Consider the following 144,179-nt stretch of genomic DNA (forward strand, 5'->3'; position numbering starts at 1 on the left):
GCAGTCGAATGACTTTGACTCCTTGCCTCAGTATTACAAATGGACGCGTCTCAAGGTGATGTTTTTTCCCGACTGGTGATTACCTTTAAAGGGTTTGTTCTTCTGTCATGATTTGTTGTGAACTATTAATCTGTAGCTTTCGTCTTCTGCTTCCGTTTGTAGCTAGTTGTATTTTCTAGGATTTCTTTCTCCATTTTCGTCTTGTTTTCCATTTCCACCGAGAGTTACTAGCCCACTTCGCTATACGTATGTCACATACTCTCTGTCGCACTGCGTGCTAGCTGAGTTAAGACTGTGTAGTAACACTGAAGAAAATTACGCCCTTAGTGCCACGTCCGGCGACGGTTCTGAATCAATTTAAGACATGAGTTCAGCACTTTGTAAGTAACAGCAGAAAAACCCCGGGTTCTTGGCTAATTAAATCCCGAAAGAATCAAAAATGGCTCTGAGCACAATGGGACTTAACTACTGAGGTCATCAGTCCCCTAGAACTTAGAACTACTTAAACCTAACTAACCTAAGAACATCACACACATGCCCGAGGTAGGATTCGAACCTGCGGCCGTAGCGGTCACGCGGTACCAGACTGAAGCGCCTAGAACCGCACGGCCACATCGGCCGGCTGCGTTTTATTGGTAGGACACTTAGAAAAAGTAACAGATGAACTAAAGAGACTGCCTACACTACGCTTGTCCGTCCTCTTTCAGAATGCTGCTGCGCGATGTGGGATCCTTACCAGATAGGACTGACGGAGCACATCGAAAAAGTTCAAAGAAGGGCAGCACTTTTTGTATTATCGCGAGATAGGCGACGGAGTGTCACTGAAGTAAGACAGCAACTGGGATGGACTTCATCAAAACGAAGGCGTTTTTCGTTGCGGAGGAATTTTCTCACGAAATTCCAGTCATCAACTTTATCCTCCGAATGCGAAAATATTTTTTGACGCCGTCCTACATAGGGAGAAACGATCACCATTATAAAAGAAGGGAAATCAGAGCTCGTACGGAAACACATAGGTGTTCGTTTTTTCCGCGCGCTATACGAGTTTGGAATAATAGAGAATTGTGAAGGTGGTTCGATGAACCCTCTGCCAGGCACTTAAATGTGTTTTGCAGAGTATCCATGTAGATGTAGATGCTGTGACTGCAAATTCTGATGTAACGTTAAACCTGATTGGTATATTTGAATAACACCCGTGCTTGATAAAACACGTAGGCTATCGCAAATCCCCATCCGTGCCCACTGCAGAATTTTCTACTTTCGTTTTCTGTCTGCTGCGCGTAATGGCGCACACTTGAGCTCTAGCGAAAGCTGGCGTGGCCCTCTCGCCGGCGTAAAGAAATAAGGAATTGGGTGGCGGCGGACTGCTAGAAGCTAGGAGCGGCCATAGGCACCTGTTGATGCGCCAGCGCTCCGCCCGACAGGCGAGAACTCCGCCGCCACGACCGCTGCCTGGGGTTCAGAGGCGTGCCCACACGATCGTAGCAGGCCCACTACGCGAGAGATGCTCAGGCGTCCAAGAAAGGGGAATCTTCGGCACAAAGGCGTCCTTGTTGTCGCGAAGCTCTGCTGGGTAAATTTAGAGAACCGCCATTCTGGATACACTGTGCAACAGTTTCTGCTGTCGCTATCTCGCAGGGAACGTGAGAATACGAAAAGAGAGAACACGACGCGAACGTACCCATACATAGAGTAACTCTTTCCTCTATCCGCACGCAAGTGAAATAGCGCAGCATGCGGCAAATATTGGTACAAGGAACCCTCCGCTACTCACTCTGGAGTCTCCTGCGCAGTATGTACCGTGATCAATATGAAGAAAACATGTGACGAAAGAGATGTCAGCTCGCGAATTACCGTCTTTTCTATTTCTGCTTGTTTGTATGATTAATCTTTTGACAGGAATTATCTCAAAGTCCTTCTTTTTATCTTCTCTACTGTTTTTTTTTTCTGCACGTATGCTGCACCAGTGTCCACAACAACCTGTTTTCTGTTTCTCCATTTAAATGCATCTCTATAGTTTTACTCTTCTGCTGTAACATTTCCAGTCTTTAACAGTCTCTTCCTTTCTTTGGTATAAATTCAATAACGTAACTTTGACGACAAGAATTCGTTATCCTCGTAATTTTATTATTTTCGATGTTGCACGGGATATCTCGCGTGTAATTCACTTTCCTTCCTCTCCACAATTTATCGTTATTGCACTAAAAAGCAAAGACTTTATTATCATATAAGTAAACTTTCAGTTCTTTAAATAACAAGGTAACTAACAGGGTCGTCTCTACCGTTACGAGAAAGAATAAGTTTTTAAGTTCCTAATCAACACGGATAAAAACTCTTCTGCGGTAACAATAACTAACGAATGTGCAAAGCGAAGGTGTAAAATTAAGTTTGAGATCAGAATTTATGAAAACACATGCAACTATTTGAGTATTTATTTGCAGCTTCACTATGTAACCATTTACCACTCGAGACAGGAGCGAAATGAGAACATTCATATCTGATAACATTTCGTATTGGCTCTGCTTTTCTTCCATTTCCATCTTTTGTCGCGTTAGTTTGTAATACGAAAAGCATTCATTTTGTTCAGTTGATAACTTTTTATCATCTGTAACACAGGATAGGGCGAAACCATAGCGCAGAATCAGAAATAATCTGTGAAGTGCGGCTGAAAAGCGTGTATAAAATAATTGGTGTGCAATTATACTAAACTATTATTGTTCCGTTGTTTTCAACTACATATTAAAAAAAATTCTTCTTGGCTGGCTTGTACGTAATGTTTCTATAGTGGATAAGAGATGCTAACTATAGTCTGTACCTGATATTGGACGAATAATCATTTCTTTTTCTAGAGCTTTACCTTTCTGAGAATTTAAAAAATATCAAAATATTAAAAAATATCAAAATATAACTACCAGTAACAATCGTCTCTAAGAAGCCACATTTGACCATTTTCCCTGTAAAAAGATTTAGCAGGTAAAACAAACACTGTAGTGTGCATCTGTTGAGAAGAAAAACAGAGACGCGAGTAAACGCTGTGTGTTAGACATGAATTGAGAAATGGTTGCTTGGAAACGGTCTACTTGCGGCTTAAAACCGGACAGTAACCTCAGACGTTAGTGTTATTGTTAAAATAGACTGTAGCGTACAGCGAGAGCATGCAAAATTTTATCCCGTGTTTTGTATACATTGTCGCTACAGGGCAAAGTGCGGTAGTGTAATGGCTAATTTGCGTTCTAGAGATAAGAGTTCAGCTGTCGATTATACGGACTTTGTCGCCGCTAATGTTCTTTCTCGCCGAAATGACGCCCCCTAATTACGACGGTGCTTCGAAATTTGAAGCGTTGCGACCCTACCGTAGCCGTAAAAAGCCGTCACAATCGCCAGTTACCTTCCATCGCGGCGGGGCCTCTAAAAGGCTGACCTTTCCGTTCGCACTATTGTCAGAAAGCGATAACCCTGATATGGGAGTTGGAGCTGAGAGAATCATTTATGTCGGATATATTAGGGAAAACAATCGGAATATAATTCCGTCTTTACTGCGCGGCCATGCTGCGGCTGTATAGGTTCCTTTGCCCGTAAAAGTTGGCCGTCGGATTTTTATCCTTGCTGTAACCGAATTTATTATTAGCATAAAACTGCGGCTGGGCCATTTTGATTTATAAGAATGGCTGGCGTGTTTTATGTCGTCTGCGAAACATTTAGCCGCCGGCGGGCCGAAGGCGACGAGCGACGCCGCGGCCATCTTGGGATACCCCGTTCCCTTCTCGAGGAGGCGGAGAGGAGCCTAGACTGTGGCTAATAAACGCCGAAGCTTATTGTTGTAATGCGAGGGGAAGTGAGGGGAGGGAGGGGGTACATGGTAGGGGGGCAGGGGGGGGTCAGAAGTTCCGAGACGGGGACACTGCGGCTGGATGGGTGTGGTCGCGTCAACATTTCTCTTCTCCTTTCCTCCCTTCTTTTTTTCCATCTCCTGGAGTTGATACGCTGGATCCTTAATTAGACGCCAAATTTAAATTATGAAAAACACAATCCGGTAACCAGACTCCATTGTTGTCACTGTTGCCACAACCCGCATCCGGTCCCAGTCGGATACCGAGAAAGGATTGTTTATCTCAGCTAGGCTTTCCCATTTCAAACCATTACGTGACCAGTAATAGCAGTGCTCTTTTTTGCCTCCCCTTCTCTCTCTCCATCTCCAGCGCGGAACTTAATTCGTTCATATCTACACAGCAGGTAATTTCTGCACTCGCGAAACACTCTTCGCCTGATGGCTACATCTGCCTCTTCGTTAGGCAAGTGATAAGCGATAGAGGAAGCTCCTCTGTTTCCTTCCACATCGTAGAGTGTCCGTTCTAAGATTTCCGCTCGACGTGTCTTTTGTGCTTCACCAGATACATCAGAAACCTTCACTCGATTACAACAATTCTGGACTTCATTATTTCGTATCTACAAGAGAGCCACGACTGATAATTCGGTATACAAAAATATATATTCGATCATCTTCTTTGCGTTTGTATACCCGACTACGATAAAGTTTTGTTTGGTTCTTGTGCACACGCCCTCCAAGGTTTCTGTGGGGGTAAGAAGCATCTATCAGCGTAGGGTGCAGGGTGAAAGAACCTTACTCCAGAACGTCTGCAGCAATTTCAATCAGAAATTATGTATACAACACATATTATTTGTATAGTTATATAATTATTCATAGAAGAATATTGTGGAGGTAATAACCCCAACCACCCCCATGGGTAAGGGTGAGAAGACGTGACATGTAAAAATATTCGATAACAACCGATGTTAATATCAAATTTATGACTTTTAGGGTCGCTAGACTTTTCGTGTCAGCCACGATAACATTTCAAGCCTAGAGTAGGGGGTGGCAGAGGGTGCCGCAGTGACTTATCAGCATATCTCTGTAATGCCTGGATTTATTTCTACCAAAGTAGATTTCTGGAAAAATTTGTTGTGACAGTAACACATCTCTACCAACCCTATGGCTGAGAATTTCAGGTGAAAAGGGGTAACATAAGAACATAACTCAGGAACGGCTGGAGCAGTTTCAACCAAATATCATACGTAGATGAGTCGTTAGTTGTATAAAGATACAGTGGGAATAAGATATCCCTACTACCACTCGGGGATAGGAATTACGATGTGAAGGGGTGACATGAATAACGTCTGAAAATAATCGGTTGGTATTTTTTTCTTGCAATTAGTTGGATGCAATATTTTAAAAGTATGACGCGCCACCTGTCTCTTAACAGTGTACTTCAGTGCATCAACCGCATCGTGGAAAGAGCACTGCAGCGAGCATAATTTTGCTACCGTGTATCGGAAGCAAAGATAATACCCCATGGCTCAATACCATAAATACATTTAACGGCCTCTCGTGTGGCATAGCGTAAAACAGCGGAGAATTAGTTGCGAGCGACAATCCTCTTTCAGTTAGTGGCAGGGCGAAATTCGCTAGAGACACGGGTGATATATATAAAACGTTCACTAAATACGTGTGACATGCATTCGCGGGCAAAATGCTTCAAATATGTGGGTTAAATCTGAATAATACATGCTTTTTACATTGCCAGTTATACGTTGCACGCTCACGAGTGGGACAGTCGAAAGAATCATTTCTTTTTTCAGAAGACGAAAAGGCCAAAAAATGTTTTAAATCCCAAATCATTTGAATAAACTTTTAAATTTAATTTAATGCATAAAAATCGTTGTCTTTCGTTTATTTTGTACATGTAATTGTACATCTGTGTACCTACGAACGAAGAAAAAATAAATTGCAACCCTTGCCAGCGTTTCTAGGCGCTCCAGTCCGGAACCGTGCGGCTGCTACGGTCGCAGGTTCGAATCCTGCCTCGGGCATGGATGTGTGTGATGTCTTTAGGTTAGTTAGGTTTAAGTAGTTCTAAGTTCTAGGGGATTGATGACCTCACATGTTAAGTCCCATAGTGCTCAGAGCCATTTTTTTTGGTGTGATAATATGAAGCCGAACGGTCACATAGTCTCGTAAGAATAGCAAAACGTAAGGCTTCGATTTACTGGCAAGATCTGAGAAAATTGTTCGTTCATATTCATATAATAGATACTTTAAACTCTCTTTTTAATTGTCGTGTGGACGTATCCGCAGGACATAAAAAATTAAGGGAAATCCACAACTACTTTGTACGCTCTTTTCTACACTACGACCAATTTTTCTAGCGTCCGTGTCTAGATTTTGTTTCGTTTCGCCTAAGGTTCACCAGATGTATCTTTGCGGTAGTGTCAGAGTCCGAGTTTTTTAGAGACTAAAACATTGGTTTCGCGGTTCGACAACGGCATCGCACTTCGGGCCACTCCCAGAAATTTTCTAATTGGAAGTGTCCAGATTGACCTAAGCTAGTTTTAATTTTGATCTTTGTATCCCTGATTATGTGATACCAGAACACAGTAGCTACGAATGACGTGTTACTGAACGCAGGAAATGCTGCCAAAACTGGAAGATGTGTGATCCGTGTTCTTTGTGCCGTAAGTCAAAGAAATAAACGCTTTGTACCATTATAGTGAGGTATCATGGTATTCTGCGAAGGGCAATATGTACTTCTATGGTGAGTGGTTTACAGCAGGAATTTACCGCGATTTGCCGCATAAATCTTGCAGAAATATTAATTTGAAGCAGAAAAATAAAATATCCTACAACATTGTACATGTTCCATTTGTTGAATCACAGAAATTTTCATACAAGCCCTAATAAGATCTCCAAATTGATTAATTTTTCCTCGTTAGAGAAGAAAATTATTGTTACTATCGTACAGATTTTTTGTGGGATTTGATTACTGCATTTTATTTTCTTTCTGATTCATTGAACTTGTAGTACATAGCGCTACATAGAAAATCACCAACTATTTGAATTTTCTATCACGGCAGAGTACAAATTACATACAATTGGACTAATTAATTTTAACTTTTTTGTTGTTTCTAAGTAGCGTATTTGTTTATGGCAATTCCCTTTATTCCAGCATCATCTGCCATTGAAATCGGGACTGTCATCAACGTAATTGAAATGTGTTTGAACATACTTTAAAGACATCATTTCCTGTAATTTTTTACTGTTCCGCGCTAGAGACCAGTGAAGAGGATACATGTGAATGTTTTCAGTCCGCAAAATCTGATCTGACAAAAAGAGGAAAATATTTAAGTTTTTTGGAACTATTAGCTTGCATTGAGAACACTGGCGTGTTGATCGTTACCGGAACATCAGTGTTGCTACGAATGGTGAATATGTGTTCTTAAGCTCCTTTAGCATTTTTGTGTTAACAGTTGTTATTTTTCGAATACCTTTGTAAACCTAAACATTCTTCCTGCTTTCATGTGAGAGAAAATGTAGTTGTTTTAAAATCGGAAACATAATAGTCTAGCAATTCAGTCTCTGTCTAATTCAGCATTTAAAATTATTCACGTTACTTTGTCAATATCCAGCATGTTTCGTTTTGATAGAAACTGTGGCGGTTTTAAAATTCAGAATGTAATGTTTTCAACAGTAAAAATCCGGTCGGTACTTCCTGATCATAGAACACAATTCATTTATTTCTTTACTGTTTTCGTTATGCAAACAGATGACGTAAGTACCTTTTAAGGTTGCTGCCTTTCTCAATATTTCGTTCGTACGTAAAGTTGTGATCTGCACGACTTCTTCGCAGACTATTGTTATTAGTAGGTACTTTATTTCCACGAAACATTGAACCAGTGTTCATTTTTAATGATTTGACGGTAAAGCGTTTGTACTAAACATCGAAAGAGAAGATACCTGTAATATCTTGTACTTTAATTATTTATTGTGCTTTATATTGTCCACTGTGTAAAGCGTAATTACAACGTTAAGAAACGAGTTTGATGCACAACACTCAAATATGCAAAGTGGATTGCTTCTTTGATTATAATGTTTGGTTGCCTAAGAAGTAGAGTCCCTTTCAGACGCTACTAGTTGTTTCCTTAAAATGGCCCAATAAACTGAAAACTAGTGTGAAATAAACAAAAATCAGTGAAACAAAAACATTGTTCTTGTTATTCAACCTTAAACATGGAATTGTTCTATCGAGAAGTAAGAATCCATAAATATGAAAAGTAAGTTCTAGTTACATTGGTGCAAGTATAAGATTTTCAAAAATTCCATTTCTGTCTCCAGCTTGTTATTGCACACGATCAGAAGCACCACTCTTAAGAATCTTCGCATTTCATCCTCTCGCGTGACAGGTGCTCCGCATGTAGCAGGTTTCTGTATTTTTCGCTACACACTTGGCTGTTACGCAGAAGTGAAGAGTGGAATGGCAGATAAGATTGTAAAAAATATTGTTCAAATAAGCTCTTGAAGTGGCAGTGACAGGGGCAGGGGAAGGTATCCCAGGGGGAACTCAATAGTCCCGCTCCGCGAAAAACCGAACACCGAACTGAAGTCCACTGCAGACGCGCTCACCGCGAATGGCGCGCCGCCACCGGCTGGACGCCGCACTAACCGTGTGCACCTGTTGTTACTTGCGGCAACGGCCGCCAGAGGCGCTGCCGTGGCGGCGGCTCTGCGGATGGACCGGCATTCTTCGTCCAACTTCCGCAGGAGGCGGAACGTAGACGGCGAAGTTGTGCGAACGCTGACGGCTCACAAGCCCGCAATGATTAGAATACACGCAGCCGCTGATCGCGTTGCAGTGAAGCCAGTATTTACAGGTTAGGAAAGGTAGCAGGCAGTAGTTCTGTAACCATTATCATTCCATGGCATAGGAAAACTACATAACACGCGCGTATGGTAAAAGTGACTAACATGTACTCATTGCAATGTGAGTGACTGTTGTAATTGTTGGAAGATTTAATTTTTTTTCCCGCAAAACAACTTTGGTCGTATTATTATTGTTCTTGCTGTATACATAAATTTGTGTATAAGAAGCAAAGTCAACTGTCACCATTTATTTCCCAGCCCGACCCTCTTCTCTCTCTTTCACACACACACATACACAAACAAATATACACATACACTGCGCCACTCCGCCTTCTACCGCCATAGCGATCCATAGGGCACACTGATATAAAAGACAGGGTGATACTGTCACGTTAAGATTGAATTAATTTCTTTTGCACGAAGATGCGGCCGCATAGGAAGTTTTAAGCACTAAGAAAAATCAGTTAGTATTTCACGAAGCTGAAAGTTGTTTTGCTGCTACTCACTCCGCCTTCCTTCTTTACGATCTGACTATAGTTTTTGCCTACCTACCGTTCCACTACCATAGTTGTTGTTCCTTGCTGTCTTAACACATGCCCTGCCATCCTGTCCTCCTTGTAGTCATCCTTCTCCTCGACGATACTGCGGCCAGCTTCCTTATTTCTTATCAGTCCACTTAATTCTCAGTTTCATTCTGTAACAGTACACACCAACGTTTCGATTCTCTTCATTTGCTGTTTTCCCACAATCTATCAACCACTTCCGTACAACGACGTGCTCCGAGGCACATTCTCAGAAATTTTTTCCTCGGATGAAGGAGTATGTTTGTGTCTACCCTACCCAATGAACAAGAGCGGATACCTTTGTCGTGAGGCACCTGTATTGTACAATCGGTTAAACCCGTGGTACTGCAACTAGCAACGATGCGGCAGTACTAGAAAGTCTGAATTTTCTATACGAGCGAGTAGCACAGTTGTTAAAACTCTGGATTCACATTCCGAGAGTGAGGAGTTGGGGGAGGGGGGAGTTCAGTTCTCCGTTTGGCCATCTAGTTTTATGATTCGCTTCGTTTTCTTATTACCCTATTCCTTTTTCAGCGAAATGGAGCGCCCTTTTTAATGATCTTGGGATCAACGAGGTGTTAAATTGTGGCCATCATTCCCCGTTGCCACGCATCTAACACTGCGATGTTCAGATCGTCGCCCACGCAGCAGTAAGCCGAGTACGTGTCTTATACCTTGCACTCTCCAACACACTCGCGTTTTAGATATCAACGACTCTATTGATTTTTTTTCCCAAGGGGATGACGCATATGCAAGCGCGTGCTTTGTGATTCACGAGCCAGGGCTGCAGGGGCTGTAATTATTGGTATCGTGATCAGTTTATCTGACTGGGCCACTTTACGACATCACGCGCGCTCTCCGTCCCTGTCTGTCTCTATCTGTTTCTCCCTCTCCTCTCTCTGCCCTGCTCCCGCCCCTCCTTCCGCCGTTGACCGGCAGGGAAGCCCGATGTCTTGAAGGCCATCTAAATATCTGCAGCGAACGCCCGGCGGCGAAAATCTCGCCCCTGTGGGAGTGGAAAGAATGGGACCTGGAAATAAATGCAACGCGGCGATAAATGAGCTTACAACGCGGCGGCGACGATAAATAGGGCGAAAATAGAGCGCACTAAATTAAGCGTATGGGCGGCACCGCGGCGAGAAAACAAAAACTTGTTAACGACGATGATTATCCCCGCAGCTGACCGTTATTTAGGTATACATATTAATGGCTGCCGCAGCGTGGCCGCCGAGTTGGCAATTGTTACAGCCGACCCGACCATCTCACGACTTATCTCGACAGTCGAAGCAGCCGCGAAATGCTCTTTTTTATAATGAGACCGTAAAAAAGTAGTGAAAAGTCTCGAAAATAATACTGTTACGCACGCATAACTGTCTTTGTCTGATCTGCGCGAACACTACCCTTCCCCCAGCCAGTTTTACCCCTTCCTTCGGTGTACTGAAATGAAATTTTAGTAGCAATTGCTACAGATTCGCGTTTTTCTTGGTCACGCAAAATTCTTGGACGCATAAGATAAAGACAAGTGGAAATTGCCGGGTGCATGCCACGTCCTGCGAAGCCTATCATCGAGAGGATAACTAAGATTATTAGCAGATATTATAGGTTAGGCCGTCAGCACCGGCGTTTCAGACAGCAAATTCAGTATTGAGTACGAAATATCTCTGCACATCAAATGCGTTGGCGCCGATGGAATGTGGGGCGTCAACGTAATAGCCACTTGGGTTTTCTATTGCTCATTGTCTGTAGAACGTTGGTAGATCCTAGTTTAGAACTAAACATTAGCAATAAGATTATGGATGACGAAAGAGGGTCGTAGTGTACTATTAAGGAGTCAATCCAGTAAATTTAAATCAGAATAGCCAGAAGCGAATTTGAAATTCGCTCCTCACGGAAACTCAGTTTAACGATTTCCTACGAATATCTGGATAAAATGTCGCCAGAGTTTTACAAATGATGTGGTAATAAGCCTACGACAGCAAGATAATGCTGTATTCTTGCCTAAATCCAACACAACGTACTCGGTATGCAGTGCGCAGTACGATGTAGTGAACTTGTAGTCGATTTTGTAACATGTTATATAACAATCCTGAACGCATAAATTTTGAGTTATATGAGTGGTTTCGACTACTCACAAATCGTGTCTGAAGCTGTTATATATATATTGTGTAATCAGACCACTTTCAAACTTGCTCAGTTCGGAGCAAATTGCATATTGATTCAGATTTGTTGTTTGTGTCAATTTAACGACTAATATCTTGATTTTGGCGTCCTTCTCAATTGCGGTTGGTCTTTATTTCCACTAAACGCGCGTCGCTCTATCTCGGAGCGTGACAGGTAACATAGTTGTCGTCTCATTAGATCGCTGGTATCTTGGGAAACAAACCTGAGCGATGTAAGAAGACACAGCTTGTCCACTTAAGATACTTTGAAATTAAGGGCAATACTTTTGATCGAAATAAGGACTTATTCTAGTGCAAAGAGCATCATAAGCAAAACATTATTCCCTCTTATTTACGTGTTTAGGACGACATAAAAGTGTAATGATATCAATGAGATTTTTGACGTTCATAAAACAACGCAGCGGTCATACTATTAAATACTATCAACAAGGTCGTTCCAGATAACGGCTATCAGATATTTTATTTATGACAATTCCAGTATCGAGTACTACTTATCTTCAGACAGAACTCACAAAAACCATCATGCATACAGGCAGCCGCTAGTCCTAACTTCAAGTGAATGTGAACAGTGTCCAATACGTAAGGTATAAGAATAATAACAAAACAAGGTAAAACCATGCCAATGAGCTATTTCTTCCGTTCGTGTGGTTCCATTTGGCCGTTGGGTAACAAACGTTACAGATGGACACCCAAAATTTAGCATTGTCGAATAGGAGCCCGGGATGTATTTTAGAAAATATTGTTTTATTCCCAATTTACTTGAGCGAAATGGACGGGTTTACGTTTTTTACATGTTTCGACTTTGACGAGTCGCCGGCCAGAGTGGCCGAGCGGTTCTAGGCGCTACAGTCTGGAACCGCACGACCGCTACGGTCGCAGGTTCGAATCCTGCCTCGGGCATGGATGTTTGTGATGTCCTTAGGTTAGTTAGGTTTAAGTAGTTCTAAGTTCTAGGGGACTGATGACCTCAGAAGTTGCGTCCCGCAGTGCTCAGAACCATTTGAACCATTTTTTTTTTTTTGACGAGTCGTCACCATCATCATCAGAAACAGTATATTGTTACAAAAGTAACATACTGAATAATAGGCTAACGCCCATTTTTGCCACTTCCCACCTAACGACTGCAGTTGAAGTCAGGTGAGCAAGATTGTCTTGAGACAACTGTTCGACGTGTGACTTCTATCGCAAGGTACTGGTTCCGATGAACCGTTACACCGACGTAAGTACACCCAACGCGATCGAGACAATTATGAGTAAAAACAAAAAATGGTTCAAATGGCTCTGAGCACTATGGGACTCAACTGCTGAGGTCATTAGTCCCCTAGAACTTAGAACTAGTTAAACCTAACTAACCTAAGGACGTCACAAACATCCATGCCTGAGGCAGGATTCGAACCTGCGACCGTAGCGGTGTTACGGTTCCAGACTGCTGCGCCTTTAACCGCACGGCCACTTCGGCCGGCTGAGTAAAAACAGAGCTTACATTTATTATGTTAAAATCCAGCACCAGAGACTTAGTCAAATTCTATTCAAACAGCTCTTCATGCTAAGAATTAAAGTCCAGTGAGAATAAAAGATGAATGATTCTGCGAAGCTTTTTTTTTTTTTTCTAGATGTAGACCGCGATTACCTTTGTTGTCACCAGCTAGTACTAGCAAGTATTTTTACTGGCGGGCGGAATCTGTCGGCCGCCACCGCTAGCCATAACAGTTAACTTAATGGTTGTGCTGGCCCGGCCGTTGCTACTTTTTGTCCGGCGACAGCGCATATGACAAGCGTTCGCAGCATTTCTCCCGAGGAGGATGTACAGTTATATTCGGTGGCGGAGCCAATGGCGGCGGGTAATTTCCGACGGAAGTTACTTTTGAAAGGTTACACGCCGGCGCCGAATAAAACCTGCTGACGCCGCTCTGGCCGTCTGCAATGCAGGGAGAGGGAGCCCTTCCAGCTGCTCGCGCGCGCCCGGGTAGTCGGGAGTCTGGCGGTGAAGGCGTTGCGGATAGGCCGATAGGCGCCGCGCGACCGGTGGAGGGAGATGTAACGCGCCGCCGTGAATTATAAATGGCCGAGCTTCGACTCCGATTACGGGGAAGGAAATGGCTGGCCCTGCATTAATTATGAGACCTTTGACCCGCGAGATTGATATTTGATAAACGCAAACACGCTACAAAATGCAGGCGGGGTCGCATTCTTCAGAAAATCCTGCCAATATCCCGTCGAAGAAAAATATATCCCTGTCGGTCGGTCGGCGAAGGCGAGGCGAGGTTGGGTATCCGATGCACGGGGCAAATAGCATCAATCATGCACACTCCTTTACAAATCTGCCCTCCTCAAAAGAATCGGAAAGGCCGATATCGCGAATTCACCCGAGCGTGTTTGGCGGACAAATATCTGTGAAAGAAATATTGTGCGGGAACTGGCTACTGCCAGCTTAGAGGGCTCGCAAGAAGTTGGATGATCACTATGGTATAATCATCCAATTTCCTTGCTTCTGAGGAATAATAACTGCACATATCAACACTGTAATTGAATGAGGCTTTTTTTCTATTTTGTAACGAACTGAAGTTCTCTTGTACTATAAGATGTCTGGGAGTTGATCGCTTGTGGCATACGATCAGTTAAAAGGTCTGCAGCCCCAAAGAATTTTAATATGTCATCTCGAAAAAAATTAGCGAGTAAGTTTTTTGTTAGTTTGCGTAACATATTCGCAGTCCTGGTACAGAATGAAATCCCCGCGCAACAATACTGTACTAAACCTGTGGTACAGAAGCAAAAGACAGTTGTGTCACAAAGAACTCTGCACATCCATACAACTCAGTACTGCCAATCTCTTCAAGTGTGCTCATTGGGGACTTAAGTGCTCTGCTGATAAACCTGTATGAATTGTGGACGGGAAAAATATTTTTGTCGCTTGGTGGCTTTACTTCGTTATGCTGCAAGCCAAAAGAGATCATACGGCGTGGAAAGGTATCTTCTATTATAAAAACAGGAAAAGTTATAGGCATACATATTCATAAAATAGTGCATTGTTGCCTAATGGCAGCTCTTTTATTCGCGAAAATTACGTTTTATAAGAATTTCTTAGCATAACTAATTTAGAACATAGCCGTGTCGTCGGGTGGTGTTGTTACCTTACTAGTGAAAATGACGGTCAGTTGGTAGTAGGAAAGCACAATTTACAAAAATGGAAACATATAAACATCTGCTTAGAAGCCCACGTCATGCGTTTAGAACAGATACATTAAGCTCAAGGTGTTCTTAGCTACCACTAATCCGCGACGTTTGTGATAGTAAGTCAACACATAATAGCGCACGACCAAACAAGGTTTCCAACGAGGTAAAATTATCGATACGTAACTAGACTGTGCATCTCTGACAACAGTTACCGGTGTACTACGTATGTATGGGGCTGATGAACGTAGTTTCAAGACAGTACTAGGAATGCTTGAAAATCTTGGCCCCGTAAACACATTAGTGGAACACAAAATACACACATAGATCGAGACGGGAGAGCACGAAAGTTGATCGGAAAGTGATTGAGGTTATTGTTCGTTTAGAGAACGCAGTGGGGGCAAAGCAGAACCGTGTGAAACGAATTAACAAATCGTTTGTGGTAGAACTACAGCTGTCTTATCTTTTGTAAACTAAGCCAACGCAGAAATGTGTCATCAGTGGCGCACTGGCCATCAGTCTCATGTTGTCGGAAGGGGATAATCTATAGTGGGACCTGAAGTGCCCTCCGCCACATACCATAACGTTGTTGTAGTGTACAAATGTAGATTTATAAGAAACCCATTCGTGCACTGTTCTCTATTGCTCACGCACTGGAATACGGAAAAATAGGAGAACAATGCAATCCAGTTCTGAAGTCTAGTCGTAATAGTTGGATGGTAACATTGGGGTAAATCATTAAACCCGTGTGCTCAAACTTAAAGATGCATTCAGTCCTGCAGGCAGTCCTAGCAAAAGATTGTATCCTCTAAGACGAAGACACTCTAACCCTCACAGTTGGAATCGCAAACAAAAATTCGTTTGATGTGCATGGGGATTAATTCACTCGTGTTTCTGGCTTCCACTTCTGGCAAACTCGTGTATTCTCGCGCAGTTAGGGTCTACAGTTAAGAATGCATCACCCCCTCCAATAATATCTTTAAGTTTGGAAAAGTTAATGTGGAAGGAATCGTGTAAAATTCCATTCAGGCTTTATAAGCATTGGCCACCCTGTTAACTGAGGCGAAAGGTTGTCTGACACCGCACAGGCTGATTTTCGTTTTATTTCAACCAACCGACATAGCCGCTAGTGCAAAGAGAGCCGAGATACAGAAAGCAGCAGCAGACGATAATTCTGCTACTGCTGCGTTCGCCGTTTAGCTGCTTAATTAACAGAGCAGGTGTCGACGCTGTTGCAGGAGCGGGGTCTGGTACTACGGTAGCCAATCTGGAGTTAGCCAAAGTGCCCAAGTATCAAAGGCGTTCGCAACGGGGGCGGGATTTGCCGATGCGCTAGAGATATCTTCGCGCCCCAGGCCTAATGACACACGCAGCTTCGTCATAAAGATGTCGTCCTTCTGCTCGTCATGTTCGCTGTCGGCCACAGTACCCTCGTGTTTCCTTGGCGATTCACCCGTCTGTGATTTGAGTCCGTACAGTTGTCACAATCAATTTTTCACTTGTGGAGTAAATGAATATATCAACCTCCGCTGTAATAATTCTTCATTCACATTGTTATTCAGCAAGGCATTTCGAAGTGCAGGATGGAAGGTGCTCCGTATCAATATTAGCCGTACCTATTTTACTCTAAACGCATATGGAGCGAAGGACTCTGCGTCAGTCACATGATCCACTGAAATAGGCCTGGATTTTATTTCAGCTTCTTTTTATTTTTCTGGATGGGTATCCTGATATAAAAATTAAATTTTAACTACAGCCTTCCTTGACCTGCACGTGTCCATGGACTCCAAGAATGCTAGACTGCGGACAGGGAAATTCGGCAGAGTTGAATCGAACCCCTTGTTCTTAGACTCCGTCAAACAGAGTGTGTGGTTTATACGAGGCGGAACACATACATCTAGGTCTCTTAACCTAATATTCACAACACACAAACATTTCAATCACGAAACACAAAGAACAACGTTTGGATAATTCAGTGACACATGAGTTTGCATCCTGTCTTGTGTTAGGTTAGAATGATGTCGTTAGTGGTGCCTGATCACAGAAAAAAAAGTGCTAAACTCCGGGTTAAAAACACGGAAGCACACCATGAATGATATACTGAGCACATGAACGTTTTATGGTGTTTTATTCATGTCAGTCATATGGATGGGGCGTGTTCGAATTCTTGTTCTGGTTCCGTTGACTTGCATAATAATCTAGCCTTATTTCAGTCTACTATTTCTCACGTACACACATCGGCGTGACACGTCTATCACTTTAGAATGACGACAAGGTTGATTGGTTGGTTGTTTGGGGAAGGAGACCTGAAAGCGAGGTCATCGGTCTCATCGGATTAAGGAAGGACGGGGAAGGAAGTCGGCCGTGCCCTTTCACAGGAACCATCCCGGTATTTGCCTGGAGCGATTTAGGGAAATCACGGAAAACCTAAATGAGGATGGCCGGACGCGGGATTGAACCGTCGTCCTCCCGAATGCGAGTCCAGTGTGCTAGCCACTGCGCCACCTCACTCGACAATGCCGAAATTTACTAGTCGCAACGAAATAATACACTAACTTATTCAAAAATGCAACAGTCTAGTTGGAAGCAGAAATAGTTTTATGCTTTGCAAGGTTTTTCGAGCCTAAGAACCCAGTGGAAACTTCTTGGAATAATCTCTAAACCCATAGTGTGTGATTCGTACGTCACAAGCAGATACCTAAATCCGCAAATGACGCCATCAAAGAGAGTGAAAGATCGTAAAGGAAGTCCTTTTCCTGCTTAGGCTGTTTTGTTATTTTAAATTAAACGCTTAATTGCATTATTTAGTAATTAGCTAGTTTCGCCTCTTGGGCATAATCAAGCTTTGTCAACGAAAGTTGTTATGCTTACAGCAAGTTATAATCGACATAACGGTGTCGGGAAAAAGCAACATTTGAAGGCATTCCTCATAACAGTTTCGCACAAGCATAGGTGGTACGGGCACTCATACTACAGATGTGAAGTCCGTACTGCAAACGGGAAAAATGCAATCGTTATGCGTGTTTTGTCGCCGTACCAGCATACATTACACACTAGAATTAGTTAGTGTAACAGTAGTGGAAACAGTCATGGGCGCACTCTTATCTTGACCTGACTCTTCAATGCGTGGGAGAACAACAGTAGTAAAACGTAAATACTGTGTTGGGAAAGTCTCCTCCCGAAAGCAGCGTAGTTAAAAAACTTACCTCTGTCACAATAAGCGGGACTGAAAAGAACCAGGGGTAAATGTGCTGCAAGCGCTGTCGCGGGTTATTGCCCCTGTACGAAGCCATCCCGCGACGCACCTCTGGAGCCAATAGCTACAACCAGCTGAGCCCCGTCGCCACACACACTCACACAAGCACACACGCCGACCCATACATATTGCGGGCCAGAGTGCCTCAGTCAGAGACATTATGCATCAAAGATGGCGCCAAGCCCAGAGCTGTGCTGTGCGGGCCACAGGAGGAGAGGAGCGGCGCGAACCAGAACGGCAAGGGTTAGGGGGGAGGGGACGGATCCTCTCTATTGATACGGAACGCCGAAATGTCTCGTTCCATTGAAGTTGACTTATTGGCGGGAGAGGAAAGGGGCTGCTTCTGCGACGAACAGCCACGAGTACCCCGCGCGTGGAAGACGGCGAGGGGCGAGGGGGGCGGGGGGGGGGGGGCCTGCCGGGAGCAACGGGTTGTCTCTCCTCCGTATGGAGGAGTGCGTCGCTACAGCAGGGGTGTCTGCTGGGGTGAAAGAGGGTACGGGCGGCGATGGGGGGGGGAATAGATAGAGAGAGCGAGAGAGAGAGACAGAGAGAAATGAATTGTGAAGCGGCGGAGGGCGGCCGAACCAGCAGCGCCGAGGGGCGCGGGGCCCGAGCGTTTCATCTGAGAACTATCACATGTACACGATTATTGATTAACTCCTTGGTAAAACAGCCGCCGCCAGCGGCATCTCCCGCCGCCTGCAGCCGATATCTCCTCCAGCCCCCCTTCCCGCCGCTTCGCCACCCCTCCGCCCCTGTCGGACTGCCCGACACACCCCCGCCACCTCGTCATCCGCCCCCGCTGCCGACACCAGAGCGCGGCGAACGCAACGTGTGACGTCACCGCTCCCGGCGGAGACAAAGCAGCGCCGCCGTGGTACGGGGGCCTAAAAGTGCGGCGGCGGGCGCCTCTTCTCTGAGACTATTGGCAGCGGGGCGAGGACGCGGTGTCAGCGCCGGAACCCGGCTTTGATCGCCGGCCCGCGCTCGCCTACGAGGCCACAGACAAATGGTCTTAAACAACGGGACACAGTCACTTGTGTAACGGCTTCGGGCAACCTCAGTGCACTGTTTGCCTTATTGTCACCAATGATATAAGTGAGGTAGCCAGGAAGTTTTAATTATGAACTCGAGGGGCCAGAGGGTGTGTGGGGAAAATTATAAACCTGCGAATGTCGATGATGGTGATCCTTTTCTGCATATTCAACCTTCGGTGCGACACATTTTTCCCACTTGGCGGAGACCTTGACTGTTCAGCTATCTTTCCATCTTGAAATTCACCTCGTCGTCATTCTCGAACTGCCTGCCACACAACGCTTTCTTCATCCGAGGAGAGAGAAACAAGTGACTGGGTGTCATGTCAGGAGAATATGGGGAGAGGGAGAGGCAAATTTGATGACACAAACAAAATGAGCTTGGTAGTTGTCGCGGTACAAAGACACTGCCTTGAACAGTTTCCCCCTGACACTTCTCTTGACAAACTCTCGTAACGACCTTGTTGCGCAATCATGGCTGGATCTTAACTTTCCTCGGCGGTGGTGAATTCGCAGAGATCGGGTCGTTGGTCGTGTCTGTGTGGACCAGTTGGTAACAGCATTGCCTCCGAAAGGCAAGGTTTCGGCTTCCAATCCCAAGCCGACACACAGCTTACATCTGCCACGAAGTTTCAGACAAGCGCACACTCCACTGCAGAGTGGCCGAGTCATTCTGGACATATAACCGTGTTTTCTGATTATGTTCTTGTTCTGGGATGCATCCCTGGGAGGCCACTTCATAGAGAGGTTAAAATGAATACGTAATTTTAAACTGCGGCCAACCGCAGCCAAATTTCCACATTTCCAAAGAAATAATCCGCACTGGATGTAGAATACTTTCTATTAAGAGATGACCGGTTTCGCTTCACTAGAGGACGTATCCTCAAGTGATAAAGATAATTTTTAACAAATCATCGCCGAAAGGTAAACTGTCTTATAGCCACTCCAAGTTGTAAACAAGTAACGCACCGAAAACGGTAGTCCATATTTAAAACGGAGGGGGTAGCAGAAACACGCCACAACCGCCTTCCTGCTTGTGGCGTGGTTTATCAACTGAGGATGCGTCTTCTAGTGGTGCGAAACAGGTAGTTACTCATAATAAAAAGTACAGTCAGTGCGTATTATTTCTTTCAGAATAAAATGAATACGAGAAATAGTCAGAAAGCCTTAAGTATGGCTTTGAAAAAATAACGTTATATAACTCCTCTCTCCCCCTCCCTCACAGTTACATTTCTTCAGTCCTGTTACACTTTGAAACTCTGCGCTACAGTGCCGTAGCAATCCGGTAAACCAGCGAAAACAATATAAAAAAACAAAAAATAGAGCATCGTCCTGCAATTTTCGGCAGCAGCAGAAATGTCGCAGCTGTGTCAGGGCCACGAGGCGGCTAAAAAATTATCTGGATTGACCTGAAGCAGCATATTCATTGCTGCCCAAAGCAAATTACAGCACCATACCCGGTGGGCTTCGCCATTTTGTTTTCGCTTGTCCAGCGGGGTACTGTGGCGTGGAGACTTCAAGGTGTACAGGGACTGCACACATGTACGTGCAGTCAAAGAAAATAACTACAGAAAATCATTTTTATATGACTTCGGTTGCGTATTTTATACCTACTCTTGACGTCAAATGTAACGATGACGAAACGTGGAATGGAACATAACCAGTTTTTGACGCTATCTTGAAAAGCATAGCCAGGATGCTCATACAGTGTTGACATTTCACGAGTGTATGTGCAACGTTTTGTCATTGTCACACTTAGTCAGTTACATGTTCCACAGAACATTAACGATCCTTTTGTCGAAATGATGTGGAACTAGTTAACATTAATGAACACATTGTCATTTTATTCCTGTATATGCAGCTGCACTTAGATGGTTCAAATGGCTCTGAGCACTACGGGACTTAACAGCTGTGGTCATCAGTCCCCTAGAACTTAGAACTAATTAAACCTAACTAACCTAAGGACATCACACACATCCATGCCCGAGACAGGAATCGAACCTGCGACCGTAGCGGTTGCGCGGCTCCAGGCTGTAGCGCCGAGAACCGCGAGACCACCGCGGCCGGCACAGCTGCACTTAGAAACTAGTTTTTTTACCACCATTTTTAAGTAGTAATTCGTCAGTGGAAGAGAAGGAGTTGTCGAGGAGAAATTATTTTAATTAGATTTAAAACTTGCTTCGCTACTGTCAGATACTTTGTGTTATTGGGCAAATGATCAAAAAAATTTATTGCTGCATAGTGAACTCCTCTCTGAGCCAATGACAGCTTTAATAATGAATAATAAAGATAATTTTTTCTTCTAATGTTGTAGGTATGTACATCTCTGCTCTTCTCAAATTGTGAAGGCTTATTTATGACGGATTTCATTACCGAACATATGTATTGTGACGGCACAGGTAAAATGTCTACCTCCTTGAACAAGTACCTACCTGACGTCCATGGGTGAACACCACATTTTCAAATTTGGTAAATGTAAGTGTTATCTATGAGAAATATTCATTTTTAAACCGACAGATGTTATAATTTTTCTTCCAGCTGATGATTGATCATTCGATTACACAAAAACTATTTGGCCCAATAATTTGATTTTTACACATCTTCTTGACTGATACCTTCCCCCCATAAATGACTTAATTTTGTTTCGATGTTCAACGCAGTTATTGTGCAGCATTAGATGTAGTAAACCATTGCACGAAATTTTGAAGAGTTTGCAGAGGTAAAAGTCCATAGCGTATACTTTCCGTATGGTCGATTTTGGTTGACACTATAAATTTCAAAAAATTACATACAAACGAATAAAATTCCTGAAGTAAGACACTTTGATATTGTTTTTAAATAAATAAAATATTAAGTGCCGAACAAGGTTTGAACTCAAAAACTTTCACTTGGCAGCCAAACATTTTAACCATTACGCTAACGCAGCTTGTCATTTAATAGATTTTCCGAAGGACTGTAAAATAGCACGTTTCGTCGAAGTACAATAGGAAAGAAACTATTACCGCTGTTCTTTATTGCGAAAAAGCGGTTAGTGAGAATGATACAAAACACCTTTCCTTACTATCGCCTGAATTAGGAGGCTTATTGCTTGTTTGGTTTAATTAATTAATAGAATATGAAGCAGTTGGTATAAAGAATGCTTTTTCCATACTTTCTATAAAAGAAAGTCTGCTATCAAGACATTGCTTTTGTTCAATTACTTTATTTATGACTGAACGTTTCTAAAACTGAAGACAGTCGTCCGTGCTCTGCACTGCAGTCGAGCTCTGGCAACATCGTTCTCTGTTCATTGGCTGACTGTGTTTTGTGACGTCAGATGCGCAGAACGAACCTAAACTCGGCCGCCGTCGTCAATGACGCGCACTTTAGTTACCTACACAAATTTTTAAATACAGAATTAGTTACGCAACTCTATTTTTCGAGTTGATAGTTAAAACGTTATGGCTACCCTGCTTATATGAGTAGTTCCAGCGACACAGTCGCACCAGACAACCCTATTTCGTTACAATGAGAAGTGGATTAAGTTGATAGACGTGTTTTTCTCGTGTGCGTGCCGACATTATCTTCGACTCCTCCGAGGACAGCGTCAGCGAATTTCGGAAGAAAGTGTCCACTTGCTGTAAGAAGTGGGGGGTCGACGCCTAGCAGGTGCGTGGCGCCTCCCCCCGGACCCGGGACGGCTGCTCCAGCGGGCAGGTGCCGTGCCTGGAGCGCGGACGGGTGGCCGGCCAGCGCTGGATGAAGATGGCTTCCGCCGCCGACGTGATTGATGAACACATCCTTCCAAGCGCGCGGCGAACGCTCGCACGCGGGGGCATCGCATTAACATACATTTCCAGCAATTGTGCGCCGCTGTAAGTCTAGCTGCTGATTCATGTGCCTCACCTGCCGGCTAATAATGTCCGCGCACGGTCGCCGCGTGACGTATTAGGGCGCGAGCGATATCGATTGTGATGTACGGCCGTGCACACCTCCGCAATTTCGCCCCTTTTCTCTGAACTACTTCCCGAGCGCACTCTCCTAATTCCGAAACCACCTGCTCGACACACACAAATTTATCCCCAGTCCATGCGCAGTTTCGTGTACTTTCACTCACTCACCTTATTTCACCCCGTCCCATACAGACAGTTTGCCTCGCAATTCTATTAACAAGCGATTGAGGTTTTGTTTACTGTGTGTTATTATCCGAAGAAGCTTTGGTTTCCTGTGCTTCCTTATAGATCAATTCCTTCGGTCCATTACCCAAATAACAGTTTGAACATTCCAATAAAAAGCAGTTCTGTATTGTAACTGATTCTATAAAGTTAGTTGATTGCATTGTAAGTTTTCGTTATTGCTGCCATATACCGGGTGATCATAAAGTGAGTATAAATTTGAAAACTGAATAAATCATGGAATAATGTAGATAGAGAGGTACAAATTGACACACATGATTGGAATGACATGGGGTTTTATTAGAACAAAAAAAAATACAAAAGTTCAAAAAATGTCCGACAGATGGCGCTTCATCTGATCAGAATAGCAATAATTACCATAACAAAGTAAGACAAAGCAAAGATGATGTTCTTTACAGGAAATGCTCAATATGTCCATCATTCCTCAACAATAGCTGTAGTCGAGGAATAATGTTGTGAATAACACTGTAAAGCATGTCCGGAGTTATGGTGAGGCATTGGCGTCGGATGTTGTCTTTCAGCATCCCCAGAGATGTCGGTCGATCACGATACACTTGCGACTGCAGGTAACCCCAAAGCCAATAATCGCACGGACTGAGGTCTGGGGACCTGGGAGGCCAAGCATGACGAAAGTGGCGGCTGAGCACACGATCATCACCAAACGACGCGCGCAAGAGATCTTTCACGCGTCTAGCAATATGGTGTGGAGCGCCATCCAGCATAAACATCGTACATTCCAGCAGGTGTTTATCAGCCAGGCTGGAGATGATGCGATTCTGTAACATATCGGCGTACCTCTCACGGTAGCAGTTACCTGCTGTCCAGCGCTATCTGACGGACATTTTGTGAACTTTTTTTTTCTTCTAATAAAACCTCATGTCATTCCAAGCATGTATGTCAATTTTTACCTCTCTATCTACATTATTCTGTGGTTTATTAAGTTTTCAAATTTATACTGACTTTTTGATCACCCGGTAAATGACAGTGTCGTATAACTGTTTCCATTCAAGCCACGATAAAAAAGCGAGGAAGTTAAAATTCAAATGGTTCAAATGGTTGTGAGCACTATGGGACTTAACATCTGAGGTCATCCGTCCCCTAGAACTTAGAACTACTTAAACCTGACTAACCTAAGGACATCACACACGTCCATGCCCGAGGCAAGATTCGAACCTGCGAGCGTAGCGGTCGCGCGGTTCCAGACTGAAAGCGAGGAAGTAATCGGAAATGGAGCATCAGTTCGGATTAGGAAAGGACGTCGGCCATGACCTTTCCAAAGGAACGATCCCGGAATTTAACTTAACAGTTTTAGGGATCATTTGTGGTAACGTATGCACTACTTCTTCTCCACGAAAGGTGCAAGAGGGTATTCTATTGTGTTCTAGTAGCGAACACCTTGGTATTTAATTCTCCTTCAGTCAGTGTGTCCTTCACATATGCAAGTAATAAGGTGATAAGAAAGATCAAAGTGAATAAATCAAACAGTCTTGTCTTTTCCCATCGTTAGATCCGCGAATGGGAAAAGAAAACGAAGTATTCTCCTCCCTATACTTAAGTGCGAGACTCGTTCATCTTCAGTATACATATGTAGGTTCACATTTTCCCCACCTTCATGTCCAGGGACTATATCTTTGAGATGTAGTGCCGTCCGAACCTGATATATCCAGAACAAACACGAGAGCCGCAGAAGATCTTGGCCCATGGTATAGAAGCGCACAAAGCAAGAACAAGTAACACCTGCAGCAAAGTTTGGAAAAAAGTCTGTGTCCCAAACTAATTCGAGGTTTTCTGTACCTTGTAATTTATGGAGTGTTGATAATACTTGATATCTAGGCACAGAGCTATGTAGCTCCTAATCAACTTACTGCAGCCGTAATAGTTTGCTGTAAATTAATCTTCCAAAATCAATAACTGGTCCACAAATACTCTCAGTGAATGTAAGACAGTAGCAGTAACACGTATAAGCATCGATACTATTTCGTCTATCTTAACTCTAGATGTTCGTTTAATCAAAACCTCTTTTGTACACAATTTTCTGAAGTGTTCCGTAAATTTCTATGTTCAAAATATTGTGGATCTATCTGAAATAAGTACATTGTTTATTCTCAGACCACTTGCTTTCTCACGTGGAAGACATTGATGTCGATTTCCAAACCATCTACTCGGTTACTTTCATTCTAATTTGCTACATTCCTCTCCCGTATCATTAAGGAGACTGAAGTTATCTGTTTGCTTAATGCCGATGAGGTTTCTACAATTCGCAACTTTCATTTCATGTGCCACAAGAAGTGGAGATATAGTGTACAATGTTAGTCACCAATTAATGTAGGTCTACTACAAGAACGCTACCTCGTGTATATTTAAAATTATTTATGTCGAATGAGATTTGTACGTATGGCTTTACTTTTCCTGCTTTCGAAATGTCTTATATTGCCGAAAATTGAACACTCATCCCAAGAAAGCGAGGACATACCCTGAACCGTCTCCGGTGTATCGTACACCTGCTGTGTCTTCGGTGTTGATTCTCCTGTCACCTTAACATCGTCGCTTTCTCTTCGTCTCTTTCCCCATCATCGCAGCTACGACAGTCCAGATTTGATCTCCGAATTACAGCTCATTCTCATGCAAATGGCCCGTTCTTGAAGGAGCAGACCTCGGTGTATTGGCCGGCCCTGTGTCAAATAAATAATTCCTCTGGCGTTATATTGAAAACAGGGCGACGAGACCCGGGTGGGGACCACTTGCTGGCCCATCTTTTTTCCTCTTTAGGAGCCTTTCCGGCTGGTGATTTGCCGTCTGAGAAGTTGGTACCACTGACAGCTCTCTCTGCCGTCTCTTCATCTCTTCGCCCGTCTCGTTATGCGGCGCAGCTCCCCTGCTGTTCATCTGAATGCTTACGTAAACTTTTAAGCCACATACTATCACAGGCATCTTCGGTACGCCTACGCGTTCCTTTTCCTGCTGTTATCCATTTCCCTCGCTGGCAGGCAATGGCTTATGGAATCTGAAACGGCACACATTGTCTGTAAAGACTTCTTATTAGCATACCGGACGAAGAACCATGTGTACGATGTTATCAAATGGAGTCAATACAGTAATAAATAACTGGCCGTACCGCAATTATTACGCGATTCCATCCAGCAAACGTACTTGGCTTCTTCGTCGGAGATTACTTTAAAAACAGATACACTCTTCCATATGAGGCTGGTTACACATTGTGTGTGAAGTACGTCTCTTCGACGGATAGAAGTCATTCGACAATTCATAGCATTTACAGTGTTTGCTACATAGCATCACTGTTAAGTTCAGCGTCCTAAACTAGATCACTTCTGGGAAAGACGTCACTGCCAGTTTATCGGATATGCCAAGTATACCACTATCTGTCAGACCATTATAATATAAAAGCAAGGCCTTATTGCCCTCAAAGTTCTAAGCTCCAAGCACTTCAGGCCCTGTAAGTAGTGTGTGATTGTTTCATTTGAAATTGAACAGAACACTCCACAACAACAATTTACCTTCAATTAAGGATGGACACAGTGAATGCCAGATTTCTTTCCCTAAATCACTGTAGCTTCGCACTCGTTGTTTTGGTATTCATCTTGCTTACACAATCCACGGGGCGATCCTAAAGTAGCGATCAATAATTTGTCACCGGAAGTTTCTTAAACAATTTTTTTTTTCGACGATACAGAAATCTGTAGAAACGAACCGAATATTGAAACTCTTGGGTGACAGACGAATTCACATAACTGGCTGGTGTAGCTTAAGACTGCACCTGTTACTAGTTTTAGCAGTGGAACTACTTGTCAGTAAAAGATGTTGCCGATCTGGAAATAATTTGTATCGATATTTGACCAGCATCACCCTAATGGCAAAAATTTTCTCTTTTGAAGAACGTAATATTTCAACTGCGAAGAGCTGATAAATTTCCTTTTTTCAGATCATCGTCAGGTATCTTAGAGTTATTTATCGCAGCTTGTGTGGTAGTATTCAAACTGATGCGTCAGCTAACATAAATTCTTTCTTGCATTGGCTGTTAATCCTCGTCTACTCATAAGAATCAGGTTACAACTTTCGGAATGGAGTCGCGTGACGCACTGACACGAAAGCTCTTATAAATGACTTTGTCTGAAGATGACCATGCGCGAATGGAACAATAAGAAGGAAAACAGAATGATCAACTAAGTTCCCACAATACACTGTACCGTAGCTTGTGGACTACTCATATAGATAATACGCCATGAGACCGTCGATGTCGTTAGAGGTGTGATATAAGCTCGGGCCAGGCAGTGTTGGCGAAGGAATTGAGTCATAGCCGGCCGGGGTGGCCGAGCGGTTCTAGGCGCTACAGTCTGGAACCGAGCGACCGATACGGTCGCAGGTTCGAATCCTGCGTCGGGCGTGGATGTGTGTGATGTCCTTAGGTTAGTTACGTTTCAGTAGTTCTAGGGGACTGATGACCTCAGACGTTAAGTCCCATAGTGCTTAGAGCCATTTTTTGAATTGAATCATAGCCTATTTAAAGAACTAACCCAGAATTTGCCCAATGGGCTTTGCAGAAATCACATAAAATCGAAAACGGTTATAAGTAATCACTTATCAGTTCTTGATGGTTGCAATATGGCGGTTTTCAAATACTTCGTGTAGTGGGGCATCAGCTGCACAAAATTTTCACCGTGCTTGTACCTTTGAGCACACGAGGCAATCGAAATACGTTGTGGAGAACCACTTAGGCCAGTTGATGATCGTAGGCCAGATGGTGTAAAGCACCCGACGAAATTCCTTGTTCCCATAGCAAACAATTGCCTTATTAAGTTATCGTGCTTGGCCAATGGGTATTTAGCGAGTAACATTTAAAATAAATATTTGTTGCACGGAGGTAATTAACAGCAGTTTGAGAGGCATCTGTTGTTTGACAGGCTCAGGACTGTGCCCAGCTAGCTGTCGCCGGGACGGCGCCAGAGCAGCGTAACGCTTGCACCTGTCGCCCGCAGCGCTGACGTGCGGGGGATTCCCCTCTCGCGATCGGAACCAGAGGCAGACTCTCGGCCGGCTCTGCGATCGAACACTTGTTAATCAGCGACGGGCGTCACCCGCCAGAGCCGTATAATCACTGCCGCTGCGCACTAAACGCATTCCGCTGCGCCCAGGGGTCGTCTTTCCTAAGAGAGTCAATCCGTCCCTCCTCCTGCTCACGTAGCACTTCCATCCGCCGTCCCCATCTCCAGCCCGCCTAAATATTTCTTTGTGTCTTCTTCCCGTCCTTCACTCTTTCTGCCTTTCCTTCTCCCTCTCTGTGCCACCTCTCCCTTTTGTGTACGTTACGAGTACACTCGGAGTTTCATTCAGCGACGTGATCGATTGCACAAGTAACTATCTTGGCCACCGCTGCACTATCTATAACCCACATGACACCATAAGCTTCTCGGAAGAATGGACTACACCTGTCTTCACGCACGAAGAATCTGTTAGTTTTCACTGAACTAGTTAGTTTGTCTGGGACCTTTATTAAGCTGGATTTACAGAAGAGAGAGGAAGGATTCAAAGAAGAGCCACAGTATTCGTCAAAGAAAGCGTGAGAACTTCACAAAATTGCTACATAAACTACATAAAATTGCTACATAAACTATAGTAGGAGAGTCTTACAACATTCCAAAAGCTCACGTTGCAAAATGAGATATATAATACTTCGTCTTACGTACACCTCCCATACTACCGAGACACCAAAATTATAGAAATTCGGGCCCATGCGGACGGATACCGACAGACTTTCTTTCCATGTACTACGCGCGAATGGAACAATAGGACGGAAAACTGAGCCTGACAAACTAAGGCCCCACCATACACGGTGCGGTAGCTTGCGGATTACTCATGTAGATGTCACGCCAGGAGTCCGTCGATGTCGTTAAAGATGAGGTACAAGCTCAGATCAGGCAATGTTGGCGAAGGAACTGAGTCGTAGCCTGTCTAAGAAACTAACACAGAATTTTCCCCACGTGCAGAGGGTGTCCGGTCGGGGCATTTGAACGCCAGTCCTCTAAAATACGCGTCCCGCGTCCTAAACACTGAGCTGAGTCGCTGGGTTTACGTCAAAGAGGAACATAATCAACCTGAAGTTAAACTCTTCTGGGTTATTAGGCTGTGTCCTATTTCTTCTAAAATGATCGACGTTTCGACCCTTCTGCTGGGATCTTCCTCAGGGTCTTCTGGTGTCCGTTACTTCAAGAACGTGTTCTAGCAGTAATGGACACCAGAAGATACTGAGGAAGATCCAAGCAGAGGGGTCGAAACGTCGATCATTTTAGAAGAAATATGACACGGCCTAATAACCCCGGAGATGCTAACTTCAGTGACAACGGCCGCGAAAGCCTGCAGACTTACATAATCAATATTCCTGTTTGTTTGCGGACGTTCCACTTCCCGATCAGTAAATCAGTCGGTTACGAATCGGGTGATGGAACCGAAGTCATGGTGTTCAAACCTCCATTTACATAAATATATTTTGATACACCTTACGTCACTATTATTTCTAAACGCATATCAGTCACAGTTGTGTGATGAGAGCTCCAATCAGTAAATGAGTTAACCGATTCCCAGGTCTTAGTAAGGAATGATCATATTGCCAGCAAAGCTCTATGGTGTCCAAATGGTACCGCAGACTGATTTTCTCAAAGTAGTGTACTGTATCACTCACAGATTTTAAGCAAAAAATTGTACTGTAACTCAGTGTGTAACACATGATACTTGTGAGGACCGAACGTAACTTCTTACGTCTTTCATTGACACCTCAACGCTTTTTCATTACTACGTTGAACAACCGCAAGATGTAGAAGCTGGTTCTCATAAGTTTATCCATTTATGGCATGTAATGAAATGCAGCAAATAATATTCCAACTTCGCTATAAAGTCTTTTATTAATAATGCTGCCTGTTTCAGAGAGACAAGTATCTACTTTCAAACACCCGTTAGTCTTTGTTGGAACAGTTCAGCTATAAAGTAACTGAAAATAATTCAGTTGATACCGTAACAGTAAAGGCTTCTTCACGAATGTAAAGGCTTCTTCACGAATGTATGACTTACTTTAACATGGACAGCTATAACCGCATGGCAAAGTATAAGGTACCAGCCTCCAATTTGCTTGTATATAAGATAGGCCCTCTATAGAAGTCTTCTGAAGCTTTAGTAGTGAACTAATTATTTCTGTCTATTAAAATAACCCCATAACGATTCGCCAGGTAAACGTCGATGTTTTTTGTTATTGAGCCTGTTTTACGAGGTCTTACGGTATCTTCTAGATTCTGTTGTTATGTTTCGAAAACACATACGGGAAGCATGTGTCACTTCCAAGAAAGCTGCTTTTTTCCGGGCTGTTGTCGAGTAATGTAACCTCTGCGTAATGGATCCATCAATCGCTGCGTTTTTTAAAAGGCGGCATTATTTTCCATTAGACTTCCCGAATCAAACTGCCACCCTCAATGTTAAGACATTATTCAAGGCTTCGATGTTTGCAAGAATTAGATTCGGCGTTCAGCTCTGCAGCACTACAATATATTCACTCACGCGACAGCTACAAAAAATATTTCTCTCCTAATTTCCAAAGATTTGTAGCATTGTTTTAACAGCGTCTCGGACCTTCTATTCAAATTTTATTACCCACTGATTTATGGCTCGCATGTACACTGTTTCTGGAGCGTGCTAGGGCAGCGGCCAATACACAGGGGGTTGGTTCCCTGCCTATTGACTGACAGCATTCCCGAATGAATATCTTAAGACCTTATAGCCCTAGTCGATAACTGCTTTGAGTTGTTATGACACCTGTCAGCCGCACTGACGAGAATCATTCGATCGACTTCGATTGCAGTTGCGCGGTCGAAGACGTTCCGGGAGCTTATTGAACATGCATGTCCCTCCGCGATACATCATTCGCTGTCGACTAAAATTTCCCTCTGACATAATTCGTCAACACGAATCATTGTTTAAGTAAAGAGTTAATTTTTCATAAAGGAACCAATGAGGCAGTTCGCTGATCTGATAGTTGTCAACGGCTCACATCGCGGGTGGGAGCTGTTTATATTGGTGGAAGGCTTGTTCACGCTCTGAAATACGTGCAAGTTTTGATGCGGAGTTTCCTAGGCAACAGTGTTTGTGTAGAACCACGCCGCGACTGCACACTACACTCAAAAGTCCACGTTTGAGTTTCAGTGTTTTAATCAGCTGGAGAGTTTCAGAACGTATTCTGCTGCAAGATGACAGAGTGTATCCGGGCGTCCTCGGGTGTGCAAACATACGCGTTTTACGGATGGCATCTTCGAAGGAGGTTGTAGCGTTACGTCGACACAACAAAGGACGAACCTCCAACTCCATTACGAAACACAGATAGCGTCTAGCGAGTCATCAATGGCCATCTGCATGTCAGTATTGCCGGCGTACCCATTCTCTTGCATTGCTGTGGTGCTGACATTACAGTGTAATAACTTATATTAGCGAGGCAGCCATAAACTCCACCCCGTAAATCGTTAGACAAGGCAGTCATAAAATTATCGGCAACCAACATTCGAGAAACGAGCAAAGGACAGTCAAGACATCAGAATCTAAGGCGTTGTGTTTTGTACTGAAAGCCCATCCCAGGACGCAGCCCCTGTTCCCTGTGCGTAGAGGTACAGAGTGTGGAAAGAAATATGGAAACACCAAAAATACAACACATTACCATACCTAATATATTGCAGGAGAACAGATGTGGCTGGAAGGTCCCAGATGTGTGTATCGGCTACGCTGTCAAGTACAAGGTGTACAACCTTGCTTCCGCCGTTTGCCGATAGGTGGCGACAACGGTAAGTAGCGGTCGAAAGAAACAGATCGCAGACGTCAGGCAGTTAGCTTGAACCTCGGTCAACATAACCTCATTCAAACATTAGTCGATTTGTGTCTGCATCATAAAGTTATTCTTGATTGAAAATGTCAGTTTACGAACCTAATTCTCGTCATTTGCGGGAGGTGTTACTGTATTGTTTCAATATGAAGAAAACAGCGGCTGAGTCTCATCGAATGCTCTCAGGTACGTATGGTAAGGGCGCTATTAGGAGCTTGGGTCCCATGTGAGCTGAAACCAAGAGATGTTGAATGGCGTTTGCGTGTTTTTGAACAGTTGCTTCACAGGCAAAAACGGAAGGGATTTCTGCATCGCATTGCGACCGGGGACGAAAAATAGGTTAATTACGATGACTCTAAACGCAGAAAATCATGGGGAAATCCCGGCCATGCTTCGACGTCGACGGCCAAACTGAATATTCACGGCTCCAAGATCATGCTCTGCATTTGTTAGGACCAGTTCGGCGTCATGTAGCATGTTAAAACCAAGTGAAACAGTCACAGGTGCTCGTTATCGAACGCAATTAATGCGTTTGAGCAGAGCATTAAAAGACAAACGGCCGCAATACAGCGAGAGGCACGATAAAGTGCGTTTGCAGCAGGCCAGCGCTCGACCCCACGTTGCAGAAGAGATCAAAACGTACTTGGAAGCGTTAAAATTGGAAGTCCTTCCCCAAACGCTATATTCTGCAGACATTGCTCCCTCTATCACCTGTTTGGATCAATGGCGCATGGCCTGGCTGACCAACACTTGCGACCTCATGAAGAAGTCACAAATTGGATCGATTCGTGGATCGCTTCAAAAGATGAACAGTTTTTTCGACGCGGGATTCGTACACTGCCGGAAAGATGGGAGAAAGTAGTGACCAGCGATGGAAAATACTTTGAATGAACACGTGTAACCAATTTGTTTCATTAAAGCGTCAAGTGATGGGGAAAAACCGGTGGAAGCATATAAGTTGTACACCTTTTAGGTGGGAGCACTTCGACAGCGCGCCACCGAGTGGTTGGCTAATTAAGCCGATCGGGCCGTCTGCCTTGTTAGATTCCAGGAGCGGTTCTTGCCACTTTCGGCGCCCGGACTGTCGAGGACTGCCATGTGGAGTAGGAGATGTCTGGTGGCAGTCGTAGCGCACGCCGAGCCCAGAGCAGTCTGTGTCGGGGGCGGGGAGGTAACCAGGCTGCTGGCGAGCAAGAAATTCCCGCTTTGACACGCGCCGCCTGAAGCGCCTCGGGTTTCTCAGCGGAGGAGAGCAGCCGAGACAAGGAGCCGCTGGTGAGCTGCGGACGTGCCTCTCACCCGCGACGTGTGGAATCGGCGAAGGAAACGCGGAGTGCATTTGTCCGTGCATGACCACGTGGAACGAATCCTGCCTCTGCTCTCCGAATAGTCAAAGCGAGAGAATACGAACAGCATAATTAAATGCGGTCACTTGATCTCACCTTCGCCACCATTGTTAACTGATCTCGCGGGCCTCTCTGGTATGCCAGAGGCGACCGCCTAGCTTCTGTGCCCCACTTGCAGCGGCACGTCATTTTGTCTAGGGGATGTCGTTCTCGCTTTGACCGTCCAATGTGGCAGTCCATTCAGGAGGAACGCGGTTCGATTTCCCGCCCGTTCATGCAGATTTCCTTTTGCCACTATTTCCCTAGACCGCTAAAGACAAATGGTGCAATGGTTACCTTCAAAATTCCGCGACCGATTTCGTCTCGCCGCCTGAGCTTGTGCACCATTTCTAATAATATCGTAGTTGACGGGGCACTGTAGCTTGATCTCTCTTCTTCGCTTCGGCTTTCGAGTTGTATCTGGGCGCCGTATTTCTTGACGTTAGAAATGAATCTGTCGCTCACCCACACTATCACTCACAACCCAGAAAGGCCCAGGAAATCATTCTGCGCAGTTGCTTTTCTCATTATGTAGGTAACACGTTTATAAAGGCAGTTGCGTCGCATCATGTAACATTCCAAAGCTGTCGTAATGCACTTAAACACTTGCTTCTTGTTACAGCAAATTGGATGGTATGGCTTTTCCACATCTCCCTATCCATTACTTGCCGAAGAGCGTATTAATAATAACCTTTTACCATCAGCTTCAACTGTGTATGCATTGAACACAAACATTGAACGTACCTCCTCCTCTCCTCTCCTCCTCCTCCTCTTCGTCGTCTTTCTCTCTTTGCCCATTTCCCCTACTTCCTCCCTCTGATCATATCTTCCTCTCCCACCCTGTGACCACTCTGACCATACCCTCCTCCCCCTCTTTTTCCATCTCTACACCTCCCTCTTCGTTTCCCATCTGCTCTCCCCTCGTCTATCCATCTTCGCCTGTCTCCAGCCAAGCTCATCAACATGTGTAGCCCTTGTAGTACAATTCAGATCAGGCGAATACTACTTTCACAACAGGCCTGTTACACAAGGAAGCTTATATTTCACATTCAGGAAAACCGTTTCTTGAGCCTGACATGTAGGCTGCCCTGCAAAGCAGTTGATTTGACAGGCCTATATTATTCCCACACAACATCCTGTTGTGAATTGTATCCTATGCTGGGAGCTGGAAAAAACTCGGTCTTGCCTCTCCTATTGTAGATATGAGGTTATAAACCCCATAGTGCTGATTCTTGTGAGGCCTGTTGTTTCTGTGCCAAATTTGTTTGAAATCGATACAGGGATTTGGAAGGAGACCCCCAGATATACACACACTCCGTCGTCAGGCCACGAGTGGCCTACCGGGACCATCCGACCTCCGTGTCATCCTCAGTGGAGGATGCGGATGGGAGGGGCATGGGGTCAGCACACCGCTCTCCCGGTCGTTATGAAGGTATTCTTGACCGAAGCCGCTACTATTCGGTCGAGTAGCTCCTCATTTGGCATCACAAGGCTGAGTGCACCCCGAAAAATGACAACAGCACATGGCGGCCTGGATGGTCACCCATCCAAGAGCCGACCACGCCCGACAGCGCGTAACTTCGGTGATCTCACGGGAACCGGTGTATCCACTGCGGCAATTTTTAAATATATACGATAGATAGTGACAATCTGTCAAGGTCGCACTCTGTTGTTCGTTTTTTTTATCTCGTGATCATTGTTAACATAATGCTGCAAAAGTAAAACGAAATCCCAATGATCATTCGAGTATGTAACGCCTTTCTGGCAGCAGATGGAAAGCTTGAACAACAGCACAAAATTCCAACCTCTAGCAGTAATTCAGAGCATGTTTTACACGACCAACTATCTGGTTAAAATCGACTACTAGTGCGGGTGCATCTCATATATTTACGTGTAAATCGTGCACCAACGGTGTCGTAAGTACGGCAGTGACATCAGTGATCAGCTGACTGTGGAGTTCCAAAATCTCGAATAGATTGCAGACTACACATGCGCAGAAACATGGGGCTGTGGCGTCATCAACTAACATCTGAAGTTAACCTATTCTTGCCGAGCTCACTGCTATCATAGTAGTGGATTATGTGCTTTTGTGTCTTATCTTTACTCTGTTCTTTACTTTGTTTTCGTGATACACGGAAATGGGTGCAGGAGGGCCTGGTATTTTTGCTGCTAGCTTTACCTACAAGTGAGTAAAACATCTAGACAAAGAAAAAGCCTACACTATGAATAAATAAGAAAGTAATTAGATAAAAGTTTGTTCATGAAAATTGTTTCGACAGTGAAAAAGTCGGATTCATTTAATGAGGAAAATAATTATCAGTGTTATGTGACATTTGAAAGGAAACCCCAATATACGAAGGATAAAGTAAAAAGGCGCTATTTACAGCGTTGTTTGTCGTGTATGTAGTTATATTTTCTCGAGGAAATGTATGCAGGTTTTTGAAATGATTGCATCATATTTTTTATTGTTCTGTTCTCAGGAGTGTGGAGAATTTACCGTACTTCTACACTCTCTCATTATATTTCGATTTCTTCGAATAAACGATGGTCTGTCATAACTTCGGTTTCACCGTTTAGATGCCAAGCAGCACAGCAGACAGCTCTCGCAACATTAGCAATTTTGGCGCTGATGTGTAAACTTTTAGCCGGCTGTTGTGGCCGAACGGTTCTAGGCGCTTCAGTCTGGAATTGCGCGACCGCTACGGTCGCAGGTTCGAATCCTGCCTCGGGCATGGATGTGTGTGATCTCCTTAGGTTAGTTAGGTTTAAGTAGTTCTAAGTTCTAGGGGACTGATGACCTCAGATGTTAAGTCCCATAGTGCTCAGAGCCATTTGAACCATTTTGTAAACTTTTATTTTTTTTTAAAAATATTGGTTTTCGGGATGACCTCATACAGCCGTGTCAAAGCTAAATGTCATTTTTGACGATACGAACGTAAGGATAACACAACATCCAATCCTCGAGGGAAGGAAAGCTCCGACCCGGCTGGGAATCGAATCTGGTCCCTTTCAGTTAGCAATCCGCTACGTGTAAACGTTAATGACCACTCACGAAAGGCGAGACTCAGTTAAGAAAGTAATGAAATAAAACGGCAGGGGCGCTGCAGTAGACTCGCTTGCCCCGAGTGGTCGATTGAGACAAGAAAGTCGTTCGCCTGAAAGAGGCTTCAGATTGTTTCAGTTTGTGTCTTTACATTATCTCATGCAATCTCATACCAGTGATAGTAACTCATCCGTCCGCGCACAGACACTACCTGCAGGAAAGGCTGGGACATTTACCCGCACCTATACTGTAACACTAAAGCGGGTTGTATTCCTTACCATCAAAAAACATCCGATTGGCAGACTCTCAGCCGTTCAGCAATCGGTAGCCAAATCTTGGCGATTTTGCAGTAGTTGCCAATTCCTCGATAGCTGCTGCACTGAGCAGGTGTGCTGTATATACACCGCATTGTATTAATTATCTGACTGAAACCAAACTGTCGGCGTTCTGTTCTGTGTAACTGTCTTCAGACATCACCTCGCGCTAAAGAGGCCTCCATGTTGATCGGTGATGAGCGGTGTGCAGCAGCTGCGCTGCGGGGTGTGTCTCCAGGCCTGGCAGCACAACGGCCGGCCGCGCATAGCTGGCATTTCTGGAGGACTGGCTCGCCACGATCTTATTAGAGATCCTAATTCATTAGCGGCGAACGAGAACAGTTGCTCGCGAGAAACAAAGTGTTTCCTAACGAGCCATACGTGGCGGAGCATTTGTCTGCGTGCGCAACGTTGAAAGTCTGCCAGACGGCCATCTGGTATCCCATCTTAATTGTCTGCTGCCACTCGCGCTCTCCTATTGTTGGGACTCTTCACACAATGTTTACTTCTCCTGCAAACAGTTGTCTGCCCTTACCGGAAAGTGCAGCGTGTGTGCAGCAGTTGCTAGGCTCGAGGGAATGATGCATTAGAGGTCACTGAGCTTATAAAGCAATTGTAGCGTACCGCGAAGCGAAAACATCAAGTGACGCGCGGTCCTACTTTTACGGCAAAAACCATTGAATTAGCTTGTATCGGTTCTGACTGCCATTTTCTCTGTCCTGGTGTACTGTGAATCATTTGGAAAGTACTGTTACGGGATTGAGAATTGCGGTTGCAGTCTTTCGAGTTCATATCAGGAAATTTGCTGAACGAGCTTCTCGCGGCCACAGAAATTTTCCTCCGGCACCCAAGGCGTCTTTCAACTCTGACATTACACTGCATGTGCGCAAAACACCATCTGGTTTGGATTCCATTTTAAAACGTAGTTTCTAATTACAGGTAGAAGCAAGTGAAGGAAGCATCACTTCCAACAGAAATATCTCTATAAAAAACCTGTGGCGTCCAACAGCCGCCAATTTGAATGCTGCTGTATAACTGCCGTTGTTGACGTCTAATGTTGACATATTTAGTACGGGGATCAGACATAAGCCCCCGGTGTTAAGTCCACTTTATCCACTGTTCATTGTGTGTTTAAATGGTTACTTCTTCTCGAGAAGAAACTTTACTGTTACCAGACTTACGGGAACACACCTCGATGGCCTAATTAGATTTTTTCCTTTTTTTCGCGTTGGAAAAAGAGAACAGACTGTTGAAACTTGACTTGTTAACCACTGTAAAAAGTAACAAAAAAGCGTATTCTGTTAAAATTGTTCCACAACTGAACACAGGAAGCTTGTTACCGTTGTTAGAAGAGATTGTTGCTTGATAATTGAACATTGGAAGGAAATTATCGTTGTTCGAAGAGATTATTGTTTTTTCAGCAGCTATTTTAAGCTGCGTTTTCATTCAGCCAGCTTCAGCTGTGGTTTTTTTATGATATGGAGAATGATAACATTAAAAAATACGAAAAAGGAAGATACGTATACTGTACGAAGCCTTTTAAAAATAGCATCCCCACGACCTAAGGAGTCGCCGAGGCCTAGGTAATTATACAGAATTACCATCTCTGTTTATTTTAGATACAGAAACAAGTTATCATTTCCAATCTCACAGATTCATCCTCAGACTCATACAAGTTCTGCAAGTTCGTGGAGTGTTAGTGCGCTAAATGAGGTAGTAATTTAATGAACTGTTCCAGTTTCTCGCTTCAAAAAATAAACGTATTATTGAGGGTGATACTTGTGTGGAAAAATCTCGTGATAGTGCGAATAGTTGGGTAAAGTCAAAATATCCAATAGTTTAGAGATGACAGTACCGCTAACACTTATGATTTCCCACACTACGCTATACTACTCAATTTCGGGAACCTTTGACCGACGTATTCCATTTCATTTCTAGATGTGTCACGCCCGCATCTCGTCATTACTTCGCAGAGGAATGAAGCTGCCTCCGTCTACATATTATCTCGCGTCCTTGTGGCAACGCGATAATATGTATGAACAGGTATCTGCCTCAGAAATACGTACAATAAATGCTATTAAAGCCCGGCGGTTAGGTATAGGCGATGCCCTCAGACGCTCGCTCTATACTTTCACATCTAATTAAGGCCGCCGTCCGCACGGCAGGCAATACCGGGAAAAACCAGTAGATGGAACAGCAGGAAGCAACAGCCAATTGGATTCCAGCGTTCCGGCAATTAAATCCGTATTTTACGTGGTACTGTGGGACAGTCCGTGTGTAATTACAGGTAGCAAATTGCGGAACTGTATTATACGTTCCTGTGCGATATCTGAAGGAATCATCGCTAGATTTTTCTTAATTAATCGGATATATTTATTACAGAAACCTGTTGTTAACCATTTTAACGTGAAGTGAGTTCATCTAGATCTACAGGAAGCACTGCTGCAGCAACTGCAGGAGTAGCTCTCTGTAGCGTTAGTTGGGTTTTTGATTTCTTTCTTTTTTATTCTCAGATTTTAGTTTCAGTCACTGAGGAATAATAACATTCTGCCTAGACTTAAGCTTCAAAAATAGCTCATTTTTGTTCGAAGTATTGTTTCCCGTTCCGTCATATAAGTTTAAGAAAACGAGTGGGTGCAATTAATCTCCATAATCTCGCTATAATGTTAAAAAAGTCTGTCCAGGTCTGCATGCTCGCCACGACGACACGAAAGATGAACTCCAGCGACAAAATCTAACTTTTCGATTTCTTACCGTACTGCCAGTTTGTAATTTCCCATTAACAGAACCTGATAAATGTCGCGGAGGCACGAATAGTATTCCACAATTTACTTTGTCAGTTACCCTTTCCTAGAGATTCTTCAACAAATTTAAGCGTGTCATCTGCCTTCCATACGTTGATTCTTGTGTAGTTCTTCCATCTGCTAGAATACGCCATTTGATACGCTCGTCATGGAGAGGGCGACAACAGGGTTTGCCATTTTCGTTAGATACTGGCTCAGCATTCCTTCAACAATTACCAACCAGTTAATGTCATATCGAATAGTTCCCCAAGCTCTGATAGCAGATACTGGGTCTCGTGAACCCTGTGGTCTTTAACCAGGTCGTCTGTGGACCCGTGGGCATCGATATGACCGTTTGTAACAAAAGCGAGACTCACCGCTGGATACCACTGAATGCCACTGGATGTCCCTGTACGCAGACTGGCAAGAAACATTGCTACGAACTCGGAAACGTCCTTTTATATGCCAGGATAATGTTCTCCCATAAAACAATTTCACGCGTAGTCTATTAAACAAACTAAAACAATTGAAACTCAGGGATCTTTAGGAAGACAGTTTGACGTTCTACCATCTCACCTACCAGAGAACATCACATTCAGAACTCACAGATACGGTTTGCCTGTAGTCCGTAGCTCTGGTGTTACTTTTAAATGCCGTTTACGCATATTCTACTGGACGACAACACACAGCACAAGCCGGCCGGTGTGGCCGTGCGGTTCTAGGCGCTACAGTCTGGAACCGCGCAACCGCTACGGTCGCAGGTTCGAATCCTGCCTCGGGCATGGATGTGTGTGATGTCCTTAGGTTAGTTAGGTTTAATTAGTTCCAAGTTCTAGGGGACCGATGACCTCAGAAGTTAAGTCGCATAGTGCTCAGGACCATTTGAACCATTTGAAGTACCAAAGCTGCGGAAAAGAGCACTCCCTGTGTTTGTACATATTGTCAAATACCACTTTGCATAGACCCATGTTTCCGAAAATTTCATGGCAAGTAATTGTGAACAATCATTGTAAGAAGAGAAGCAAATTTATCAAATAAATATGACATATATTGAAAAAGTTGTTTTTGTCATTTAACTCCAAGGAAGGACAGTGGGAAGAATACCTCACTTTCACAGTTGGAGCAAATTTGATATTCTGTATGATAAATATACCTATCTCTTAGTTACTATCTGCTCTCCATTCGTTAAAAAAAACTGCTCAATAATTTTGCCGACGAAAGGGTTAATGAACATCTGCAGCAGGCATGGAGAGCCAGTCATATAGCGTTCGGTCAAGGTGTTCATGGTGTATCACTCTCCATTCCCCTCCTTGTATATTCGACAACTGTACGGAAAGCGATGCGAATAATGAGGAAGGGCAGGCCGCTGTTGCTGATTGGCCGCGTCGCGCCTCTCGGCAGGCGCACAAGCCGCGCGGCTCCGCTCTATATGGACGGACGCGACGCCGGCGGCAGAAGCGACGGTGCTTCCGTCCGCTGCCGGCAGCCTCCTCCGGCGGGGGCGAACGCCGCTAATGCCGCGGCCGCTACCGGCGAGGAGCAGAGGCGAGCTGCGCCCTTTGAAGGCCGGCCCTAATCCGCACCTGGCGGGCATTAGGCGCTTCCGGTCCTCCTCGGACGCCGATGAATAAATGAGCGGCGCGTTGCGGGGGAGTAGGCGGGGGCGGCGCCGTCTCCAGAGGCGGGCGCACCCTGGGCGCGGCGTTTCCGCCCGGCGCGCCGTCCTCGCGCTGGAATTAGCCGAGGCGCGCCAATTTTTAATGCGGCCAGTCGGAAGTCGGAAGCGGCCGCAGCGGAGCCGCCTGCGCCGTGGCATGCAGTGTAGGCGCGTAGCCGCCCCCGCCAGCGTGCGCCACATCGGCGGCCCTCGAGACTCGTAAACACCTGTATCTGTTGACGGTTAAAGCCATTGTTCTACCGCAGCTGCGTCCTTACAAACTAATATCATCTTGAGACACTGCAGACTTTTAGTTAGTACGAGTTAGAGCTGTAAAACTACCGTAGTCTACCGTAGACCATCATAAGGTGTCGCAAGCTACCGTAGACCATCTTAAGTTGTCGCAAGCTACCGTAGACAATCATAAGTTGTCGCAAACTGCGGTAGTTCTAGTACACTACTGGCCATAATATTGCTACACCAAGAAGAAATTGCAGATGATAAACGGGTATTCTTTGGACAAATATATTATACTAGAACTGACATGTGATTACATATTCACGCAATTTGGTTGCATAGATTCTGGGAAATCAATACCCAGAACAACCACCTCTGGCCGTAATAACGGCCCTGATACGCCTCGGCATTGAGTCGAACAAGGATTGGATGGCGTGTACAAGTACAGCTGCCCATGCAGCTTCAACACGATACCACAGCTCTTCAAGAGTAGCGACTGGCATATTGTGACGAGCCAGTTGCTCGGCCAGCATTGGCTAGGCGTTTTCAGTTGGTGAGAGATCTGGAGAATGTGCTGGCCAGGGCAGCAGTCGAACATTTTCTGTATCCAGAAAGGCCCGTACAGGACCTGCAACATGCGGTCGTGCATTATCCTGCTGAAATGTAGGGTTTCGCAGGGATCGAATGAAAAGTAGAGCCACGGGTCGTAACACATCTTAAATGTAACGTCCACTGTTCAAAGTGCGGTCAGTGAGAACAAGAGGTGACGGAGACGTGTAACCAATGGCACCCGTACCATCACGCCGGGTGATACGCCAGTATGGCGATGACGAATACACGCTTCCAATGTTCGTTCACCGCGATGTCGCCAAACACGGATGCGACCATCATGATGCTGTAAACAGAACCTGGAATCATCTGAAAAAATGACGTTTTGCCATTCGTGCACCCAGGTTCGTCGTTGAGTACACCATCGCAGGCGCTCCTGTCTGTGATGCAGCGTCAACGGTAACCGCAGCCATGTTCTCCGAGCTGATAGTCCATGCTGCTGCAAACGTCGTCGAACTGCTCGTGCAGATGGTTGTTGTCTTGCAAACGTCCCCATCTGTTGACTCAGGGATCGAGACGTGGCTGCACGATCCGTTACAGCCATGCGGATAAGATGCCTGTCATCTCGACTGCTAGTGACACGAGGCCGTTGGGCGTTCCGTATTACCTACCTGAACCCACCGATTCCATATTCTGCTAACAGTCATTGGATCTCGACCAACGCCAGCAGCAATGTCGCGATACGATAAACCGCAATCGCGATAAGCTACAATCCCACCTTTATCAAAGTCGGAAACGTGATGTTACGCATTTCTCCTCCTTACACGAGGCATCACAACAATGTTTCACCAGGCAACACCGGTCAACTGCTGTTTGTGTATGAGAAATCGGTTGGAAACTTTCCTCGTGTCAGCACGTTGTAGGTGTCACTACTGGTGCCAACCTTGTGTGAATGCTCTGAAAAGCTAATCATTTGCATATCACAGCATCTTCTTTCCGTCGGTTAAATTTCGCGTCTGTAGCACGTCATCTTCGTGGTGTAGCAATTTTAATGGCCAGTAGTGTAGCTTTGGTCAGTTAAGCTCGTACCGGCGTTATCTGTGTGTTGCATACCTATCGGTCCTTACCTCAAAGCGATCGCTTCTTAACGCATGCGATCAGTGTCTTACTGGATTCCCCTAAAAACAGGAAGCGATGAACCGATTAGAGTGAGGATATATAAAGGGCGAGGTAACCTAAGGAACATTTTTGTTCTCCATAGTTATCCTCCTTTCTATTTATTAAGGATAAACAGTATTTATAGCAAAACTGAAATGCTCAGTGCTTAATACAGGTTTTATCCGAAAATTGTTGATTTGTAACGTGAAACGAGGGATGTTGTAATAAAGAGAAAGAAAACAGCACAGATTTATCCTATAGCGCTAGAAATCGCAACTTACTCACAAAAAGGTAAAATTAAAAAAAATTAAAAACAAAAATAAACCAAACATCGCTTCAATACTTCTTCGCGAGTGTGGGCGCATTAAAGGAATGCGGGAGAGGTCATCTTTCCTCGCCAGGGTTGAAGAACACGATTCGGAAGTTGGAATTAGTTGGCGATATAGGAATGGCTCCTCGGAGACGGCTAATTACGCCACAAGTTGTTGAAGCTACTGTTGCCGTAGCTGAGAATGCTGGACACCGTATGTAATCTTCAAGCAGTGCACAAACTGTGTAACGAGTGTTGAACATTCCATGGTCCAATGCTGTTTCGGGCAGCTATTAAGCACACTCTACTGCGGTTCCGGGCTGTCGTGGATGAAAATGGTCGTCACATTGAGCAACGTTTCTAACTTGGAACATAAACATGGTACGCAGTTAACTAATGTTACCACCTCAAGTAGAAATTTAAATTGCGTTCTTTCAATGGTTTATTTGTTATTTCTCTTCCGCATGTCCTTACAAATGTTTCACGAAGTTTCATTGTCTTACGATCATTCGTTTTTCATAGGGGCCCTATCAAATAGCGAAAGTTTAATTATAATCGTATTGTTTGTCTTTGATAAACCACAACCGTATATCTACATGCGCATCTACACTCAGACACCTTACGATTTGTAGCGGAGGGTACTTCTGCCGCTACAGTGATGCACCCCATTTTGCTGCTTCAGTGGGGTCGGTGCACTGGGAATACGATGGTAAGCAAGCCTAACACACGAGTTCCAATTTCCCTTTATAGACAAACATGTCACAAGTATTAACGTGTAGCACTAGTGAGAAAATTTACAGATGGGCCGTTTGAAGCTGATTGCAGAACGATTCTACTGCCTCCATTGTACATTTCACGTAAGATACAGTCGTTTTCCCCATGTTCTCTATGCGAGGGGAACAGGGAAGGAAATGACTAGCAACGATGCAAGGTACCCTCCGCCATGCACCTTACGTTGGCTTGCGGAGTATGTATTAGACGTAGATGTAGGTGTAAATGTTACTGCCTACTGTAATTTGACGGAAACGTTATTTCTTTATCTCTAACCGACTGTGTTCACATTTGGGTTGGACAAGATAGCGTGGAAGTTTGCAAGCTGGAATTGCTTAAACCTTTAAGTATCTACTATCAGAAGCACATTTAATGAAATTATTCTTCTTGTCAGTAACTAGCCATGACATTGTTCGTAGAAACAAACTACTTGCACGAACGTGTTCTTCATACGAGTCGTATATGCATAACGTTAAGTAGCCAGCTGCTTGTAAACACATAATGCACAGAATGTAAGATTCATCTGTCACCTCTGACGAGGAACGGTTTCATAAGTCGCGAACGACGCTTAAAAAAAGTGATGATAATAAAGGAAGAAAAGCGCAGCTCGTACGTTTGACGACCCTCGACTACAAACGTCACCGGCATATTTATCTGCAGCCGACTCCGCGGATCCGTGACTGACAGCGCGGTAGCCTCCAGGGCGGAGGGGGTTGATGGGAGTGACAGGGTGGGGGTGAGCTGCTCTCGTGACTGCCTCGGAGGCGACGGTGGCGCCGCACGCGAAACCCACCCGGAGTTACTCGCAGACTCGCCGCGTGGCGCACAGATGGCAGCAGCGGACGGCGAGCGTCCGAGGGTTCCCTTTTCTTGTGAGTGCACTTCGGCGGCAAGTGCGGGAACCCGGCGTAGCGATGGAAAAGATAAGGGGCCCGTATCACTTGCATGAGGTATCTTCCGGGAACGTAACTTAGCTCTTATACCAGTATCGCTTCTATCTTAAATAGTATACAGGATACCAAGTGGCTATCACAGTGTGGTAGTGTCTGCTTCCCTTCGCTATGGAACAACGTGCTTCAGCCTGTCGCTATACTCTGGCATAACAAACAGATATACCCAAATTATCTAATGAGCTTATTTTTATATAGATACCAGGTAAACATTTTTTGCCCTATTTTTGAACTGAATTTGCCGTGGAAATATTTCTGGAATTGTTCCTTCTTACCGTAATGGTATCTCTTTCCTAGAGAGGCGTCCAAACCGAAACATATGACCAGCAATGGTCTGGCCAAGATGGTTTAACTGAACATCATTTACCATGACACTTTATTAATACAATTATTGTAAACTGATATAAGTATACTATAACAGTCAAGTGTAGTACAATTCCTGATTTAACAATGGCAAGTATTAAAGAGAAGAAAAAATCAGGGAGTAGTCTAAATTAAAACAGTAAAACGAATCCATACAAGGACCAGTAAACCGTTTCCTGTTGATCGGAGCCATCCTTTCGTTCAGGAGAAGGCCGTAGGTCAAAGCGAAGACTTAAAATCGGGCACCCGCCGAACATCAAAACTACAAAATTACAGTAGCTACAGCGGTCAAAACTCAAGCAAAACCTTGAGGCTATAACGTTAAAAAGTGATTAACATAAGTTGATAAGGCTGCGCTTAACGGTGTGTCCAGAGGCGTTCATTCAACGGCCAACCCGCCTAGACGAGAACCGCACCGCCCGGTACAACCACCGGACCACACCCACGTAACGGACCTGCCTGCGTGGGACAACGAACAGCCCATCTAGGACCCCACACAAACACCGAGCCAAAACAGCCACACACCCAATCTGTAACATACACACATCACCATTTTGTTTCTATACGGACGATAATAAGGATGGTTTACCGCACAGATGAACGCATAAGCAAGTGACACACCATAACCGGCATTTACATAAAGGCTGGCCTACAAGGATTACTAGCAATACAGCAGCGTGCAAAAATATATACATGTATATGTATAGATCCCCGCAAATAAGGAGAAAACTAGCTTGCACTGCTGTGCTGCCAAGTAAATGATAACATGCTCACACTTATTTTAAAACCATCAGTGACAATAACAATAAATATGCACAAGTAACCTTTAGACAGTGAGACGATAGTTTGGAACAAGTGAGGAAAAACAACCGTATGGCTCAGTGATTAAAACAAATTTCTGATCATAGCTTAATTAAAAATAGGCTAGCCTGTAACATAAAATATTCCTCCTAAGTGAGACAGGGTACAGAGGACGGTTTGATAACCGATAACAACTTGGAACTTAAACTTTACAAAAGTGACTTAGCAATAACACTGCGAGGTTGAGCAAGTACAGCTCAATTAAAAATTATATTATAGGCTAACCTGTATTACAAAATATTCCCCTCTAGTAGGACAAGGCACAGATCACGGTTTGGTAACTGGTAACAACTTGGAACTCAGACTGTACAAAAGTGACTGTAACACTGCGAGGTTGAGCCAGTACTGGATCACCTAAGCGGCGAGCCTGACGCAAAACAGATAGCTAGCGAGCTTAATCGCTAATTGATTTCAAACCGAACTGCCAAAGACGGCCGCGAGCAGCAATACAATACTAGCGAACTGTTGTGACCGGAAAAAGTCAATATCCCGAGTTACAGGTTTACGTCAGCGGCTGATAACAGCAGAAGACCACTTCGGGTTCAATTAGAAATCCACGGCGAGTCGTGCAGAACTGCCCGTCATCCAGCATAAGGCAGCCAGCTAACGCCACACAGCCCCAACTAGGTCCGGAAAGTCACTAAGCTTCCACGTTCGGCCGCCAACTCGATACGCTCTTTAGATGCTCGCTGCCACAAACAGCCTCACTGCCAACCGTCCAAGCACTCGCTGATCACTTCTTCCCGGGCCGATTACAAAATCAAAACCGGCCAAGGAAGCAATACCGTGAAGATAGGACAACGCCAAAGATATAAAAGTAAGAATCGACCGAGCCGGCTCAGTTCTGTTTCTGCGATTCCAGTTGTGTGTGTGAGTGTGATTCAACTCATGTGATTATACAACCTTCAGATAGCTTCTTTCTGCACCACCTTTTTTCACGCAACTTTTACGAGTGCAAGCTGCCATTCCGTATTTGTGACACCTGTAGTCGTCCATACAGACCGGTATCAGCTGATGCGAAGCGTCAGCTATGTCAGAGAAAAATTACGGATGAATTGTTTTGGAATCAACCAAGCACTCACTGGAAGTGTTTTGCAGACGCCAAGAAAGATCTAAATCACTTTTACCGAACCAAATTTTAAACATCGCTCTTTCCTATAAGTAAAAGGATGACAACAGAGAAATTAATAAGAGACGAACGTGAATTACGGTGAAAATAGACTAGAACTTTGTAGAAACCTTTTGGGGAAACAAGACGCTGTTCGGGAACCCGAAAACAGTATTTTACACGCCATAGGAGAACACTTGGTCCATCATTAGAACTCAGTTCTGCAGGTATTTGAGGAAAAAGTATCAACCTCAATATTAAGATGGCTTAAAACCGAAGCAAATGTTAGAGGCTCTCATCACGTTGGAATATATTCACTAGGTAAATGATGCCTAGTACGCCAGTTTTCGCCTGTAGCAAGACGCTGTTGTGGTCACAGAACTTATTACGTGCCAAGAAGCCATTGACGCCCGTTCATTAAACACTGCGCATTTATAGAGAGTAATGTCGCTAAACATTTGGAATTATGGGATATTTTTTGCGCCAGGCAATTCAGATTTCTAATTTCACGCCCCATTGAACATTCCAGTAATTCTCCGTGACGCTAAGTACAGATCATGGTAGGTTTTTATTCGAGAGTGTAAATTAGTTTTCGCTAATGCACGCTGCATTACAGAACGCTGTTTACTTTCTCCCGTCCAGACGTTTAAAGCTGGAAGTAGTTGTGACACGGTTACCGATACATTACTTGGAAGTCATCATTGAGCCAAGAGAGGAAAAGCGAGAAAGAGGATGAAAATGTGCAATTAAAAAGAACATACGGAGTCTTTCTATGAGGATATGAGAATTAGTTACGTCAAGACTTTAGTCAGATGGTGGAAAAAGGGAACAAATTTTCTTATCTCGATTGTATTTTCTTGTGATAATAAGAAATTATGTCCGCTGTTAAAACTTAGTAGGTGCAAAGAAGAATGCAGGGAGCCTGACAGGCCCGAAATGGGATCTTTACTTCTCTCCATTTTCATCGTCATCCATAACAACAAGCCATAAAACTCTCGCCATGACAAGCCAAGTATACGCCTACAACAGTTGGACAAAGGTATGTGCAGTTGTAAGTGCATTATGTCGGAGCTAATTTTTAAATTCGAACAAGGGGTAACTGTTGGACGCTAGTATGGCGGGTGCTTTCGTAACCAAGGCAGCCAAAGTGTTTGGTGTTTCATGAGGCACCTCGTCGAAGATTTATACAGCGTAGAGGGAAATTGGGAAAAACATCACCCGCTAAGCTGCGACGCGGACAAAGGTACTTATTACGTGATAGTCACAGTCACTGAAGACGATTCTGACGCAAAATAAGAGGACAGTAGCTGCAAAAGTCACTGCAGAACTGAATGTTGCACTTGCGAACCCTGTCAGCACCAAAACGACACGAATGCAGCTCCATAAGAAGGGAATTCCCCAGTGGTGACGCTGTGTTCCAGGGCGACAAGCTCGCTTGGTGCAAGACTGGTTCTGTGGGCACGAGTATGAATTGTCGCATCTCCCATGGGTACCACACTCACCAGATCTCAGTCTTATTGAGCATTTGTGGTGCACTTTGGAGAGAAGGGAGTGTGATCGGTATCGACGTTCATCATGGTTACCCGAATTGGCGCTGTTTTGCAAGAAGAATGGTGTAAGATTCCCTTGAAAACCATTCGGGACCTCTACTTATCCATTCTGTGATGTCTGGAAGATGTTTTGAATGCCACTCGTTTTTCTAACCCTATTTGGCACGGTAAAGTGCTATGTTTGCGGTGTTTTCATATTTTGTACAGCCCCTGTACGTCATTCTAGGTTGAAGAAAGAAGAGGACAGTGTACTAAACAACGTTACATCAGTATTTACTTCATTTGCAGACCAATAATTATAGCTATTAGGTGAAGTACGTTTTTAGGTTGGTTAGTACCTCCAAATATGTGTAGATATTGAAGCGTGAAGTGGATGGAAAACGGTTAGCCTATACTGACAGGCGTAGTCGACCGTGCAGAAAAGTTGGGATAGAAAATTATGTGATGCGTTTGCGGGAAGGCTGTTAGACGCAGAGGAAAAACAAGCAACACACTGAAGTGGGTACATATTAAGGTACCAATTATCAAAATATTTGTAGCTATACTCCTGGCACTTTGAATACACAGCGTGCATCACAATTATTGACGTAAACGGTTCTGGAGACTCTAGCAATATTGATACAGTGCAGTTTTCAGTAACAGATCGGCTGATCGACGAGGAAGGTTTACGCATATAATTCATTACCGCTACGCCAGGCAACTCGCCCGGATGTAGACGCTTAGCGCTACCCGTCTGAAGAGGGGGTTTGTCGCTAGTGCTGTGTAATAAGGCGGAACTATTTTTGTCGAAATTACTGCTTTATAGCCCTACACTCAAAAAGAATTAACGAAGTTACGGAACAGCGTTTGTAGTCAAGTGCGAGAGCGCGACGGGAGCTAACGCGTGTGCCGTCCCGTCTCCCCACGGGCCTGGTCACACTGTAAGAGACCGCGCCTGTGGCACCAGACGCAACAGATGTGGGTCAAACACGGTTTTCTTCTGCTCCGCCGGACGAAGGAGCCCGGGTCGAAAGGAAGGGGTGTCGCCCACAGGGTTGGCGAGTAACAGGTTGCCACGGGGCCGCTGCACCCTCCTCTCCGCCAATCGAATCCTGATATCAGGAAATCTCCTCCCTGCCTTTTATAGGGGTCGCGTCTCACGGCGGAGGGCGGCGGCGGAACCGAAGGGGCAGAAAGAAGCAAAAGAAAAAAAAAAAAAGGAAAAGACAGCAGGGCGGGTAAAAGGCGAGTCGAGGGGTGGGAAAGCAGGGAAGATTTTTCCCACGGAAGAAGGGTGAGATGGGGGGGGGGGGTGGAGTGGCGGCGTCTTGGAGGGGTGGCTGGCTGCTGCTGCAATCTCGGGAAACTGGGTTAAAGAATGCGCCGAGTCGAGGGGTGCGAGAGCACGCGGGAAAAACTTTGTTGGGCCAAGTACGGAAAGTTTGGCCGCGGTCACTGGCCGCACCACTTCTAAAGACCACCCCTCTTCCTCCGCTCTGCACTTGAGACGGAGGGAAGCGTACATACAACTTTCAGCAGAGGGACTAGTTGTTTGTGAGAAGGTAAAGACTTGTGTTGTGGTTGTTTGTCCTCGAACGCTACACTACATACAGGTACTGATTTACCTGACGCTTTCATTGGTGTATTGCGCATTTGCTACAACCAGGTGCTAAAACTTTCAAGTTCCTTTAGTTTCACGTCTTTGGTTTAGGTACGCGATTACGTGTTACAGAGACGAGTGACTTACAACTTTTTACGGTAAAATACGATTTACCAGTACCACAGTGTAGCAGTTGTTTAACGTAAGTTTCTTTTCCTGTCGCGCCTGTTTGTTGACATTCAGATTACTTAGTTTTGGTCCAATATTGCTATAAACCGTGTTCTTTAGGTGCTTTTATCCTACGAGAGACTTGTCTCGCGACACAGTTGTGATGTCTCTTGAGAAGACGAATGAAAAAGAAACCTCTGTAAGGGACGCAATGACAAGTGAAGGGGCAACGAGAAAACACAGCGATGTTCGCTTCCAACGAATTTGTATTGTCTGTCATACTGTTCTTAAGAAAATACTAATAAGCTCTTTAGTTCACGCGCGGGACTAGCCGAGCGGTCTTAGGCGCTGCAGTCATGGACTGTGCGGCTGATCCTGGCGGATGTTCGAGTCCTCCCTCGGGCATGGGTGTGTGTATGTGTTTGTCCTTAGGATAATTTAGGTTAAGTAGTGTGTAAGCTTAGGGACTGATGACCTTACCAGTTAAGTCCCATAAGATTTCACACACATTTGAACATTTTCTTAGGTTCACCATATTTATTCACGTGCCGTAACAGGGAAAGCATTGGCGTTTGAGCCTATTTTGCATTTTTGGATCACAATAATAAATTCATTGATTATATGAATGGGTCACAGAACACGATGGAGGAGAAAATAGGATATGTATAAAAGTCGTTGCTTGGGAAGCGGTAACCTTGCACATGACTCTCTCGTCTAGTAAGTTCTAATTTGTTTCCTTCACGTAGTTCACTGATAAAGGATATTCGAATGCTCTGCAAATTCACATAAGGTTCAGAACAAACCGCACTGAGTGCAATGCATGCAAGAAGTTAACATGTCTCGCAAATAAACAAAAGTATCTCCAAACTTCAGAAACTAAATAATATTTTCAGTTTATTCCCCAAAGCAGTTTATTCGTGAATGTAATGATGCGATTAAAATGTAGTTATATGATCAAAAAAGAATTTTCTTCTTTGGGTACCACAGTACCCCTGTATAGTATTGATAACAATATTTCTTCCTGATTAGAGGCATGCCGCCACGGGATAGTACGACCGCAACCGGTCAGTACAGAGGAAATTTGATAATTTCTTCATTTTGTCCATCTCAGTTGCATGAATACACAATTTTTGTCGCAGTGCTGACGCGCCCATTCGCATACCACACACGCTATTAACCGTAACTGGTCATACTGTGATGCCCAAAGGCACGAATAACTTCCGTGCGTTTTGACTTTCTGTACAGAAGTTACTCGTGCCTTTCGGCGCCATACTGTATGACTAATTAAGATTAATAAAAATGGTTCAAATTGCTCTGAGCACTATGGGACTTAACTGCTGAGGTCATCAGTCCTCTAGAACTTAGAACTACGTAAACCTAACTAACCTAAGGACATCACACACATCCATGCCCGAGGCAGGATTCGAACCTGCGACCGTAGCGGTCGCGCGGTTCCAGACTGTAGCGCCTAGAACCGCTCGGCCATAGCGGCCGGCCAATTAAGGTTAATAACAACAGGTTTGAGAAAGGGCGTGTCAGCCCGAAACCGGTAACCACTGTAGTAAAAATTGCATATTAATGCAACTAAGACGGACAAAATGAAGAAATTATCAAATTTCTGATGCCCGTTATAGAGGTAAAACCTGATCGAGCGGTACACGGATAGTTGCGCGATTGTTCGGTCGTAGCCCGGTCTAAATATGTTCGATGGCGTTTTATGATTTTTATGTCAAGCTATGTGACTTTACTGTCAACTATCGCGTCGATTGCAAGCCCACGTCAATAGCGTCCCATTACCTTTCCCCTCGCAACTTTAACAGTTGTTCGGTTGAAACTTGTATATATGCACCCAGCCTAATCCTACTCCGGCAAGAGCGCACCTGGTAAGACAATTGGTTTTCTTGTGCGTTTGCGCAGATCCGAGCCTACGAAAGGGCTGCGTTCCGCAGGCTCCATCCAGCTGCCGGATCCACCCCTCTCGGCCGACTCTTTAATCCGCCGCGGCGCTCTTACCGACTGGCGCCGAGTTAATAATAGTGTCCGAGGACCGCCGTGCGGCCGGCGGCGTCAACACCGCCCCCTCTGAGGTCTTACATCTGCCGCACAAGAGCCGTCGCGGCTCCAAAAATACCGATAAAAGCCGCCCGCCCGATCCGACCGCGCCGTATGGGACCCGTCGGCGGCTCGGCACTACGGGCTTCCGACTGGAGGCGAGTCTGGAGCGCCGCGCACCCTCCGCCATGCGCCCCGCCGTGGCCTGCCAAGTTCAGACGCACTATGTTCGCGTCGCGTGATGTCCAGTGTTAGAGGGGCACGGTAAGAGAAGAGTGCCCTGTGCGAATGCCCAACGCGTGTAGCCAAGTCGTAGCGGCAAACAGAAGCTGTCTCACTGTGGTCCAGTGTCAGTAGTTGAGGCTGCGGCGTCAGCGTCAACTGACGTGCCAGCACACAACGCCGAGTAACAGCTGCGGATCTGCCCAGCGATGCGGCGCCCGGTGTGGACGTTGCGCTCGTATGCCAAGGTTCCTAATCCGTCATTCGGAGGACATTCTGACTCAAGCTTCTCGTTTCGGACATCCTGACTCACGCATCCCGCGGTTTATCCAGATAACTCGCAGCGACTTAGTGCCTCCAGTCTTCTACCATCATGTCAGTTAGTACAGAGAATATTTCTGTTTGCTTTCCCGGGTTCGATTCCCGGCGGGGTCAGGGATTTTCTCTGCCTCGTGATGACTGGGTGTTGTGTGATGTCCTTAGGTTAGTTAGGTTTAAGTAGTTCTAAGTTCTAGGGGACTGATGGCCACAGATGTTAAGTCCCATAGTGCTCAGAGCCATTTGAACCATTCTGTTTGCTCTTGTTTGGACTACAGTAACCACGAAGTTTATGATACATTAATTATTCTCCTTCAGGGAGAACGATTAAATACTGAGGTAAGATAAAAAACCTCTGAAACATGTCAGCAAAATAGCGGGTGATCAAAAAGTCAGTATAAATTTGAAAACTTAATAAACCACGGAATAATGTAGATAGAGAGGTAAAAATTGACACACATGCTTGGAATAACATGGGGTTTTATTAGAACAAAGAAAAAAAAACAAAGTTCACAAAATGTCCGACAGATGCGCATCGTTTGGTGATGATCGTGTGCTCAGCCGCCACTTTCGTCATGCTTGGCCTCCCAGCTCCCCAGACCTCAGTCCGTGCGATTATTGGCTTCGGGGTTACCTGAAGTCGCAAGTGTATCATGATCGACCGACATCTCTAGGGATGCTGAAAGACAACATCCGACGCCAATGCCTCACCGTAACTCCGGACATGATTTACAGTGCTGTTCACAACATTATTCCTCGACTACAGCTATTGTTCAGGAATGATGGTGGACATATTGAGCATTTCCTGTAAAGAGCATCATTTTTGCTTTGTCTTACGTTCTTACGATAATTATTGCTATTCTGATCAGATGAAGCGCCATCTGTCGGACATTTTTTGAACTTTTGTATTTTTTTTTTCTTTTTTTTATTTTTATTTTTTTTTTTTTTTGTTCTAATAAAACCTCATGTCATTCCAAGCATGTGTGTCAATTTTTACCTTTCTATCTACATTATTCCGTGACTTAGTCAGTTTTCAAATTAACACTGACTTTTTGATCACCCGGTATAATTGAAAAAGTCAAGAATTTTGAGTATGAAAATAAAAAAGTGGTTGTCAGACTTCAAAAGTAAGGGTCTACAGATCGTTTCTCAGTCTGTTCCAAGACCGTTTTTCTGTCGTGCATGCCTTGTTCCACGCGTTTAGTTGGACTGTGATTCGGAGTGCACATTAAACTGTTGGTCACCCTACAAATGCCTAGTTAAATCAGTTCAGTGTAGGGTCGGGGGGAAGGACGTACCGACGGCAATAGGACCGTGCCTAGTAAAGCACTGCAATGTGCAAACCAACCTCCTGATTGAGGACACCTTTATTTACATTACTCCTCAAAAATATACTCCATCGTTACCTAACCAATATAATGCTCCATCGATAAATAACACGGCATCGCCTGCACGGTGAATTCTAATCCGACTTCGTTTGAAGACTGCCCATTGACCAAGTCAATCATCGGCTATTTACCACACCAGCGTCCTGCGCTCACTAGTGCTGCACTTCTCCGTCGAAACGATGAGCGGTGTTCCACGTCGTAGAGTAGGATGACTGACAGCGTACACAGCTATGGAAATTCAGCTCTTAACCATTGGGATTGCACAGACATCAAGTTTACTGCACAGTAAAGGATAAACGGAAGACTTGGACTTGACATCACATGACGTCGAGTTAGTTACAGGCGAAGGACAATCTCAGATTGGACGAAGAGCGAAAAGAAAATAGGACGTGTCCTTTCCAAAGGAACCATCCTAGTATTCGCGCTAATAATTTTAGGGAAATTGACATCTGGTGGCCGGGCGGGCATTAGGATCTCATTCTTGACGATTACGAGTTCTGTGTCGTAACCATTGATCCATCATGCTGTTCGTGGTAAAAAGATGCATAAAACTGCGTCTGAGTACTGAGTGTTTTTTAAAAAAAAATCGATAATCCTTATCGCAATGCGGATTTCACTGAGATTCAAGAAAGGACAAAGAATTGGAAAGAAAATACTGGAAAGATAATTTAGTCGGATAGTTGATTTTTTAACAGAACGATTGCTTTTTTGATTGAGTCACCCCAGTTGTGACTAATATCCCTACCCAGCAGCGCATGGTTGCCTACTGCTCCAGGGGTTAAGACGATCGTTAACATTCAGCTGTCCATCTTCCATGATATTCTATATTGGTTTCATCGGGAATGTGGTAGATAAATCGAAATCTTCTTTTCTCTGTGACAAACCTGTGGAGCTAATGGGGATAATACTTGTAACTAGGTTCAGAGCCTTGGTTGCGTATGCTGTGGCCACAAGAACATTAGGGGAGTCACTTTGCCATTGACTTAAGTTTTACAGCACCTAGCCCGACCGGTAGTTTCTAAAATGTTATATGGATTTTTTTGCTTTTTATGTGTATTACTGCATGTAAAAACTATTATTATCTCCGGTGTCATGCTATTTTCAGTATAACACCTGATAATGGGCGTGTAAGAGCCCGAAAGCGGTCGTGTTCTAAATAAAAGAACCTTACAACTGTAGCGATATTTTCAACCTCTGGTACATTAGGGGAGACTGTTGTACCTTCGTACACTTATCACAATTTCGCCTCCAAAAACGCCGGCCGTGGTGGTCTAGCGGTTCTAGGCGCTCAGTCCGGAGCCGCGCGACTGCTACGGTCGCAGGTTCGAATCCTGCATCGGGCAAGGACGTGTGTGATGTCCTTAGGTTAGTTAGGTTTAAGTAGTAGTAGATGTTAAGTCCCATAGTGCTCAGAGCCATTTGAACCATTTTTGAACCTCCAAAAACCCCTATAAGAGAAGTTTAATATATTTTCTTATTCCATTTTCCAATGATGGCATTGACTTTTCATGTGCCCCAGTCTTTTTCTGAAATTACTAAAATTACCATGCACTTCTGTCACGTTGAACGTCTCTTCAGTCGTCGTTGGCCTCGTTCTTCCAGGATCCTTTTCCGGTCGCTGCGATGTCGGAGATACGATGTTTTACCGGATTCCTGATATTGACGGTACACTCGCGAAATTGTCGTACGGGAAAATCCCCACTTCATCGCTACCTCGGAGATGCTGTGTTCCATCGCTCGTGCGCCGACTATAACACCACGTTCAAACTTAGTTAAATCTTGATAATCTGCCATTGTAGCAGCAGTAACCGATCTAACAATTGCGCCAGACTCTTGTTGTCTTATATAGGCGTTGCCGACCGCAGTGCCGTCTTCTGCCTTTTTACATATCTCCGCATTTTGAATACGCATGCTTGTACCAGTTTCTTTGGCGCTTCAGTATATAAGCTATTGGAAAATAAGTAGCACAAATTTCCGTTTTCAAGATAAACATCTTTAGTTCATTTGCGAGTACCGCATGTTCCATGGTAAAAGATGTTCATTTGTTTCAATACAGAAGATGGTGCACTACCGACGAGATATGGCTTGTTTGTCCATGTGCTATAAAAATAGTTCTAAGAACGTATAGCACTTTAGTCGCCATAAAATTATGTAACTGAAGAATAAGTAATGTTTTCCAAATAGCTGTAATGTAGTATATAGCACTTAAATGTGTATAACGCGAAATATTTATAAATGCTGCACGAAACACAACCTCATGTCTAGCCAGGAAAAAAAATACTGTGGAAAATAGCGGAAACTTTTTATGGTGGTCACTAGCGTGTTCCTTCGTGTGATCCTGAAATCAGTTACTAGACTGAAGTACTTACCAAAAAAAGTCATGTGTTCCTAGGTACACTATCGCTGGGTGCAACACTCTTTCTTACCATAATGTCGCAAGACCATTCCTGAGGATGTGGAGGGAGAAGCGTTAATAAACGCTAGGCATTGCCAGTGACATATACAGGGTTAATTACTCGCTGCTCCTCCGCTCGTGGCAAGGTGAGGGAGGAAATGTTGTCACCTGGAGGAGGACGCGGGGAGGGGGAGCGAGGAAGAACGGAAAAGCGTGCAGGAGACGCCGGGAAACAAACCTGGATCGATTCAATTACCGGCACTCACTGCAAACAGAAGCGGGGAGATGGCGCGTCGCAAGAAAGGCGCCGTAAGGACACCGTTGTTGTTGGCCGCAGTTCACGGACGCTCCACAGAGGCCGCCAGCGCGTCTTAAACGGCAGACTTCGGTCCAGATTTTCTCGGGCTGCGGTTTCATGCCCCGGAGAATTTTCGGCTCTGCGGGTGTTAAATTTTCCACAAATCTGTTCCGCTGCTAAACGGCCAATAGTGTTGTTCGATAACAGTCGTACGCGAGTAATACAAGTATTCCTACTGTCTTAACATCAGCTACTGAAGCTGTGAACAGCCACTGAAGCTGTGAACAAACGAATGAAAAATGTGAGATAAGTGTCAAATTTTTCATTCCATTCACTATTTCTGGGAGTAATATGTAAATTAAGAACGTCAAAACGAAGCAGACTCTGTAAATAATTTCCGGTTTAAGTCGTCGAGTTTGCCCATCTGCACGACATCATTCCGTAAGATAACGCGCTAAACACAAAAACTAACAACATATCGGTTGGGAACAATCCTGAACACGGAAGGTAACGCTGCTTTCGTTCCGGTGACAAGAAGAGGACTATTTAGGGTGTAAGTAAATAGTATCAGGTCTTTTTGCATCGTTGTAAGTACATTTCATCTTTAACGCTACATCTAATTTACAAAGCTCGTCGTTTGCGTGAAACTTCTTGCGGTAAAATAAATTTTGTTTGTATTTGAGAAGTGCCCAGAAAAAATTTTGAAGAACAGTCTAGAAAACGACTTTGTGTGTCAATAAGGATACCAGTGTTGTGGTTTAGACTGAACACACCCACAGGCGAGCTCGTTAATCTGCCGCCACCGGGATTCTGGGAGGCGAACCTGCCCCGGATCGAATCCGTTTTGCGGATTAACGACGTGGCCTGGTGAGCCGTCCAACCTGGGAGTGGCTTTTAGGCAGTTTATCACATCCACCTAGGTGAATACTGGGCTGAATACGGTAGTTAGAAACTTACGTGGAGTGAAACTTCGGCTATCGCGCATACAACGAGAAATATTGGATATGTCACAAGTTATTCTGTGATAATAGTATAGAGTGCCGACTTAGAGACCGTTGACATGCTACCCTAGTGCACGACCAGTGTCTTCTAGAATGTCGCGAGGCGCCTTCCGTGTTTCGGGCCCCGCCAAAGTGTTTTACGTGTGTTTCAGCGTCCGTGTACATTCGTGCCTGTGTGAGTGAGTGCGCTCCGCCGACGGATCACGCCACGATAAAATTACAGGCAAGGCAAGGCAAGGCAGCGCCAAGAATCAATATCGTTCAATCGGGCCGCGCCTCGGACTACCCGCGGCTCACGAAACTCTTGCCGCGAAGCGGGGGCGCCCACGCCCCTCCCCCACCTCGCCTCTTCTCTAACGGCAGTCTGCCCTGCTCTGGCGTTCAGTACCAGCGTCGTTTTGCTTGTGACCTTCACCAAGTTCAACACCGTCGTCTCACTGGTTCGATGCTGCTCGTCCCGACTTCTCTCCCGGTGCCGATGCCTTCAGCTCAGACTAACACAGTATCATTCCCTAGATGAATTCCAGTGTGTCTTCTTGTACAGTTTTTGGCCTGTGTGGCCCCGTCTAGTATCGTAGTAGTTATGCCTGCGTGCCGGCCGCGGTGGTCTCGCGGTTCTAGGCGCTCAGTCCGGAACCGCGGGACTGCTACGGTCGCAGGTTCGAATCCTGCCTCGGGCATGGATGTGTGTGATGTCCTTAGGTTAGTTAGGTTTAAGTAGTTCTAAGTTCTAGGGGACTGATGACCACAGATAAGTCCCATAGTGCTCAGAGCCATTTGAACCATATGCCTGCGTGTCTAATTTTGTATGATCCTGTCTCATCTTCCTTTCCTCGTCGATCCAGAGTACCATCTCGCTTCTTATCATATCAGTCAACTTAATTTTCCTCAGCCCTTTCTAATACCAGAACTCAAACGCCTCGATTCCCTTCTCCGGTATTCGTAAAATCTGCGACTCAGTTCAGTACAATGCTGCGCTCCATGTGCTCATTCTCAGAAATTTCTTCCTCAAACTAAAACTCAAGTTTCATACTGGTAGCGAGGAATGACATTTTAATCTGTGCTACTCTGCTTCCTACATCCTCCTGTTTCGTCTGTCATGCGTTATTTTGCTTTCAAGGTAGCTGAATTCCTTTACTTCGTGTGCTACGTTGTCCCCAGTTCCGTGTTTCCTGCGTTTACTCAAAATCCATGTTCTGTACTCGTAAACTGGTAATTTCATTCAGAAGTGCTGCACTTCTTTCCCTCTTTCACTGATGACAGCAGTATCATCGCCGAAACTTATCATTGATATCATTTCACCATGACTTTTAATCCTAGTCTTAGACATTACTGTTATTTCCGTTATTAGTTCGATGTATAGACTGAAGAGTTGGGCCGAAAGACTGCATCCTTGCCTCACAGCCTTTTTAATCCGTGCAGTTCTCCCTTGGTCTTCCATTTCTTCCCACATATTGTATGTTACCGTGTTTACTGCAGATCATATCTTTTTACTGAATATATCAAACATTCTTATGTACCCTGAATGTACACCCCCCCCCCCCTCAATGGCTACCTTGAATACGACCTAAAATAAAGTCAGCGAAAGAAGATCCCAAACGGTTGCAATAGGCTTGGCGCGTCTCAGTCTCCATCGTGCGTCTACCTCTATCACGTAACGAGATCTTGTATGCGTCATTACTGTTTTCGCCTACAACCGTTTGTGTTTCGCAGTTGAAAGCTGGCATCAGTGCCACTACTCTCAGACATATTATTTCGTCGACTCCATTATATAGAGGTGGCACACCAGTTGTGGCATAGCTTCGATTGGATAAGTATTCAAAGACTTGTTCGGACGCCCTGATTAAGTTTTCCGTGACGTCTTTAAAGCAGAGAACGGCCGGCTGCATCACTTAAGAAAACGACGACCTAATCCATTCTATGCCGTTGCGCCATCGGTGTTCGTCCTCTCCGCCTCCGCTTCCCCGTTACGGCAGTGTTTCTCGTAATTTCGCAAACTGAAAATAATTTCTCATTTGCCACCTGTTAATACAGAGACTGAGATTTAAGATCTTCAGAGCGAGGAGTAGGAATTCTCCCTAAAAGTAGTTCCGTGACTAGCATAGTCCAAAAAGAAGATTATCTTAAACAATTTTAGTCTCTCATTTTTTGACATTATAACAGTAGAATGCATTTTGTAAGTAACAAACTTGGCAGTAGTTTGAAAGTTGTCAATTGTAGTAACGTTTAGTGATCGAATGCCGTCTATTAATTAAAAACGTCATATATATATATATATATATATATATATATATATATATATATATATATATATATATATATATATATATATAAAACAGACCTTTAAAAAACAGGTAGAATTATATATCGTTCTTAATAAAAGAAATAGCATTCAGTAATTAAAAATTATTACAGTCGACAACTTTGAAACATCAGGGCGAACCAAAACTCCACCGACAAAATTTCAGAGGTTGTTCAGGGATATTTTCTGGGTATTTTGGTGCAAAGGAGCCATGTCCTCCCTTGGCATGTTCCATAGTAATTGCATTTTGTTTGATTTCTTCATTTATCCCTGTGTTGCACTGAAAATATCTGCATAACACTGCAAATGTTGACGGTGGCGCGGTGTGCCTTGTTGGGAAAAACACATGTTCCATTCAATCGTGGTGCACGCTGACAACAGTGAAACCCGCTTTACTCTTCTGCCTCGAGATTGCGTTAAGCACTGCTCAGGTCTATATTTTTTATTCTCGCTATGTTAGTTCGTTAACATAGCAGTACTGATAGATTTACAGGTGGAGAGTTTTTCAAAATGAACCTCACGTACGGCTTCACAGAATGCAATGGCAGAGCTATGCTCAACGTTCTCCCATCGACAGCTACCCAATTACACTAGTTTTGCGTCTGTTTGAGGGTTTTTGCATTGTTTTGTGTTTCGTGTTGTATTACAGACTTTTTCATTGTTGTGAAGTATTTTCCGTTAAATAAAGATAATTGGGCAACAAGCTGAATAAATTAAAATTACATCATAACTCTGTAACAAGCCATCGAATCTCCTCCTGACATTTTCTTCATTTTTATACCATAGGTGGAGACGTGCATTACAATGTGTCATTCTTCTTCTTCTTCCATTCAGTTTAGTTGCAGAGCACGCTCCTATTTTTCCGCTTGTTATGAAACGAAAACTTTCAAGTCTACAATTATCTGTGTGATTTCTATGATGCTCCTTGTTTGGAAACTTCAACACCACATTCCGCTACATTTGCTCATCTATACCGCAATTATCGTTGCAGCAACTTCTCCGAAAGTCATTCCATTAAATGTTTTACGGTTCTCTAGTGTTCACATCAAGTTTTACTGCTCTCGTAGGCTACAGCATTATGGGTCTCGTAGCATTTGGACAATAACTATAGGTGTGGGAAGACTCAGTTTTATAAAGGAAATGTTGCTACTGTCATGCAAGTGAAGTACACAATAACTTAAATCCGTACCGATTTGTGAGTCAGTATCGTTGCTTTATGGAAACAACCCTGGCTGTAATGGCTGCATGAACCACACAGTAATATTCTTTCCTTATGGCCCGACTAAGGTATCTCCGTGAAGGCCACACAGGCAAGCACTTTTCCGCTCGCAGTGGAAGCGAGCAAATTGCTTCGTCCCGACCAATCAAAACGTCCGGGTGGAACAATGTCTCCAAAAGGGCCACCGCCCTGCGCCATGACCACAAGGCAGGGCAGATCTGACACGAAATTATTCTTATGTTTTTACGATGTCGCCCGAGCGGCTCTCGACAATTGTTCTACAACAGCGCTTGGGACCGCAAAGGCAATGGAAGAAAAAAAGGTAGTAGTGTGGGTGAGGGGAGAGGGGGTGAGAAAAGAAATGAAACGAATAAAGGAACTGAAAATCTGCGGCGATGGCAGCGTAATGAGAAAGATTTCGCACGCTTTCTTGACGCATTGCCGCAAGCGTTTTATTACGGGCCCTGGGAATAATTGCGGCCACGGAATGAGGCAAGCCGGAAACGCGGCGGCTGCGCAGACAATGACGGCCCACAGCAGAACCAGCCGGCGGGCTGCGATGCCCTGCTCGCTATCAGCACACGCCGATCGACCCCCGCCGTTCCCACAGGCAACAGCCGCACCTGTCCTTACTGCACTTCACACGTCCCGGCGCAGCGTCCGGAGTTGGGAAAACAGGTGCCTCGCCCTGCTGACGTCTCGACGTAAACTGCTGTCGGAGCTCTTCGCTTCAAACGTCGACTTGTCTGACAAGGGGAGGCCGCCAATTGTGAAATTCAGATTCGATTCATACTCCGCATAATAAAAGCTCATGGTCAGAGGTGTAATGTGGCAAAGCACCAAGATGCACTTCTCAGCCGTTGTCGAGAAAATCGACAGTTAAAAGAAACCGTTGCGGTGAAATACTCTCGACGATTAATAATTTTATACAGCGTCATGGCGCAGCGGTAAGCGCTCGGGTTCGTAATCCAAAGGTCGCCGGATCGAATCTCGGGCCATGTAATTTTTTTTATTATTAGTTTTTTGTAATTCAAATATATATATATAAAGTATTAATGAATTGCTTATATTAATGAATTGCTTATGCATGTTGGTGAAGGCGGATCGCTCTCCAATTGTACCGCCTCCATTTTTCCGTTTTTTTTTTAACAGGGTGTACCAAAGCTCTCCCGTCCGCACTGATTTTCGACACTGTTATAAATTGCGCTAGGGACCGCATCTACCTTCTTTCGAAGTTAGCAGGCAACTACGCTGTTATGCGGCGGCTCGTTTCGGCCCATTCAACATGTGTCATTCAAGTGTAACGAGCGGGTAACGGAGTTTATATTTCATACCTGCCACAGCAAATTTGTGTTCGTGGGGTCTCTATTCTAATTCGAACGTTTGACTTACGCTATACGTATTCGTTTCGGAATATCGTTTCTACGTCTTCCGTTAACTATACGTGGTTAACATTATGAAGATAATTAATAACATTTGTGAAATACAACTTTGTTTGAGGAAAACATAATGATGTTCGAAGTCGCCAGTTTTTCCACGACAAACGACTTTCAACAACTTATTATATGCATAATTGTTGCAACTGATTGCCGGGAATTATAAAAAACAAATACTAAAAAACAAGGTTGCATAGTGCGAGATTCGATCCGGCGACCTTCGGATTACGAACCCGAGCGCTTAACGCTGCGCCACGACGCTGTAGAGAATTATTAATCGTCGAGAGTATTTCACCGCAACGGTTTCTTTTAACTGTCGATTTTCTCGACAACGGCTGAGAAGTGCATCTTGGTGCTTTGCCACATAACACCTCTGAGCATGAGCTTTTATTATGTGCAGTATGAATCGAATCTGAATTTCACAATTGGCGGCCTCCCCTTGTTAGTTTGCACCCGTCCGCAGCATTCGATTTGGAGTAAGGACTCGATCCCCCAGTGTTTCTAGGCGTTTTCTGCCTCTTTACGTTACTTTTTTTATCTCTATACAGGGCAAGGCTTTCACTCCGTAGCGGCGTGAGAGCTGTTTTTAAAAAAGTCTCCTAGGCATTGACGAGACCATTCTTCCGTTGTATCCACCCTTCCAAAAGTGCTGGGCCCGCTAGGTATACAGGAGAGCTCATATGAAGTTCGGAAAAGAGGAGAGAAGCATTGACTGAAGGAAATATGTTGCGTAGGGCTTGACTAGTGCCTTAATAGCTCAGTCTGTACACACATTGCCCGGGAAAGGCAAGATTCCGTACCATAGTTTTTATTTATTCTCTGTACGTTTCAGTATCACAAAATTGCTTGTGATTCGCATACCAAGCGGCACTTTTAACAGTCTAGCTGCGCCGTTCACGGATATGCTGAGGAGGCGGTCATACAGGAACGCGTATAGCGAAACATCGCAATATTCCGTCTGATAACTTCTTTAATCTGAGCTTGCTATTTAGATCGTTCTCACATGTAAGCAAATATTTGTCAGTACTTGAGCCTTACCTATATGGACTCTTCGAAGACGTGTAAAATGCTAATTAGACACCAATAACGTACAATTAGAATACCAACCTATGGCGGTTAGTGAAATGAACATTGTTTTTACCATCACGACATGTACATAAGTTTTGAATACTAAATCAATGAATTAGGCTTCTGTTATTTCGTTTACAGTTTATACTAAACATTTATCGTTTTTAGAAAATGGGATAAAGTGAGCTTCAGTGAGAAGAAGTAGTTTAATTTAGATGGTCCGGATGGATTTCATTGCGATTGTCATTATGTGAGAACAGAGCAGCAGATAAGAATGAGCATAAATTTTAGTGGTGCAAGTGTAATGATTTGGGGAGCATTCTGCACTAAAGATAAATCACGCATTGTTTGAGTGAACACTAGAATGAACTCTTAATATGTACATGTGAGATGCTAGAGACAGAATGGATAAGAATGTATGGGAACCTACGTGACTAAAGTCTAATGTTTGAACAAGATAATGCATCTGTGCACGTTTCTCCGCAACCAAAAAGTGGTTTGAAGATAAAAGTATCGATGTTCTGCTCTGGACTGAACGTAACCTAGGATTGAACTCCATAGAAAACCTTTGGGGAATATTTGCAAGGCGTATTTTTCGCAATGAAAGCAAAATGGTTCAAATGGCTCTGAGCACTATGGGACTTAACATCTATGGTCATCAGTCCCCTAGAACTTAGAACTACTTAAACCTAACTAACCTAAGGACATCACACAACACCCAGGCATCACGAGGCAGAGAAAATCCCTGACCCTGCCGGGAATCGAACCCGGGAACCCGGGCGCGGGAAGCGAGAATGCTACCGCACGACCACGAGATGCGGGCCAATGAATGCATATTCGAACTAGAAAGAGCTATGCGAGAGGAGCGGCCGACAGTTTTACAGCAAGAACTACAAACCCAAACAAAATTAATGGCGAATTTTTCAAGCAATTTGAAGGAACAGAGGTTGGACAACATACTAACAGTGCAGTAACAGAGCAGGGCAGTCAGTGCCTTTACACCAATTACCATCCACGAAATGCAGACGCCTAATTTTGTTACTTGTGTTATGAAAGAAACTATGTAATTTCATCATGATTGTTTATTTCTGACATGTATCTACTAATTTCATAATAAATTCGATACATGTATACTTCTGACGTTGTATACATGGTGTTTATAAATGAATATCGGGGTTTTAATGCTTTATAATATTTATTATATTAAACTTACAGTTATAAATTGATTGTCAAATGAAAGAGCAACTCAAACAGTTTTACCAAGAACCTTATAAATGTTCAATGTGAGCACCATTTGCCGCACGGCACACATCAAGTCTACAGCCGAGTTCTTCCCAAACGTTGATAAGTGTTTCTTCAGTGATTGTAGCAACAGCTGCTTCAACAGGTTCCTTAATTCAGGGAGCTCTGCTGGTAGCGGAGGCACGTACGCACGATCCTTGATGAAGCCCCAAAGGAAAAAATGGCATGGCGTTAGGTCGGGTGAACGTGGAGGCCATGCAAAGCAGGCCCTGTCATTGGGCCCCTTGCGGCCTATCCAGCGCTCGGCTATAGACTTGATGTGTGCCGTGTGACAAATGGTGTTCACGTTGAACATTTATAAGGTTCTTGGTAAAACTGTTTGAGTTGCTCTTTCATTTGACATGTCATTTATAACTGTAAGTTTAATGTAATAAATATTATAAAGCTTTAAAACCACGATATTCATTTATAAACACCATGTATTACCTTCCTAGTAATTCTGGCTTTATACTGATTTCCAATACTGTAACTTCTACATCTACATCTACATTTATACTCCGCAAGCCACCCAACGGTGTGTGGCGGAGGGCACTTCACGTGCCACTGTCATTACCTCCCTTTCGGTTCCAGTCGCATATGGTTCGCGGGAAGAACGACTGCCGGAAAGCCTCCATGCGCGCTCGAATCTCTCTAATTTTACATTCGTGATCTCCTCGGGAGGTATAAGTAGGGGGAAGCAATATATTCGATACCTCATCCAGAAACGCACCCTCTCGAAACCTGGACAGCAAGCTACACCGCGATGCAGAGTCTGCCACTTGAGTTTGCTAAACATCTCCGTAACGCTATCACGCTTACCAAATAATCCTGTGACGAAACGCGCCGCTCTTCTTTGGATCTTCTCTATCTTATTCTCTAACTTATTCGGTACAGAACGGTCTTTTCCGAACTCGTGACTGTTTACACATAGGGATGCTAAAGTGTTGTTTCTGAACCTGTGGGTTATCGTTTTGATCGAAACTGGTAGGGAAATAAAAGTGATTTCACTTAGTAGCAGTCGGTGATATGTTATTTTGGGAGGAGCAAAACGTATCATCGGCCTAGCTAATACAAGCGAGCATCGAGACCGTAGCGGGCAGTACATTTAGCACGGAGGGCGCGGCGCGAGACACACGTGGCTGACATGTCGCGTGACGCCTCGGCCTGCCCGCCGCGTGCGCAAACTGCGACCGTGCAGAGCCACTGCCGCGCCTCGCGGGACTGTTTACAGCGGCGGCTTCCGTCGCCTTTCTGCTGTGCGACGGCCACCGGCACGTCGCCTTATTTATCCCCGCGTTTACGACGAGCCACAGTAGACGCCCGCCCGGTCGCTATGTAGGTCAGTCGCTGACGATACACACTAAATAAAAGTAGTTCCGTTTGTGTAGCGTCGCCTTTCTGATACTGCCGGCCCTTACAAGGGTCGGCTGCACGTTCGCAACCTTCCGTCTCTCCTACCGTTGCGTCAGCTTAAAAGGCGCTGTTTCAATTAAACGATTTGGGAAGGCACTTTTACGCAATTACTCCCTAGTAAAATTGTGTCACAATGCGGCGAGGCATCCTTTTTTTTTCTCGTTATCTTCGTCCTGCTCAGACAACGACTGATTACTCCCCGCCTTTCGTCATCGGCTAATGAGGATTAATTGTACCTTTCGGACTGTCCCGATGTCTGCAGACATCCAAACCGGCTGTTACACAACTCCGACCCCGTTCGCGTAAGATATCATTAGCCACGCCGCGGGTCCCACGTTGCAACAGGAAGCTGCGGAAAAGCTTTTCATAACAGAAGGATTGTGACGACTGGCGGAGGATTGGCAGTTACAGAACATGCGCCACCTAATGGAACTCTCGTTTAATTATTTGCCCTCCTGATTGCCTATCTTTTGTTTCTTTTCCTCTGATGTCACTTGGTGGATGGACTTGGAACTGATTAGCACAGCAGTGTTTTCTTTCGCAGGGAGTCGCCGTCATTTTTCTCTAAAACTTGCGCGTATTTACTGCACATAGTAAAGCAAGAGAGCACTGACCATCACACCAAGGAAAACGTTCTCAGGTTCTAGGCGCTTCAGTCTGGAACCGCGTGACCGATCGTAGGTTCGAATCCTCCTTCGGGCATGGATGTGTGTGATGTCCTTGGGTTAGTTAGGTTTAAGTAATTCTAAGTTTTAGGGGACTGATGGCCACAGATGTTAAGTCCCATAGTGCTCAGAGCCATTTTTTGAACCAAAACGTTCTGACGTTTTTCAAAAGCACGTCGAATTTCTTTCAGCTTGTAAAAATGTTTCAATTACATCAAATAGAATTATGCAGGGGTATTAATAATTAAACTTCAGCCAGTGTAGACGGAAAACTGTTTACCATATGAGCAGCCAGCTTCATAGAAATGATCTCCAGATTGTGCGCTGCAGGATTTGCTTTGTCAGCGGTGTTCGTCTCATCACTTGTCGTTAGGCGTCGACCTCTGGTACGGTGACGTAGGGCTGAAACACAGGCATTCGTGCGCATTATAGTTGCCGGTAGTCAACACGGGTCTCGACAAGGTGAGATGGGCTTTACGAGTAAAGTGGTTTTATCAAAACAACACCAATAGCGGTGCTGCTCTTCTTATTAAAGGAATACGGAAAGGTCCTCTTTCCGCACCGGGGGTTGAAGAACACGATTCAGATGGTTCAAATGGCTCTGAGCACTATGGGACTCAACTGCTGAGGTCATTAGTCCCCTAGAACTTAGAACTAGTTAAACCTAACTAACCTAAGGACATCACAAACATCCATGCCCGAGGCAGGATTCGAACCTGCGACCGTAGCGGTCCTGCGGTTCCAGACTGCAGCGCCTTTAACCGCACGGCCACTTCGGCCGGCAACACGATTCAGAAGCTCTGCCTATTTAAGTACTGCTTCTGGTAGAGGCCGACGGCCAATTTGCGTCATAAACTGTTCAAGAAGATTCTGCTGTCATGGCTGAGAATGCTGGACGCAATGTGTGATCATCAAACAGTGTACGAGCTCTGTCACGAAAGCTGAAAATTTAGTGATCCACCATTGAAAAGTGAAATAGTATCTGTACGAACTTCACATTACTTAACAGCTTTTGGCACGTGACAAAGACGAGTAGACTTTGCTCTTACGTTCCTTGCAAGTGTTGAAGTTAAAGGTTGAAGAAAAACATGCTGAAATCAGTTATTTATTCGTTATTTCTCTTCTGCATTTCCTTACAAATGTTTTCACAAAGTCTCATTGTCCTAGAATCACTCGTTTTTCGTTGGGTGCCGGCCGAAGTGGCCGTGCGGTTCTAGGCGCTGCGGTCTGGAACCGCGAGACCGCTACGGTCGCAGGTTCGAATGCTGCCTCGGACAAGGATGTGTGTGATGTCCTTAGGTTAGTTAGGTTTAAGTAGTTCTAAGTTCTAGGGGACTGATGACCTCAGAAGTTAAGTCCCATAGTGCTCAGGGCCATTTGAACCATTTGTACTACTACATTAGGGGGCACCTGTAATCTCATAGCACCCATCGCCGATGCACTGTTGTCGAATATCAGTTCTTTTTTTTTATCAGGACCCTCCAAGGTATTTTAGAGTGCAAAGTTACTACAGCAGTGCCTAAATTGATTTTTTGTTTTTCGTTCCGAAAAAGGTACACTGGTGGAAGGAGCCACTTGAGGACGGCCAGCAAGCAGAGTCGCGCTCGTACCTCGGCCGTGCTCTCAGCCGGTGACGAGAGATCAGTCCTCTACAGCGACCAGTGGGCGTTATCTGTCCCATCCGCCCCCTGGCCCGTATCGGGTGGCGACGATAACCCGGCACATTCGACCCGCCCGCCGCAGGGAAATTGATTCCGTCGAGGTTGGCGAAACTAGCAGCTGCCACTGATAAGCGCTCGCTATCGGCTGGCGCAGTCCAGACAGAACGGTCCCCAGAGGGCCGTGCTATCTCGGCAGCCAGAAAACGGCCGTAGGAGGAAAAGCGGGGGCCGATGCGGCTGATCGGCCGAGGAAGCCTTCCCGGAACGCTGACTTATTATTTCTGCAGGGCAGCCGGCGACGTCAGCCAATGACGGAGCATTTTCTGAGCGTACGACGGCAGGAAGTCTGAACTGAGGGACTCTGCCCCCATTACAGAATCTCTTTTACCTACAAAGATATTTTGCAAATCTCATAAACGAAGGTGACATGCCCGTGCTACAAGGCGACCTACCGTGAGCAATGGAACACTTCAGACACCTATCAGAAACACCCTGCTTTTACATGGTACTGTAGGATGAACAAGTCTCGTCTCTCTGCTGGTAGGTTTAGAACGGACGAAGGCTCAGCCTTTGACGGGCGCCATCCTTCCGTCAGCCGAACAAAGGATCTCCGCCTCGCCAGATACTTGTGACAGCCACGAGCGCCGCTTCTCGGAAGACAACGGTTCAAAGCGCAACTGATGCCCCCTCCTTTGTTTTTTGTCGTTCTTTCCAGCCAGGACCTTTCCAAGAACTTCTCACACGACTCTTGAAGTCTTGCGACGTATCTCCAGCAAGGAAGGCCGTTATCCATCAAACAGGAAATTTCAAATCAAATCCACCCACAAGCTGTTTATGTTTTTCGGACCGTACTACTGGTAAAAAAAAAAAGCTATATAAAATTTGTAGGTATTGCTACACTGCATATATCTGCTTCAATATTAGTCTAATACAAGTCTTTTTTCCGTTGTGATTTCATTCAGTCAGTAACTGCTGCCATACTGATGTACCCGTCGAAAAACACAGCTTCCCCCCACCCGCAGTTCAGCTTTCCAAACAATTTGCATATGCTGGTGAAGTACATATACTGGTGAAACTTCCTGGAAGATTAAAACTGTGTGCCGGACCGAGACTCGAACTCGGGACCTTTGCCTTTCGCGGCAAGTGCTCTACCAACTGAGCTACCCAAGCACGTCACGGGGCGTGAGTCGTGCTTGGTGTGGCTCAGTTGGTAGAGCACTTGCCCGCGAAAGGCAAAGGTCCCGAGTTCGAGTCTCGGTCCGGCACACAGTTTTAATCTGCCAGGAAGTTTCATATCAGCGCACACTCCGCTGCAGAGTGAAAATCTCATTCTGGATACATATACTGGTGTAGTAATAATAACAGCAGTAACAATAATTTCGTGTGGTTCAATAGCCAAATGCAAATCTCGCGAGTGGACGGCAGTCCGGCGACTTGCATGTCCCTAATCTACACGAGTTACCCAACAAGGCACCTACAGTTTAACGAGAAGTCCGAACGACGTGCTGTTTCTGGCGACACTTAACATCGTTGTGCTGCTAAGGCTAGATTAATGGCAGACTGAAGATTTAGACTGAAGATTTCTATGGTCCGAACGCGATTCGATCCCGCGACCTCGCGGTTTGTAAGCACACGTTTGACCACCAGCTCCGACGCTATTGAAGTGATGCAGTACATTAGTTTCACTACTTTCAACTCTCATATTTCTAATTTTACAAAGGAAATGGTCACATACGGAAGTAAATAGCTTTGATAGTGTCCAACAAGAATTAAAAATATAACTCGAAACTACATTCGAACATCCGAACTCCTCTACTATGAATACACTACGCACTCTTCCAAAAGAGTGTGGCGTCGGGCACACTCGCTTTTGACAAGTTCATTATAGTTCTGACCATTAGGTAAAACGCGTAGAATCATGCAAACCAATGGGAAATTATAGTGGCTTTCGGTTCGTATAATTCTAAGTTGTTTATACAAGATACAGCAAGTAAGTCAAAATATGCACGTGTTCTTTATCATTCTGTAACACATGACTAATTTCCTCGGGCTGTATGGGACAGAAATGCGGTATTTGCAACTGTGTGGCTTTTTCCACAATACGCTTCAGCGGTGTCCTGCCCAGAGATTTCAACAGTTCCGTGATTATATCGTAGGGCGGAATCAGAGGCGATGTGTTGCATAACTTACACTGATTCTCCGCACTTTTAAGAAACCGTACAGCCTGGTGGCGCTTTTGAAAACGCCCCCTGGTTTATAACTCTAAACAAGGGGCAAGAGGATTTCTCTTGCAGTCAGAGATGGCGCCGGGTCTTTCGTTGCAACAAAAAGCAACCTTCTGGTCTGCGGAAACCGACCAATGGTTATTTAACATAGAAATGCACCATTCCTTCTATCCAATATTTAACACTCCTTTCGTACGATGCCTGACGTTTTCTGTTCACTGTCATTAATTAATCGGATTATGCGCTGTAAACCAACGTAAACTCCATCGCTGAGTGAACTGTTCATTTAACTTTACAACAAATGTTTATGAACACCTCATCCGGCATCTACGAAAATGTTGTGGGTGCGTGACACTTTCAGTTAGTGTTACAAAGTTAAAGAACTGCTTTTGTAATACTATAAGACAGCATTACAAAATGTGTCTCAAAGGCTGGAACCAGAGCACTTAACCGTAGTATTTACGAAGCTCAGCAGTGCTCAGATCCACCACAAAGGCACAGAAGGAGAGATTCTGAAGCATAGCCTATAAATATAATAGCTCCAGGTAGCTCCAGTGAGTGATAAAGCAGTGAATCATTTTTGAGACGCCCTCACACACCTGGGAGACTACTTGTCCTTTGATTGTTCATACTTAGTTTCATTGCTCCAGGGCAGGATTGAGCGTCAGCATTTGGTTAGTGGGTAAATTAATTAATTTCATTTGATACCGTCCTTCCTCTTTCTATCAGTCAGTAAGTCTATCCAAATATCTCTCTTTTTCCTTTTTTTCTCCTAGAAGCCTGTAAGACTGGTATAGCGAAAGAGAGATGACTGTCACTCGTAAGTAACAAATTTTGATGCTTTAAAGAAGTGTTGGGAAAAGGTCCTCTTGTTCCCGTTACAGGTGGTACGTCGTCCGTCGTCGTTGGAACGTTCGTAGTGGTGCTACTGTTTCTCATTTCAGCTGATTCTCATTTAGTGGCGTGAAGTTTGGGACTTGCAGGATTGGGGGAGGGGGCAGCTAGAATTCACTTTCAGAATGATGGAGGTGGTCAAGGCATTGAACTTGGCACAGGGTTGGGATGCATCCTCACTACCCATCCACCCACCCAACCCGAGTCACTGCCCTTCCCATCGGCCACTCTGATTTAGGTTTTCTGTGAGTTCTCTAAATTCTAAATAGCTGTGATAATTCCCGCAACACGGTCGTACCTTTCTGCTTTAATGAAGGTACGTTCCTAGCGGCTCTTGACGCCTGTTGTTAGACCTGCCACGTTCCCTATAACCTCGTCGACGAGACTTTCGGCCCTAATGTTCTTTCCTTCCTTCCATTTAGCCTTGTGAATGAAATACGGGTTCAGTGTCTCAGCTATATATACAAATCTTATACATTCTATATATTTATAAGATTCTATATATGTATAAGAAGATTTTCTGATGACATGGTATTAGTGGCAGAAAGTGAGCGGCCAGTGAATAACATGCTCAAAGATCGGAATGAAGCTTGTGTGGAATATGCGATGCAAATAAACACAGCAAAAACAAAGAGTATGGTCATCAGTACAAGACGCAGACTGTCCAGTATTAAAATAGGATAATCTACCATTAGCCAAGTAAGTGAATTTAAATATCTCGGAAGCACAATAACTGAAGACTTGAGATGTCATCAGGAGGTGAAAACTCGAATTGCCATAGCGAAGGAGGCGTTCAACAGAAAGAGGAGACTCTTATGTGGCAAATTAGATAAAGGACTAAGGAAAAGGCTTGGCAAATGTTTTGTCTGGAGTGTGGCACTATATGGGGCAGAAACATGGACACTGAGACGAAAAGATGAAAAAAGGTTAGAAGCATCTGAGATGTGGATGTGGAGGAGAATGAAGAGAATAAGCTGGATGGAAAGAGTGAGTAATGAAAGAATATTGGAAAGGGTTGGTGAGATAAGATGTCTGCTGAAGGTTGTAAGAGAAAGGAAAAGGAACTGGTTGGGACATTCATTGAGAAAGGAGTGCTTGCTAGTAGATGCTTTGGAAGGATTGGTTTGTGGGAGAAGACTGAGAGGAAGAAGGAGATACAAGGTGATAGACGACATAAAGGGAAGAGGAAATTATGCAGACCTGAAGAGGATGGCAGAAGACCGGACAGCCTGGAGAACTACCATCTAAAAACCTGCCTTTAGGCAGAACACTAATGATGATGATGATGTCTCAGCTACTGTGGCACGTCGGTCGAACTGTGTTATTAGTGTACCAAGCTGCCACCGAGAAGAGCAAGGTTTTTGTTATTTTTATTTGCTTGCCGTGTTATAGGCATCATTCTACTGACACTTGTTACCTTACCGCATACTCGCCCCTACCGCGGCGCTGTTGGACGTATAAAGCAGGTCTGCCCCTCTATCTCTCTGGCTAGAGCTAGCCGCAGGTGGCAGCTGGCTTTCCGCAAAGTGGGCCAGCGCGCCAGCAAGTGTGGGTAATCTGTGGGGCGGCTGGGGGCTTTTTTGTGGCGGACCGGCCCCCCAGGACGCCGCCTTGCCTCTGCCGCTGCCGCTGCCTCTGCGGTATATATCGGCTGTGATGTCTGCGGTGACACATGTGGCGACCACGTGTGCCGCGACGCTCTTTGTCGCTCTGCCCCTCCCCGCCCCCCGCCCTCCCCCGCCCCCGCCGCCCTCTTCCTTTATGCGTCACTCTCTCGGTACACGGATACGGCGCCGCTTGTTCCTGTCAATTCCTCTGCTGCTCCTGCCCGCCCGGCTTCGGTTGTGTGTTTCTGCGACGAGCCGTCCTCCAAAAGAAGAGCTCGCGCATCCGAGGTGTCGGCTTTCCGACGTGCAGGTGTTGTGCCGATTTCTGCTCACAGGCGGCGTGGAGACACTGAAAACACACGGCTGCTGGCTCTTTCTTTAGCAGGCACTACAGATAACTTGCCCACCGGCCCGCGTCAGTGTGAGAGCATTGTTTACCTACTCCACTCGTACTCGCACTTTTCACCGGTGCCAAAATATCCTATGCGGAACATTGTTTGGAAGCAGATCAATGCTTTTATATCCATAAGAGAAACCTTTGAGAACATGTTTCGGAGGCCAGACTCCGTCACCTGGATTTGAACTCTAATATCCCCCACAACTTTCAAATCAGAACGTTATAACTGTAAATAAAGATATTCTGCATTTTTCCTAAATCTCCACAGACACTCGGTGTTGACATTTGGGCGGCGCTCGCGAACCTTCAATGAGCGACGCCTGATTTCCTAATACACCCCCTTCGGACCTGTCTTCTTCCGCCGGCCGGGCTGGCCGAGGGGTTCTAGGCGCTACAGTCTGGAACCGCGCGACCGCTACAGTCGCAGGTTCGAATCCTGTATCGGGCATGGATGTGTGTGATATCCTTAGGTTAGTAAGGTTTAAGTAGTTCTAAGTTCTAGGGGACTGATGACCCAGAAGTTAAGTCCCATAGTGCTCAGAGCCATTTGAACTATTTTTTTGTCTTCTTCCCTGAGACCCCAAAGGGTTTGAGTGCGATTTAGTGACCCTTCTCTCAAGCGAGTATTCTTCGGAATGAGTAGTACGCAACGAAATTCCCGATCACGATGACAACATCCGAAACATAGCCGTCCGGCGTTCCGGATTTTGTGCTGTTGCTTTCATGGCGGTGGATACAGCTTTCTTCAGCTGTGAATCACTTTGTTATGGAGTACAAAAACTGTTTTTATGCTAATTTTCTGCTAAGCAACATGTATTGTTTACCGCATTTACCGAAGTGCCTGAAGAAGATACCATGAAAGGCTTCCAAATCTGTTGCAAATAAAGCAAACTTCGAACACTACTGTCGAAACTTTGTATGAAAACATGTTCCGTGCTCCACAACAATCAAAATTTATCATGTTTGCTGACATTTGCAACGTTGGCGACAAGCGATCAATGGTAATGTTTATATTAAGGACTGAAAATCTTCGAGGGAAAGATAGAAAATAAATTTTTATTTTGATTACTAATTTCAGCTATTAACTAACCATCTTCAGGTCATAAAAACATTCTCTAGTAGTATAACTGACATAACGGCTGAACATATTGTTGCAATCTTTCTTTTTAGGTAAAACAGCTTTATTTCGTTCATAACCAATCAAGTAAACGAAGGCCATAAAACAAGGGCGTTATGCCGTTAAAACTTAGCAACATACAAATTTAATCGGTATTTGTGTTGTCTCATTACACGAACTTACAATTATCTCTGTTATGAGAAAATACAAATACTGATTAAATTGGTTCAGTTACTATGTTTTAACGGTATAACCCCTTTGTTTTATCACCTTCATTCTATCTGATTGGTCATGAACATTGTAAAACTATTTTACCTATACGTTCTGTATGGATCCTGTCATTTAAAAAAAATATTTTAATGATGTAATGAGCTGTTAACGGCAATTACACCAAACGAGAATTTTTTTACCTTAAGATTGCTCGTGTGTAGCTGAAGCTAGTAATCACAATAAAGATTTATTTGCGGTCTTGGCTTAGAGAGTTTTCAGTTCTTTACAGGAAAATCCAGATTCAGACTTTTCGCCTATGGCAGACGCCACAATGGTTCTTTTGAAAAGGACAACCACGAGTTCCTTACCTTCTCTTTTCTAATTCAAACTTTTGATCCGTGTTTGATGAACTCGTCGTCGACGGGACGTTTAATCGTAATTGGGCAAGCTGGCGGTGGCTCCATAATGATATGGGCTGTGTTTACGTGGAATGGACTGGGTCCTGTGGTCCAACCGAACCGATCATTCGGCTACCTGGAGACCATTTTGGCCATTCATGGACTTCATGTTCCAAAACGATAAGGGATTTGCATGGATGACAATGTGTCACGCTACTAGGCTACAGTCATTCGCGAATGGTTTGGTGAACACTCTGGAAAATTCGAACGAGTGATTTGGCAACCCAGATCGCCCGACATGAATCCCATCGAACATTTATGGGTCATAACCGAGAGATCAGTTCGTGCACAAAATCATGCACGGGCAACACTTTCGCAGCTACGGACGGCTGTAGAGGCAGCATGGTTCTATATTTCTTCCAGCAACATGTTCAGTCAATGCCACGTCGAGTTGATGCAAAAGGGGGTCCGACACGATATGAGGAGGTATCCAGTGACCTTTGTCACATCATTGTATAAAATAGTGACAGTTAACTCTTCATCCCGTCACCGTACGTTAGTAATGCAGTCACTGAAAATCGACGAAACTAATAAGATTATCGAGAAAGATTAATTCTGGAATGCATTTAAGTGCCAAAAATTGAGGAAAAGTCAGTTACAGAGAATGTATCGTACTGAGGGTTGATGATGAGCAACACTTTACAGTCGAACCGAAAGGTCATTCGATATAGCCGGCCACTGTGGCCGAGCGGTTCTAGACGCTTGAGTCCGGAACCGCGTTGCTGCTACGGTCGCAGGTTCGAATCCTGCCTCGGGCATGGATGTGTGTGATGTCCTTAGGTTAGCCGGCCGGTGTGGCCGTGCGGTTCTAGGCGCTTTCGTCTGGAACCGCGTGACCGCTACGGTCGCAGGTTCAAATCCTGCCTCGGGCATGGATGTGTGTGATGTCCTTAGGTTAGTTAGGTTTAATTAGTTCTAAGTTCTAGGCGACTGATGACCTCCGATGTTAAGTCCCATAGTGCTCAGAGCCATTTGAACCATTTTTTTGATGTCCTTAGGTTAGTTAGGTTTAAGTAGTTGCAAGTCAAGGGGACTGATGACTTCAGATGTTAATTCCCATAGTGCTCAGAGCCAATTGACCCATTTTTTGCACGGCTCCAGCTGCGGCGGGAGGACCCTCCAATTTGTGGTGTTTGCGGAGTACGGATCGCATTGCGCCACATTTTGGTGGAACCATCTTTTTGATTCGACATAAAGTCGCGCAGAGTAAGCATTTAACAGAACTAGAAGACAGTTCAGTAAGAGAAAAAAAAACTGTAGGTGTTGAGAGAGACAGACCTCTGAATTACTCTCGCGTAGGCCAGCCGGGCTGCCGCGGCGGTAGCGGTCGAGCGACCGGCGCGGTGGGAACGCCCTCAACTCCGCTCGAGTCGTCGTGCCGGCCCGCGCCGCCCACGCCGCCCACGCCACGCCATGCCGCGGCCCGTGCGTCGCCGCAGAGCAGCCCAGCGCGCCTCGTCGCGACGACCGCGTCGCCGGGCGACGCCGATTTACGGGCCTCATTTGCATCCGCCGCCGCGGCAGGAATATATTGAACACGCGGGCCGAGTGCGCGTTCACTTATAATTTAGCCGCGCTCGCGCGAAACAGATAGAGCTCCAAGCCGCGGGCCCCCTTCCAGTGACGGAACAGGTTTGCCCTACCGGGCCGGGACGAGCTACTCGCATCCCTCTCATTTCAGATCCACTTAGTACTTCCCCCGTCCCCCCACTCCCCCTCCTCTCCACCTCTCTGCTGCGCTGAGCTTTCTAGCGTGAACACTTTTCAGGACAAAAATTTCCTCCTTGATTTAGAGTTATCGTGAACGCAGCTTGAAGTTCGGGTTATGAATTGTACGGTAATCGTCGTGTTTGTTTTTATAAGACTGTGGGTCCGACCCGTATATAGCGCGGGACTCGGAGACCTGTCCGGCAATAAAAGTAGAACGTCACTTTTAGCGATAAGTCTGATATTTTTACTGGCACCTCTCTCCTTGTGACAACCAGTAATATGTTTACCTATCGTGTCCAATATGTTCAGCGGGAAAAACGCCACGGACTTGTCTGCTGTTTGCGTTTACTGACCATAAGTACCGACTTTTTTTTTTCGTAACCAGGCCCGATTACAGGGTAGTACGGTACCTATGAGTCTGACAGATAATTCAGTTCGAACTCCGTATTCAATCATTTTATGGCCAAGTTCTGTCGCCTGCCGGACCACGGGAGACAGCGGTAGACGATTGGACTGCGGCTTGATGTGTGTCTGCAGCGATTTTGGAAAACCAGGGAAATAAAGCCCAAGTTGTTTACCCCTTGCTTTCGACCACAAAATGCTGAATACATGTCAGAGCCGGCCAGGGTGGCCGCGCGGTTCTAGGCGCTACAGTCTGGAACCGGCCGACCGCTACGGTCGCAGGTTAGAATCCTGCCTCGGGCATAGATGTGTGTGCTGTCCTTTGGTTAGTTAGGTTTAAGTAGTTCTAAGTTCTAGGGGACTGATCACCCCCGAAGTTAAGTCCCATAGTGCTCAGAGACATTTGAGCCAATACATGTCAGACTTCTCTCTCTGTGCCAAGCACATAACGTTCTCATACCATAGTAAAAGTAATAACAATAGTAATTAGTATTATTATGATCAGTAATAATATTACTATTATTGCATTTTTTCCTTTGCTTACTTTTTAACTATGCGAGACGCGATACATTATAAAGGATTACACAGTTTGGCACATAGTACATGTGTAATATTTACATCTAAAAGCAAAAGAGATGTATCTTAAATCTGTACGAGGACTATTTGGAAAGTAAAGTCCTATCGGTGGCAAAACGAAAACCACAGTGAAAATCAAAAATGTTTTATTTGCAACAGCTAGCTACACCTTCCAGCTACTTGTCTACAAAATTGCCGCTCCGACTGAGACATTTGTCGTAGTATTATACCAACTTTCCAACACTCTCGTCATAGAAGACAGTGTCCTGTGCATTTCGACAATTCGCTACGCTGATCTACTGCTTGCTGACTGTGTCAAAGGGTTGTCTTCACAGCCAGCGGTTCATGTGAGCAGAGAGAAAAATCAGACGAAGTCATGTCTCTATGGTGAGTGATCAAACACTCCCCATCGGAAACGCTTCTGGAACGTCCTCGTTACCCCTACAGTGTGCGGCCGGGAATTGTTATGAAGAAGAAAATACATGACAGTTACGATGTACGGGCAGCATACGTGAAATCTCTCACAGGCACTCATACTTGGCGGCAGACACTGTTTTCTAGGTCCAGCACATCTATGCAAAGCTTTGTCGGATTTCACTGTGGTTTCCAGTTCACGATCGATCCGACCTTACTTGACCTCGTATAATCTCTATGAATCAGTGAGATTCTAATCGTTGTTCATGTCTAGCTACATCTGCAGTTGCCTGTTATTACTCAACTACACACAAGAGTGCACTCATACGCGCGGGCACCGAAGATAACATATATTCCGCCCTCCACAAAGACTACTTCACAACCACTCCTACCTTCTCATACAATAGATCTCAATACTCTATGACGCTCTCTCTGCTCGCTTCTCACATTTTTCATTGGATAAGAGGAGAGAAATAACGAAAGGAAAGATGAACAACTATTTACTCTGTGCCATGTACATCAGTAGATTAAGAATAACATCGGCGGAATCAAACACTAATCGGAGAAGTACGGCACGGCTTTAAATCTGGCTCAGGACAGCGTTGTGTTCCAGCCTGAGACAGACTACATACCTCGTCGAAGACGTTAGTTTACGGTTTGACAGCACCAGATAGAGCCTTTATCCTTGTTCGCCGCTCTTTTTGGCTGTCTTGCGTTCATCTGACGTAAGCTTCTTTGCCAGCAGCCGGGTTCTGATAAATCCTGTGCTCTGATTCGCCCGTCTAGGCTGCCGTACCAGGTGCCCGTCTCGTAAATACTTGCTAAGCTTCTGGCGATGTAGCCGTGGTGATTATGTAATAACAACCTTATCTTCGTTCAGGGGGCATGCCACTAGCGTTTTCGCTTTCCACACCTAATCTACCCTTACATTTCTGGGCCTGTCTGCCTTCCCCATGTTCTGTGTATTCCTAGAAACTTTGTCTTCAACAGCGTACCTCTTGAGTAACTCGCAGCAGTTCATTCCTAGCTAGCTGCTCGCAGGCTAGGTCTCTCGAAATGAGGAGACAAATTAAAATTATTCTGCTGATGTATTTCTCTCTCTTCCGTCAGATCTTTTCATCTTCATCCTTTACTTTATATTGCAGCCAACTGTCCAGGTTTCCTCGACTCCATCAATCTGTTTTTCTGTGAACTAATGTTTGTGCATTTGTAAAGGCGTCAGAAACTCGGAGGTTGATTTCAACATAATACTGCTTTACTATGCGCAGCGCTATTGGAGACATTGCCTTCTTCTGTCCCTTGAATGACTTACCTACCCAGCCAGTTATAGGAGGGACCTACATTTTAAGGTGAAGTCCGAACCATGGGACAATGTGGCATTTTTCAGATTATCAAATCATTGGCAGAGTTAAATGAAGTGACCAGTGGCAGAAAGAATCAGCGTGGCCCACGTCGGCCATTACCCGAATGTCTATCTCAGTTTCTTCGAGAGGGCGAGGGTAAAATTCCTTCTCACCGGTCTTGATATTTTATTTTTAGTTTGTAGTCGAATGCCTTTCCGTTCACTATAGTAGTGAGTTAACCGAAGAGTGGGGAGTCGAGTACATAATTAGTCTCAGAATCATGTAACTGCTCTGTGTGTTATCGTGCTTTAACTCTTTTTGTATCGTATTTTATGAGATGAATATTGAGGATAAGCCCAGAACCGCCTAAAAATCGCACTCAGGTTGTGTGTCATATTTTGGGTTTGATTAGTGTGCTATACCGCTTAGATCTGGCGTCTGGAAAACTTGTAGCGGCTGTAGTAGATACGGTACCCTTGTCTGTCGTCACCTCTGTAGCGACATTGTATGGCCTATCACTGTTCCCCTGTCGGTTAGGTAGTTTCACCTGTTAATCTTCTGTCCCGGGCTATGAAGAAATCTGCCTTCTTCGCCTACTGCGAGTGTTTCATGGTCAAAATTGATTATATAAATATATATTAAAGGAAAGGGGACAGTGGGAAAGCTATAGATCGCTGATAGCCAGAAACTGAAATTAATTTCGAGTATATTGAAAATTAAGGCACAAATGTGAGGTACCCTTGTTACAGTATTTTATCGAGTCCACTCAGAATTCTGAGTGACTTGGCATGCTGCCACCTTGCTGCAGGACAAATAATGAAATAGAAAATACGTCAAGACGCAATGGAAACTAAACAGGAATACCTCGAGTCCAGAAAGAGATGCGGGGATTGCTTAACAGGAAGGAATTTAGAAAAATGGAAGATGTTAGTCTGAGTTCCGAAATACGATCACAAAGACAAGGGCACTTAAGACGAAGCTTACCGCATTGCTATCTGTGGAACTGCTCTGCCGGCCGCGGTGGCCGAACGGTTCCAGGCGGTGCAGTCTGGAACCGCGCGACTGCTACGGTCGCAGGTTCGAATCCTGCCTCGGGAATGGATGTGTGTGATGTCCCTAGGTTAGTTGGGTTTAACCAGTTCTAAACTCTAGGGGACTGATGACCTCAGAAGTTAAGTCCCATTGTGCTCAGAGCCATTTAAACTTTTTTTTTTGGAACTGCGATACTGGATGTTCGCGGTGCAAACGGCGTGATCGTACGGTAGCAACTGACATAATTGCTGCAAGAGTCCGAAACATGCTAATCAGACGCACAAGGCTGCTCCAAAGGTAACGGAAGACAACGCTTGTGTATCAAATGGCGGTAACTTCCTCACTACAACTGTCCGCGATGTGGGATGTCTAGCATGTGCAACTGTATGGGGTCACAGAGCCTTGTCTCCATACTCTTGTAAACTCGGATGCCACGCAGTAGTGTGGTTCTACAGATAAGAAACGTTCCCATAGCCACCGTGACAAGGGTGGAGATGGAACTGTTGCTACTCGCTCAGGCGGATGGGACGGCCTCGCGGTGCCCAATTTGGGCGGCCTGTCTTGGCGTCACTTCTCCGAACATGGGAGGAATAAGTGCTCGTCAGCGTCCGTATGGCTCCATCATAAATTTGAACTAAAAGCCCAAATTTTAGGCATTTACTTTCTTAATTAATTACAGGGTGCATGTGAAAATTATTTTAGCCCGCCAATCCATGGTCCTACTTACAGGCAAGCTAACGGTGGTGTCCATTGGTCGGAGAAAATTAATCTTATTACCTAAAACAGTTGATTTAGTTTAATGACTTTTTAATTATTCGGGTGTGCGATTACTATCAGTAAATTCGGAATTTTGCAAGAAACTCGAATCTGTAACACAAGTCAAGAAATTAATTTTGTTCAGCTCTCTTTCTTTCAGGTAGGGACTGGACTGGACTGGACAGGACAGTCACCGTGGCTTCACCACGTGCGTTGCATGCCTTTAAAAAATCTCCGCATTACAAAGTTACTCAATTTATGCTCACGCTAGGTGACGTCGCAGAGTTTTCGCAGTACTGGGGCGCTTCGTTGGTAGACCATTGCTGATTTCGTCTCGCTATTCTTATCCGTCTCAGCAAGAGCCACAACGTCTGCAATAATTCGGCCGCTTCGAGTTCTTCGTGCTCCATCTAGTCCGGTGACACCAGGAAGCTGCCCTCAGACGGCCTGTGACGCTAGGCTGACCGCCTCTCCCAGCCTGGTCCGCAGTGGGCTGCGACGCTTCTCACGTGGCCCCCCGCCGCCGGCAGACATGCTAACGACTGCCGGTCGCAGGTCGGCGCGCTCCTGATGACCATTTGATTGCCGCCGCCCCTAATGGCCGGTGAGGCGCGGACCATTTGCATTTCGCTCGCCAACAACAAATGTTGACAGACGCCCGTTCTCAGCCGAGGACGACGACCTGAGGACTTATTCAAGTCCGCGGCCATCAGGTCGCTTCCCGCCTTCACCAGTTTCAGTGCCCGTGGTTTCAGGCTGTTCGTGGACTCCAGTCGGGGGGACTAGGATCGAAATGATAGTGACGAGTTTACGTCGGTTAGGAAGTTGATTCACTGCACTCATGTCCTAGTGTATGCTCATCAAACAGCTTTAATACCTCAGTAGGTTCAGGTGTTACCGTTTCTGCCTTTCTACAAGTCTTGAAGCGAAGAAGTAATATAGCCGGCCGCAGTGGCCGAGCGGTTCTAGGCGGTACAGTCTGGAACCGCGTGACCGTTACGGTCGCAGGTTCAAATCCTGCCTCGGGCATGCGTGTGTGTGATGTCCTTAGGTTAGTTAGGTTTAAGTAGTTATAAGTTCTAGGGGACTGATGACCTCAGAAGTTAAGTCCCATAATGCTCAGAGCCATTGGAACCATTTTTGAAGAAGTAATATATTAGTTGATTGATTGTTTTCAGCCTCCCTTCTTTCAGAATTACTCCATCCTCTCTCTCTCTCTCTCTCCCTCTCTCTCTCTCTCTCTGGCTCTCTGGTCGTCTTGCAGTAAGCACGATCTAACATTGGCTCACCGTTTTTGCTTTTCTATTGTGAAGTTGCCAGATTTCAGTTTTCTGTTAATTCCCATTTTGTTTAATAATTCTGTATAAATGTTCGTACTTTGAAGCCACCTTCTTATGTTTATCGTAAAAAATGTATTTCTCATCCCCCCCCCTCATCCTCCTGGTCAGTGGTGGTGCGGTGGGGGGGGGGGGGGGGCGAGGGGGTAGTGTCGAACCCTTATATACGATGGCGTGCTGAAAAGTTATTACATGATCTGCTGAATGCAATGTACAGTCTAATGAGTACAGAGTATGGATTTAGAGTAAATCGAAGAAAGACTAAGGTAATCAGAAGCAGTAGAAATGAGAAAAGCGAGAAACTTAATATCAAGATTGATGGTCACGAAGTAGATGAAGTTAAGAAATTCTGCTACCTAGGTAGTAAGATAACGAGTGACGGAGCAAGGAGGACATCAAAAGCAGGCTAGCTATGGCAAAAAGGGCATTCCTGGCCAAGAGAAATCCACTAATATCAGATGTCGGCCGTAATTTGAGGAAGAAATTTCTGAGAATGTACGTGTGGAGTACAGCATTGTATGGTGGTGAAACATGGACTGTGGGAAAACCGGAACAAAGGAAAATCTAAGCATTGGAAGTGTGATGCTACAGACGAGTGTTGGAAGTTGGGTGGACTGACAAGGTAAGGAATGAGGAGGCTCTGCGCAGAATCGGAGAGGAAAGAAATATGTGGAAAACACTGATAAGGAGAAGGGACGGGTTGATAAGACGTCTGTTAAGACATGGGGGAATGACCTCCAAGGTACTAGAGGTAGCTGTAGAAGGCAAAAACTGTAGAGGAATACAGAGATTGGAATACATTCAGCAAATAATAGAGAACGTAAGTTGCAAGTGCTATTCTGAGATAAAGAGGTTAGCACAGGAGAGGAATTCGTGGCGGGCCGCGCCAAACCAGTCAGTAAACTAATGACCAAAAAAAAAAAAAAAAAAAAAAAAAAACTCTGTTGAAGAAGTATTTGTTTAACTTATGTGGCGAGAACTGTGCTATGGCAGTATTCTTCGTTGGTTTTGTCTCCCTTTGCTGCCGTTATTCTTGTTTTCTTGACGCACACTGGATGATGATTCGGTTCATCCTGGTTACCGTGGCACCAACGATATTTTTTACCCTTCGTTTCTGCAGCTACTTATTCAGTTTTCGTAAGACCAGGGTGTGGAGAAGGATGACATGTGACCTCTGTTGTGCGAGTTCTCATATTTAGTGCGAGTGCTGCGTCCATGAGTCTGAGGTAGAAAACAGGTCAACATTTACGTATACGGGTCAACATTTACGTATGCGGCTGTGGGCGTAACATTGAAGACATTCTCTGACTCTCCGTTGTACTTGACTGACTGTAATTAATGCGGCGCGCTCTAACAAGCTATGCGCTAGGCCGTTTGAGCAGGTGTCTTGCCGGCTGCCGTGTGGGCCCGTGTTATACTATTTCCTACAGACCTGCTGCGGTGTGTGAATGACAAGCCCTTGCGTCGAAGATGGCAAGGATGTGGTAGCGCCTCCGGCAGCGCACTAACGTTCTCACTAGTAACGACGCGGCGCGCTCATAAAGCGGAGCGAATTTATCCGGGCCGCCACCACCACCGCCAGCCCCTCGGCTGTGGGCGCCTGTTCCCCTATGCAAATTCGGCCGGCTGATGTAACGCCGCAGAATCGGGCCCGACAAGGTGCGAGTCTTGTTTACGGTGGCGTCGGCGCAGGCCACGTGGGCACCCGCGCCAGCGCCACGTGCGAGTGCGCCGGGCCGCGCTGCGCCTCCCTGCCCCCTCCGCCGCCCACTCACTTACTCCTCCTCCGCCTCTCGGACAGCAGCCGCCCGGCAGGTCCTGTCCCGGAGCCGATCTTATCAGCGGCCGCCCGCTCGACGCGGACAGGACAAGTCTCGCCCGAACAACGGCGCGCCGGGAGGGGCGGAATCGGTGCGACGGGGTGGGGTGGGAGAGGAAAAAAGGCGCGGAGATCGGCGGAGGCTGCAGGTGGTGGGGGCGGCGGTCCGAGAGGGGCAGGGGCGGTGTCGCGGTCCGGCCGCGCGGCGGCGGCGGCGGCGGCCGCGGCGGGGGGCGTGGCCGCGCCGTCGCCGTCGCCCCGCCCCCGGCAGGGGGCCGCGCCTCCCAGGCGGGGGGCCGCGGGTTCGAGCCCGGCCGCGTGACCCGGTCAGTGCGTGCGGCGGGCGCGTCCCGGCTGGGCGACGCCTCGGCGCGCTGCCAGGCGGCGCCCGGCGGGGGCCGGCGGTGCACGCGCCACGCACCCTCTGCCAGCCACCACGCGAGGCTAATTAATACAGATATTAAGAATATTTGAAACCGGTCTGTGTAACTACTAAAGACGTTTGTTTATTTTACTATACCCGTTTCCTTGTGTTCATTTGAAATATCGCCAGTGGTCTCGAACGAAATATACTCCTAATTTTTGTGGGCTTATAGATCTGCAAACAGATCATTATCAAAGATATAGGAGAGTGGAATTTTACTAACAGTGTCTTCGTCTGATTTCCACTGTCTGCTTGCATATTTTGCAGTGTTTGTCGCTGCTATTTTTAGCTCTGATTCACGGTGACTTGCAGTGTTTCACATTTTCTTGGCGTAAAATACAACAAAATGTGGAACCATTAGTGTTCATTTACACATAAAGCCTTCTCGTGCAATATTTTGTCTTCTTTTACCTCAGTAAAAATCCTCATCTGAAAAGAAATTGTATTAAAGCAATTTTTGTCGTGTTTAACGTGAATAAAATGTGTGCCAAAGTAAAATCAGGCTGAGAATGTGAGCGAGAAACACTCGAAAATATGAGAGCAGATAACACTTCCCGATATAAACAGAAATCAGAGGAAAATACTGTCAGTAAACATTCACACTCGTATATCTGTAATAACTACTGTTTTTGCCTGAATGTTCCATTCCAGTCCACTGACGATGTTTTAAAGGAATAAAACTATAATCGCACGCACGTTCTGGTAATTTTAATGGCAGGATTCAAACACTTCCAGTAACTGTAAACGGGCTACCACCACTATAGCAACACAGTGGAAGAATTTGGAACGTTTGTCTGCTTATCCGTTATGTCTGCGACGCGTTTCAAGGATTTGCTCTCACAATTGGATATAGTAAATTACAAGTGTAAATTTTTTTTACAGTAAAGCGATGATTCACATCTTTGAAATATTTTTGAAAAATCGTGATTTAGCACAGTAGCTGTATGTCACTTCTTTATTGAAATACTCCCAATTTTGCTCAAACAACAGACCGTCCTCAGGCAAGAATAACGAGATTAATCACTATTATGCTACGTCCTAACAACAGATTGCCTATTGTAAAAATCACGTGCTATACTCCATTTTATAATTTTTATGCTGTGAATGTGTGACATTGATTTAGGTACAGATGATCATGTTCGGTCGCTTGGCTTCTAATGTACTCGTTCTTCATGCCTATTGTTTCAGCGAAACTGATAGTTTTAATAGAGAAGTGACATACAGCTACTGTGCCCAAAACCAATAGAGAAGTGACATACAGCTACTGTGCCCAAAACCGTGGTTTTTAAAAACTATTTTTGGTTGCTATGCGTATTATTTTTGAAGAGACTCCAGTAAAGTAAATTGCATACTGTAGAGAAAAGCAGACGACTCGCTGCAGAAGGCCAAAAAACCCGAGGGTGAGAGTGCAAGCACTCCAGATGCTTCGTGCATGTTCATAACAATTTCACAGACGCAGGTAGCTGTTTTTATTTGTCTTGTAACAGTCACAGAGTTTAAACAAAAAACAAACAACAAGTACCTGTAGCTCCGGCGGTACGACGACAAACCTGCTCACGTGGCTAGGTACAGCCCCCTTCCAACTAAAATTAGTGTTCGTTGCTACCTCGCAGTTCAACAGTGAGAAATAATAATGTAACATATCTTTCCGTTCAGGCATGACGGCCATCTTTTGACATCATTCACTGTATTGACGACTAGAAAGGCGTAAGAGCGACAGTATGAAGCTGAAATTGAGTCAGATAATGTTATTACTATGTTTGAAACGAAAATAAGTGGAGTAAATCAGATGACGACTTACGTAAATTCCTTCTTGATTCAAATAACCATTAATTTAAATCATGGACAATAACAATACTCACCCGGTTGGCTTTATTTGATTTCGTCCGTCTTTTGTCAACAAAACAGTGTCATACATGGTTACAAAGTGCGGAATACACAAGTATTGACAGACGAAACTTTTTCAACAGTGTGACAACGCACAGCAACACTGATTAGTCAGACGTCCACTCACGATAATACCGGAGTGTTCTCTGTTATCATCCCTGTCTGACGCAATGCTTTCCGGTTCTGGCTGCGACTTCAGTTTGCTTCCCGATAATAAACCCAAATATTAATACTAGAAATGAGTGTCAGAAAACGGATCTTGTTAAAACAAAAAAACACAGTGTATATGTAAATGTGTACTGTAGCACAAAACTGAATCTTTCTTGTTATAGTCGTGATATTAAAAAATGTTAATGCAATACGGCGGTAATGTGCAAAATTCAGACATAAAATTATTTTTCCGTTCTCTGATTGAGGAATGTCTTTTAGTCAATTACCAACCCCAAAAATAATCTTAAATCTGGTAAATCAGTCTCCCAGTGTTTCAACCAATATAGACGGTAAAGAGCTCATTTCTCGGAATAGAATTGGTCAAATTGTAAAATTTCGTGATGAAATCTACATTCTTGAAAGGTGTAGAAGAACCTTTCAATTTTGAACCAGAAAAAGTGAAATGGAAACTAAATACGTTTTCTTCCACTAGTACTTCTTTAATCTGATCATGTATAAATAATTCAAAAACTGTTTAGTAATAAATAAATATTGTATGAGGAGTCCTTTCTCGCTTATTTGTGAACTCTGGTGACGCAAAAATTATTGTGAAATATCGTCGATATTGCACATTCGTTGTGAAGACGGACTGGAATTATATCCGTGCTGAAAGAAACGCTTTTTTAGCGGGACAACCGCAGAAATTCTAAACATACGTACCACAACTATCAACTCTTTCAGACGTCTGCAGCGTCCATAGTTATCATACTGAGGGGAAATTACGATGAAACGTTGCACAGCCAAGCATTAATTGCTTCATTACCGTCATCGCACGAAATCGAGTATGCATAATGCAACACGTTCCGTACAGAATGTCCTCGCTTACAGCTATTCCTTCGTGCGTCGCCTTGAAGGAAACCGTAGTCCGCTGGCAAGCACGTACTGAAAAGCGTTTATACGGTCGTGCACAAAACTTGTGGCGTTTTTCAGACTTCCCTTACGTGTTCAGCCGTGCTTACACGCGCGCCAAAGTTAATAACGACGATGGAAACAAAACTAAACAAAAAAATTGTTGATTGCCAGTGAGGAGCACCTTCGCGGGGACTTTCACAAATAACTAAGCTAATGATGAAACTGGAGACATTAGGCCAGACGGCACGGAAATTCTTTCCCCGTAATGGCCCTTCCTCATTAACAAACACACGACAGTAGTATTTCACCAAGGTTATGGCACCATTTATTGTGAACAGGCGTTGTTCCGTTTCTTCCCCCCTCTGTAGGTAGTGCCGGAGATCATAACAATATTTCAGCGTCCCTTCTGCGTATGGGAAGGGGCGTCTTAGCGCGGAGGTGGTTTTCGCTGATCGATGTCAAATAGCGAGGGCGGTGATGTTCTTGGGAGTTCGACAGTTTCTACCAAGAACAAATGCCCGCATTAGAAATATCGAGGAGTATCTGGTAGACATTGAAAGTTCGGTGTGTCATTCTGACCTTTACGCTTATTTACACATTGCCTAGAGATTACAAATTTTCTAATGAAGGCTAATGAGTACTAAAATGTATATGCTGCAGAGTAAAATTAGTATAAACTATGTTTTAAATTAAAAGGAAATATACTGAGGGAGTTTCCGTGTGGGGAATGTGAAACCTTTTAATTTGACACTACTTTGGGGAATGAATATGAGTTAATAACAACTGTTGGTAGTTTTTCATGATCTCCCCGCAGATGTTTCATCCATATCTCACCAGTAAGGTTATTAGACACTGGTCAGCCTAAAGTGGTTTCGGGCAACCAGGGAAAACTAGGTTGAGCATGCTCAAGCTGGAAGCTGGATTTTGCTGCTCGTCACAGCAATACTGCATCACTTCGCTCTGCTCCTGCTACTAAACCTTTACATGGCACTGTACTTTCGCGATCTGACAGCAAGAAAAGTGTTAAAGGCTCCTAAAATTCCTGCATAGACATTCCTACCACCGCATTGTATCTCAGGGAACGCTTCCATTGTAGCTGTCTTACCAGGTAAAGGGCACCAGTGATACGGTTCGTGTTCTAGTTAAGTACAGCACTCCATTAAACGAATTGCCAAGATAACCGTTATTCACACTGACCATGACAGCGGATTTTTCCCAGTTCCGCCTCCATGTCGCATATTTAGAAAATCTTGTATGAAACCAATTAGCCAATTTTTAAGTCGTGTAACACTGCGCCATCGTATTACTATTACGTCACGCCCAGCTGATCTAAAAAATTAATACGAGTAATATTTTGAATGAGACATTAAGTGGTACACTTTGATTATAAAAATGCATTAATTCTACCGAACGCAGTTATATAAAAGCATCAGATATTATAATCCAAACAGCGTCAACAGTATTCTTTATCCTTGTCCTTTTAAGGGGATTATACCACGAATGAAATCAAGGAGCACTGCAATGAGCAGAATAAAAAGTGTGGAAGTTAAATGTAACATATAAGGTACAATCGAAAAGCATTGATATAATCAATCGACTTTACACGGAATAAGAAGCGAATTATTGCAGTCAGTTTCGACCTGAAAGGTTGGTAAATATTTTACCCCTATTTTATATTAAATGAAGCCAAAAAGCGGTGTATTACTGTTAATCCCATCTTGAGAATGCAGCAAGAATTTGAAATTATTTTATGCGTGTCGTACTCAGAAGCTGTTGTCAAACGATATCTGTTTCAAATATGCAAATATAATGTCTAGAACAGTAGTTACTCCTCCACCGGAACTGGACTTCGTTTTGTTTCTTTTGCTTCGTTACCTCCAAAGTCGAAGTTAGAAATGAAGTCATTCTGCACGATAAAACTGTGAGGCATGAAAGTAAACCGTTTAATTCCATTGAAAACGCAGAAAAAAAACTGCTATATATAACTCAGTAACACTGTGTGCACGACATGCTGACATCATCGTCCAATAACAGCAGATCCACTGTTTACCTAAGAAGATACAAACAGCAAATGTCTGTCGTCAGTCGTACTGCGGAAGAGGATGCGCGTGATCCTCGAAACGCACACATTGCATTCGACTTTTGACACAGTATGTTTTCTAAACCGGAAGAATTTCCGTTAACAACTTGAAAATTTAATATATGTACTGCAATACCATCATGATACTACCCGTCATAAAAGAGGAACGTTACAGAGATCTTTATTCCCTTTTTTAAGTTTGAACATACTAGGCAATTCAGCGTTGAAGCTACTTCCCAACGTTCTCGAGAAATTAGACAACCCAGAACTGGCGTTGCGCGTGCGAGAGCCGGGTGCGTTCGAGACACGGCGGCAGGAGGCACCAAATATAGGCTCTTGTTTGCCGTTCGCGGAAACCGCTCTGATTTAGGAGTCAGCCATGGCGACAAAGGCCGATATCGCGTTGCTCCCGGCTAGACACGAGCCCATCCTGACAAACCGCAAACTCTGACTCACTCGGCCCGCTAGCTGACGCACAATTCTGCGGTGGCGTTCAGTAGCCCCACAGACGGCCAAAGCCAGTGCGCAGATTGTCCCAGCCTCACAAAATTCGCCTATTCGCTAAACTTGGAAAAGTTTCTCTGTTCAACACATTGGACCATACATTCAGCGACATAAACACTCTTTGATCATCGAGTTTTCGAATTTTCCCAAATTTTTACCGTATTACCTCGTCAAATTACTCTACTCTTTTTTTCCACGAGATTATAGATGATTGTCCCAGCCTCACAAAATTCGCTAAACTTGGAAAAGTTTCCCTATTCAACACATTGGACCATACATTCAGCGACATAAACACTCTTTGATCATCGAGTTTTCGAATTTTCCCAAATTTATGCCATGTTACCTCGTCAAATTACACTACTCTTTTTTTTCCACGAGATTATAAATGATTCTCGCTTCCATGTACTGAAGCGATTGATTCAACTTTCATGACACCGACGTCGGTGGGATGTTCACGATAAGAAAAATTATTTTTTTTTCTAACTTCGACAGAGTGTAGGTCCATTTCCTTTCCATACACACTCGCACATTACTCAAATCTCCACAGTCAACCAACAAACGTCTTTTTTCTTTGTCCATAGATACATGAATTCAACACATCGCTGTTCCTGTTGTTAGTAATTTTGATGGTTGTATCTGGTGCTGATACACATCAAGTTTCAAATGGCTCTGAGCACTATGCGACTTAACTTCTGAGGTCATCAGTCGCCTAGAACTTAGAACTAATTAAACCTAACTAACCTAAGGACATCACACACATCCTTACCCGAGGCAGGATTCGAACCTGCGACCGTAGCGGTCACGCGGTTCCAGACTGAAGCGCCTAGAACCGCACGGCCACACTGGCCGGCACACATCAAGGCAAAATAATGATTCCAAAGCTGAAATTTCTGATATATCATGCTTTCCCCGTCGTCGTCGTTGTTATTGTTGTTGTGGAGGACTGGTTTGATGCAGATTTCTACGCTGCTGTGTCCTCTTAATCTCCGACTTACTATCCTCGTCTTTCGGTCTCCCTCTGTAGTTTTCACTCCCCCCCACCAGTTCCATCCAGTATCAAATTGACTGTTCTTTGCTGTCTCAGAATGTGTCACTCTACGCTTTAGATTCTCTCTGCATCGGTCATCGTAAGTTATTTCACTGCCCAAATAGCAAAATGCATCTAGCACTTTTAGTGTAGTATTTCTTTATCTAAATGTTCAAATGGGTGTCAATTCTTAAGGGACCAAACTGCTGAGGTCATCGGTCCCTAGACTAGCACACTACTTAAACTAACTTATGCTAAGAGCAACACACACACCCATGCCCGAGGGAGGACTCGAACCTCCGGCGGGAGGGGCCGCGCAATCCGTTTCCTTATCTAATTCCTTCAACATAGCTTGATTTAATTCGACTATACTTCATTACACTAGTAATGCTTTTGTTGAAGTTCATCTTACATTCGCACAGTCCATTATGTTAAACCGCACTTCCAAGTCCTTTGCTGTCTCTGCCAGACTTACAATGTCATCGGCAAACCTCAAACTTTTTATTTCTTCTCTTTACATTCCTTCATAGCTTGCGCTATGTACACATTGAATAACATCACGGATAGGCTACAATCCTGTCTTACTCCCGTTTCATCCATTGCTTTCTTTTCATAACTTCCGCTGCCTGTATTTTACCCTTGCTACCTTCAGAAATTTAAAAAGGGTATTCCAATCATCTTTGACTAAATCTTTCTCTAAATCCACAAATGCTATAAACGTAAATTTGCCTTTCCTTATTAATCTGTGTTCTGAGATACGTCGTACGATCTTTTTCTCAGGAACCCAAACTGATCCTCCCCGAGGTCGGCTTCCATCAGTTTTTCCATTCTTCTGTAAATAATTCGCGTCAGAATCATGACTTATTAAGCGGACACCTGTGAGCAACTGCTTTCTTTGGAATTTGAATTATTACGTGCTTCTTGAAGTATGAGTCTATTACCACTGTCTCATCTTGCGCTCCAGTCGCCATAGTTTGTAATGGCTCGCTCTGCCAAGGATATCAGCACATCTAATGGAATGTCGTCTACTCCGGAGGCCTGGGTTTCGACTTCTTCTCGCAGTATCATATCTCCCATCTCATCTTCATCTGCTGCCTCTTCCCTCTCTGTAGAACTGCTTCCAAGTTCATTTGCCTTGGATGCCCCTCTACATATTTCCTCCATCTTGCATCTTCCCTTCCTTTGCTTAGAACTGGTCTCCCACCTGAGCTCTTGAGATTCACAGAGTTGCTTCTCTTTTCTCCAAAGATGTCTTTAAGTATCCAGCAGGTGGTATCTACCTTTCCCCTAGTTTTACATGCTTCTACAGATTACATTTGTTCTGTAGCCACTCGTGCACAGCCATTTTGCGCTTTCTGTCGACCACATTTTTTAGACGTTTGTTTTCCCTTTCACCTGCTTCATTTGCTGCGTTTTTATATTTTTTCCTTCCATCAGTTAAATTCAATATCTCCCGTGACATCCGAGGATTTCCATTAGGCCTTGTTTTTTTAACTATTTGGTCCTCTGCTGCCTTCAGTATTTCACCTGTCACAGATATCTGTGTTCTTTCAATTTATCCAGGTCCCACGACAATACTATCTTTTTGCTAATTCTTCAGTTTTTAATATATAGCTCATAACCAATAAATTATGGTCCCAGTCCAAATATGTCTCTGGAAATATCTTACAAGTTAAAATCCTGTTGCAAAATCTCTCTTTTACCGCTATACAATCAAGCTGAAACCTTTCAATGTCTCCGGGTCTCTTCTACGTATACAGCCTTGTTTCATGATTCTTAAACGAAGTGTCAGCGAAGATTAAATTATGCACTGTACAAAATTTCTACCAGGTGGCTTCCTCTTTCATTCCTTCCTCTCAGTCCATACTCTCCTATTTTTCCCTGTCTTCCTCTTCCTTCTGCCGAAATCCAGACTGTTGCCGCTGAAACCTCTGGTAAGGCTGCTGCCCCTCTTCAGGAAACACATGGCGTTTGGCCTGTCCACGGACACCCATCCTTTGTGGTTGCACCAGCGGTATGACTATCTGTATCGTTCAGGCACGCAAGTCACCCCACCTCAGCAATGTCTGTGTTTCATAAAACAGTAAAATATAACTTATAGCGTTCGCAATAATACTCTTCACTGTTCGCCAACGTTTAAGCAAAATGCTTCATTTATTATTTCTGCCAGCTATAATGGCTTGGAAGTGACACAGCACTTGTTAACAATGTGCAATTACAAATTCCACAAAAACTATTGGAAAATGTGTTCAAGTTGACGTTACCGTATGCCCACACATGGCAGTGTGAACCTCATTATGTGAGGTATACACGGCAATGGAGGTGTAAGTAGCTTGCCGTAAAATCACTGGCATGTATTTTACTGTCTACCCGCTACTTCAGGAGCTAATCCTACATCGTTAAAAACTTTTAACATTTGCTATAAAAAGTAGTTTGTTTTTTCGACTGATAGAAAAGCTGCGAGTTTTCAAGTTATAGAGTACTGCAATTTTCCGTAAATTTTATTCCGTAATCTTAAACCTTTCACATCATATTATGGCCAAATTTTGCACGTCTGAAAGTGCCTCGCCGTAGCTTGTTCTCTACGATCTACGTAAATATTGTCAGAAATACAGGCATTGTCTGCTAGTCCCTGAGATACGATCGCGACCATGGACGCATGTCGAATCCGTAGAGTCGAAAATCGTGAGTTCTCTTGCCAGTTAGCGACTTCCAGTCTCCAAGAACGTCGATGTGGTACTTGTACGAACTGTTATCCTTCCTCTTTAAAAACGACGCGAAGATGGTGACGTTATGTGAATTTTCGTCCGAATTGTGGAAGTTTAAAATTACATTGACGGCAACACTTGCTGGTTTGGACATCGACTCGCCACATGTGATATCCATTTTAACGACGTTTTGTGGCCAGAATATGGCGGAATGCCATCCGGGAGGTGTGATGTTGGCCTGTGCTACAGTCAGATGCGTATGCGCTCACCTTAGATTAGCTGGTTCCGTACGGAGTTTTAGTAGCAGTAATTTTAGTAAGTGAAGGGAACACCTGCAACCTCGCCTGCATACCCGTAGAAGTTTCGACGTCAGGAACGAGTTTTGTGCCGACAGCACTGCAACTCGTAAACCGCTATCGACTGCGGCAGCGTACGCGACGACATTGACGTGGGCTGCACGTCTGTCGACCCATCGGCGTGTTCCTGGCTGAGGCCCGCTTGTCGCGTGATCAACTGCTACAAGTGGCTGCCCGCCGCTATTCCTGGCATATTTCTCTCTCTCTCTCTCCTACCCCTCTCACACAGCCAGCAACACGGAAAGCCTGGCTGGTATATTTATCGGAAGCCGCGTCTCGTTTGGCCCTCCCGTGTGGGACACCTGTCTATAATTTCTCAGCGGCGACCGAAGATTGTACCCTTCATTAGGAGGAACCGCTATCTGTCACATGTATGGTCGGAAGACACTCTCCACATCTAATATTACAAACCACGCGGCGCCTACTCTGTCCGCTCCTTAAGCTGTTCACAGAGACGGATTCGGTGTGACTAAATTCTTTGAAACAGCCGTCATGCTCCTTCACTGAAGTCCTTTGTTGCAGAATCACTTGGTTTTCCTCTTAAACAAACACCAAATGTATGTACCAGTACCATAGTAGTCACTTACAAGAATAGCTAGCCGCAGATAAGCGATGATTCAGCTAGCGTCTGAAAAATGGCGAAGTGGCGAAATGCATCGTCATTTGCAACATGTACACGACACTAGCTGCACATTTGTCTATTCAGAATTCAAAAACTTCGTTAATAACAGCATTGTACACAATCTCGTATAAGTTTTTGCTACCTATTGTTGATAATATATACATCGCAAATGAAGTTGTTTTTAAGGTAGAATGAGCGGTAACTCGCTCCAATAACGGATATCGGCAACCCAGCTAGGACAGTGGCGCTCGACCCAGCGGTGTTCAGTTTGATTACCAGGAGCTGAAATAAGGACCAAGGACGATTAGGGCTCGGTCTCCCGTCGACGAAGAGGTCATTAGAGACGGAGAACAAGCCTGGAGAGGAGGAGAGTGGGAGAAGGAAATCAGAGACCCCCTTACTTTTTTTCAAGTACATCGTAGAATGGGTCCTAAGCGAGACGGGGAAACGGCTGAGAACAGAAATATACAGGGTTATTACAAATGATTGAAGCGATTTCACAGCTCTACAATAACTTTATTATTTGAGATATTTGCACAATGCTTTGCACACACATACAAAAACTCAAAAAGTTTTTTTAGGCATTCACAAATGTTCGATATGTGCCCCTTTAGTGATTCGGCAGACATCAAGCCGATAATCAAGTTCCTCCCACACTCGGCGCAGCATGTCCCCATCAATGAGTTCGAAAGCATCGTTGATGCGAGCTCGCAGTTCTGGCACGTTTCTTGGTAGAGGAGGTTTAAACACTGAATCTTTCACATAACCCCACAGAAAGAAATCTCATGGGGTTAAGTCGGGAGAGCGTGGAGGCCATGACATGAATTGTTGATCATGATCTCCACCACGACCGATCCATCGGTTTTCCAATCTCCTGTTTAAGAAATGCTTCTGCTTTAGCCTTTTCCGTAAGATTTTCCAAACCGTCGGCTGTGGTACGTTTAGCTCCCTGCTTGCTTTATTCGTCGACTTCAGCGGCTACGCGTGAAACTTGCCCGCACGCGTTCAACCGTTTCTTCCCTCACTGCAGACCGACCCGTTGATTTCCCCTTACAGAGGCATCCAGAAGCTTTAAACTGCCCGTACCATCGCCGAATGGAGTTAGCAGTTGGTGGATCTTTGTTGAACTTCGTCCTGAAGTGTCGTTGCACTGTGATGACTGACTGATGTGAGTGCATTTCAAGCACGACATACGCTTTCTCGGCTCCTGTCGCCATTTTGTCTCACTGCGCTCTCGAGCGCTCTGGCGGCAGAAACCTGAAGTGCGGCTTCAGCCGAACAAAACTTGATGAGTTTTTCTACGTATCTGTAGTGTGTCGTGACCATATGTCAATGAATGGAGCTACAGTGAATTTATGAAATCGCTTCAATCATTTGTAATAGCCCTGTATAGAGTGGTCGGATGGTGATTCGAGCCCCGGTGTTGAAAAATGGAAATACAAAGTCCTTAGCACCGGGCCGCCTAAACCAGATTTACCATTTTCTCATGGAGTGATTGAGTGAGAATATGGTTAACAGTGATCTCTCCGCGGTATGGGAACGTTAATATCGGTAGTTCTCTTATAGAACGGTATGATATTTGTCAGTACCGGGTTTCAAATCCTCCCCTCTGTACTACTTCGATAAGCAATCATAACTGCACACACTGCGTTGGGGTAGGAGTCTCTATGTCAGTGTTTTACTAAATCTTAATAATAAAACTCAGAACGCTCGTTTTTGTACTGGTGATTTTAAGGAGTGGATCAGTGGAACCTACAACACGTCTCAGTCATACAGGTAATTTCTTCTCTCTCCTGGAGACAAATGGGGAAAAAATTCTTTGTTTCTCATTCTGCTGTAATCTTTACCTTGTCTTAATGAATCGTTGTTTCCCCCTGTAACGAAGTCTCTCACTGTTAGACATTAATACTTGTACAGTAACACTGCACTATAAAAATATTTAAGTAAAACGTAATACAGAGTATGCTTTCACGGCAGGTGTCCAGAGTTAAGACGTCCGGGCTAAGAGGCCGTGGTCGAAAAATGAAACTATTCACTGACCCTTAGTCCCCATCTGCAGGAGATGTCTTCATAGATAAATCGTCAGTTCTCTTTCTTCCCCCCACACTTCAGTGTGGGCATTTCATCAACGTCTGTGGTGATCACAGACAGACGACTACCTTAACATTCCCTGTAACATTCTCCTTTGGAACTATTAGTGGAGTCACAGCAAAAATACTTCCTATAGTTAGCTCTGAACCCTTCTTTAATTAATTCTCTACCAGATAAGTTTCCGATTTATCTCTGAAATATCTCCCGCAGGTTGGGGAAAGAAATGTGAGTTCAAAAATGGCTCTGAGCACTATGGGACTTAACATCTGAGGCCATCAGTCCCCTAGAACTTAGAACTACTTAAACCTAACTAACCTAAGGACATCACACACATCCATGCCCGAGGCAAGATTCGAACCTGCGACCGTAGCAGTCGCGCGGTTCCGGACTGCGCGCCTAGAACCGCGAGACCACCGCGGCCGGCGAAATGTGAGAGAAATGCTGTCTAATTCGACCACTACCTCTCAGTCCGTACGTTTTAACTTGAGTAACTAATGCATATTTCAGCTTGTTATCGAGATTTTAATGACCCTCTTCACTATACCAGTGAGAGGTGAAGCCTTCAGGCACGGTATGGACACACTCATCTATCTAGTCCTCATTGTTCGCATGCTCTGTCTCCTTGTGAACGTCGAAGATTCTAACGCGCATTCTTCGCTCAGCTTTCCCTGATATCTCGAGTGCGGCGAAAGCATAACAGACGGATGTAAACAAAGCCGCGGCGAAAACAGAGACGCTTTGGCGGCGAGCCCCCTGCAATGCTGGCGCATGCGCGCAACACAGGTCAGCAACATCGTGTTTCTCCTGTCCTCGCCCTTGCAGAGATCTCTGTTGCTGCCGATTGTGTTTCTCGCTTCGTACGCACCTGTTCACCAGCCACCATTTATTTCTACGCAGCTGTTCTCCTACCGAACGACATTCTCAAGTCTTCCGCTTCTCTGGCTTCCCTCACAATCCGAACGACTACGTAGCTGTGTACTAAATATCGTTCCAATTAAAAAGACAGAAGTTAATTTTACAACATTCATGTGAAAGTCACAGAGTGTGCAAACGATGGAAATTAAGGTTTTTGAATAATTGCGTGCTTTCGTCTCCTTATCCTTCAATGCAGACATTTTACAGGTACACGCTCAAGGTACTCAGTCGAAAACTTAAGTTTAACAGTTTCTCGTGTCAGAACTGCATATGGGCAAAATCGCATTTAATACTTTTTCTCACGACGTGTTTATAGTACTGCATTAGGTATCCCTAAGCCAATTAACAACTATATTGTCTGGTTTTTGTTAACACGTCACAGTGGAGTATACCCTTTTTTTCGGTTTAGGCATGGTCCACTCTGCCAGCCTTTGATACATGACATACTACAGTACCAATTAAATGACAGTCCAACCAGGCATAGGTGCACCCATGACTCGCGCAGAATATTTACATCGGTTATAAAAGTAGTATTATATCATGTTGTGTTCAGCCAAAAAAAAGTTATGTAAGGGACATTTTAGTACGTCTTTGCCTCATGGTGGATGGCACTCTTAGCAACAGCATCGAAAATATCATTTCCCTGGTGCCCTTTCACGCACAGCATGGTGATCACGTTGTTACGACGCTGAAGTACTGTAATCCAGTCTGCAGCCTGATACACCAAGTAACTGTTGGTATTATTGACTACATGGTTCCGGATGAGCAGCGATGCTGATTGCGAGTGTGACAAGAATGGTTGTACCATTATCTAAGCCGCCAGCGTATTTCAGTTCCTCTGATTTCCAATGAGTCCCACAGCAAGTACCGAGAGGCTTCCGAAGGAAGTTGGAGTTGGCCAGTGCCCCTACAATGTCCCTATTCGTCGTACTATGCACTTCCAATGCTATTTGAAGTGCGTAATCCATCTGTGTAGAGACAGTGCTCATTTTCCCATCCACTTAATAAGTCTTTTAATAGTTGCCGGCCCATTTTAAGTTCATGTACAGTGTATCTGTGCGTATGTTAAATCAGTTTTCATATTCCCGTAATCTATCATTAAACAGTGATGGCGCGAAACTGTTATAATTCGGTGACACACTGGTGAAATATCATAGAGATATATACCGGTGGTGAAGTTTCAGGAGTACAGGCTACTTAAAATCGCTGCTGTTACAGATATAGGCTGTAGCAGATTACCCAACCAGACACAGTGATTAACAAACTGGCAATATAATCAAGACGAGCAGAATTCAGGTCGCCATCGAGCCATGTTTTTGTGTGATTTTAGGTTTTCTCTGCGTAAGATAACTTTGAATATATCTCGGGTATTCAGCCGGCTGGCGTCGTCCAGAAGGCACGTTCCAAAGTACTCCAGGCGAATAAACGTTAGAGTTTCTTGACAAAGCTGAAGGTTGATTCCTTCCACCATTCATGTCCGATTGAGCTTAAGCTATGAGTGTGCCGACTGTAAATATACATAGGTGTGGCTGATGTATTGGATTTTTATCCATTTATGACGTGTACATACTCGCAGTGTTATGCATATTCTCGAAATCTTCATCATTCCTAACTTTCCTGTTACACTGCCACATGTTCGTTTATAGCTCAGGATGTATCGAATTCTTATAAATAAATTCCTTGCGCGTCATCTTTTGTCGTTATATTATGCCACATCCACATCTGCACCGTACTGTCACGTACAATTCCTTGTTCTCTCCTGAATCATTTTGTGTTTCATGATCAGTAAATCAATCCTTTATGAAACGAAGTATCCAGTGTAATCCGACGTTGTCTATTCAAAATACTGTGCGGGACAATAACAGTGAGCGGAAGATTCATTAGGCAGTAGTTGCTTCGGTCAGCGAGAAATCGTCCGCCATACTCTCAAATCTACGTTATAAGTTGAATTTCGTGATCAGTTGCCTTCACCCCATTTCTTTAACTTCATGTGTATGAAGAATATGAGACTCTTGGAGTGACTTATGCTGGTAGGTATTATTTGTCGTTGCTACTGTTGCGTTTATTCTGTATGCTAGTTGCTTCATCGTTTCGTAAAATTGTTAAAAAATGAACCTCTTCTGTTATTTTAATCTAGGAAGAGCAAAGGCAACGGATCTAGAAGAAGTATGTGGCTCACGAGATACGCTGTTTAACCTGGTGTCCACAGCAATGCCTGTCAAGTCTACATGTGCTTTTAGCCAGACAGCGCATTCTCGAGTGTAGTCTGTCGGATGCCGGTGGTACGGGTATTGAGAGGGGACTATTTCTGCTTCACGAAGCCGCTCCGACCTCCGGCAACAGTTATTAACGTGCTGCCGTCCGATCTTGTGATTCAGAAAATCGAAATAGCACCTAATTTGCGGCTCTGGCATTTATATCTCGAGCTGGAATCGGTTCAACGCCACGGGACTGATTTATAGATTGGCACGGCGCGGGTGTATCACAAGGCGACTGTGGACCGAGGTTTGGCCGCTGCATTTTTCTACCAGGTTTATGTCTTATCTGCGCAATATTTACGCGCCGGCGACAGCTGATGTCGTGAACAGATTTGTTTCGGGTATGTCTAATGCCTTTTTTTCTCTTGACGAAGATTTCGATTTTTAGGTTTTTTTTTTCAGGTTTAGGTGGTGATTTTTGACCGTCGCAGGCAACTGCGCACATGCACACATTATCAATGTGAATTGCTCCTGGCTGTGGAATAATGGCTGTAGTCAGCGGTAACACCCTAATTCTTCCGAGTCGCGCTTAATTAGGGAAGCGAAGACGTACAACCGCGCGCCTGTTTTCTGCAGTACTGGTCTTCTTGTCAGGTGTTCGGCGAGACATGTAAACAAGGTGATTTACAGCGCGTGCCCGAAGCGAGGTGCTTATAATGGGTGGCCGCTACCGCGTGCCGTGTGATCTTATCTCCCAACGATCGGAAACTGTGTAGTTTGTTACACTCACATCCAAGTTACCTGTAAGGAGGTGGTCTGTGGCAGCGTTACCTAGCACTGTTCCTTCCTGGGGGGGGGGGGGGGGCGGGGGGGGGATAAGTTAATTTTTTTAAGGGTCTGCTTTTACAAAATTATACTCGTCCCTTGTAAAAAATTTTCATGCTAATTATGATTCATCTGCTGTTGTCCTATGACGAACATCGTAATGGTTGTAATCTCTTTTTAGTAATTTTTTCTCCTTTCAAATATAATCTGGGCGACAGGCTAGCCATAGTCTCGTTCGAATTATAGTTCCTACTCGTGATTAACTGTTATCGCTTTTTTTATTAAGGTTAACCCAGTTGAGAGTAATGCCTAGACTTCCACTGGGCACTCTTTCATGTTCCAGTATCCTCCATTGTATTTTTCCTGTTTAGATGAGGTACGAAGAAGTCTGCCAATTCAACTTTTTAGATCCGTACGCGTATATCGCTTGCCGTTCCGTCGACGACGGAATTCAATATTCCGAGATCCGCAGCGTCGTGAGTGTACCGAGAATACCGAATTTTTGGCACTACCTCTCACCCCACGCCAAAGCAGTGGCCAACGGCCTTTACTTAATGATCAAGAACAGCCACGTTTGCGTAGAGTTTTTAGTGCGTGAAGTAACCGCAGAAATCAGTGTGCGTATCCGTTGGGACGGGGGGGGGGGGGGGGGGCGAAATGTGGCGTTTATGGTCTGTGACAGCAGACGACCGACGCAAATGCCTTTGCTAACGGCACGGCACCGGCTGCAGCACCTTTCCTGGGCTCGTTACGACATCGGTTGGATCCTAGATGACTGGCAAACCGTGGCCTAGTCGGATGAGTCCCGATTTAAGTTGGTAAGAGCTGATGGTAAGTTTCGTATGTGGCGCAGACCCCATGAAGCCGTGGTCCCAAATTGCCACTGAGGCACTTTGCAAGGTTGCGGTGGCTCCATAATGATGTGGGCTGTTTTTACATGGAATGAACTGGGTCCTCTGGTTCAAGTAAACCGGTGATTGAATGTTCGGCTACTTGGAAACCATCTGCAACCAGTCATGGACTTCATCTTCCTAGACAACGATGGAATTTTTGTGGATGACAATGCGCAATGTCAACATTCTAGATCGAAGAGGCTGTAGAGGCAGCATGGCTCACTATTTCTCCAGGGGACTCCCAACGACTTGTTGAGTCCGTACTACGCCGAGTTGCTGCACTACGCCGGGCAAAATCAGATCCGACACATCAGGAGGTATCCAGTGACTTTTGTCGCCACAGTATAAGATCATGTGGCTCTTACCTCCTTTCTCGGTGCAGATGGTACCGTATTTGTTTCATAGAAGTGCCTTTCGTACCGTAGCAGCCACTGGGCGTTCAAAGATTCGACGTCTGGCATATCTTACATAAAAGTGAGGGGAGGACTCTGCCCTCTCTTGTTGCGCATGGGTATCCAGCATCCTGTGACGTGGCGCCACGCGGCGCAGTGGGCAGCCCTGCGCCAGCCGGCCGGCAGGGTGTGACCATCCGAGAAGTCCGCGGCAGGAAGCGCATTGTCCCCGCAGACAATCCTGTCATTGTGGGCGCGCTCTCCTCTCGTCTGCCCGCTCTGAATGACCATTGAAGTGATGTATGCGCGCCGGCTAGGGTGTGTTAACTTAAGACGCCGTCCCGAGTACAGTTGCGCGCGCGACAGGTGCAGCAATGGCCGTCGCTGAGGCTCGGCCGCCGCTGCTGACTCCGGCCGGAACTGTACCCGATCCTCGTCACGGCGTGGCAGGGCTTTTGACGTCGCCAGCAGGGCGCAAGAAAGGATGCGCATAATCGACAGTTAATGGCCACGGAGTGAGGCGCGCGTCAATGGGTATAAGCGTAGGATGACTCATATATCACCTGTCAGTCAGGGCAGCTGCGCTCGAACGTCACTGTCTGGAGGTCTTCTTCTGGAGCCCTACGCGGGCGTAGTCCAAAGGCTAAGTTAACCTGTGGGCTCTGATAAGCTCTGGGTGCGCCATGACCTCAGTGTGGCTTATCGTTCTAGACCTCTTTACTTTATTTTTTACAGGATACCGGTACTGCTATAACGTCGCGAATTTCAATAAATGGAAAAACGAGCGAGCTGACACAGCGGCTCTGTATTGGGGAGTACCGAGATTCAAAGACCATTTTGACTATGCTTCATTTTCTGTGACTTCCGTAGACAACATCAAGCAAATGCTGGAATGATTTCCAATAAACTGCCTATCGGCTTCTGTATCGGGTTCTTCGGCCAACGTCAGTAAAATCATTAGATGAACGTCGGCCGAAGAACCCGATGCAGAAGCCGATAGGCAGTTTGTCAACAAGTAGCCACGAAAGCCTTAACAAATTCAGATTTCCAATAAATTACGAGTAATATCCTATTCCATTCTGTCCAAGAACAGTAGTGATCAGTCCCTAAAGACCTTCGGACGCCGCATTAAAATATGACTTCCCATTCTGGATGTTTCCTTTCTGGTTATTTTTGGAAGTGTTTCTGAGGAACAAGGAATTTGTGATCGAAATGTGGGATTGAATCATAAGTTATCAGCTACAATGTACGATATACTGAGTAGACTCCCTGGGGCGGCGTAATTATGTGCCACAGTAGCCAAAGCTTCCACTGTCCATTCCACATTCGTTCTGTGGTATTCCCTAATACTTAACACGGCTGTGAACGATACAAGTACTTTATGCAGCCACGCGGGGTAACCGAGCGGTCTAGGCACCTTGTCACGTTTCGCGCGGCTCCCCCCGTCAGAGGTTCGAGTCCTCCCTCGGACATGGGTGTGTGTGTTGTCCTTAGCGTAAGTTAGTTTAAGTTAGATTAAGCAGTGTGTAAGCTTAGGGACCGATGACCTCAGCGGTTTGGTCCCATAACACCTTACCACATATTTCCAAATTACTTTGTCCAGTGTGAAAAATAAAAAAAAGATCGCACAATGTTACTGATTTTGATATAAATACCTAGACAAATTTATTTATGGTTGAATGCCTAGATTCATAGAACGAGTTGACAGAAAGATATAAAAAATGGTTCAAATGGCTCTGAGCACTATGGGATTTAACATCTATGGTCATCAGTCCCCTAGAACTTAGAACTACTTAAACCTAACTAACCTAAGAACATCACACAACACCCAGTCATCTCGAGGCAGAGAAAATCCCTAACCCCGCCGGGAATCGAACCCGGGTACCCGGGCGTGGGAAGCGAGAACGCTACCGCACGACCACGAGCTGCGGACGAGAAAGATATACCACATCCGTTACGAGGAATTATAGCAAAGCCTGTTGTATTCAAGGCCCTCCCCGCCCCCTCTATATCTGTCTCTCCCATCCTCCCTACGTCTCTCTTTCTTTCTCTCTCTCTCTCTCTCTCTCTCTCTCACACACACACACACACACACACACACACACACACACGCACACACACACACACACACACACACACTTAGTTTATGGGTGTGGCTTTTTGCACGCACACAGCATAGTAAAGTATCTGTAAGTCCTCCTTTATGGTTGTGGAACCTCGGCTGTTCAGTATAAAATGTCACCTTCAGCCGTCTAAATTCCAGTTGTTATTTGATTTGAGTAACCACTTGCAGCGCTACATTACGCCATCTTCCGCCCCCCCCTTACAGACGTGTAGGAAGCATCTCCCGCCCCCCTCCCCCTTGGTCCAGTCATACTGCCGACCTCGGTGGCCGAGCGGTTCTAGGCGCCTCAGTCTGGAACCGCGTGACTGCTGTGGTCGCAGGTTCGAATCCTGCATCGGGCATGGATGTTTGTGATGTCCTTAGGTTAGTTAGGTTTAAGTAGTTCTAAAGTTCTAGGGAACTGGTGACCTCAGATGTTCATAGTGCTCAGAGCCATTTGAACCATTTTCGAACCAGTCATACTAAAGCGTTCGGTGGTTCATTGGTAAAGTGCCAGATTTCGAATCCAAGAAACGTAGGGGCTGTCCCCAGTGAGTCCTACGTTTACTAGTTGTGAGTTATCGCGTCTTTGTCCTCTGGGGATGTTTTTTTAACGTGGAACATACCGAGTTGCACCATGGTTCGAAATCCACGTTAAACTGTCGATCCGTCTTTAACTGGCTGGGTACGTCGAAAAAAAGTAAGGATAAACTACTCTCAATAGAACCATGTGTAGTCAACTACGGTCATATCCAAACAAACCTTCGATTTGAGAACACCTTTAGTTTGTGGATCTATATAGGTGTCCCAGGAGGAATGGTCAGCATTGAGGGATATGACAGGAACAATCATTCGAAGGAAGAAAGCCCAGTAAACATGGTCTCTTAAATACGTACCTTAAGAACTATGACCACTTCTTTATCTTCCACACTGTGAAACAAATCTCTTCTGCTGAACAAGTGCACATAGCTCTTAACGTATGTATTTTAGAGCCGATGTTTACTGGACAGTTTTTGCTTGTTTTAGCCCGTGCTATCTCGTCCAAAAATATGAAAAACAAAGAGCTTGCAATAGAAGAGATTTGTTTCACGGAATCGGAGATGAAGTAGTGCTCATATCTCTTAAGGTATGCATTTTATAGTCCTTGTTTACTTGACTTTTTTGCTTCAGCTGATCGTTCCTGTCGGATCTCAGAAAACTGACCTCTTGGAGTACCCTGTATAATATCCGGTACAGTCTTGACAAGAACAGTATTAGGAAACAAGGATTATCAAAGTTCCTGAATCGCATTATCGCTGATTCAGTTGGCTTTTCATAACTTCTTTCTCATTTTTCGTGCTGTTACTTAGCAGTATCAACGTTCTAAAAAAATATGACTGGTGAATGCTCCCAAATAGATTAAGATAAGGTGTCGTGGTAAGAGCTAAGTCTCCTTGATGCTGAACGTTAGTTATTGAAACACAGTGTTTAGGTACGAGATACATTACTTGTACATTCATGGTCACCAAAAAATCTGCATAGGTCCCAACACCCACTGTGTGACTCATTTCAGCAGGTGCATTCACTTGCCTACTACGAGACAAAGTGTATCTTAAGTTTGCTACAACATAAACGACAGGGGATATTGTGCATTGCATAGTTACAAGCTTGAAGTCGGTGGAGATTCAGGGATATTCCTGCGTGTTATTTGTTGCGTAAAAAGTGCAGCCCATTAGCCTGAGCAGTGCACAGGGCTGGTGTGGACTGGTGGGAGTCGGCAAGGCCGCACGCGCGTTGTATTCCGGGCGTCTGCAGGATCCTATATTAACGAAGGTGATTCAGAGCGAGCGAGTGCTGCCAAGCTAGCGCACCGCTGCTGCTCCATTATCCCTGTACCTGCGTCCCGCTGACCGCCTGTCTCTGAGCACAGGACCACACCATGGCATCCCATACTCCACGAGCCGAAGCCTATCGCAGATCTACATTCGCGTCCACATCCATACCCTGCAAACCACACTGAGGTGCATAGCAGAGGGTACTTCCCGTTGTACTACACTCCTGGGTCTCTTCCTTTCGACCTGAGCATGAAACGCGGAGAGTGTTTAAATGCTTGTAATTAATCTAATACGGTCTTCGTGTTCCGTGCAGAAACGATACGTAGCGATCTGTAGTGTAGTGCACGATTCATCACTTTCACTAATTATTGAAATTCTGTAATTTGGCTTTCGCGGGATATTTGCGTCTCTGCCAGTTCAGGTTTTTCAGCAAATGGTTGATGATGATGACGCTTGGGATGAGAGTTATGACTGTTAAATGCCAGCCTTTATAGTCATTCTATCCACTTCACCAGGGACACACAAATGCATGCCAATGGATGAATTGTTGAAATGCTAAATCTTTTCCACCGCACATAATAAAAAAATAATTTTTGCGTACATATTGTAGTACTGACAGATCACCTGTATATATCCATTATTATCAACACAGCAGGTGGGAGAGGGATAACCATTTGGAGAGAATAGCCTACTTTAATAATAAACTAATGCAACTATGAAACAGTGAGCGCACATGAATGAAGTTTTATTTAGGTAAGTATACGAGAGGTGTACAGTCTACGTCGTTATCTTTAAAAGAACATAGGCTTACGGAAAGACGGTCTTCAGTCAAAAAATTTCAAGAAGCTTTTCTGGGCTCCTCAAAGTATCATGCAGTCCTGCAGTCACACTAATTGTTGATCTTATCCTTGTGGGGTGTTGCCCACTCGTCGTCGCGTATAGGGTGCTCTAAGGGATGCTGCTTTCTCGGACTACTATACAACAGTTCAAGCAAAATCAAATTAATAGCTTTCATTACAAATAAGAAGATTGACAGTACTTAACTTATATTTACAATGGTGTCGCAAGCGGCGGGCGACATGCAATACAAATCAGAGTCCTTTGCTGTATGCAGTGTTCATGCAAGTTTGACACTCAGTGTGTGGATCACTAATAACTGCTATCGTAACGTTCCCTGCTATGCCTGTCCGTATACTGTCCCGATATTCAGCCGATCCTGAGCGGCCGAGGTTGGCAGGAGCGGCGCTTATATTCTCCTCTTGTAGAGGCCTCCCCTGTCGTGGTGCTGTCCTAATCAGCGTACCATTGGACGACGTTGTTTCACCGCCTTCTCTTCTCTTGCGTTCTTCATCTTCGTTCCGGCGCCAGAACAATCCTGATCGCTGGGCTCCTAGTTCTGAGTTGGTAGAAATCGCTGATAGTCGGAAGGCTTTAGGGTGCTTTTATTTTGCGTCCGACCTCTGCTAACTTTACACATCTGACAGTCACAATACTTCATGTGTAACGTAGTAGCACAGGTAGTATCTCACCACATTGAATTAGCCGTCTGTACAGGCGTACGAGGGAGAAAAAAATTCTATCACAGTAACCTAAGTGTGGGTATAAGTTCACTAAAAACGAGGAGACAAGTAGTGTTCAACGAAAACGAAGTGTCAGAATGTCCGCGAAATCATGAGCGCAGAGAATAATTGTGACGCTTTCCACGCACATGATTAGCTTCCATGTGGACGTTACATGTGGGAGAGGTGCCAGCTATCGCTAATTCAAACCAGCACAAATAAACGAGTTTGAGCCGCTATTCGTTTCGTCGCACCTGCACGCCGTTAGTCTTCAGGCTTTGTGCACTGAGCGTATGCAACGGCGGAGAAACACGGCTTATTGTGAAAAGGGGTCAGCAAGACGACGATAGTTAATTACGAACCGTATTGCCTCTCTAAAATAGAGCGCCTGTATGTGCTAGGTCGGAATGTGTCGTGTGGAGAGCAAAATTTATTAACTGATTTTAGTATCCAGATTACAATAATCTTACGTAGCTTTTGTAAAAATGACAAGAGCTCTTAGAATTGTAATAGAAATATCTTAAGCAATTCAGCAGTGATAGCAGTTGGTATGGAGGAAAGTAAACCAGACCAGTGAGAGCTCCAGACTTTGCTTTCGTCATAGGTTGTCGAAAGAGTGTTCCTTTAAGATTCATTGGTCTGCTGTCAACAGAGCGAACGAAGCTCTGTTAAAAATAGCGCTCTTAGTCCGTTAGTCACGGTTCGACTTTTCTTTACAGAATTTACGGATAGCCAGGTGCAGATAATGTCGCTTTCTAGAATAATTCGGAGACGAGCGAAGCGAAATCGGTTGTTTGCAAGTAGTTGGCAGCAACACGTGCGTGTAGCGATTTCTTTTATAGTGGCAGCCCGTCGGACATCAGACGGAAAGACAATAGGCAATATAAATAGTGCGGTGGCTTCTCGACGGTCTCCCTTGGTGGCTTCACGCGTAAATCAAGATTGCTGTTCTACTTGTCAACAACACTGCTGGGCGACGGATAAGGTTTCATCTCAACAGTCGTTCCACTGACAGGCACCATATCCACTGTGCATCGCCTGGCTCAGAAAAGATATATTTGTAATGACACTTGGTTCTGGTAAACAACAGACTTACAGTGTATTATATTCTCCCGGAGAGAGAAAAAGTCCAAAAAAGTTATTAGATGCAGTAATAATTTGATTTATCAAAATTAGACATATTCGTCATTAGTGATAGTTCGCGATCCTTGTTTGTACAAAAATGTCCGATTTCAGATCGCTTTTCTTTATTTTTGAATTATCGGTTTCGGGCCACTAACCCATCTTCAGATCTATTAAAGAGAATTCAATGACAGTTGATTCAAGATTTATTTTTACCAAGCTTCAAATTTTAAGAACTTAACTACAACGCCAGACATACCATTTGTTACAAAGTAACCTGTCGGTGCAGAACTGCAAGTTTGTATCATTATTATTTATATGTTATACGTACGAAAATTTTCTGTGTGTCAGTCAATTTTCTGAAGATAGAGAGCAATTTTCACAACATTGTATATTAAGTCCTAGCAGACTAGTGTATTTTTAGTTATGAACTAAATAATAATAAATAAAAGCGATATGTTGACTGAAATTGGACATTTTTGTAATTTGACTTATTTTTCAATTGTATTTTTCTGGAAGTCAATTCATTTTGCTTCTTGTAATACCTACATTCGGTACTTTCACCTATTTTTGTCCGGCAGAAGTAATTATGCTTGGCCTGCTATCTGGGAGGAGTGAGGACTTGTATATGTTGTTCCATAAATTACTTTCCACTCCGTTTCAATAGGTCTCCTTTAGCTATCCGATCTGCCCATCTAATCTTCAGTAATGTTCTGTAGCTAAATTTCAAAAGATTCAATTCTCTTATTGCCTGTACTGTTTATCGCTTACGGTACATTCCCATATAAGGCAACACTCCACAGTAATTTCAGAAAAACTTAGTAAGTCTTAAAATTAAATTCGATATTAAAATATTTCTCTTTTTGAGAAGCGCTTTTTCTTGTTATTGCCACAGTGCAGCAGTTTACTTCTGCCTCCGTCTTTAATTTTGCTGACGAGGTACTAGGACTGATCTATTACTTTTACTGTCTCATTTGGTCACATAATTTCCTCCACATCGCCCGATTTAATCTGACTACATTACATGAAACTTGGTTTTCTTCTGTTGAACTGCACCTTATAATCTCTTTTGAAGGGACTGTCCATCCTGTTCAACTGATCTTCCGAGTCCTGTACCGTCTCCAATAGAATCACAGCGTCTTTAATTGCCTTTCTAAATTTTTATTTGGTCATTCCCTTTTTCAAAGTTCTCCTAGATTTCTTTTGTTGCTTGCTCAATGTGTACATCGAAGAAAACATGGGAGAGACCAAAAAATGGCTCTGAGCACTGTGGGACTTAACATCTGAGGTCATCAGTCCCCTAGAACTCAGAACTACTTAAACCTAACTAACCTAAGGACATCACACACATCCATGCCCCAGACAGGATTGGAACCTGCGACCGTAGCGGTCGCGCGGTTCCCGACTGAAGCGCCTAGAACCTCTCGGCCGGCATGGGAGAGGCAAACGACCTTGGGACGTAAAGTGTATGCTTCCGTCATCTCTTCCGATACATTGGAAAGGAATAGAAGAGCAGAGCGGGGAGGTGGCGGTGTAGGAGCTTCAGCTCGGCTGCAGAGTATCTGGGCGGAAGCGCATATGCAAAGCAGGGTGGGCTGGCGCCAGACGGGCGCGTGCTCCAGTTGCGAGGAGAGCAGCCTGTACGGCGGGGGACCCCGCGCGCCGCCGTATGAATGGACGAGTGTGGGGCTGTTGTTTTTTCTGACCGACCTACACCGCGGCGGACGGAGAAATGAGCCATTGTCGTCCGGGCAGCGCCGCGTGGGCAGAGCCGCCACCGCCACTGCGTGACGCACGCGACCGGCGGCGGTGGTCGGCGAGGCGTGTGGCCTCCGGGGCTTCCAGATCAGCCGCGGCGAGGTCGCGTCCATCCGCACGCCGTTCTGGACAGGTGTGGCCAGTCAGGGAAAACGACCCGACCCAGTCCTCAGTCTGAGAACCCTCGGAAGGTCGTCTCCAGGAGAAGACTCGAGGCTTGACTCGTAACCTGCCACTTCACTCAGCTCGCGAGCTCCATTAATAGCCGGCGGCGTGACGACCCGTGGTACACACCCTGAGTGGCCAAAATTCGTGGGAAGACGCCGAGATACGAGTGGGGCGCCCCAGCTAAAGCCTGCGCGGCACGTATGTCTCCGTATCGTCCTTTGCGAGGTGTTCGAATCTCTCTGGAGAGATCCATACATCTTACAGTACTAACCATAGCTGTTCTTGTGCAGTTGGCGCTCAGTTCATCGAACATCGAAGATACACAGGTTTTGACAGCATCCCAAAATGCTCGATGGGAATGATATCGGGTGTCCAAGAGGATCGAAACATGGGTCTTGAATTCACTGGAGTGTTCATGAAGCCATAAAAAAAAAATTAAAAGTTGAAAAGTCGCATTCTCCTGTTGAAACACACATATCCACCAGAACACATTAATTGCAGAAAGGGATGCAGTACATTAATGGCAGAAAGGGATGCAAGAATATCCACGAAACGTGCACGTCATTGGTCCCTGCAGTTCAGACAATAACTTGGCAACTTACTGCCTGCGAACAACCTCATCCATAGTTTCCTGGGTTGTATGATGCACTCTCACGCGTCCGTCTGATCCTGTGACAGTGTTCGAAGCTTCAGACCAGTCATTGAGCCGTATGTGGAGGTGTCAGCCATGGGACACGAGTTTTTCGTCGGCTGTTGCAGCTTATGTGTTGCACTTGTGTCCACACAGTCGTGATAGAAATGGGTTCTTGTCGCCCCACATGCAAATCTGCGGCGATATGACACAGTACACTTTCAATCACGCCATTTGGATGTGCGGAGGTGATGTGACATCCGTTCGTCAGACACTTCTGGTCGCCCTGTGCGGTGGTGAAAATGTTCTCTCAGTGTAAAGGAAGATCGATGTCAATCTCTGTGTAAAGGAAGATCGATGACAAATACTGTTGATCTCGGAAGCCCGAATTATCGTGTAATCTCCGATATTCTATGACCTGTGCTTTTTGCTTGGATTTTTATCCCACATTCCAAGTCGGTTAACTCGTAATGTGCTCCCTTGTTCATTACACACCTGTATGAAACCCTGATATGATATCTTGTCCATAACGGCAAAATGCGCCCCGTCTAGCCACAATATCGAACCTCATTCATGGCCTGTCTTCATATGGGACAGCTTTTGGCCACTCGATTTATATTTCACCCTGTAAGACAACCATTAGCAACTTTCCAAGACTTCGGTGGAAGAGTTTACAGTCATTGTAATTAACTTTGGTTTGCTGACAGTCAAGTTTATCTATTATTCATTTTATTTGCTGCCATTTACAAATGACCCTCCCCCATCTAGTTACTAATATAATTTTAACCTGTATTCACACAGAAAATGAAGCGTATTTGATTTCTTCTTATTTTTAACAAATTTTAACAATGTTGTAGCTTCAGATATTTGTAAACTTAAAAACTAATTACGAAACGGAAACACTTAAAATTAATATTTTATGTATTAAGAAGATAGGAAATTAGAGAAATACGGAAGATTTTAGATTTATGCAATGTCGCCACCGATGCTATCCAGGAGGAACTACCTCAGAAAGACACTGAGGCTGTCGCTCTCGAACTGCCATCTTTCGATCTCGTACTGCTCGCCATCCGAAAGCGAAGACTGGAGCAGTACTTTGAGCCTCTTGACTCTCGAATGGCGTAATTGCACATCTAGGTTAAGTTACTTTACATGGCAGCACGTGCTGTCCTCTCTTTCTGTACTTTCTCTTACAATCTTATATTAATGTCTTATGAACACTTGTTTTCGTAACTCTCCGGTGACTGTACGTTTAGTCCTTCTTCCATGCGCCTTATCTGCTATAGCTTCCAGCGTCATCTGTCTCGCTAGTATTGTCATTTGTCACATGTGCCTGTTGCTGCCTGTACTGTCGTCGCTGCAAGTACTTACTATCCAGCGCTCTAGACATTGTGTCTGCACAGTCGCTGAGATCGTTAGGTCACCGTGTGTGTTGGTCGTCTTCCCTGTGACCAACTGCCACGCTACATAACAGTCCCTCAGTCTACAGGGGTACACTCAGCCTCCTGGCCGGGATTTAGACGCAGTAAATGCGCGAGATAAGTCCCACGTCCGGTCTAAAAAATGTACCATGCCCCAGTGGAATTGACATGTTTCATCCTCAATCGCTCCCTTATGTTGTGGCATATTCCCTAAGGACCTTTTCACAGTTGTCGCACACTCCCTATGCCATGAATTCGCACAACAGGTTTTGATCTGCCTCAAAGTCTGGATTTCCTCCCCTAAGAGGAGAGACCTGTATCTAGTCTACCCGTTTGCAGCCAATATGTAATCGCGCGAAACTGAATAGTCACGCCCACCGGGTGTATCCCAAGCACCATGCACAGTGCCTCCACTGACGTGGTGCCGAAAGCTAGCGATAGCCGTAGCAGCACATTCTTCTGGGCACGCCCTTGGTATTATGTCTTACACATTGGATATCTGCTGTTATCTAAGCCGTAATTTAAAATTGTGTAAGAGTAAGATAGTGGCTGACAGACTTTAGGCGGCAAAAGAAGACTTAATCATGAGCGCGAAATATACAGGGTGATTCAAAAAGAATACCACAACTTTACAAATGCGTATTTAATGAAAGAAACATAATATAATCTTCTGTTATACCTCATTACAAAGAGTATTTAAAAAGGTTTTTTTTCACTCAAAAACAAGTTCAGAGATGTTCAATATGGCCCCCTCCAGACACACGAGAAATATCAACCCGATACTCCAACTCGTTCCACACTCTCTGTAGCATATCAGGCGTAACAGTTTGGATAGCTGCTGTTATTTCTCGTTTCAAATCATCAATGGTGGCTGGGAGAGGTGGCCGAAACACCATATCCTTAACATACCCCCATAAGAAAAAATCGCAGGGGGTAAGATCAGGGCTTCTTGGAGGCCAGTGATGAAGTGCTCTGTCACGGGCTGCCTGGCGGCCGATCCATCGCCTCGGGTAGTTGACGTTCAGGTAGTTACGAACAGATAAGTGCCAATGTGGTGGCGCTCCATCCTGCTGAAATATGAATTGTTGTGCTTCTTGTTCGAGCTGAGGGAACAGCCAATTCTCTAACATCTCCAGATACTGTAGTCCACTTACAGTAGCACCTTCGAAGAAAAAGGGACCAAAACTTTATTGGCTGAAATGGCACAGAAAACGTTCACCTTAGGCGAGTCACGTTCATACTGAGTTGTTTCCCGCGGATTCTCAGTGCCCCATATACAGACATTGTGACGGTTGACTTTCCCATTAGTGTGGAAAGTTGCTTCATCACTAAACACAATCTTTGAAACGAAAGATTCATCTGTTTCCATTTGAGCAAGGAAAAATCACAGAAATCGATTCTTTTAATCTTATCAGCTGCAGACAGTGCTTGAACCAATTTCAGACGATAAGGTTTCATAACTAACCTTTTTCATAGGACTCTCCATACAGTTGATTGTGGAATTTGCAGCTCTCTGCTAGCTCTGCGAGTCGATTTTCCTGGGCTGCGAACAAATGCTTGCTGGATGCTTGATACATTTTCATCACTCGTTCTCGGCCGTCCAGAACTTTTCCCTTTGCACAAACACCCATTCTCTGCAAACTGTTTATACCAACGTTTAATACACCACCTATCAGGAGGTTTAACACTATACTTCGTTCGAAATGCACGCTGAACAACTGTCGTCGATTCACTTCTGCCGTACTCAATAACGCAAAAAGCTTTCTGTTAAGCGGTCGCCATCTTAGCATCAACTGACGTTGACGCCTAGTCAACAGCGCCTCAAGCGAACAAATGTACAACTAAATGAAACTTTATAGCTCCCTTAATTCGCCGACAGATAGTGCTTAGCTCTGCCTTCTATCGTTGCAGAGTTTTAAATTCCTAAAGTTGTGGTATTCTTTTTGAATCACCCTGTATATTGGTGAATGCTTATGCTTCTTCAGCGCCCTATCTTCCATTAATGCCTTTCTGAAATAGTCTTCGTGTATTCTACCGGTAATTGTCCATAGTGTTGCTCTTTATGTAAAGAGGAACGCAACGCACTCGAACAGGAGAGACGACGGACACAAAAACTGTAGGAAACTGTACCAAGAACATCTATCAGCTGTGAACGCATCCCAAGTCGCCACAAGTTTTATGCCAAAACAGTCGCGTAAGACTTGGAAACAAGACAAATTTAGCGATCGATGAGGAACTAGTATATTCGGAAACGAGTAATAGCTAAAGGCGCGTCGAAAACCGTCAATGGCCAAACAAACTTTTCAAATGAAATAGACAAGAAAGAAGAAAAAAGAGAGAAAGCTGGGAGAATGGAAGAAGCAGTAAAGAACGTTGGAAAGAAAATGGATACCGGAGGAACAGAGAGGCTTGGAGAAGAAGAGGTATGAGACGCTTGTCAACAACACATGCAAGTAGTATAATACTCCCCACGAAGTCACACTGTTCTAGTCCTCCCTTTCTGTTAGTTATGATGTAGATGCTGCTCAAATAACGAATATAGAAGACATCGAAATAACAATAAGTAATGAATACAGGAAGACTAAGCACAGATTTTGATCAGGTTACGAGAGTTGCTTAATGGCAACAAGAGAAGACGATTATCGCTATCTTTCCATCAGTGCGACCGCTTCGAGCGAGTCCACTGTTTCGCATGCAAACCCGTTGCTTCGTTCCGTCCTACATGAAGCGGTTCCGTAATGGCTGAGCTGTCGGGATAACACGAATCGTTTACCTGTGAATTGTCAGGTACTGCGTAATTGGCGGCGGCCACCGATTGCTTGGCAGGCAGCCGTTTCCCTAATGATCAGCTGCTTGCATACGCATTATTCGAGATAGCTTTCTACCGATGGAACTAACGCTATGACACTGTTCGTATTATATTTCACCGTACCCTAGAAGTAAATTTGTTTCAAGATATGTCCACTATCAATGCCTGGCGATCACTCGCAAAAGGGATACTCGACCAGCCGGAGCTGATGTTAGGCCAGGAAAGCTACCAATTTTTTTCTTTTTTTTTTTTATGGCGATCTCCTCCACAAATGCGATGTTTGTGCCTCTTCTCAAAGAGTTGTGGTGGTTCTAAGACATCATTGATTGGTTGTTGAAGCGTTTCAGTGGTGCATGTAGCTTGCCACGTCATACAGCCACTCACAGGCAACGGAAGCTCAACGGTCTTTTTTTCTTTTCACTACAAATTTGATAGAGCTACTTAATATCATTGTTATTAAACCACCCTCCCATTCAGCCTTCCAAATGTTGAAGTGAATAAAATTGTAGAAAAAAGAGGTTTGTGGCACAACTTGACGAAATGAAGGGATAAGTTTGATAGGAAACTTTCTGAGTCATCAGGATTTCTAAAAATTTTCTTCGTATTTATATGAAGGAAATTAGGTTTTAGCGTCCAGTAGACGGTGCCCAGTCCCTGATTGGGAAAGAAAATCATTCCTTCCAAAGAATTCATCCTGTCATTCGCCTTTAAAGGTTCAGGAAGATCACGGAAAACCTAAATCTTGAAGGCCGGACGCATTCCTGTATACTAGTCCAGTGTCGTACCATTGCGCCGTCCTCGCTCTGTCATAAAGGAAGAGTTAATTTGGTAATGGAGGGAAGTATATGCGTGAGGCGGGGGCGGAGGAATTCAATCGTCTAGTACTCAATACATTAAGCAGAGAGGATGGAGATTGGAATAGTGATACATTCATGAACAGACCTGTGGAAAAGGAGCTGTATTAAAGTAGTGTTCCGACTGAGAACTACAACAAGAAGGGCTAAGATTTTCTATGGGAGAGGTACATTTGGGTAGAAATATTCGCCACGTACATTAACTTCTTTTAATACGGCATATGAAAAGGACAAGTGCAGGCATAATTTTACTTATGTCAGTGTAGAGCGGGTCACGACCCTACAAGCGCATCGTTGTCCACATATGTGCAGTGAAAGGGCACCAGCTATTTGTGCTTGATAATTGCGTAACTCGGAAACTGCGATAGCAGCGTAAACACTTCTACAGCGATAAATGGAAAACATCCTTTAAACAATAGCAACGCAGATGGAGAGCAGAGGTGATGCTCTCTCGCACTTCAGTGCTGAAGTTACGAATAGGAGTAAATTAAAAGAAGACAGAGAGAGAGAGAGAGAGAGAGAGAGAGAGAGAGAGAGAGAGAGAGAGAGATTCTACCGATTGTTAGCTGTTGTCCCACCGGGCCGGCTGGGGTGGCCGAGCGGTTCTAGGCGCTACAGTCTGGAACCGCGCGACCGCTACGGTCGCAGGTTCGAATCCTGCCTCGGGCATGGATGTGTGTGATGTCCTTAGGTTAGTTAGGTTTAAGTAGTTCTAAGTTCTAGGGGACTGATGACCTCAGAAGTTAAGTCCCATAGCGCTCAGAGCCATTTGAACCATTTTTTTGTCCCACCGGTCACCTGTTGGAGGCGCGACTGACGACGTCTAGCGGGCAGCACCTGGCCGGCAGGAGCCGCACACAAAGTACCTGCCGATTGGTCCGCATTAGGCAGCATGACAAGTGGAAAGGCCGGCCCTAATACCGACGCTAATGCTTGTTTACGCAGCTTCCGGTCACGGGCGGAGACCCGGGCGCGGTGCGCACACGCTGGGTCCCAGAGCCGGCGGCCGGCGGTAGCAGCTCGTAAAGACGAGCAGGACGCCGCCTCTGCTGCGGCCGGAAAACAATCCGCGGGCAATGATTGCTCGCGGTTCCTCAGGTGTCCGGCGACGCTAATTTACGATCAGGGCGCCGCCGCCTTTACTGCCGCGCGCCACCGCCGTTTGAAATATGCGGCGGCGGCGGCGGCCATATGCCGCGGCACACACATCGCACCTCCGCTGATGTATTGCGGGCCGCGCGCCCCTTTGTTCTTCGCCGCCGTCGCCGCAGACGCGCGTTTCGACCGCCGTCTGCAAAAAAGGACATCGCTCTCCTCGTTCTACCCCCGCTCCCCCTTCTGTCTCTCTTTCTTCATCTTTTCACTCGCCTGCTCCTCCCTCCCTCTGCACCTCGCCACCTCCTCCTCCTCCGTTTCTTAACGACTGTCACCCGCTTTTACTACCGGCCAACCAACCAGGCGGCCCGAGTGCGTGGCAGATATCAGCGACACATACTGGATCTTTTTTGCACTGCGGGCCTCATTCACAAGTCACGCCGTGTTGTGTACACCGACCATTATCACTCGGTCGTTTTTGCACGGCGTCATTGCGACCTCCGCGGCGTCACAGTTGGGGCGTTAGTTCTACATTTCGTATTCAGCTCGTGGCGTTGTTCTTCCAATGTGCCTCTTCGTTCTTAGACTGGTTCTCTGAATTGACTCCTTCACACTCTTTCATTCTTTAGTTATACACTAGTCCACGCATTCCTCTTCCCTCATTTCCTCTTGCATAAATTTCATTCGATACCTCCTCGTATTCACTGCGTTTATTACCTTCATAAATTCATCGCGTCTCAGCATACTCATTCCCGCAAATTCCTTCTCTTCTTGTCTCACAGAAAATATATATCCTTCATATATAATTTCCTGGAACATACAACGCTGTACCTTCGTCTCTGTCACGATGCGGGTAAAACGTTTATTGACTTCGTCTAACTTGCGTCTGTACCATCCATATGACACTACAATCCCTGTGATGTACGATCTGTTATTCCGCTTGTAGCGGAAGATATTTGACCTCTGTCTTGAATTTACTGGCACGCTAAGATATCTTTCGGTTAGAATTCCATAACTGTTCTTTCCTTCAGTACGTTGTATCACATTTTTCCTGTAGCTCTGTACGCATAAATCAACGTTGCTGTTCACTTGCCATTTTTTAAAATTACACCACTAGGCATGCGTTGTTAACTATAGGTGATAGGATTGTATGTATTAGTACATAATGTTCGTAGGCACTCTTGTAGCTACTCTTTTCTCTCTCTCTCTATCCCCCCTCTTTGTGTGTTTGTTTGTTTGTGGGTGGGTGTCTGAAAGAGAAACACACACACACACACACACACACACACACACACACACACAGAGAGAGAGAGAGAGAGAGAGAGAGAGAGAGAGAATATTATGAGGTAGCTAGTTTTGACATGTGCTGGATTTTCTAACTCCTTTGACTACGTTCCGGATTATGTGGAAATTGATGGACAAGCCTCTCTCAGGGATATTCTCAAGTAACTGTGAATATCAGATGCTTTATATGATACGGCTAGAAACTGAGAATAACTTTCAATACACCTTGGTTTTTGTAGAAGCACTGTCTCTTCCGACTGAGTAAATAAACCCTTTTAAAAAGGGCAAAAAATCTGCCACAAATTGTGCTCTAAGAGGCGATAGGCTTTCAACGTGTGAGCTAGCCTGAAGAGAAACGCCGCGTAAAAAAAAAATGCTACGTGCTCAGTTTCGTTAAGATGAGCCAGTTGTTTGAAATTGTAAGTCATAGGATCTGGGCAGGTGACGACGAAATCACAGCCCGCTGCTCGTTGGCTGTTCAACTTTAGGACAGATATTTAGAAATGTCGACGCCTAGTTCAATCCATTAACAGGAGCTACGGAACCTGCTTCACTGCTTGCAGCTCTGACTCGCAAACAACTGATAATGAAGCGTATATGTATCTATATGATGTATTGTCTCTAGAATTATTATTACTTCGTGACCTGCTACGTTTCCTCGTACACTATCTGTCGTAGCCAGCATCTATGTCAACATCGAGACGACCCAATTTTCCAACACAGACTTGCCTCGTTTTACAACCGCGCTCGACCACTGGTCAGAACGCGCAAAGCTCTCTCTCTCTCTCTCTCTCTCTCTCTCTCTCTCTCTCTTGCGAAGCGAGCGGCCAGATCACTTTAATGTCCCACCCCTCCTGATGTTAGCCGCCAACGTAGCCGGCTCTTCCAGCTCCGTGCCTTACTACGCAGGCGAAGCCTCTTCGCGAGGAGCGGGCGTTCAATCTGCGGGACTTTGCCGCTGCGGCTTAATAATTGACTGCATATCGAATGGGAGAAAGAGAGGTAAAGGGGGGGGGGGGGGGAGAGGGGTTTCCAAACCACCAGGGTCCCTCCCTTTTATCCTTCCCCTACTCCATTCTCCTCCCCCCCTCAGCATCCCTGTGCTCCTTCCCCACTACCCGCCAACCCTTTCGAGACTTGCATTTTGATCAATAATTGGATTCGCTCTGTATCAAGATCTCCGGCCCGATAAAATGCCCCGAATCGAGCATCCAGTGCTCGCCCGGCTTAGCAGCGGCGCTTGCTTTCGCCGATCGCTTTGGCGGCTGACCCAGTTTCGCCGAAACCGCAGATCGAGTGCGCGCATGGATACCTGTTCCACTGCGGAGCCAGCGTTCGTTTTGCCCCACCGGCTGTTTCGGAAGACTGGAGCCGCTTGGCGTGTGTAGTCCGCATCAGGGAAGTGCTCCGAGAAAATGAAAAGGTTGCTCATGAAGGAAAGCTATTCTTAGTTTGTCTCTCAGAGCTTATGTAGTCGCAATCGACTCATTGGAGCACCGTTTTGCAACACAGGTAAATACCAGGGCATAGTTTCGTTCTCCAAACACGAAAGGGAGACAGCATTAAGTACGTTAAATTGATTTCCTGTCGGCTAACTGTATGCTGCACGAGGTCTACGAGATCAGTTTATTCATTGCGTCCTGATACTATGCCGCTAGAAAGAATATGGTGGACGAACGAGTGAATCGTCGGCTGCATGTTGGTGAGTTGACCGTTTGTATGGCACACAGGTAAGACTCGGTGGTTTCAAGCAGTACGCTATGCCCGTTTGGTCAAACCCGGTTTTCGGTCCCCATCTCAGCCTCAGAAACACAACGTATAAATAACCAAACGTGAAAACACGCAGAATAAAGTTCATACGATTTGCTGGCTGGGAGCATATACGACTTTCGTTGTCATTTCACGCTAAAATGCCAGAGTGGGGAGAGGAATAGCCAGTCACTGGCTAAATGCAAGATGAACCTAGCATGGTTATGGTACTACCGCAAAGGGAAGAATACGGAAGTTGCTCCATAAGGAGCGATGAATAATTGCTCCATAATCAGACGTCTATTCCACTACATGCCTTTCGTGTCGGCAGTTACACACAGTTGACATTATTAACATAAAGTTGATGTTATTACTATTCTTAAGCCTACAGGTTGGTTATAAAAGACCAAATGTTAAGAAAAATATGCTTTAACGGCGTGTCTCTTTGTAGTTTTACGTACCTACGTTATATAAAGATTGCGAGACGCCCAACTTTCTGACGGCATGACGGCCCAGAGAGTTTGTGTTGAACCAGAGAAAGTAGAGGGAGTCCAGTTTCTCAATTTGTGTTTTTTACACAAAGGGTCATTGATAATACTGTTTCCCGGAGTGGAAGATTTCACGAACTGAGGCAGTGCTGCGAAATTTTACCGCCACCTGTTCAGAGTGGCTGGCACACACAAAGTCTGATTTGCCGTTTGGTGTATTATTGCTACAGGCTCTTGAGCAGTGCACAATATGTAGAACTACGACAGTGAAGAGTGCGGCAACCCTCTCGCTCGAAATATGGTAGCGCATAACGTGGTTCAAATGGTTCAAATGACTCTGAGCACTATGGGACTTAACATCTTAGGTCATCAGTGCCCTAGAACTTAGAACTACTTAAACTTAACTAACCTAAGGACATCACACGCATCCATGCCCGAGGCAGGATTCGAACCTGCGGCCGTAGCAGTCCCGCGTTTCCGGACTGCAGCGCCTAGAACCGCACGACCACCGCGGCCGGCAGCGCATAACGTGAAACAGCTTCACAGTGTCATCACACGGTGCGACATAACAAACCGATCATTGACTGCGAATGCGACTAGTAAATTTTAGCTTCACAGCTAAGCCACAACAGTTCGAGTCACCTGAAGAACGAACAATTCGTATTATCTGCGATGTCAATAAGGACATCAAGGTAATCTAAAGTACTATCGCCGCCGCGCGGGGTGGGATAGTCGTGTGGTTGTCAACCCCCCTCCCCCCCCCCCCTCCGTCGGAGGTTCGAGTCCTCCCTCGGAGATGGGTGTGTTCTCCTTAGCGTAAGTTACTTTAATTAGTGTGTAAGCCTAGGGACCGATGACCTCAGCAGTTTGGTCCCATAGAACCTTACCACACATTTCCAAAGTAATATCAGTAGCTGATGATATTTATATTCTCATACCCTACGGAATCATGAATTTTACTTGTAGGTTTGAACAGCACAGTGGTTCGCTAGCCAAGATCCATCGACTGTTCTAGCCATGTTGAAGTTTATAAATTTGTGACCTGCAATTCGAATCACGGTGCGACTCTACATCTTTCTCATTCCAGGCACAAAGGCAACGTACAACGAATTAGAGATAAAAGCCTCCGAGGTCTTGGCTCCTTCACGCGAGACCGACGAAATCGCCCAGTAACACGTTAGTTTGAGTAGTAGATTTGAAGCATCCAACTATCTCGACAGAGCCGTACTCAGGAAGTCGTGCGTTCTTATTATGTAAATAATTTTTCTTGGACATTAGTTGCAAAAACAACCATCATAGTTTACAATCGGAGGCTTAAGAAGCCAGCGACCCGGTGAAGGTAACGGACGGCGTGGCACACACAGTCGTGATACTGAATTAAAACGCTGATATCGCGTGTACTGCTACCTACTGTTCCGTTCGCACACTGTCTCTCTCTCTCTCTCTCTCTCTCTTTCTCTCTCTCTCTCTGTCCCCGAGACCCACCTGTCCCTCTACCTGCATCAGCCGCATGTGCCACTTTGCATGCGTGGCCGGAGACCCTTGGAAGAGGCGACAATGTTTACAAATGTCGCGTACGTTTACATATCTCCGCGGACGCGCGCTCACATATCAATTGCGACCCGGACCCTTTGTTAAAGAGAAAGGGCGCGAGGGCGGGGGGGGGGGGGGGGGGGGGGGTTCCGGGTGTGGGGGTGGCATCGTCGGAAAGGTGCGGCAGGCGGCATGGGCGTCACGTGCTACGTGCGCCGCTCGTGATTTGTGTGGGGGTAATGGGACACTGGGCATCCCTCACCGCTGCCACCGGCCAGATTTATTTATGGCCGCGTCGTGACTCTGCACCCGAAGTGAATTGAGAGGCCCAAGAGGTCTGATCGGAAACGTTCACAGAAGACGGTGTTTCGCTGTGGTCTACGGCCCGCTAGAAGTGGAACATCATTTTATGTTAGGTTGCGTGTCACACTTACAAAGTAAATTTTTTCCTCTGCAGCATAGTGCAGGCTGCTGTCGGACTACCTGGCAGATCACTTAGAAATAGTTTAGACACAACCTAGAGGTTGCTTCTATAACGAATCATTGACTCTGCAACAGGTATTACTTAATTTCCTGAATACTGTATGTTGTTAAAAAGACAATACACTAATTGATTTGTTTTTTTGTTTGTTTGCAGGTATGATGCTGGTGCAGTCTCCTTTCTCTTTCTCTTCAGCGGCGGTAAATATTAATTATTAGCTAATAGCCTATGTAAATTTTAAACTATTGCAAGGCTGCAGTTAGCATTTTCATTGCTCTTTTATGGGTTCCCAGAATTCTGTTCAATTGCTTGTTTTTGATTTGAAATAATTGTTTTCATTACCGGTCCTATCTTTACAGAGCTTTGATATTGCTTCTCTACTAGCTTGTCTGGTATGGAGCCGTTTTGAGACTAAGATAAGCAGTACCCCACCAGAAAACGATGGACTAATATTGGACAATTGAGTACTTTGTTTCTGGGAAACAGCTTTTTGCTGGACAGTGGCTACTCGTGTACAAAACATTGTGGAAAGTCATTTAGGAAATTTCTAAGGAAAAACTGCAAGTTAGTGAACACTATCAAAATCCACTACGAAAGGCTAGTCTCATTAGTCCATAGAAAGGACACATTCGAAACCAGAACTAAGCGCCCTTCCATTTGGATATCGTTATAAATTCTGTCACCCTGACGACAGGAGATAATTTGTCGTACACGTAGTGAGATGCTCAGTTACTCTGTCGCCATGGTAACGGCATTTCTTTCTATTTATTCTTGCTTTCTGTTCTTCATCTGAATGACACAAATATCGTTCTGATTTACTAGTTGAAGCCAATTGACCGTTAAATTACTTTCACCGTCTCCATTTTCAGGCTTCAGGTGTACCAAATTCTCCCAGATTCATTGCAGTGTTGTACACCAGTTGTTGTTAGATGGCTGGAGTGCACATACGGTGTAATTAGAAATCCACAAGAGTAGTGAATATACATGGTGCCTGTCCTGATGCACCGATGGTTGCTTATCACCAGTTAGTTTGCATCTACATCTACATCTATACTCCGCGAGCCACCTTACGGTGTGTGGCGGAGGGTACTTATTGTACCACTATCTGATCCCCCTTCCCTGTTCCATTCACGAATTGTGCGTGGGAAGAACGACTGCTTGTAAGTCTCCGTATTTGCTCTAATTTCTCGGATCTTTTCGTTGTGATCATTACGCGAGATATATGTGGGCGATAGTAATATGTTGCCCATCTCTTCCCGGAATGTGCTCTCTCGTAGTTTCGATAATAAACCTCTCCGTATTGCGTAACGCCTTTCTTGAAGTGTCCGCCACTGGAGCTTGTTCAGCATCTCCGTAACGCTCTCGCGCTGACTAAATGTCCCCATGACGAATCGCGCTGCTTTTCGCTGGATCATGTCTATCTCTTCTATTAATCCAACCTGGTAAGGGTCCCATACTGATGAGCAATACTCAAGAATCGGACGAACAAACGTTTTGTAAGCTACTTCTTTCGTCGATGAGTCACATTTTCTTAGAATTCTTCCTATGAATCTCAACCTGGCGCCTGCTTTTCCCACTATTTGTTTTATGTGATCATTCCACTTCAGATCGCTCCGGATAGTAACTCCTAAGTATTTTACGGTCGTTACCGCTTCCAATGATTTACCACCTATGGCATAATCGTACTGGAATGGATTTCTGCCCCTATGTATGCGCATTATATTACATTTATCTACGTTTAGGGAAAGCTGCCAGCTGTCGCACCATGCATTAATCCTCTGCAGGTCCTCCTGGAGTACGTACGAGTCTTCTGATGTTGCTACTTTCTTGTAGACAACCGTGTCATCTGCAAATAGCCTCACGGAGCTACCGATGTTGTCAACTAAGTCATTTATGTATATTGTAAACAATAAAGGTCCTATCACGCTTCCCTGCGGTACTCCCGAAATTACCTCTACATCTGCAGATTTTGAACCGTTAAGAATGACATGTTGTGTTCTTTCTTCTAGGAAATCCTGAATCCAATCACAGACCTGGTCCGATATTCCGTAAGCTCGTATTTTTTTCACTAAACGTAAGTGCGGAACCGTATCAAATGCCTTCCTGAAGTCCAGGAATACGGCATCAATCTGCTCGCCAGTGTCTACGGCACTGTGAATTTCTTGGGCAAATAGGGCGAGCTGAGTTTCACATGATCTCTGTTTGCGGAATCCATGTTGGTTATGATGAAGGAGATTTGTATTATCTAAGAACGTCATAATACGAGAACACAAAACATGTTCCATTATTCTACAACAGATTGACGTAAGCGAAATAGGCCTATAATTATTCGCATCTGATTTATGACCCTTCTTGAAAATGGGAACGACCTGCGCTTTCTTCCAGTCGCTAGGTACTTTACGTTCTTCCAGCGATCTACGATAAATTGCTGATAGAAAGGGGGCAAGTTCTTTAGCATAATCACTGTAGAATCTTAAGGGTATCTCGTCTGGTCCGGATGCTTTTCCGCTACTAAGTGATAGCAGTTGTTTTTCAATTCCGATATCGTTTATTTCAATATTTTCCATTTTGGCGTCCGTGCGACGGCTGAAGTCAGGAACCGTGTTACGATTTTCCGCAGTGAAACAGTTTCGGAACACTGAATTCAGTATTTCTGCCTTTCTTCGGTCGTCCTCTGTTACGGTGCCATCGTGGTCAACGAGTGACTGAATAGGGGATTTAGATCCGCTTACCGATTTTACATATGACCAAAACTTTTTAGGGTTCTTGTTTAGATTGTTTGCCAATGTTTTATGTTCGAATTCGTTGAATGCTTCTCTCATTGCTCTCTTTACGCTCTTTTTCGCTTCGTTCAGCTTTTCCTTATCAGCTATGATTCGACTACTCTTAAACCTATGATGAAGCTTTCTTTGTTTCCGTAGTACCTTTCGTACATGATTGTTATACCACGGTGGATCTTTCCCCTCGCTTTGGACCTTAGTCGGTACGAACTTATCTAAGGCGTACTGGACGATGTTTCTGAATTTTTTCCATTTTTGTTCCACATCCTCTTCCTCAGAAATGAACGTTTGATGGTGGTCACTCAGATATTCTGCGATTTGTGCCCTATCACTCTTGTTAAGCAAATATATTTTCCTTCCTTTCTTGGCATTTCTTATTACACTTGTAGTCATTGATGCAACCACTGACTTATGATCACTGATACCCTCTTCTACATTCACGGAGTCGAAAAGTTCCGGTCTATTTGTTGCTATGAGGTCTAAAACGTTAGCTTCACGAGTTGGTTCTCTAACTATCTGCTCGAAGTAATTCTCGGACAAGGCAGTCAGGATAATGTCACAAGAGTCTCTCTGTCCCTGTCTCCAGTTCTGATTGTGTGACTATCCCATTCTATACCTGGTAGATTGAAGTCTCCCCCTATTACAATAGTATGATCACGAAACTTCTTCACGACGTTCTGCAGGTTCTCTCTGAGGCGCTCAACTACTACGGTTGCTGATGCAGGTGGTCTATAGAAGCATCCGACTATCATATCTGACCCACCTTTGATACTTAACCCAGATTATTTCACATTCGCATTCGCTAATAACTTCACTGGATATTATTGAATTCTTTACTGCTATAAATACTCCTCCACCGTTGGCATAAGGGCCTAAAGATGACACTGACGCAGTGTCGAAACGGATCGCGTAATTAACATATTTTATAAAGAGTACGTCTGTTGGTATTCCTTATTCCTAAAAATATACTCCTCTTGTCGCTACAGTAGTTAGTTAATCAAAGTGAGAGAAGACGTTTGTGCCATCTGTCTGCAGATCGATTTCACTTTGTTTTGTCTTTATCGTATTTTAACTGTTTTTGTAACGTTTTTTCTGAGGCGCAGATAGTGTCAACTCAGCATTTGCCTAAACGAGTGGCCGGCCGATGTGGCCGTGTGGTTAAAGGCGCTTCAGTCTGGAACCGCGTGACCGCTACGGTCGCAGGTTCGAATCCTGCCTCGGGCATGGATGTGTGTGATGTCCTTAGGTTAGTTAGGTTTAATTAGTTCTAAGTTCTAGGCGACTGATGACCTCAGAAGTTAAGTCGCATAGTGCTCAGAGCCATTTGAACCATTTGAACCTAAACGAGTGGGGAAAGCCGCATACACACCACACACAGACTGCCGATTTATCAAATCGACGGTCGTTAATCTACCGCGACTGCTACGGTCGCAGGTCGAATCCTGCCTCGGGCATGGGTGTGTGTGATGTCCTTAGGTTAGTTAGCTTTAAGTAGTTCTAAGTTCTAGGAGACTGATGACCTCAGATATTAAGTCCCATAGTGCTCAGAACAATTTAATTGTTCGTGAAAATAAAAACACTGACTGGGTAGCTAAGGCGGGTGTAATGTTCGACGCGACAGCGCGGGTGGCCGGGCGCGGAGGGGGTCAGCGGGGAGCCAGGCGGCGTCTTGGCGCGGCGCGTTTGATGTGGCGGCCAGGGGGCGCTTGCGTGCGCGATGGGCGGCGACCGCAGCCTTCGGGCCGGCCGCGCGCTGCCCGGTGCCCGGTGGCGGCTGTCATGCATTGACGGCCGCGTCACCTGCACGCCGGCGCCGGCGCCGCCACCGGCGCCAGTGACAGCGTCGAAACGCGACGGCCGTTTGACACCGCAGTGCGCGGCGCGGCACGGCGCGGGCCGCCGGCCGGCTGGCCGTGGCAGCTGCCCGCACTCCGTCCGCTGTGCGCCCGCCCCCCACTGCGAGCGCCCCTGTCGATCAGCCGCGCCGCCCGCCCTCTTTCCCATCACCCTGTCACTCACCCTCTGACAGGCGAACCTGCTATGACGCTTTTTCCTTTCTTTTTTTTTTTTGTGTCCAGCTATTGCGATGCTTCGTCAGTGTACCAGTTGGCAGAGTTGCAGTATCTGAGCGTTCACTCCTTAATTCGCCAATTCGTATCTGCTTTCTTCTGTGATGGAAGACTCTGTAACACAGCCTCGTCGATCATCCGATTTCGATCCGAGACTTCATCTACATCTACATTTATACTCCGCAAGCCACCCAACGGTGTGTGGCGGACGGCACTTCACGTGCCACTGTCATTACCTCCCTTTCCTGTTCCAGTCGCGTAAGGTTCGCGGGAAGAACGACTGCCGTAAAGCCTCCGTGCGCGCTCGAATCTCTTTAATTTTACATTCGTGATCTCCTCGGGAGGTGTAAGTAGGGGGAAGCAATATATTCGATACCTCATCCAAAAACACGCCCTCTCGAAACCTGGCGAGCAAGCTGCACCGCGATGCAGGGCGTCTCTCTTGCAGAGTCTGCCACTGGAGTTTATTAAACATCTCCGTAACGCTATCACGGTTACCAAATAACCCTGTGACGAAACGCGCCGCTCTTCTTTGGATCTTCTCTATCTCCTCCGTCAACCCGATCTGGTACGGATCCCACGCTGATGAGCAATACTCAAGTATAGGTCGAACAAGTGTTTTGTAAGCCACCTCCTTTGTTGATGGACTACATTTTCTAAGGACTCTCCCAATGAATCTCAACCTGGTTCAAATGGTTCAAATGGCTCTGAGCACTATGGGACTTAACTACTGTGGTCATCAGTCCCCTAGAACTTAGAACTACTTAAACCTAACTAACCTAAGGACATCACACACATCCATTCCCGAGGCAGGATTCGAACCTGCGACCGTAGCAGCCGCGCGGTTCCGGACTGCGCGCCTAGAACCGCTAGACCACCGCGGCCGGCAATCTCAACCTGGTACCCGCCTTACCAACAATTAATTTTATATCATTATTCCACTTCAAATCGTTCCGTACGCATACTCCCGGATATTTTACAGAAGTAGCTGCTACCAGTGTTTGTTCCGCTATCATATAATCATACAATAAAGGATCCTTCTCTCTATGTATTCGCAATACGTTACATTTGTCTATGTTAAGGGTCAGTTGCCACTCCCTCCACCAAGTGCCTATCCGCTGCAGATCTTCCTGCATTTCGCTACAATTTTCTAATGCTGCAACTTCTCTGTATACTACAGCATCATCCGCGAAAAGGCGCATGGAACTTCAGACACTATCTACTAGGTCATTTATATATATTGTGAAAAGCAATGGTCCCATAACACTCCCCTGTGGCACGCCAGAGGTTACTTTAACGTCTGTAGACGTCTCTCCATTGAGAACAACTTGCTGTGTTCTGTTTGATTAAAACTCTTCAATCCAGCCACACAGCTGGTCTGATATTCCGTAGGCTCTTACTTTGTTTCTCAGGCGACAGTGCGGAACTGTATCGAACGCCTTCCGGAAGTCAAGGAAAATGGCATCTACCTGGGAGCCTGTATCTAATATTTTCTGGGTCTCACGAACAAATAAAGCGAGTTGGGTCTCACACGATCGCTGTTTCCGGAATCCATGTTGATTCCTACAGATTAGATTCTGATTTTCCAGAAACGACATGATACGCGAGCAAAAAACATGTTCTAAAATTCTACAACAGATCGACGTCAGAGATATAGGTCTATAGTTTGCGCATCTGCTCGACGATCCTTCTAGAAGACTGGGACTATCCGTGCTCTTTTCCAATCATTTGGAACCTTCCGTTCCGCCGGCCGCGGTGACCGTGCGGTTCTAGGCGCTGCAGTCTGGAACCGCGGGACTGCTACGGTCGCAGGTTCGAATCCTGCCTCGGGCATGGATGTGTGTGATGTCCTTAGGTTAGTTAGGGTTAAGTAGTTCTAAGTTCTAAGGGACTGATGACCTAAGATGTTAAGTCCCATAGTGCTCAGAACCATTTGAACCTTCCGTTCCTGTAGAGACTTGCGGTACACGGCTATTAGAAGGGGGGCAAGTTCTTTCGCGTACTCTGTGTAGAATCGAATTGGTATCCCGTCAGGTACACTGGACTTTCCTCTGCTGAGTGATTCCAGTTGCGTTTCTATTCCTTGGACACTTATTTCGATGTCACAAGTAATCAGGCAGTTCTGCTGCCTGAGCATATTTCTTCTGCTCGCGACCACGTCTCAGTGTGAAGAGCTCTCGGCATTTCGGCCACTGTGTTGTTCTTGTATTCACCGATAGCACGTGGCGTCAAATGTGTGGCAGAACCCCTACCACCGAGTACTTTCTTTTACGTTACTTGTTTGCAGGTAGGGTTCCAGGGATGAAAGGTTACAGAAGAAAATGAGGAACTGGAGGGAGCATCGAAGCGCGAGTCACGACTGAAAAACATTTATTGCTAGACTTGGAGTCTCAGCGTCTTCCCAAGAGGTGGATTTTTGGCACCATATAAGGAATTAGGTTAGGAAAATGAAACGCAAGTATTAAGAAGTCTTTTGTGAGGATGTTTGTCTGAATCGTAACGTAGACAATAAACAGTTGAGGTGAGAAGAGAAGAGATGGTTCAGAAATGTGCTGCATGAGAATTCTGGAGATTAGACGAGTAGACGGGATGGCTAATGAGTAAGTATTGGTCGAACTGGGGGGAAATCTAATGACATAAGGTGACTAATATGGTGATGGAAGGATTTGCGGTTGCGAAGGAGGGTGGGCGGGGGGGGGGGGGGGGGAAGGGGTGGTGTAAAACTTGCAGAAGGAGACGAAGGCTTGACTACAGTGAGCAGGTTGCAGTATTTATGCAGAGATAAAGAGGTTTGTTCACAACAGAGTAGCGTGAAGAGGTGCACCAAAACAATCGCCGGACTGGAGACCACAGCAACATGAAAGTGTATTAGCTTGGTGCTATTTTCCAGTTGACATAGCTTTATTTAACGATTGTGATTTTTTATTTGTAGTTCACTGGTGCTATTTTGGTTTACGTATTCTCAAATGGTTCAAATGGCTCTGAGCACTATGGGACTTAACTGCTGAGGTCATCAGTCCCCTAGAACTTAGAACTACTTAAACCTAATTAACCTACGGACATCACACACATCCATGCCCGAGGCAGGATTCGAACCTACGACCGTAGCGGTCGCGCGGTTCCAGACTGTAGCGTCTAGAACCGCTTGTCCACTCAAACCGGCACGTATTCTTATTTCGTCATTTGGAGATAATGAGTGGAGCTGTTGACGCTAGAAAATGGAGTGCCAAGTGGAGAAATCGGAATGTTTCCGACGTATCCTTCTGTTTGAGTTCAGTAGAGGGGTGACAGCAGCTGAGGCAGTCAGAAACATTTTTCTCGTCTATGATAATGCCATTGGACACAGCACGGCAAGAAAAGGTTTTTTATTTTTTTTTTATTTTTAAGGAGGCTCGTTTTGACGTTAGTGACTCTGAACATTCAGGAAGACCTTCGGGGTTTGATGAAGATCGTTTAGACGCATTAATCAGCTATGATCCACGTCAGTGTACTCGAGAGCTGGCAGATGTGATGAACTGGGATCATTCATTCCACCATAGTGCGACATCTGCATGGAGTGCAGAAGGTGTGGTGTGCTGCGAATTGCTTCCTCTAGGCGTAACCATCACTGCTGACATTCACTGTCAAGAACTGAGTCGCCTTGCAGGCGCGGTCCAAGAACAACGACCAGGAGGACTGGAGAAGTGATGCTGCTTCACGATAACGCCCGCCCGCATTCTGCTAGGCTGACAGAAAGCAATATTGGCAGGAGTTGGGATGGGAAGTCATTCCGCACCCACCTTATTTACCTGATCCTGAGCCCTCAGATTTCCATGTTTTCCACTCTCTGTCGAACAACCTTTTTTTTCTTTTTAAAATCTTTATTCAAATCATTATTATTATACAAATTAACCTACTACTTAAGTACATTAGTAGGTCCTATTTTTAACTACTACAGTTTACAATCTGCAGGTTTTACTTTCTAACACTACAGGTTAATACTATAATGCCTTCACCACTATGGGGATTATTCTCCTATTATTTACTTCGCATGTTGTTATGATTATTGGATTGAATTTTCTAGTACTGTTAGACGTTGATACTACTTTTAACAAGTTACTGTAACTACTCTACCTGCAGCGTCACAAGTGTGCCAGAAGATACAAACCTAATTTTGCTGGCCTTTCCCACTGAGCTAATCCCAGTGGGAGTTCCCCTGGCACTGGGCTGGCTGATGACATTAGTCGCAGCAGTTCTATACTAATCTTATTATCCTAGTTCTGAACCTATAACCAATCTATATCTACTGTCATGATCGGTGCGTTGTCAAGTCCGGTGATGATGTACTACCCCCCCCCCCCCCCCAACTTAGTCCTAAAACATGGCGGGTTTCAGCCGTGAGGCGGCTTGCCAAGTCCATGTCCTGGCGGAACAGGGAGGGTGTTCAAATGGTTCAAATGGCTCTGAGCACTATGGGACTTAACTACTGTGGTCATCAGTCCCATAGAACTTAGAACTACTTAAACCTAACTAATCTAAGGACATCACAGACATCCATGCCCGAGGCAGGATTCGAACCTGCGACCGTAGCAGTCGCGCGGTTCCGGACTGCGCGCCTAGAACCGCTAGACCACCGCGGCCGGCAACAGGGAGGGTGTACGGAGTCTAAGTCTGGTAATTGTTTCTCAGGTACTCTTTGAGGACTTTGCTTGAGATTGCATCTGCTAGGTTATTCAGGACGTTAAATGTGTCCCCTTGCCTGAGCGGGTGGTGCGTGTCGTCGTTTGGTAGTTGTTCCCTAAATTGTTGTGCAACGTCGTCGGAGAGGGGCACTCGTACACCACGTGGTCTGGGGTGCCCTGCACTGCTCCACAGTCACACGCTGGTGTGGCCCTCTTCCCAAACCGACACAAAAATGTCGGGTAGGGTCCATGCCCAGTAAGAAAGTGCAGCAAGCCTCTAGTTGGTTTGATATATGTAAGTTTTAAGCGCTCCTCTATGTTTGAAAGTAGCTCACGTGTTCTTCGCCCTGCCTCATCGTGATTCCAAAGATCCTGCCAGCCGGCCGCGGTGGTCTAGCGGTTCTAGGCGCACAGTCCGGAACCGCGCGACTGCTACGGTCGCAGGTTCGAATCCTGCCTCGGGCATGGATGTGTGTGATGTCTTTAGGTTAGTTAGGTTTAAGTAGTTCTAAGTTCTAGGGTACTGATGACCACAGTAGTTAAGTCCCATAGTGCTCAGAGCCATCTGAACCATTTGAAAGATCCTGCCATAATTCTATCCCCCTTCTTTTAATGCTTGGTTTATCTCCTACGTATACCCCCATGATCAACCTTCACGGAAGTTCTTTCCCAGATGAAATTGCGCTCCGATCCTGGCTCGACGAGTTCTTCGCTTCAAAACCACGTGATTCCTATAGTCGCGGAATCCTAACGTTACCCCCGCGTTGGCAGTCTTACAAAATAGAGAAGGAGAATATATTAGTGATGACTAAAGTCCCTGTTGTGTCTGTCTGCTGTGTTTATTGACCACAGGAAAAACGCTAGGAACTTACGTAGCGACCTAATAAATCGATCAGAAATAGGAGTGTATGGGTGGCGTGGGAGTCGGCAGCGGCGCTCGCTGCCCGTGCCGGGAGGAGCCGTAAACGCGGAAGAGCGGAACCGGCGGGGCCAGGCCAGTAGCCTTTCGCCGAGAGATGCTCATTTCCGGCGGCCGCTCCTCCGTATCTCGTTTATCGGGCGGCTGTGAAATCGCCGCAGTGCAGGCGCCCAGTCGTAATGAACAAGATGGTGGGAGGCTGTCGAACCGCGAGGATGAGGCCAGAGGAAGGAAGCGGAGACGAGCCGAGATACGCGCCGGCGGCCACCGCCTGCCGCCGATACCGGCCGCCTCCCAGGCGAGAGCCCGCCGGGCCTAATTCGCAGTTCCCGAGGGCGATGACCCCACTGCGGGGGCGTCCGGAGGAGTCCGACGCCGACGCGTACCAGCCTGATCCTCAGCACCGTGGCGCACGCAACGATGCTCCGCTGTCTCTCTCTGCGCGCGCGCGCGCGCGCGCGTGTGTGTGTGTGTGTGTGTGTGTGTGTGTGTGTGTGTGTGTGTGTGTGTGTGTGTTCGTGGAGTTTGGTCGCTAAACGGCGAGGTTATCAGGGCCCTTAGTAGGAACCGATGTGACTAAAATACCATAAAAACAAGTCGTACACGGTGACACCAATCCACTCCCAAGCTCACTAACGGTCACCCGCACAATCCCACTGTCGTACATCCTTTCAGATAGCATAAATTTTGTTTAAAATTGCCAATTAAAACACAGCCAATACAAGAGAAAAGCTAAAATAAGGACACGGGGAAATGTAATTGGGAGTGGCCGAGCGTTTCTAGGCGCTTCAGTCTGGAACCGCGCGACTGCTACGGTCGCAGGATCGAATCCTCCCTCGGGCATGGATGTGTGTGATGTCCTTAGGTTAGTTAGGTTTAAGTAGTTCTAAGTTCTAGGGGACTTATTACCTCAGATGTTAAGTCCCATAGTGCTCCGACCAAATACACAAAACATATGGTCGAGCAGCCATCCTCTAATCATTAAAATCTTTCCCGAATTTTAGCGCACAAGCTAGATATTTCACAAAACCCTGAAACTGAGTCACATTCGTCTGATTTCAGTTAAAGTAGAGAACACGTCTGTTGATAGCTTATCAGCTGTACTCTTGTCTGAAAATAAAATACGGTCCACCAAAACGTGGCGCACTGCGATCCGGATTCCGCAAGCACCACAAATTGGAGGGTCCTCCCGCCGGAGTAGGAGCCGTGCATCTTAGGGTTGTGTCCTATGCGAAGGCGAGTGAGAAGAACCTCAGCCCTCTGTGTCTCGGCTGAGTTGTTGTTTTACGAGGCACAGCTCACTGTCTGTCACTTCGAGCCACTCTTCTTCTCACCTACGCATGACTCTATACCTCAACAGTGAGGTGATAGCACCTAGGAGGATTGCGCCCTGGACTATCGGATTATCGCGACGCACCTCCTTGGCTGCTGCATCCCCCAGTTCGTTTCCCTCAACATCCACGTGCCTGGGGACCCAATAGAAAACAGTTTCTTCCCAGCCTTTGTAGACGGAAAAGGCGTCCAGGATATTCGGGACCTCTTTATCTGCAGAATGTTGCAGAGAGTTAAGCACACTCAGGGAGTAGGAACAGACGAGGAATTCAGCAGTCGCTACACATCTTATCTTCTACAGTGCCCTCAATAATTCTGCATCGAAGACAAATGTTCATTTGTTACGTGGTAGAGTTCACTGTCCCCCCCCCCCCTCCCCCCAAAGGACAAGAAATCGCTGCATTCGCCACTTGCTAGAACTCACACATGGAAGAGCAGCATTCAGCTGGACTCTTGTTACGCAAAAGAGGTGCTATGGCAAATGACTTGTTCATGCGAAAAATGTGATGGAACATACATTAAACTGTAGCGCCCCCCCCCCCCCCCCCCCATAGTTTGAACCCAACCTTCCGGTTGATGACAGGTGTAGCTTTCTTTACGACATTTAATCCCGAGAAATTATCGGCATTTTCCTCTGACACTTAACGCCACTTTAACCAACGGACATCGTATTGTAACAGTTTCATTGTAATAAACACCACTTCTCTTATTCTTGTTTCGATTTAGACTGACCAGGGACTATGCAAAGTAATCCAAGACATTCATTCTCATGAACAGCCAGGGATAGGAACAGCCATCATCGGTATAGGAAATGACGACAATGCAAATTTGTGCCGGACCGCGACTCGAATTTTCATAGTCGTCATTCCCTTATACAACTGATGGTCGCCGCAGTCCCTAAACAACACAGGCACTGCAATATAACATTCGTGTTCGTGTCTTCTCCACTTGCTTTATCGCTTTCCGAACGTTGTTCAACTTCTCACGTTGTTTGTTCCAACTTACAGCACTTTTCTTGCTTCTTCGTTTTCTTGTCCCGGCAGACTGTAAGATATTGTATAAAATTACTTAAATGTAGCATTGTTTTGTGTCATCTCGTCTGTTACACCACTTTCCCGTACATCTTTCTCTTTTTCTTCGATCTGCTGATTGGAGTTCTGTATTACTCTTGTACACGCAATTAGCGAGACCTGTTATTCATCGTTAATGCGTTACAAAAGAACTCACTTTCTTCTTAATGGCATCGGACTACTCTTTCTTCATTCCTTTTTGAGTCCTTCCGTTATTCTATGTCTATTTTTGTCTGCTTCTGTTCTCATGGCCTCCAAGAGAAGTCTTTCAGTATCAAATGGTTCAAATGGCTCTGAGCACTATGGGACTCAACTGCTGAGGTCATTAGTCCCCTAGAACTTAGAACTAGTTAAACCTAACTAACCTAAGGACATCACAAACATCCATGCCCGAGGCAGGATTCGAACCTGCGACCGTAGCGGTCTTGCGGTTCCAGACTGTAGCACCTTTAATCGCACGGCCACTTCGGCCGGCTAGTCTTTCAGTATCACGTAACTTTGGATCTCTCTTGTTAGAGTGTGGGAAGCTGCCAGAAGATCGTCATACGGTCAGTTAAGTTCACACGATTTAGAATTCAAATTTACTAATGTGGTTGGACAGTCTACTGACAGGTATAGCCTCATCCTTCCTTAGCATTCTCCAGGTATACTTTATTCACTTACTGTTCTCTTTCTCTTTACTTTTCGTTCACAATGAGTAGATACATTTGTATGTATTCACATTTTCTAAACTGTATTGAGTGATATTAGGGATACCCTTACATAGGATGATGTGTGTTCCTTTTTTTTCAGTTTGTATTGGAACTGGTACCGCACTCAGAATTTTGCTTTCTTGGTGTGCATAACTGACGACATGTACCACTCTTCTAGAGAAAGTCTGCCAGCATACCACTCAAATGCTTGTTCTTGTTGCTCATGTGACGATACGCCCTCGCACACTGCGTCTTCAGAACGGCAGTAAAACAATCGGGCTCCTCCTTACGTAACTTGCTGGTCTTGTCAGGCTATCTCCCAGGAATCATTAAGCGTTAATTCCGCGTCCCCAGCCAGGATAGACAAACAGAATGCAGCTTGATGACACTCATCTCTGTTTGCTGGGAACAACGTTCAAGGCCTCGTTTCATTGGTAATCTGCCGCTCGCATTCCCCCTCACACCACGATTGCCGGCACATTTCTCGGCACGCATCCGAATTACTTGCTATCCTAAAGAGGAGTACGGCAGTTTCATGATTTTCAAAATACACTCCTGGAAATTGAAATAAGAACACCATGAATTCATTGTCCCAGGAAGGGGAAACTTTATTGACACATTCCTGGGGTCAGATACATCACATGATCACACTGACAGAACCACATGCCATAGACACAGGCAACAGAGCATGCACAATGTCGGCACTAGTACAGTGTATATCCACCTTTCGCAGCAATGCAGGCTGCTATTCTCCCATGGAAACGATCATAGAGATGCTGGATGTAGTCCCGTGGAACGGCTTGCCATGCCATTTCCACCTAGCGCCTCAGTTGGACCAGCGTTCGTGCTGGACGTGCAGACCGCGTGAGACGACGCTTCATCCAGTCCCAAACATGCTCAATGGGGGACAGATCCGGAGATCTTGCTGGCCAGGGTAGTTGACTTACACCTTCTAGAGCACGTTGGGTGGCACGGGATACATGCGGACGTGCATTGTCCTGTTGGAACAGCAAGTTCCCTTGCCGGTCTAGGAATGGCAGAACGATGGGTTCGATGACGGTTTGGATGTACCGTGCACTATTCAGTGTCCCCTCGACGATCACCATGGTGTACGGCCAGTGTAGGAGATCGCTCCCCACACCATGATGCTGGGTGTTGGCCCTGTGTGCCTCGGTCGTATGCAGTACTGATTGTGGCGCTCACCTGCACGGCGCCAAACACGCATACGACCATCATTGGCACCAAGGCAGAAGCGACTCTCATCGCTGAAGACGACACGTCTCCATTCGTCCCTCCATTCACGCCTGTCGCGACACCACTGGAGGCGGGCTGCACGATGTTGGGGCGTGAGCGGAAGACGGCCTAACGGTGTGCGGGACCGTAGCCCAGCTTCATGGAGACGGTTGCGAATGGTCCTCGCCGATACCCCAGGAGCAACAGTGTCCCTAATTTGCTGGGAAGTGGCGGTGCGGTCCCCTACGGCACTGCGTAGGATCCTACGGTCTTGGTGTGCATCCGTGCGTCGCTGCGGTCTGGTCCCAGGTCAACGGGCACGTGCACCTTCGGCCGACCACTGGCGACAACATCGATGTACTGTGGAGACCTCACGCCCCACGTGTTGAGCAATTCGCCGGTACGTCCACCCGGCCTCCCGCATGCCCACTATACGCCCTCGCTCAAAGTCCGTCAACTGCACATACGGTTCACGTCCACGCTGTCGCGGCATGCTACCTGTGTTAAAGACTGCGATGGAGCTCCGTATGCCACGGCAAACTGGCTGACACTGACGGCGGCGGTGCACAAATGCTGCGCAGCTAGCGCCATTCGACGGCCAAAACCGCGGTTCCTGGTGTGTCCGCTGTGCCGTGCGTGTGATCATTGCTTGTACAGCCCTCTCGCAGTGTACGGAGCAAGTATGGTGGGTCTGACACACCGGTGTCAATGTGTTCTTTTTTCCATTTCCAGGAGTGTAGTCCACGAAAATTCTTTCTTTTTCGCCTAGAATTTACAATACACTCCTACAGTTAGTATAAGGACAAACTAGCACATGCTGTTTACGCAACCTCTTTTACAATGGTAACGAAGGAGAAGCAGACAGGCCGGCAAAAGTTCAAGTAACTCAGAAGTTTTATTTCCCTGGTGGAAGCCTGACCGTAATATTGTGGCTGATAAAGAGCGTTGTGAGTTGGCGCAGTAACACCATTAAAAGACAGATGTTTACAACGACCGAACAAAGTAAAATTCCGTCTGATCGTAGCGAGTTTGCCGCCAACAGAACTCGTCTCCACGGGAGGGTCTCCCTGCGAAACGCCGAACCAGCTCCTGGTTGCGAAACGTTTTACGGCGTCGCGTCACGTCGAAAGCACCGCCGGCCTCCTGCAGTGTCACAAATCACGCAGATTTACGGTCTGTTTATTGCGATCGGCGACGGCCGTAGCAGCCGTGCGGTACGCGCTATTTAAGCAACCGGAGTGCCGCGCCCACCGGGCCCACTTAGCGGTCGGCCATCGGCGGCCGGGCGCACGCAGCGCGGCCTGCGATTCGCGGATCACTTGGCCGGCTTCCGGCGGATGCGGCCCTCAGCGCGCTCCTTTCGGATGAAGCAATTATTGCGACATTATCTGGCTTGATTAAACAGCTGGGCAGGAAATGTGTAATCGCTGAATGCGCATAAGGAACGCGATTAACGTACGAGTGCGTCCTCTGTTGCTCGCCCCCATTTGTTTTGCTTACTGCTCCAGTAGCTGCCCTAGCACCTCCAAGAGGGCATTGGAATGACAACTCAAAGCGTTACTTGTGTCCAGCGAGCGGCGTGCTTTCTGAAGTAGCGGATTTGTAGAATCGTTGGGAAATTGTCGACTGCCCCAGGTATGTGAACGCAGTATCATTTGGAAACTATCACTTCTGTATCGTCCAGTGTCCGGATGGCGCAGTGGTCAGCGCATCTGCTAACTAAGCAGGATACCCTGGTTAGAATCCCAGTGTAGCACAAATTTTTAACTTTTCCCATTGATTTACATCAATGTCCATTAGCAGCTAATGCCATTAATTCCTTTGTATCTTGAACTATCACTCCGGCTGTGGTTACGTCGTTGTTCCTCAACATTCTTTCGTAGCCCGCAGAGTGTGCACAGATCAACACTGATGTCTGGAGCATAGAAGCGAGGTACTGGCGGAAGTAACTCTTTGAGGTTGACTCATTAGTCCTGCGCTGAGAGCTCAGTCGGTAAGAAAATTGCCCGAGAAATACAAGATTCAGGGTTCGAGTCGCTGAATGGGTCAGTTTTTAACATGCAGGAAGATTCACAGTATCTCTTGGCTGCATGGCGGAGCATAAACTTCCCCTCATTTAGCTTCACACACACACACACACACAGACACAGACACACACACACACACACACACACACACACACACACACACACACACACACACACACACACACACGAGCGCGTGCAATCAAACAAAAGCATATGTTAGTAGTATGTTACAGGAGATAGCAATAATTAGCTATAAATTAAGGAACCACACTTAATTTAATACAACCTGGTAGCTTCGCTGGTGGCCAGGACCGCCTTCATTTCCCGTGCGGGAATCCAGCTTTAGGTTTTCCGTGGCTACCCTAAATCGGGAAAGACAAATGTCGGAACAGTTGCTTCGAAACGGACAGGGTTGGTTTCCTATCCCATCATTTCTAGTACTAACTTATGTTCTGTCTCCAACGACAACGTCGTTGACGGGACGTTAAACTCCAATCGTACTTCCCTCCTTTTGGATCGGTGTGTTGAATACACCTGCACTACACAATTTCTCGCAACTTCACGACGCATGATTTCAACAGGATGGTGCAATATCACACAAAACGAGGCAGCCAGTGGGAGCAGTTGGACAAATTTTCAGTGACCAAGTCGGTCAAATTCCCGAATTTGTTCACTTGCGTAATTTTGCTTCTGGGTTCGGGTATGGGTGACCCCGGCAAGGGAATCCGTAAACTAGGTCAACGAATTCAAGACAGAATTACCGACTTTTCCGCGTGTATGATGCAAGAAGCGTTGCGGAACTCAACGGCTAACTGGACGAATGTGGATGTAAAGAAGACGTACTGTCTTCTCAAAGCCAAGTTGTAATGATTTATTTTCTACCGATAAAATTCATTAGTTAGATTTCTCATATATTTTTTGTGATTCTGTCGTATCGAAGGTCGAGTTTATACAAGGCAGTGTATGTAAAGCAACATCTAAAATGTCGCTCTTGCGTGAAAGAATGGGCCCCGTCTGTAGGTTTCATATAGCAACTGTGTAGTGGCATCAGATAGTTTAAAAAGAAGCATAAGAAAATCGTAAATACACTGCGCAACGTAATTAAAAGATCACTTTTTCGAAACCCCGTAATTCAAATCAAATGATTCAAATGGCTCTGAGCACTATGGGACTTACCATCTATGGTCATCAGTCCCCTAGAACTTAGAACTACTTAAACCTAACTAACCTAAGGACATCACACACATCCATGCCCGAGGCAGGATTCGAACCTGCGACCGTAGCGATCGCGCGGTTCCATACTGTAGCGCCTAGAACCGCTCGGCCACACCGGCCGGCTCGTCATCTGATTTCTTTGGTCACAAACGGGCGAGCGAACATTCGCATTCCCCACTCTTCACCGTCTCTTTTTACAATTCGTAAGAAAATCCATATGTGTTGTTGGATTGCACTGTGATACTAGTCGTAGACTGTAGCGCCTAGAACCGCTCGGCCACTCCGGCCGGCTTGCACCATTAGAGACGAAGATTTATACGCACTTTTGAGCCAAAATTCAATCTTACACATTGCAATGAATGGGAAGTACGATTTTCCGAAAAAGGGATTTTTTTTTATTCTGTTGCTTTGTGTAATTTGAATTGTCCGCATAACTTATGCAGGCTGGAACTGAATGTGCAAGATACAGGTGAAGCATTTTACACCCAGACTTGCAGGTGACAAGATAGGGCAAACACGTAGGTGGCGCTCGCTGCTTTCGTTGCGGCACTTGTCGCGGCTGGCGGCCACTATGAGCTGGTTCGTGGGCCCCGACTTGGCACAGTCAGGACTCTCTTTGTCCGCCCGGCCGGAACCCCGCGGCTCTCTGCCTCCTCTGCCGCGGGCGCGCCGCTGCCTCTTGACGTCAACGAGAGCCCGCCTGCTCCGTGACGTCACCGTCATCAACAAGTGAAAGCGATCCCCGTGCGACGCCGACGGATCCACTAATAAATACGCGCTCTGTAATTGGGGGCGAGCGGTTTTTAATCGCCGTATCCGGCGTTTCTAGTTACGGAAAGGCGCTTCGCTGCCAGTAGCAGCCGAGCGGGCGATCCGTCTGGACGCACCGTGCTCGCGTCGTCTATTCCTGGCCCGTCCTGAGTACGGAGCTGCTCTCGGCAAGTGCTGGTACCCGCAAACGGCCACGGTGTACACGATACACATACACACACTCTCTCTCCCTCCATTTTTTTGCGTTTTCTCGCGCGCTGGTAAACTTCCTACCGGACGGGTCTGGTCGCGTTGTACTCGCTAAGTTTGCTGTACCGCGTCAGTACAGCGGAGAGATTTGCGGCCGGTTACTTCCCTTCTGACACGGTATTCTTCGGCGAATTTTGCTCGTGGCGAAAAAAGTAGAGGGTACTAAGGGAAGACAAACATTTATGTGTCGCTGTATTTAAGCCTGGAGGAGGAAACATAAGAAAAGGAGAAGGGAAAGACGAAAAGTGAAAAAGATACGAAGTTCCTGCCGGAGTGTATGTACATAATCGTTGCAAGCTACATGCATACTAAATCAGAACGAGTGTTGGACGCTACACCTCACGCACTGCTATGGACGTCTAAGATCGAAACTCGTTCAACGATCACAGAGTGAAGATAGAAGTCGTTTGCGTAAAATTGTGCTTCGCACTGGCTGTATTCAAGCAATAGAAAAAAATTATATATATGTACTTACGAACTATTTTTAGCCTATTATAAACCGTCAAAGCTCTCATAACAGCCGCGTAGCCGGCCGGGTTGGCCGAGCGGTTCTAGGCGCTAC

This window comes from Schistocerca serialis, chromosome 9 (genome assembly GCF_023864345.2).
Source record: "Schistocerca serialis cubense isolate TAMUIC-IGC-003099 chromosome 9, iqSchSeri2.2, whole genome shotgun sequence".
NCBI classification, from domain to species: domain Eukaryota; kingdom Metazoa; phylum Arthropoda; class Insecta; order Orthoptera; family Acrididae; genus Schistocerca; species Schistocerca serialis.